The sequence below is a fragment of the Heterocephalus glaber genome, unplaced genomic scaffold, assembly GCF_053883595.1.
Source record: "Heterocephalus glaber isolate CG9 unplaced genomic scaffold, H.glaber_assembly_v1.0 deba00001707, whole genome shotgun sequence".
In the NCBI taxonomy this organism is placed as follows: domain Eukaryota; kingdom Metazoa; phylum Chordata; class Mammalia; order Rodentia; family Bathyergidae; genus Heterocephalus; species Heterocephalus glaber.
Window position 1 is genome coordinate 714,267 of NW_028258427.1, and position 144,179 is coordinate 858,445.

Below are 144,179 nucleotides of genomic sequence, written 5' to 3' on the forward strand. Positions count from 1 at the left end.
CCAAATTGGGTGGTCCCACAGGTGGGTGACCTCTCACTCACCTTCATCTGCCTGCAGGATGTTCAAGAGAGCCATCAGTGTGTTCAAGAGACTGGAGAACTACAGCTGTGTCCCTTTATTCTCCCACATCCTCACCTCCCTGCAGGGCCTGAGCTCCATCCATGTCTATGGGAAGACTGAAGACTTCATCAGCCAGTGAGTCCTGCTACCATCTGAGGATGATGGCATGTGGGCTGGTGGGGAGCAGGAAGGGGATTGAAGACTCTGTGAGAACGCTGTTCTACTCCATTTATTTCCGAACCTCATCTGTAAGATGGTGTTTAGAAGAATAAAAAGTGAAAGTGATCTGGGAAATATTTGTAAACCTTACAAACCTGTGATAATTTACATGCACAGTTGGCCTTCTATACCCATGAGGTCCTTATTCTTGGATTTAATTAATCAAAGACCAGAAATATTCAGGAGAAAAAACTGCATCTGTGGTGAACATGTACAGACTTTTCCTTGTTATTTTTTAAACAATACAGTATAGCCTCTATTTACATAGCACTTACATTGCATTAGGTATCATAAGTCATCTAGAGATGATTTAAAGTACAGAGGAGGATGTGCATAATTATATGCAAATACTATGACATTGGGTAGAAGGAACTTGAGCATCTACTTCTGGGCTTTGGTATCCTCAGGGGGTCTTGGAAGCAAACCCATGCTGACACTGAAGAATGATTGTATGAATGGAAATATATACATATATAACATTTAATTGTAAGGTATATTATTATGTAAAAACCCCTTGCATTAGTTTTCATTTCACTTCCAAACATGTATCTAATTTTAATAGAAATAGTGGAGAACAGTAACTTTCTAAATAACAGAACTTCTATCACTAGTCAAACCCATAGATTTGCTTTCTGAGGGTTGAAACACACACACAAAAGTCCTGATTGTTGCTGAGGCTTAACTGTGTAACATGTACTTACCAATTTAGAGATTTCTAAATGAATAATAATCAAACAATCTTTCCCTACAAGAATCTCACAGTCTGTGGAAGAGAGGCGACATGGACAGATATTTTTGTAATAACACGGACTGAATAGGATGGGTGGTATAAGAAAGGAACAAATAAAATATCTCAGGAGTTCTGCAGGGAAAGGGAGCCCTGGGGGCAGCTTTGGGGAGGAGATGGTCTGAGCTGGCCTTGAGTGCTGGGTGAGATTTGGACATGGAGGTGGGATAACCCAGGGCTCTGATAACCCAAACCCTGATGAACCGCGGTGCTGTTCTCCCTCTGTGATCACCTGCAGATGCACTCCTCAATTCAATCAACTTCTCCCATGGTTGACAGGGGGAGGAGGAGGAGATTTTTCTTCCCCCAAAGAAAATTCAGGTTCTGTTGGTGGCAGTGGGGAGCTAGAGGCTGGGGGAAGTGACCAGTGTCCCCCTGTGGAAGCCCTGAGGTGGACAGATGCATGGTTCTCAGTGTGGGCTTCCTTTCTTAGGTTTAAAAGCCTGGTGGATGCACAGAACACATACCTGCTGATGTTCCTATCTTCCACAAGGTGGGTGGCACTGAGGATGGAGATTATGACCATCCTGGTAACTTTGGTGGTGGCCTTGTTCATAGCTTTTGGCATTTCCTCCACTCCCTATTCCTACAGAGCCATGGCGATCAGCCTTGTGCTGCAGGTGAGGAGGGCTTGTAGGCACCGGGGGCCTCAGGGGTGTGTTGACCCTCAGCCTGCTGCCCTGGGCACATTCAGGGCCGAGGGGCTCTACTACACCTTGGGGTTGGCCTTGTGTGATCTGAGCTCTGAACCAACCTACTCTGTTTTCTTGTGATCACTTGTGAGTTGGGCAGTCTGTATTTAACCTCTGTATTTAATGGAATCATAGACTACCACAGTGAAGGGAGCCCATAGTCACAGAGCCCTACACACTTATTGGGCCCATGGGGAAACTGAGGTGTAGACAAGGGAAAGAGTTGTGCCAACAGAGGGAGTTCACAGAGCCAGGACGAGAGCCTTGCCTCTGGGTTTTCTGGCCAATGCCTCTGGACTTCCCACCTGCACCCTGGCTGACTGGCACCTGGGAGGGGTTAGAAAGCAGGGCATCTCAGAAGGCATGAAGCCGACTGCTGGCTCAGCCTGGGAAGTGTCACCCCAGTCTGGTCTGGTGGGGTCAGCAGGGACCTCACTCAGGAGTCATGTCCCGGGCTGGGGTCTTGAGTGGTTTTAAGAACAGGTTCTCTAGGAGATTCTGAGGCAGTGACCACTGCCTGGTGGCCTGACATCTTCATGCCCCCAGTGCTGGTGTGAGGGTGTATGGAGAGGGTGTGACTGGCCAGGGTTCATGGCCCACGGAGTCCCACAGTGGGGCTGGGAGGCCACAGGCTGCCTCACATCACCTCAGGAGACTGGCTGTGCAGGTCCAGGACTCCCCTCCTCTGGGGTTATCTATTAACTGCTCCTCTGTGGCTCTGTAGCCTTTTCTTCAGTTGGCTTGCAATCCTGTGTTTGTCTCTCTGAGCTTTGTCACTAATGCTGAGGGGTAATTTTGTGTGTGCAAGGGACTCCATGCCCTCCTCAGTGAGCCCTGCAGCAATCACATCTCTGCACCAGCATGTGTGCTGTAGTGCACATACACACCTGAATGTGCAGAGCACCTGCCATGCAGACAATTGTGCAGTGCTCATATCCAGATACTACAGCAGGGCTCGGTTTGTTGGGAGCTAAGCTCAGCTGGTGGTCTAGGAGGTGACTGCTGAGCACTGTGACCCTGGAGCCCCTTTAGGGAGCTGCAGGAGTCAGACCAGGAGGTCTGAGCTCAGGGGCTAAGCACACAAAATCACTCCTTAGCTGTGTGGCCATGCCGAGGACCCAGGGCCAACTAGAGAAAAGGCCACACAAGTCCAGAGGGGCAGTTAATGGACAAGCCCTACAGGACGGGGTGCCCTGGAACTGCAATCCAGTGTACAGCTCCTTCTGTGTGATAGTCTCCTTCTGTTTAATATTTGCTGTATTGCAGAACAAAAAGCGTAAGATTGGGTGGTTTGGGATGTCCACATTTTTGAATAATTGGCTGAGTGGCCTTGGTAAGTTTGTTAGCCTCTGTGTGTCTGGCATCCTTTATTTGTAAAAGGATGATAATAAAAGTCCTGAAACCATAGGACTGTGAGGAAACATGTACACAACAAGACAGACCCAGGCAAAATATCTGGAGTAGTGGCCAGCTCAGACTAAGTGCCCATTGTCATTCCTGTCTCACAGAGTAAACATGATGACCCCACGTAGCCCACATGCACTTCTGTTCCAGCCAAGCGAGCACCTCAATAACTTTTGCGTGCCTTCTGAAGGGACTAGGTCCAAGCTTTTGGAGGCAGGAATCACACTCCATGTGGCTTTGCAACCCGAAGAGATTTCTCAGTAAATGCCAGGGATGCTTCTGGTTGCTAATAAAAGAACCAAGTCATAATGACCTCAACCATCTGGAAACTTACTATCTGGTGAAGGCTGAAGGCTGGGCAGGGCTGTCTTCTGTTGGTTAATTTAGTGCCCTAGCATAAACCTGTGATCATTTTATCCTTCTGTTCTCCCTTCCATAGCCTGACTTTGTCTCCAGGGTTGTATACTCACTGTCACAAAATGGCTGCTGAAACCCAACAATCATCTCACACAATGACAGCTGAAGGCTGGAGAGGACACCACTTTTTTCCATGTGTCCCTTTTAAAGGACAAGAAACAGTGTCCCAGGACACTCGCATCTGACTCTGCTTCATGCTTCATGCTTCATTGTCCTGAATAGTGTCACAGACCTACTGCTAAACCAATCACTGGAAAGAGAAGTAGAATTAGTGTGATGGGCTTGATGGGGAAACTGTTCCACTTTGAAGAGCTGTTCGTGGGTGGTGACAACCAGTGGTTTTCAGGAATACTACAGCCTGCATCCACCCCCAGCAGCCTCTTGACTCTGAGCCTTCTCCTTCCCTCCAGCTGGCGTCCATCTTCCAGTCCACTGCCCGGATTGGCTTGGAGACGGAGGGGGCACTTTACAGCTGAGGAGAGGATGCTGCAGTATGAGAAGGTGAGGCTCTGGGCAGGGTCTGGTGTGGGAGCTCTTTGAGGTGAGTGGTGGCTCTGTGACCCCAGTAGTAACCACTGAAGAAAATACTGTTACCATTCCTATCCCACAGAAAGGAAACAGAATTTGAGCAAGTTGCCCAAGGTTACACAAATGATTCAAGTGGCAAAAGTGGTTCAAGTGTGGACTTGAACCAAGAAATCTGTGCTTTTAACCCCTATTCCATCCATAGAAGCAGTAAACTGAATTTCCCCCAAAATAAGACCTAGCTGGAAAATAATCAGACTTGAAAACCAGAGATAAAAGCTCCCATCCCCAGTCATCCTATCCTTGCCCTACCTGCCTGACAGAGTAGCCACTGAGCAAGAGAATAGTGATGACGGGTAAGGCAAGGATAGGCTGATTGGGGCTGGCGTATTTGATTTCTAGTTTTCAGGGCTAATTATTTTCCAGCTAGGTCTGGAACTCATGGGATGCAATGGAAGCAGTCCCTAATGGGATATTTGTAGTGGTGAATTCCCACATCAGAAAAACAGAGTGAGTGCAAATAAACAACCTAATGTTGAAACCCAAGCTTCTAGAAAAAGAAGAGCAAGGTAAACCCAAAGTACATACAAGGGATACATATATAAAGATTAGAGCAGAAATTATTGCAATTGAGACTAAGAAAACAATATAAAGAGTCAATGAATCAGAGAGTTGGTTCTTTGAGAAATTGAATAAAATTGACAAACCTTTAGCCAACCTTATCAATAAAAAGAAAGAAAATACTCAAATCCATGCAATTGGGAATTAAAAGGGTGAAATCACATTGGATCATACAGAAATCCAGTATCTCAATGCCTAGTTCTGGAACCTGTATTCTAATAAGATGGAAAATTTAGAAGAAATGGACAGATTCCTAGCTACATGTGAATTACCAATGCTGAATCAAGATATAAAAATTTGAAATAACCCAATATTAGTTAATGAAATTGAGGGGGGAAAAAATCTACCAACAAAGAAAAGCCCAGATCCTGACAGATTCACTGCTGAATTCTACAAGAACTTTAGAGAAGATCTAATGCCACTACTCCTCAAACTCTTTAATGAAATTGAAAGAGAAGCAATACTCCCAAACTCATTCCTGGAAGCAAGCATTACACTGATGCCCAAATCAAACAAAGATCCAACTGAAAAAGAAAACTACAGACTCATCTCTCTGATGAACATAGATGAAAAAATCCTCAATAAAATACTGGCAACAGGTTGCAGTGCATCATGAAGGAGATTATACACCATGACCAAGTAAGATTCATCCCAGTGATGCAGGGATCATTCAACATATGCAAATCAATAAATGTTAACAGAACCAAGAACAAAAACCACATGATCATCTCAATAGATGCAGAAAAAGCATTTGACCAAGTTCAACACCCACCCATGATAGAAATCCTACAGAAAATAGGAATAGAAGGTCTTTAACTCAATCTGATAAAAGCCATCTATGAGAAACCAAAAGCCAACCTCTTACTAAATGGTCAAAACCTGAAATCTTTCACTCTAACATCACGAACAAGACAAAGATTTCCATTATCTCCACTTCTGTTCAATATAGTTCTCTAAACATTAGCCAGAGAAAGGAGTAATGATAGGAAAGGAAGGAGTGAAATTATCATTATTTGCAGATGCCATAAAACTTTACATAGAAGATTCCTAAAATTCTACCAAAAGACTTCTAGATTTAGTAACCAAATTCAGTAGCATAGTTGGCTACAAATTCAACACTCAAAAATCAATAGCATTTCTGTACATAAATAACAAACTTACTGAGAAAGAAATTAGTGAAACAATACCTTTCACAATAGTGTGTGCATATATATATATATATATATATATATATATGAACAACTTAGGAATCAATCTAATAAAGGAAATGAAAGACCTATACATTAAAAACTACAGTACTCTGAAGAAGGAGATGGGAAGTGGTTATCAGAAAATGGAAAGATATCTCTTGTTCTTGGATAGGCATAACTGATATAGCGAAAATAACCATACTTCCAAAACTGTTATACAGATTTAATGTAATCCTGATCAAAATACTAATAGCATACCTCACAGAACTAGAGAAGGCAATCCTAAAATTCATGTGAAACAAGAAAAGACCTAGAATAACAAAAGCAAGTCTGGATAACAAAGGCAAGGCAGGGGCATTATAATCCCTGACTTGAAATTATACTATAAAGCTATCGTGTTAAAAACAGCATGGTACTGGCAAACAAACAAACATGCACCAGACCCAAGGATTAATGAAACAGAATAGGAGATGCAGAAACAACTTTAAACACACTCAGCTACTTTATCTTTGACAAAGGGGTCAAATACCTTCACTTGAAGAAAGATAGCCTCTTGAATAAATGTTGCAGAGAAAAGTGGCTAGCCATGTGCTAAAAATTAAACCTAGACCCATATCTCTCACCATGCTCTAAATTAAACTAAAAATGTATCAGAGATCTAAATATTAAAACAGAAGGTAGAATAGGTAGAACCCTTGAAGGCATAGGTGTATGTCAAGACTTTATAAACAAATCCCAGTTGCACAGGACATTTTACAAAGAATCAACAACTGGGATCTCATCTTACTAAAAAGCTTTTGCACAGCAAAAGAAAACACCAACAGAATGAAGTGATAACTCACAGAGTGGGAAAAATTATTTTTGGGGGAACATGATGCTACCGTTTGTGTCTAGATCCCCCCCTCTGCCTCATGTGGTCATAGGGCTGTTTCAGAAATGGCTGAATCTAGAAGTGTGCACCAATTGGCTTGGCACTGCCCTAATCCCAGTAGTCTGGATACAGTAAAAGGGGCAGAAAGATGCTGTTAAGGTCCCCTTGTTGCTTTTGTTACTGTGTGGGTGCCATGAACTGTTTCTCCTCTGTGATGACCTTCTGCCATGTGCCACTCTGCCTTGGAGCCAGCCGATTATGGACTGAAACCTCTACAAACTGTGAGCTAAAAATAAACCTTTTCCCCTTCAACTTTGGGTGTCAGGTATTTTGTGTCAGCAACCAGAGAAAAGTAACTAAGACACAGGGTATTATTGCTTCTATGGATGTCATAGTAGTTAAGAGCACAAATTGCTTGAGTTCAAGTCCACCTTTTGCCACTGGAATCAGTAGTGGAACCTTGTGCAACTTGCTGAATTTCCATTCTTTCTCTGAAATGGAGATGATGGCAGTATCTCCTTCCTTGGGTTATTACAGAGATGAAACAATAAAGTTGTAAGTTTCCTGGCATAATGCTCGATCTATAGCCAAGGCTCATTGCTATGTTATCTGTGGTGACAGTGGAGACCTTTCTGTGGGCCCAGCACTGGACAAAGCCCTTTATATAGATTGCATCATGAAATTATAGGACAACTTTACAAGACTGAATTATCCAGTCGAAGATAATTTTATGAGATTGATTGAATTATTGATTGAATTATCCAGACGTAACTGAGCCTTGGCTGGGCTGAGTGTCCTGTTTAATTGGATCAAACAGCCTGAGGCCGGCAGAGACCTAGGGAGCTGAATCTCCAGGCCCAGGGTTCGACAGGATTTGTGAATCACAGGGCTCTGATCTAACTCCAGGGGTTCTGCTGTGACCTTGCACCAGCAGTGGGGACCCATGACTGCAGCCAGGTGATCCTGCTTCTCTAGTGTTCTCTCCTCACCATGTACCTACCTGATGGAAAGAGTTGTGGGCTTGGAGCCAGGCAGATCTGGGTCTGAGTCCTAGTTTCTCTGCTTGTAAACTGTGGGAGTTTTGTTTGTTTGTTTGCGGTGCTGCATCTCCAGGCCTTTTTATTTTTTTATTTTTGAGACAGGGTTTTGTTAAATTACCTAATTGCCCAGATTGGGCTGGTATTTGTGATCCTCCTGGCTCTGCCTTTCAGAGTGCTGGGATTATAGGGGTGTGCCTCCATGCATGGTTTAATCTGTGATCATAAGCAAATCATTTAACTTGTTGGAGCCTTTATTTCCTTACCTGTGAAATACATCTCAAAGGCCCATGCCTTAGGATGAGGATGGAAAGAGAGAAAGTCTGCTCAAGGGCTCTGAGGTCTAAAACACAGTGGTGAGTGATTTCTGCTACCAGTGTCATTGCGGTTCTGAGTTTCAGTTCTTCAGAACCTCACAATAAGTTAGAAAAGGTGCTGTGTGAAAAACAAGGAGGGGTAGTTATATGGGTTTCTTACTCTTCTGGAACAAAACCATGCACATATCAGGTGCATATGGATGAGTGTGGGGTGAAAGGACATTCCTCCCAGGGTGTCCCTCAGGTCACTCAGCTGGTGGCTTGACCGTGGTGCCGTGCAGCCTGGTGTGGATCAGGTGGGCAGGTTGGCAGGGGACAGACAGAGGCTGATGACTACTGACTTCTTTCTTTAAAAATAAGATGTGCATCTCTGAGGCCCCTTTACATGTGGAAGGTGCAAATTGTCCCTCTGCATGGGCACAGCATGGGGAAATCACATTCCGGGATTATCAGATGAAGTACAGAGACAACACTCCTATTGTCCTGAGTGGCATCAACCTGACCGTCCCTGGCCAAGAAGTGGTGGGCATCGTGGGAAGGATGGGCTCTGGTGAGCTTATTACTTGTGTGTGGGGGCATCTTCTCCCTCTTTGGTGCTTTTGGGTGCCAGACATTTTGGAAACTTTCATTTGCCAAGTCACCTAAAATATTCGCTTGTCTCTCACTGTGCACTGGGCCCTGCATTAAGTCAACATTGATGGCCAAAGCCCCAGGTTCCTCCTCTGCTGGGATCCAATGGAGGAGTTGGATGTTAAGTAAGCTATCTAATGAAGAAACAAATGATAATTGAGGTCACAGTGGCAGCCATGGAGGAAATAATCAGGGTGGTATCTGTGGTGAGATGAGCTTGGTGGTGGAGGCCAGGGCCCTGAGGCCAGTGTTTGAGCGGGAGACAGGGACAGGAACAGCATGTCAGAGAAGGCAGTGTGAGGCAGAGCAAGGAGCAAGGCAGGAAACAAGGTCAGGTCTTCCCTCCTTCCCTCCCTTCCTTCCCCTATTCCCTTCCCGGTCCTTTCTCATCAGTCACCTTCCTCTCCCTCTTCCTTCCTCCTTCCTGATTCCTCCTTGCCCTTCTGCTCCTGTCACTTTTGGAAGATCTGGTCCAGATGTTTCTCCTGCCTTTGCATTGTTCAAAGTTACTGTTCAGACTTGGCTCCTGGGCGCCTGGTCTCCAGCCCTAGATACCCCAGAGCTGCCTTGCCCAGGCAGAGTGCTGGATTACTGGGTCTCTGCCTCCTTAGCACTCCAGCAACTATCACCATCATGAGGTGATGAGCTTCCCGTTCTGTTCCCTTTCATCTTCTACCCCTTTTCCTTCCACTTGCAGTTGGTCTGAGAGATCTGGGCCTGGCATAGAGAAGCCAGCCTTCAGACACTGGTCGAACTGACAGCACCCACACAATAGGTATTTACTGAGGACCTACTGTGTGCCTGGGAACTGAAAAGGGAACAAGACACGGCTCCTGTCTTCACAGGCCTTACCTCTGAAAGCAGGGGTTGAAAATGCAAATGCCTTTGATGTTGATGAATGAAAAGGGCCTGGGTTGTGATGTAAGGAGTGAGGTGCGTGGGCTGGGGTACAGAGGGTTCTGTGGTACTGAGGGGATCTGGAGTACTGAAGTAGACTGGTCTGTCTACAGCTTAGCTACAGTCAGATCCAGCAATTTATTGCTTGGGGCCGATGGGCCAGTTCTACTGAGTGTCAAGAGAAGCATGCAATTTGCATTTCTGTATATAGAATCCTTGGGCTTTTTCAAATGGTGGCAAGGAATTAAAAAGTAACTGTAACACTGTATGTGTGGAACAAGCATGTGTGTTGCTGGCTATGATATAGGGGTTGCATTGGTGATCTTTGGTCTGGGCTGTCAGAAAGCTGTTCATGGCTTTGGACACTGGGGCAGAGGACCCCAGGGCCCATGGTTACAGAAGGAGCCACAGAAGGGAGGAGGTCAGGTGCAAATGCCAGAAGTAACCTGTAGTTTCTTTGGTGTAGGCTCAGGAAACTGAGGCCCCACATATTTCTTACCCAACAGGAAACTCCTCCTTGGGTGTGGCTCTTTTCCACCTGGTGGAGCCTGCAGCAGGCCACATTCTTATCAACGGGATGGACATCTGTAGCATTGGGCTGGAGGACCTGCAGTCCAAGCTGTCAATCATCCCTCAAGATCCAGTCCTGCTCTTGGGAACCATTAGGCAAGTTTGAGGCCAGTTAAAATGATAACTATTAGGTTATGTATATTCAACCACAAAACAATCCAAAGCAAAACCCAAATGGCTTAAGGAAAAGAGACCTCTATAGACTCATGACATTGGAAAGGTCAAGGCTGGATTCAAGGACTCAGTTTTTCCCTAGCTCTGCCTTCGCTTTATTTTCAAACTCCACATGAGGTCCCCTAGGGGCTCCAAGTATCCCAGTTCTACGGCAGGATGGTTGCAATCTTTCCTGTTCAGTCCAGCAGAAAAGACCATATATCTTTCCTCACAGTTGTGTTAAAGTTCTGATATGCATTCTGATTGATCACCTTCCCAACCAGAATATATATATATATATATATATATATATATCCACCAAAAATGTATATATCAGGAAAAGAAAAATCTGTATAAGTATTTTAGTACTAAATTTATTGAGACATCATGAGATTGATGTAAGTTACCTTTGGCCTCTACAATTAGAAGAGGTGCTCAAAGTGGTGGCCATGAGCTTCCAGACATTTATTAGTACTACAGACTGCTGAAGTGTGTATACTGCTTTTTGGCAAATTACACACACACACACACACACGTACATATATATGTACGTATACACACACATATATACATATATACATATATATGTGTGTGTATTTAAATAAAAAAGTATTACAATTAAAGACAAATTGCCATTAATCCTGCTAAAAATCCTCCCCTTCACTTCAAGCGCACTTATCCTATGATTCTTGCTACTTTCTGAAGCAGTTCTAGAAGTCCTCTTTCATGAGTATCTTTGTGCTGTCATGTCTCCCTCCATGTTCTGAATTGATTCAAAATATTTTCAGCAATTTATGTAGAATAAAAATATTACAGTGTGTTCTCATCCACCTTATTCACCAAATCTGGCACCACATGACTTCTGGATCTTTACCAATGTCAAAATGACCGCGGAAACATTTTGAATTGATTCAGGCTATTGAGGCAGCTAGGACAGCACAATTAAAGACACTCACAAAAGAGAACTTTCAGACATGCTTCAGAAAATGACAAGAACAATGGGATAATAAGTGTGTTTGAAGTGAGGGAGGAGATTTTGGGAGGGGTTCATGGCAATGTGTCTTTTACTGCAATAATTTTAAAAAGTTAAACATTCATCATATTTCTGATCGTACCTCATAATCACCGTGTCTGGGGATTCCCATGTGTTGATCGGGTCATATTCGGGTCACTTGGTGCACTCTTGGAGAGGGCTGTGGAGCCCACCTGGAGCTTAGGGGCTCCCATACTGACTTGAGGGTTGGAGATGAGGTGGCCCCAAACAAAACGTGGAGTCTGCTGCCTGCAGAAGCAATGGGTGCTGGGGAAGCACAAGAGACAGCTGCTTGCGGTGGTTTTGTGAGTTTCTTAAACCCAGGAATCCCACTGTAACCATTCTTGGCCAATCACTGTATGTAAAATGAGTGTCCACAGGTTGTTAAGCCTTCCTTTCCTGCGGCAGGTTCAACCTAGATCCCTCGGACTCTTACCCAGACCAGCAGATCTGGGATGTCTTGGAGAGAACCTTCCTAACCAAGACTGTAAGTAGCTCTAAGGCCTGCTCCTTGCTCTCAGCCTGCATCTTCACAGGGAAGGCAGCTCTTTGGGGCTCCCCTCACATGGTCTCCCAGATGCTGCTGCTTTGATCATGGATTAAATAATCTCAAGATGACTTGGAATTGCTAATGAAGAAGGCTCAGGCCCAGTACCAACAGTGTACCAGGCCCCGTTCTAGGCTCTGGGGCTGCAGAAAACGAAGATCTTTATCCTCTTGAGGCTTACATTCCATGGGAGACAAAGACATCCAGTGGATGGAGATGCTTGCAGAGTAGGAAGTGCTGAAAATATAACTATGAGACAAACACAACTGCAATGGGGACAAACTCCTCTGACAAGGTGGCCAGGGAAGGTGCCTTCCTCTTCTACTTCTCTCCTCTTCCTGTCCCTCTCCCTCCCCCAAGTACTAGGGATCAAAACCAGGGCCTTTGCACTGGGCTACATTCCCAGCCCTTCTTAAAATTTTTTGAGACACTTTCTCACTAACTGATAAGTTGCCCAGGCTAAGCTTGAACTTGTGATCCTCCTGCCTCAGCTTCCCGGAGTGCTGAGATTACAGGCATGTGCCACCACTCCTGGCCAGGAAAGGCTTCTTTAAGAATGTGGCAGTTGAGCTGAGACCAAATATGAAGGGCGACAGGTGGAAAGATCTTTGCTAGATGCAGGCACAGGAATTCACGTATACAAAGCCCCCTTACAGTTAAGGAATGGCAGGAGGCAGGAGCGTGGAGGGGAGAGTGTCACACAACACAGTGGGAAAGTACTGCGGGCCCTGAGGTTCCCCACAGTGGCCTGCATGTGATCTCTTCTTCCCCATGGCACAGATCTCCAAGGTCCCTGGGGGGCTGCATGCAGAAGTGATGAAGAGCAGTGGCGATTTCTCTGTGGGGGAGAGGCAGCTGCTGCGCATTGCTCCAGCCCTTCTTTGCAACTCCAAGGTGAGACAGCCATTAACCAGTGGCCATCACTAGTCACCGGTGCCGGGCAGTATGGGAAACCACACGGACTCTCTTCCCCTACTCACAGGGCAGGGACACCATGCTGTATGTTCTTCCCAAGGCTCCCAGAGGGCTCCCCCATGTCACTGATGGCCATTCTGCTCCAAGTGGGTTGTGGACAAGGCGTGCTGAGTGAGGGTTCACAGCCGGGGCTCCTGGTACTCTGAATCCTACAACTAAGCTGAAAGAGTGGCAACTGGAACCAAATTAGGATCCTCTTTCCCCAGAAGAAGGCAAGATTTGAAACCTGCTGATATAAAAATTGGCTATTGGACATACTTCTTAAAACTTGGATGCAAGACACCCCCTTTGTCTTTAATAGAATTGGGACTCAGAGGACAGCTGATAAGGGGGAAACTGCATAGTTTTTATTGATCTATTTTTTGTTTTGTGTGCTGAGGATCTAACCCAGGGCCTCACACACACAAAGCATGCACTCTACAATATAACTATACCCCAGCTCTTGCTGTACATAAAATGTTTGGTGTAAAAGTTTTTCAAGTTTTCCAGATATTTCACCATGATTTTGGTAACCAGGGTGCCCAGGAGCAAACCTCTCTCACACAAGAGGCAGCACATGTATACGCACACAGACACTAACGTGCATGTCTATACCACCTGCATACTCACACATATGCACACGTGTGCACACCACACACACCACATCAATTCACGGTAATTGCAAAATCTGTTTGTTCACACTGTTAGAACTGAGGGGTCAGAGCTCTATAGGGCCTGGAGTGGGGAAGAAGGTTTTTGAAGAGGTGGGATTTGTCTCCTCTTTGTAAGGGAAATGAACAGCAGAATTTACAACGTATGTGTAGCCCTTTCTCAACTTCTCAGTTCCTTCTTTCATGGCAAAAGGCAATGTTTGCACATCATGCTTTATAATTTTCATTCATATTATTAAATAAGTACAAATATGTTGGACTAATGAGCCTATCTACCTGTATATGGTGATAGGCAACTCATGTACCTCCTAGGTGTACACCTGCCCCCCTCAGGGACATTGCTCTGGTTGAATTCCCAGATGGGAAGGTAATTAATAAAACAAGAAGTTGTCCCAGGGACAACAGGGCTGGGGATGGTGCTCAGGGCTTGAGTGCTTGCCTAGCACATGAGGTCCTGGGTTCATCCCAGCCCTGGGCCATTTTCATTTCCAGGATCTTCTGGTCACTAAAGTATCGTTAGCTCTTGGTTGAAACTTACCATCTCTAGGTAACACCTTGGACAACTCTAGCATAAAGTAGGTTTTGAACTCAGCTCAGTTCTCTCCTTTTCCAGCTCAGGAATACAGGCCTGGAGAATTAGTGGTAGAACTAAAACAAGAACCTAGGTCTCAGGGGCCCAAGCAGGCTGCCTTCGCCCATTTTTTTTAACCCTCAGATCATCCTTATTGATGAAGCCACAACCTCCATTGACCTGGAGACTGATACCTTGATTCAGCGCACAATCAGTGAGGCCTTCCGGGGCTGCACAGTGCTGGTCATTGCCCACCACATCACCACTGTACAAAACTGTGACCGAATCCTGGTGATGAGCCATGGGAAGGTGAAAGCTGCCTGTGTCCCTGGGATGGTTGGAAGATGGGTGGATACTCAGGCCATTGGCACAAGAGGCCTGCAGATCCTCCCAGACTGAGCTTACCTGTCCTGGTCTCCTCCCCTCCTTCCTCCAGATTGTGGAGTTTGACAGGCCCTAGGTCCTGCAGAAGCAGCCTGGGTCATTGCAGTTCTGCTGGCAGCAGGCTGCTCTTCACTGAGTTCAGGAGAGGTGGTGACCATGTGAAGGCTGGTGACCAAACTCAGGGTGGCACCAAGGTGTACCTGCAAGGCCTGCAGCCCACGATGTGGCTCCTTCTTGCTTAGACATGGCTCTTGCCTGGAAGCAGGGCCGAGGTGTGCTGACAAGTGCTGGGGTGGAAAAAGAGATTAAGGGAGAAAACTCAAAACAGGCTACTCTGCGGCTCCCAAATCTTAGAACCCAGTCCTGCTTGAGACCACGGGGTTATATGATCATGTGTCTCTTTATAGTTCATATGCTAAAAAGTTACATAGTAACGTAATAGCACATTACAGTGTTCTATGTTAGAAGTGTTGCAAATGATGTATTGATTTGGCAGAAAATAAAACAGAGGAAAAAGGTCACATTCTTTGTTCTGCTTTCTGTGTTAGTTAAGATTTGTTCAGTTGCAAGCAACAGAAACTCTCAAACCGACTTCTGGAAAACGTACTTTATTGGCACATGTGACAGAATATTGCAGAAAAAATCCTGGGCTGGGTGCCAGGATCGAATATCTGTCTTGAGGGCTCTGTCTTTTTTCTTCCTTTTCTGGGTTCACTTTCTAGCTACCTTCCACTTCCCCCGGCAATGGAGTTCTCAACATAGACCAGCTTAGCACCCAGGTTTTCTGACCCCAGTGATTCAAGCAGAAGTTTCAGGCCTCTCTCACTGGGTCCATTTGGGTCATGTGCACATCCAGAACTAATCATGTGTTAAGCAGTTGTAATATAGTGACTGTCAAGCCCAAGTCACTTATCCATACCTGAGCTTGGGGCTAGGGGCTGCTTCCCTGAAAAATAGAGGCTGAAAATGGAGAGGCTTCTAAAATAAAACTGGTGTGCTCTTCCTATGTAAAGGAGAAATAGGTACCAATGCTTGGTAGGCCCCAGATAGTATCTGTCTACTATGTTTGTTTACAGATTAGATAAACAGGTGAAATAGTTAGCTTAAAACAGATACCAATTGGGAATAAGATCATTTCTTCCCTCCTTGCCCTTCCAACATGTTTATAGATATTTAAATAGGAAAAATTATTTTCAATTTACCTATAGGGAGACCCCATTGAGGGGGCAGGTTTCAAAGTACTTTTGTTTTCAAAGTATGGTGTCTGTCCCAAAATTTCATAAGAAAAATTAATTCAGTAAACCAATATTTCCCACCATTCTTGCTCTGGGATAGGTGCCAACGATGTAATGATATCCCTGTGCTCATGGAATTTGGAGACCAGGTAGACAGTACACAAATAAATAGGCCATTCCAGATCAGAGGGACCAGAGGTGGTGACAGGGCAGAGGATCTAGACAGTCAGAGCAGGCTTCTAGGAAGAGTGAGTGACTGCCACTCATTGAGACCTGTAATGAGCAAGTATTTACTCAGATGAAGAGGATTGGTCAAGAAGATGGCTCAAGGCAGAGAGAACAGCAAAGAAATCCCTGCAGGAGGGAACAAGGACTGGGGCTGACACAATTTCTGGACCAACCAGAGGAGATGCCATTTCTACTTGAAGATGGTGACACCTGTCTCTCACCTTCAGGTCTCTTCCCAGGTTTCTCTATGGGTACTTGCTTCTTTTTTCTAGGTGAACATCTTTTCTTACATATCCCTTCATCCTGTTATTTCTTTCCACCAACCCTTTCCCTCCCTCTTTTGGGGGGTCATGAAGGATGCTGGGGAGCACCTGCTATAATGTCCCAACCTGCCTTTGCGGGGCTGTAGTGTTACCAGGTGAAAATGACTCTGGGTGCCGAGTGGCCACTGGAGGTTCCTGATACGATGGAGCAAGCAAGGATGGCTTCTACCTCAGGTAACCTAGACCAGCACAGGCCAGAGATGGCATCTCATCAGGCCTGCTTAGAAGGACTGACAGCCTCACTGAGCAACAAGAGTGTCAGCTGTACCCAAATCATTCTCAGGAGCACTGAGTTCCCAGGAGATCCAAGACAGGCATCCTCAGCTGGGACACCAAGATTGCTTAAAGCAGTACAGGAACACCAAGGCAGCTGGTTTCACTGTTTGGGAAGATCCTGCCCAGTTTGCATTGTTTCTAGCCAAACTTGCATCATATCCTTACCTATTGTCTTCTCCCTGGTATTAAAGATCCCAACATTTTCCTGTTGACACTGGATTTGGTGGAACTGCAGTAATGACCTTGGGCAAGAGCAGCAAGATGCTTCCATGCATTCACTAGAATGCAATGTGTTCTGCAAGACAGTTCAATCATCATTTGCCCCTTTAAGGCTTTTGACAAGGGCTTGAGTTTGATTCTCTGTGGTAGTGATGAGTTCAGGAAGATCAAGCCAAAGACAGTGAAATAGCCAAAGTGTGAAGAAAAGTGGGTTTGAGGTTTGGTGTTGAGGCAGGAGATTAAGGCGTGGCCAGCTGGCTGGGCAAGTGGGCATGATCTGTCAATCATGGAGGTCCAGGACACATGTGCACAAGTCCTACACCTGGGAATATAGAATCACAGAATCATAGAATGCTATCTTTAACTCTTCTGGTGTGAAATCAAGCAGGGTTTTGATAGGATAGCCTAGATCTGATGTCAGAGTAGGGGTTACAAAAGATTGTTGCTGTTGGCCTTGTGGCCACTGTGACCCTTCTCAGTGGCCTGTTCTGCAATCAGCAGAGCAGAGTTCTTTTCCTATCTCTAATAAATGTAACATCTTGCTACTTTTTCATGTAGAAGCTGCAAAGGATCCCTGGGAAGAATACAGCACCTCAGATCCCGGTAACAGTGTTACTGTGTGAGGGGCACAAGGTATCCATGATCAGGGGAGGGGAGGCCCCTAAAGATACTGGCATCCCTCAGTACCATTGGGAGGAGGGAGGAGGTCCTGGGGTTGGGAGGAGAATTGGCAGAGGAGTGTATGTATTCCCCAGGCTCCGGGGTAGAGTACCAGGTCCTGCCTGAGGAGCTGAGGTGACTCCACAGGGAAGAGGCACTGAAGCAGCTGCGGTTTTGCTGCTACTGCTGGCATTACTGGAGCCCCAACTCTGCACTCACCCAGAATGGTGGACTCTGTCCCACCTGCAGGTGGAGCAACCCTGCCTCTGGGCATTATGGCTTCTGCACCTGGTGTGAGATCACCCATGGGCTCACCAACTGGGTTTCCCCCTGCTTGGGGGACACTAAAGGGCATAGCCCCTCCAGGAATGAGTCTCTTTCCACCAGGATTATGAAGCCCACCTCCCTCAGGAAAGCATCTGCTGGGAATCTCGAATACTGTTGATCCATCCCAGTCACATTTTTCCCTGAAGTGAAATTAAAGACTGTGAGCTTTTTGTCCTCTCTTTCTGCATTAGTAATAACTAATGATAAATGCATGGAGCAATTAACAAGAAAAACAAAATTCTCTTCTTACCTGGCCCTGCCCCTCCTAGTGCTGCTTTGGGGCAGTGGCCTCTGGTAGACAAGGGGAAGAGCTCCAAGAACAGTGCTGCAACCATAACGGTTCAAGTGTCCTTGTCCAGCAGATGTAGTGCATGTCATCCTCGACTGAGCCAGCAGATGGCAGCTTCTTCCCAAAAATGTGGGAAAGCCCTGCTGGTTTCAAAACTGGCAGGACCCACAGAGATTCCACCAGGAAAGTGCTGATCCTTGGTCAGGCACAGGAAATAGCGCTTGTGGCCACTCAATCTATAGGGCCCATCCCACCTGCCCTGTCCCCATCTCCAGTGGCAGCCTCTCTTCCTGGACTGATTCTTGGAGTTGGCCACATGTTGGAGTCACTTAAAGAATTTTGAAACATTGCTGTTTACTTCCAGAGGCTCTGGTTTAATTGGTTTGCATGAAAACTGAGTGTTGGGATTTTTATAAGCTTTAGGAGAATCTAAAGTACAGCCAAATTTGATGACTATTGGCTCCAGTAAAGCAGAATTTTTTGAAAAGTAGTAATTGGGATTAAAAAATATGGGTGATATTTTATTTCTTAAGTGGTAAATGTATGTGTTTTTTGCTATTTAGAATTCTTTTTCAAATTACTTCCAGGAAGATGACAGAATGGTGACCAGCAGAGAAACAGCCTTACTGAGATTTGGTGTCCAAACACTGGAATATAGCAATGTGAGGAAGAGGAAGGAAGTGGGTCCCCGGGAACCAGCAAGGATCTGAAGCAAGAATTGAAGCCTACAGGGAGAGTGAAGAGAGAAACTTCAACAGAAAAGAAGGAGGTGGCAAGTGACGCTTTCTCCCTGAGCCCTGACTCACTGTGTGGGAGGGGCAGCTCAAATCCACAGATGCACATTGACTACTAGTGACCCTAGAGTCCTCCATGGAGAAATGTGCCAGTAGAATGGAGCAGTGAACACAGCAGACTATAATAGCTGGTGAGTTATTCAGGCTTGGAGGTCTCCTGGGAGAGGGCAATTGGCAAGTAAACATCTTGGAGAGAGGCCAAATGAACTCTGAACTCAGAGGACCTGCAGGGTGGCTCCATCTAGCAGGTTGAGTGTCAAGGTGAGGTGGAACTGAGTTCAAGTCAGCAGGAGGTCAAGAAGCCAAATTCAAGCCTTCAGGGAGCTGAGTTGAAACCTGCAGGAGGCATATGGAGTGATGCAGGCTGCACAAATTGGGTTCCAGGCTCACAGCCAGAAACCAGCCTGAACTTCAGTGGAACTATAGGTGCAGGCTTGCTGGGATTATCTGCTACCCCACCTTAAATCTATGGCTGGCTTGCTGGGATTAATCAACATGGATTTGGGCTCTGTCTGCCAACTCTATCTCCCAGTTACAGCAGAGACACACATTGAAGTGGATTTTTTTTCTTGTTTTGTTTTCTTTTTTCTTGATTGTTTGCTATTGTTATATATATTATATGAGTGTGAACATTTTCTCTACTTTTCTTGTTGTTCTGTTCTGTTCTTGTTTTTATTTCTTCCTTCTCTCTTTCCTTCATGTCTTCCTCACCAGTTTCTCAAAGTTCACATAATTTTCCTGTGTCCTTCATGCTCGCTTCTAATCTCTTCTTCTTTTTCTTCTATTTCTCTATTTTTCCTCCAACCCCTTTTAAATTTTCTTCCCTGAGGGTAAGAGTGCCATATTGAGGGCATATTTACTATATACAATTTTCTAGTTCATTTTGATTTTGCTATATAACCACAAATATAGTCATATGCTTAAAGGTGGCAAATTAATATCACAGTTTGTCATTCTCTAGGTTGTGTTTGATACTTTTGTTATTACTGTTTTTACTACTTTAGCCAAGGTGATATAATTTTTCTAATCAGTTGTTCTTCCTGGTATACCAAGTCTGAGATTGCCTAATGGTCATAAACAATACTATAGCACAGTGCTGAAGAACCAGGGGCCAGGCTAAATAGGCAGCAACTTCTCATCTCCAATAAATTGAAGTGGTAGAATCTTGCAACAGACTCAAAACTCAAAAGCCAGCTACACCTGGAAGACACCTCTGACAAGTGGTCATTATCTAAGAGTTCTCAACAATAGTAATAAAGCTACCCACCATAAGCAATTTATAAGCATCAATCCAGGAATTAAACCAAAAAAACAAAAAAGAAAATGAGAAGACATGGAAACAAGATGCAACCCCAGACTTCTAGCTCACCAAAGGCAAACCCAAGGGGCAATGAGGTAGAAAAATTTGAAACCCACCCACCTGGATTCTCTGAAGTAGTAACACCAGAAGTAACAAAGCAGATGAATGGGGCTCTGGAAAAAGTCAAATCAGAAATAATCTCTCAGATAACTACAGAGATGGTGACCATAGTGAAAGACATGGTTAGTGACTATAGAGAAAATAAAGATTAAAAAAATAGAGAAGCTGAGGAAAATGATGGAAACCATAACCAACATAGGAAAGAAATGGAACCCATGAAATGGATTCAAACAGATATCCAGGAGATTAAAAATTCCATTGAAAGCATACACAGCAGAATAAGCCAATGTGAGGACAGAATATCAGATATAGAAAGAAGACAGAATTGTGGTTAGTAATCATGAAAAGAAAGATTTCTTAAAAATAGAAAGGAATCACAAAAAAAATCAATTCAACAGCTACTAGATGATGCAAAGAAGAATAACATAAGATTGATTAGAGTCAATGAAAAAGCAGGAGATAGCGCAAATGACATACATAACCTGTTCTCTGAAGTAATGGCAGAAATTTCCCAATCAGGGAAAAGAATTTAACATACAGATAAGTGAGGCATATTGAACTCCAATTACCCATGATCAAAAAAATCTACACCAAGACACATAATAGATTCCAAAATTCAACACAAGAACAAAATATTAAAAGCTGTTAGAAAAAAAGAAATAAATCACCTATAAAGGAAAGCCCATCAGAATCACAGCAGACTTTTCAACACAAACCCTGAAGTCAAGGAGAGCTTATAGTGAAGTATTTCAAGGCCTAAAAGAAAACAACCTCCAACCCAGATTGATGTACCCTCAAAAAATTACCTGTCAAAATTGATGGAGAAATAAGATACTTCCATGATCAAGAACACCTAAAGAAATTTATGATCACCAAACCAGCACTTCAAAATGTTCTGAAGGACATTATAGAAGGAGATAATGGGGCCACAACTCCATGAACCCCAGCAGAATGAACCCATCAGGCAAGACAAGCAGGGGAAAGAAAAGGAACCAACAATAGGACAATAACATGACAAGGATAAGTCAATGCATATTAGTTATAACCATAAAATGTAAATGGCCTCAATTCACCAATCAAAAGAAATGGACTGGCAGAATGGATCAAAAAGCAAGATCCAATAATATGCTGCATAAAAGAAATTAATTTTAAAAGAAATTCATAGACTGAAAAATCAAAGGATGGAAAACAATACTCTATGTGACAGGAACCTGGAAAAAAGCAGGGGTAACTATTCTATTTGCAGACTAAGTGGATTTCAAGCCAAGACTGATGAAGAGAAAAAAGAAGGTCACTACATACTTGTTAAGGGAACAATCCAAGAGTAAGAGATAATGATCATAAATATATATGCACCAAATACCAGTGCACCTAACTATATGAAACAAATATTAACGGATGTGAAAAATCAAATAAGCACTAATACAATTGTAACAAGGGAGCTCAGTACCTCACTGTAACAAATACATCAACTAGACAAAAAGTCAAAAAAGAAATATCAGAGCTGAATCAAACTTTTGAACAAATGGACGTAGTATATATCTACAGATGTTTTACCCAACAACAACAAAATACACATTTTTTTCAGCAGCACACAGGACTTTCTCCAAAGTAAACCACATACTAGCTCATAGAACATGCTTAAGTAAATGCAAAGGAATTGAAATTATCCCATGCCTATTATGAGACTATATTATGATGAAATTGGAAATCAATGGCAAAAGAAACTGTAAAAACTACATAAACAGATGGAAATTAAATAATATCCTCATGAACAACCAACAAGTCAAAGGTAAAATTAAAGAAAAAATTAGACAGTTTCTACAATTAAATGAGCATGCCTATACAACATACTGGAACTTACGGGGTGGAATGAAAACAGGCCTACAAATTTATTTCCACACCAGAAAAACAGTAATCTTAAATAAATGACAATGCTGAACCTCAAGCTTCTAGAAAAAGAAGAGCAATTCAAGCCCAAAGCTGCTATGAGGGAAGAAACTATAAAGATCAGAGCAACAATTAATGCAATTGAGAGTAAGAAAACAATAGAGTATCAATGAATTGAAGAGTTGATTCTTTGAAAGTTTACATAAAATTGACAAACCCTTAGCCAAACTTATCAATAAAAGGAAAGAAAATACTCAAATTCATGCAATTCGGAATGAAAAGGGTAAAATCACAACAGATCCTGCAGAAATCGAGAAGATCATCAATACCTACTTCAAGAACCTGTGTTCTAATATGACAGAAAACTCAGAAGAAATGGACAGATTCCTAGATACTTACAAATTATCAAAGCTGAATCAAGAATAGACACAAATTTTAAATGACCCAATATCAGTAATTGAACTTGAAGATGTAATTAAAAACCTACCAACAAAAGGAAAGCCCAAGCCCTGACAGGCTCACTGCTGAACTGTACAAGAAATTTAGAGAAGAACTAATGCTGCTACTTCTCAAACTCTTTAATGAAATTGAAAGGGAAGCAATGCTCCCAAACTCATTCTTGGAAGCAAGCATTTCTTTGATACCCAAATCAGAGAAGAATCCAACCAAAAAAGAGAACTACAGACCAATCTCCTAATGAACATAGATACAAAAATCCTCAATAAGAAACTGGCAACAGAATGCAGCACATCATGAAGAAGGTTGTACACTATGACTAAGCAAGATTGATCCCAGGGATGCAGGGATCATTCAACATCCACAAATCATCAATACATGTAATATACCATATTAACAAAGCCAAGGAAAAAACCATATGATCATCTCAACATATTCAGAAAAAAATGATTGACTATTTCTCACACACATTCATGATAGAAACCCTACAGAAAATTGGAATAGATGGTCTTTATCTCAGTCTAATAAAAAAAATCTATGACAAACCAACATCCGACATCATACTAAATGGACAAAAACTGAAAGCCTTCATTCTGAAATCAGGAACAAGACAAAGATGTTCACTTTCACCACTCTTATTCAATATAGTTCTGGAAACATTAGCCACAGCAATTTGACAAGAAAAAAATAAAAGGAATAATGACAGGAAAGGAAGAAATAAAATTACATTATTTGTAGATGACATGATACTCGGCATAGCCGACCCCAAAAACTCCACCAAAAGACTTCTAGATTTAATAACCAAATTCAGTAGTATAGCTGGATTCAAAGTCAACACTCAAAAAATCAATGTCATTTCTGTAGACCAAACTCACCAAGAGAGAAAATAGGTAAACAACAATTTTCACATAGCATCTAAAAAAAAAAAGAAAAAAAAAACAGAAAGAAAGAAAGAAAGCAATACCTAGGAATCAATCTAATGAAGGAAGTAAAAGACCTTTACATCAAAAGCTATAGTATCTCAAAAGGAGATCAAAGAGGGTATCAGAAAATGGAAACATATCCCTTGTTCTTAGATAGGAAGATCTGATGTAGTGAAAATGGGCATACTTCCAAAACTTTTATACAGATTGAATGCAGTCTTAACCAAAATACCAATAGCATGCCTCACAGAATTAGAGAAAAGAATCCTAAAATTCATATGGAGCCAGAAGAGACCTAGAATAGCAAAAGCAACTCTGGACAACAAAGGCAAGGCAGGGGACATCACCCCTGACTTGAAATTATACTACAAAGCTACTGTGGTTAAAACAGCATGGTACTGGCAAAAAAGCAGACCCAAGGATCAATGGAACAGATTAGAAGATGCAGAAACAACTCCAAATGCACTCAGCTACCTTATCTTTGACAAAGGAGCTAAACACCTTCACTGGAAGAAAGATGGCCTCTTGAATAAATGGTGCTGGAAAAAGTGGTTTTCCACATGTGGAATATTGAAACTAGACCCATGTCTTTGACCACGCATTACTCCAAAATAAAAAAGGATGAAAGATCTAAATATTAAAACAGAAACACTAAATCTGCTGCAAGATAGAGTAGGTAGAACTCTTTTTTTTTTTGCTTAAATTATTTTATTGGTACATTTTAGGTACACAATACATTTACATTTATCATTGGGTGCTTGTACCTGTACATGAGGCATCTTGGTTCTTATTTTTTCCCCATTACCTGTGTGCCCTTCACCCCTTCACACTTCCCTATTTACATAGATATTGTTTCCATTTTTTTTTCTTTTGTCATAATTTTTCCTTTCCATTCTTTCCTTTCCCCATCTCCTCCCACCACCCCTACCCCTTTGGACCTTTTGCTATTTCAAATTATCAATTATTCATTTTAATCATTTTAATCCTTATTTACACTTTCAGTTTCTCACACTAGAGAAACTATTTGGTATTTACACATGTGTCCTATTTATTTCACTTAAGAGTATGGCCTCAATATGCATCCATTTAGCTATAAATGACTCCAGTTTCTCATTCTTTATGGCTGAGTAGTACTCCATTTTATTAAAAAACCACATCTTCTTTATCCAGTTGCCATTTGATGGGCACTTGGGCTGTTTCCTGGACTTTTCTTTGTTGGTAAATATTTCATTACATTTTCAATTTCACTCATTGTAATTAGAGTGTTTAGAATTTCTATATCTTCTTCGTTTAACTTTGGCAATTCATATGTATCTAGGAATCTGTCCATTTCTTCTGTGTTTTCCATTTTATTAGAGTACAGGTTCTCGAAGTAGATACTGATGATCCTCTAGATTTCTGCTGGTTCTGTTGTGAATTCACCTTTTTCATTCTTAATTGCATGGATTTGAGCCTTTTCTTTCCTTTTTCTGATAAGGTTGGCTAAAGGTTTATCGATTTTATTTTTTCTTTCAAAAAACAAACTCTTTGATTCATTAATTTTTTGTATCATTCTCTTAGTTTCCATTGCATTGATTTCTGCTCTGATCTTTATACTTTCCTCTCTTGTGTGAGTTTTGGGTTTGTTATTCTCTTCTTTTTCTAGGAGCCTGAAATTCTGCATTAGGTTATTTATCTGTGTTCTCTCTGTTTTCCTAATATGGGCATTCACTGGTATGAATTTCCTGAGTAGAACTGCTTTCATTGTGTCCCATAGATTCCTGTATGTTGTACTGGCATTATCATTTACATGTAGAAACTGTCTACTTTCTTTTTTAGTTTCCTCTGTGACCCATTGGTTGTTCAGGAGGGTGTTATTCAATTTCCATGTGTTTGTGGGAGTTTTGCAGTTTCTCATGTTATTGATCTCCAATTTTGTTGCACTATGGTCTGATAATATACAGGGGGTAATTTCAGTTCTTTTACATTGACTTAGACATGTCCTATGAGCTAGCATATGGTCTATTTTGGAGAATGACCCGTGTGCAGCTCAAAAGAATGTGTATTCTGATTTTGTGGGGTGGAATACTCTGTAAATATGTATTAAGTCCATTTGTTCAATAGCTTGGTTTAGTTCTAGAAATTCATTGTTAATTTTTTGTCTAGATGATCTGTCTATTTGTGATAGTGGGGTATTGAGGTCCCCCACTACAATTGTATTAGTGCTTATTTGGTTTTTCATGTCCATTAATATTTGTTCTGTATAGTTGGGGGCATTCGTATTTGGTGCATATATATTGAGGATTGTCATCTCTTCCTCTTGGATTGTTCCCTTCACAAGGATGTAATGACCATCTTTGTCTCTCTTAATTAGTTTTGGTTTGAAATCTACTTTGTCTGCAAATAAGATTGCTAGCCCTGCTTTTTTCTGGGTTCCTGTTGCGTGGAGAGCCATTCTCCATCCTTTTACTTTCAGTCTATGAATTTCTTCTTGAGTTAGGTGTGTTTCTTGGATACAGCATATTGCTGGATTTTGCTTCTTAATCCATTCTGTCAGTCTACTTCTCTGATTTGTGAATTGAGGCCATTAATATTGATAGTTATAATTGAGAGATATTGACTCATCTGTGTCATGATGTTTTACTGTTGTTGGCTTTTATTTCTTTTTCCCCCTTTCTCTTTAGTTTCTTACCTTGCCTGGTGGCTTCCCTCTGTTGAGCCTCATGGAGTTGTGACCTTCGTTGCCTTTTTCTAGGATATTGCTTAGAATTGTTTGGAGTGCTGATTTGGTGTGCATGAAATTTCTCAGGTTTTCTTTGTTGTGGAAGCATCTAATTTCCCCATCAATTTTGAAAGATAATTTTGCAGGGTACAACAGTCTAGGTTGGAAGTTATTTTCTTTTAGGGCTTGAAATATTTCACTCCAGGCTCTCCTTGATTTGAGGGTTTGTGTTAAGAAGTCTGCCGTGATTCTGATGGGCTTTCCTTTATAGGTGATTTGTTTCTTTTCTTTAACTGCCTATAGGATTTCTGGGATCTTGACTATTATATGTCTAGGTGTAGATTTTTTTTTATCTTGGCTAGGTGGAGTTCTATATGCCTCACTTATCTGTATGTCCAATTCTCCACCTCTGGCTGGGAAGTTTTCTACTATTACTTCTGTCAACAATTTTTTTAATGTCAATTGTACTTTCTCCTGTTTTTTCGTGGACTCCTATCAGTCTTGTGTTATTCTTCTTTGCATCATCTAGCAGCTGCTGAATTGATTTCTCATGGTCTCTTACTATTTTTAAGAATTCCCTGTTTTCATGGTCCTTCACTGCAATCTTGTCTTCTATATCTGATATTCTGTTTTTAGATTCTCTTAATCTTCTCTGAATGCTTTCAGTGGAGTTTTTAATCTCATGAATATCTGTTTGAATCTGCTTCATGGATTCCATTTCTTTCTTATGCTGGTCATTCATGGCTTCCAGCATGTTTCTGAGCTCATCTATTTTTTTTTTTTATCAGTTTCTGTTCTAGAGCCTCTAATCATGTCTTTCATTCTGCTCACCATCTCTGTAGTTATCTGGGAGATTATTTGTGCTTTGAATTTTTTTAGAGCCTCATTCATCTGTTTTACTTCCTGTGGCATCAGTTCAGGGTGTCCAGGTATTTGATTATCAGACTTTTCCACCTCATTTCCCCCAGAATTTGCCTTTTGTGGGGTGGAAGTCTGAGTTTGTGACTTGGTTAAATGTCTTCTCATTTTTGTTTTTAGTACTGTCCTTGGTTTAGTTCCTGGGTTGATATTTTGAAGTTGCTTATTATAAGTATCTTTGTTGATGTATTTAGAACCCTTATGGAATGATTGCTTCTCAGAGGTGTCTTCCAGATATAGCTGGTCTTTAGGTTTTGAGTCTCTAATGGCTCTGAGGCTATCTCATTTTCATTATACTAGGAGGGACAACTGATTAGATCAATCACAATACCTTAGCCCAAGTGATACAATCAGCAACACCATAGCATCAAATACATCTTAGAGAATGACAATTTGTGGTAGTTATTAATCTATCACCTTTAAAAATGAAGGGCCTCCTTCAGGGTTTGTCTCTGCTGTCACAATAGACAACGTGTACAGCAGTGTGCAGTTACAAGTCAATGAGTCTCAGTAAGCTAGTCCCAGACCCATGAGATTCAGGCAGATTTCTGGCTGCAAGTCCCAAGTTGAGCTCCCTGTCCTCCTGCAGGGTTGCACTCTGCAAGGTTCTATTGCAGGTTTCAGCTGCCTTTCCCCTGAAGAAAGTCCAGGTTCCGATGGGAGCTGATGATCCCTCCAACTTACCAATGACGGTGGTCTGGTGTGCCTTTATTGCAGAGATTCTCTTCACTTTTCCAGTGGGCTTGTTTTCATCAGGGAGCCTGAGAGAGGCCCTCTCTCTGTTTTTCACATCTGCAGCTCAGGACAATGGCTTTTATGTTCCCCTGTGCCTCCACAGCATGGAACCAAGTAGCTGCACAGCCAAAAGGCCAGAGGCAGGGTTGGAGTGTGGGGTGGGACCTGTTGTTGGAGGTGCCCACGCGGCCAAGCTGGCAGCTCGTGGGCATGCCCAGGGGCAGTCCTCCTCACCCGGTTTTGGTCGCAAGCTGGTGGAGCAAGCCGGAGGAAGCAGGTCCCAGTCAGCCTGCAACCACTTGGCCCCACTCGGCTCCACTCAGGTACAACTCTGAAGACAATGTGTAGGCAAAGTCTTTGTGAACAAAACTGCAATCACACAGGAAATGTCCCAAAGAATCAACAACTGGGATGTCATGGTATTAAAAAGCTTTTGCACAACAAAAGAAACCACCAACAGAGGGAAGAGACAACCCACAGAGTGGGAAAAAATTGTTGCTCCCTCAGACTAATATTTAGAATATACAAAGAACTAAAAAAAAAATCAGATCCCACAAATTTAAAGACCCAATCCAAAAATGGACATCTGCAATGAATAGACACTTCTCAGATGAAGAAGTAGAAAGGACAAATAAATATATGAAAAAATGTTCAACATCACTGGTCATTTGAGAGATGCAAATTTAAACAACTCTGAGATTCCATCTCACTCCAGAAAGAATGGCTATTATCAAGAAATCAACCAATAGCAAATGCTGGAGAGGCTGTGGGGAAAAAGAAACCCTTTTCCACTGTTGGTGGGAGTATAGACTGGTACAACTGTGGAAATCAGTGTAGAGATTCCTCAAAAAGCTAAAACTAGAGATTTCATTCTACCCAGCTATGTCCCTTCTTGATATCTTCCTGAAAGAATTTAAAGCATCCTACCACAGTGATATATGCACATCCATGTTTATAACAGCACAGTTTGCAATAGCTAAATCTTGGAAACAAGACTATCAACTGATGAATGATAAAGAAGATGTGATTTTTCCTTTACAATGCTTTTTTTCACTCTGCCATACAGAAGAATAAGCTTGAGGGATTCATAGGTAAGTGGATGCACCTTGAGACCATACTCTTAAGTGAAATAAATCAGACACTATATTTAAATACTATATCATTTCTCTAGTGTGAGAAACTGCAAGAGTAAATAAGGACCAGTACCAAAATATACAATAGACATTCCAAAATTGGAAAGAAATGTTGAAATGTTCAAGGGGCGGGGGGGGGGGAGGGAAAGGAAGGAAGGAACAAGAAAAAAGAGGATAGATAGGAAAAATGAAAACAAAGCTTTTGTAAATAAGGAGAAGAAGAAGGGTTGAAGGAAGGGGTGGAGAATGAGGAAAAAAGAAGAAGGACAATATAGCATGTACAGGTACAAATTCCCTATGATGAATATTATCATTATGTGTATCGAAAATGTATCAATAAAAATAGACTTAAAAATACATTCCTGCTCCCCCAATTCTTTTAGATGGCACTGGGCCTAGCTTTTCTCATGGTCAAAGGCAGCAGGCAGCTTAAGATGGGGCAGATTAATGTGGTCCACTGTGGCAGCAGACAGATGTACAGATAAAAGGTGGCAGTGGGTCTATTGGTCTGGCCTTGCCTCTGTCTCCAGAGCTGGACACCATTGGAAGAGAAACTCTGCTAAACAGAGGATCTTTAAAGGACAACCACTCATTGACCTGTAAAGCGCACTGTAGAGGGACCAGGAGCGAGAAGGGAAAGGCTCAAGCTTGAATCCTGGCAGTCCATTGCTGTCCCTTCTTGCTGTTCACCAATATCCTGGGTTTTCCCTGGCCCCACCTCCCAATTCTTAGACTCCTTTTATTCTAAGCAGTTAAGTTCTTGCTTTTGATGACTTTTCCTGTCAAGCAAGTCATCAGGGTCTCATGGTCTGCACCAAGAGACACCACCGAATGGTTCTCTAAACAAACACAGTTTCTACTCTGAAAGACACTCTGGTGCCAGCTGTTAAGATTGTAAAGTTTCATCCCATTATCTCAGATAACCCCTGTTCTACCCCTCTGTCTCATTTAGATAGTTCGATGGAGTCCTCCTGTGTCAGAATCAGACACATCTTTGGAAATTACAGCCCAGAAGTTAACCTGTGGTCCATGGTCCAGTTAGATCCCAGGGTTCCATGAATCTGGATGAAAAGTTTGACTTTATTTTTAACTGAAATTTAGCTTTCCCCTTGGTGATAACAGAGGCAACAAACTATGTAGTATTTGTGTCACTAACTTTGATGCTAACAGATATTCTCAAATCTCATTTCAATTGTTTCAGGTAACTCAAAATAGGCATTTATGTAGGTCAAAGCTTTGAAATTATGAGTCACTAGACCTACTGCTAGGTCATATTATTTACTGCATCAACGCAGAAGACTATCTCTTATCATGCCCAACTTTGTCTTTTCATATATATTTTGATAGCCACATTTACCCAGTTCTTGCCATCCAATGAGGCAACTCTGAGTAGAGACAAGGCAAAGCTCTTTCTCATTAGGACAAAGAGGAGTATAACTTTCCAACTTATAAACGGTGTTTCTTACCAAATCCTTGGTTCCCAAATGGTTTGTGATCTGCTCTGTGCCCTAGAGAAAACCATGCTGATTTGTAAACCTCTGTTCCTGGATGAGGCTCTCAGTTGCACTGACAATCACTGAAATGCTTTCCCTGCTCTTCCTCCCCACACTCCATGGCCCTGGCATTTCCCTGTTCCTGAGTTAGATCTCATGGAGAAATTCCACGTACATCATTACATAAAATGTAGGATGGGTGCAGTCATTCTGAGCTCCAGAGCAGTCAATGCAGAGGAGGAAACAGGCGTATTACAAAAGCATCATGATTCAATAATTTCAAGAAAACATTTAGTTGTTCAGGATCAGCATAGTTTTTCTGGTCCTGAGGATCCCAAGTAATCCTTTGCATTTGTGTGGGGGTGAGTTTTAATTCCCAGGCTCAGTCTCGGAGTCAAAGGATTTGCTCAGGTCCTTAAGCCATGAGTGGTGGAGCAGAGGCCAGGACCCACATTTTCTCCCCATGAAATCTTTTTATTCTTCTTTAGGAGTCTTGTTCTCTAATTGTTGTATTTCTGGTCCACTAATCTTGCCATTTTTCTTCCACTTGTTGTTTTAAAAGTCCATTCAAATTCCACACCACTGTGCAAAGTTGTTTGATGTCAACTTTGGTTTTCCTCCTGTATTTCTTTAGTTCAGTAGACAATGGGAACAAATCAATTCCATTCTTTTCGTGACACTTCATTGTGTTTCTAACAGATGGATCCTAACGCCAACCTGAAAGGTAGAATTTTTATTTATTGTAAGATCATGTTAATTTAAAAATTATTTTTCACAAACAATAGCTACCATTTAATGAGTGTTTACTATGTTGAAGTCACTGTGCTAAGCACTTCATTTACAACATCTAATTGAACCCTCAATTTATAATGATTTGAGACAGTGTTCTCATTCTGGACTTGGAGAAATGGAAATTTAGAAACTTTGATTTCAGAGATCGAGAGATTTCAGAGAAACTGATTTCAGAGATCCGGAGTTCCTATTCTTAACAACTACCCAATATTGAGTCTACACAACTCTACATGCTGATTTCTAAGTGCTTCCTAGTGCCTTTGGGCTGAGTATCTCTGTTTCTGTCTATCTGTCTCTCTCTCCCCTCTGTCTCTGTCTTTCTCTTGATATATAGGTGTCATTAAATGTGTGTGCAGGCACCCATGTGTGTAATATTCTTGTTTGAAGATTTCAGACAGAACCTCACTTTGAATAAAGGTCTCACTCAATCTCAGAGCTGGGAAAATTCTCTTTCCTACCAAACACTGATTTCTATTTGCCACCATAGACCCCTGGTATATGCATATATAGTTGTGAACAAAGGATGTTCATGTGAAAGAATGATGTATACATGTATATCACTGCACTACTAAAGGAAAAAAACCCAAGATTTCCTAAATTTAAGGACAAAGTCCAGAGAGTAGAGGAGGAAAGATACATGAGGATTTCTTCAGCTAATAGCTGCAGGTGAAACCAATGAAGAGATTGCTTATATTGAAACCTTGACTTAATCCCATCAAAGTTGACCACCAGGGCCACTGTGCCATGCTTGTTATAAACTTTCTAGACCACTAATCCTAAACAATCCAGAAGCAAAATTTACTTTCCCTTACGGACTGCTCATTGGACCCACAGCTTTTTTCACATTGTGTTATCCTGGCCTCCTACTGTTATGGGAAAACAACTCCCAACCTGAAAGATATCAGAAGTGTTGAGTTCATGGTCTCAGTCTCACAACATCAAGGAATGAAGTTGTGATCTAAAGGAGGAAGTTTGAAGACTTTTAATGGAAATAAGGAGAATAGCTTTTGGATTTCCAGGAAGGGTCCTGAGTGGGTAGTCACAGGCCCTTTGTCAAGGGTAATTTATACAGCAAAATCACAATGTGGGTACAATGTAGGTCAGACTACAATCAACCTATAGGACTGCAAGCATAGTTGCTTAGGTAATACTGATCCAATAGGGAAATGAGTCACAAGCAACGGTACATGGAAAGAACAAAGGGATTCCTGGAAAGGGATGAGAGGATGGATCTGGACATTCTGGTCACCTACCTATGAATCTGATGCCTATCTGAGCTCACAGGACCAGGTGGTGATAATTACAGTAGAATCTCAAGTTGTTGTTTATCTCTAGGGAGGTTTGCAGGCCTGGCTATTGCATCTCCATCTTGAGACCTGGCATTCTTCTGATTCACCTCCAGCCACAATCTTGGTGTGTCTCATCTTCTGCACTGACTCCCTCAAGGACAGAGCCCTCTTTGGCTGTTTATTAATTTCTGTCTTAGCTATTGTAATATATATATATATATATATATTTTTTTTTTTTGTACCGGAGATCGAACCTGGGTCCGTGAGCTTGCAAGGCAGGCGGTGGAACCACTAAGCTAAATCCCTGGCCCAGCTATTATAATATTATCATAGCCAGCATAGGGTCCAGTGTTTTCCTTCCCTAAAGTTTATAAAACACTGTTAGCTCTGGTCCTTTGGGCATTTCCTTCATTACCCTGCCTTGTTGCTGGGGGTTTCCAGAATGAGTCCTAAAACATGGCCCTTCCTTTCTGGCTTGCATCTGTAATGGCTCATAAACATCAGAGAGCCTCTGGTTTCATAGCTGTTTAAGAGTGCACACAATAGAACTTTTTTTAAAGGCTGAGGAAAACCACAGTAAGGATTTCTGATTCCAATGTCCTTGAATGGGTTCTTCAGCACACCCTCCCCTGCACCCTCCCTGGTGCTCCCCAGGCTGGACTGCATCCCTGACTTCGGGGGAGCCTGCACACTATGTAAGATAGATCTGCTCTCTCTGAAGGACCAGTGTGGGCAGAGACTGGACAGCCTCTCCATCATTCCTCTCCAGAGTCTGTTCCCAGTCTTCTTTGCCTAGTACCAAAATACTGTCGGTCTTGGGAGAAATCCATCTCTGCCTGCCCTGCCATGTGTGAGCATGAAGAAAACTTGTTTGGCATCCTCTTTCCAGCAACCTGGCAGCATCTGAATCCGAATCTGTTTGGAAGCTTGTGAAAGGGAATCTGCTGTGTCTCTGAGATCCTGGGTTGTCACATGATAAAGGACCCTGGTACACACAGAGGACTCTGCAAATGTCAAATGATGTTATCCACAGTGATTTGGATGTCCTGAGGAAGTGGAGGAGACAAATTCAGTGGGATAATGTCGGCATGCATAAAGAAAACCCCTGCTGGCCCTGCCCCGTCTCAGGCCAGAGAACTGGCCACGGAGGACACACTGTCCAGTTCTGTAACTGTCGCCAGGCCCTCCTCATTGCCACCCCCTTTTGGGCAGGAAGAGGAATACTAGGTCAGGGGAAGGCAGTGAATGGATTGCTCTGCAGAAGGGGAGAACCCAGAAACAACCAGCAGGGGGGAGAATTGACTAGGATAACAGTAAGAAGAGAGCAGGGCAGGTTTGACACACACAGTCCCCTGTCATCCGAGGGGATGAGGGGATCCCTTCCAGACCCTTGGTGGGGCCTGAAACTGCAGATGGTACTGAGCCCTATGTATACCATGCTTTTCCCAATTTTAGTATATGTGCTGCTGAAGCGAGCACAGCCATGCTTTTCCCTACACATACATAGCTGCGATAAAGTTAAATTTATGTTAGTACAGTAAGAGAATAACAGCAGTAACTAATGAAATGGAACAAGTATAACAATGTGGTGTAATAAGATGACCAGCATCTGTACATTTGTAGGGATGTAATCAGCTGAGGGTTGTTGGACACAAACCAGCAGTTCTGTGACAGCCCAGCTAATAACCAAGATGAAGCCCAATGATAATGGGTAGGTAACGCACAGAGTGGCCAACAAAGGGATGACTCAGCCCAGGATGGGAGGAAGCTGGGCAGCATAAGTTTTTCACACTGCTCAGCATGGTGCAGTTTAGAAGTTCTGAGTTGTTAATTTTTGGAATTTACCATTTGATATTTTCAGGTGACTACAGGTAACTGAAACTGAGGAAAGCAACACCAGGATGTGTGTTGCGGGGGAGGTGCCTATGCTACAGCAAAAGCATCATAAAACCCACGTGAGTTCAGTAAAGAAGGTCTTGCAGGTTGTCTAATGCATTCCTAAAAGTGAATCAAGACTTGCTATTTCTAAATTTAGAGGTTTAGCTCTTTCTCATCCAGTTCATGGGCCACTGTGGAACCCTTCCCTGACTTCACAACTGGCCACCTGCTCCGCACAAGGCTCAGAGAGACACAAGGAAGCAGATGAGACTAGAGCTCCAGAGTTTGCAACGCTTGCAGAAGGACAATAGGAAGCTTTCATGTGCGAGAGCTAGCTACAGTGTTGCTCTGAACTGACTTTTTGTTTACTTCAAGAAAAGAACACTGAGCTCAAATTGCTCTTTTACTTTGGCAAAATGAATGGGGAATGAATGAACAAATGCATGATACCTCCCTGTTTTGAAACTGGATTCCCTTTCCTTCTCTTGACCCGGGGCATTTTGTCTTCCTTGGAACACAGAGAAAGAAATGGGATGTGTTCTCCCAGGCAGGGCCTGTGGTAGGGGTCTGTGCTCTGGGCACTGGCCTCCCTTGCCAGGCCAGTCATGAGGGCCTCGCTTAGTGCCTTCCTCATCCTCAAAACTGGGGTTGGAGGGAGGATTCAGCCCTCTCTTCTGCAAATGTAAGACAGGCTAGGAGGTGGCTCTGTTACAGAAGGAGCCAGACCTGTCTGGCCTAGGCCCATCCTGGGATTGGGGAGTGCCCTTTAATGTGCGCTGAGAAATGTTGGTCCCCCAGAGTTCCCTCCTCCAGTGTGGTGGGAGTGGCAGTTAAATGGGCAGTTGGAGAGGAGGGCTCCAGGCAGGTGTGACAAGAGAAGCCAAAGCTGAGGTCAGTAGAGCCAAGGAGGCCCAAGTAAAGTGGATAGCAGGTATTACTCTGAAACCCACAACTTGCGGCCCCTGCTCCGTCCTTCTTGTCATGGGAATTTGAGCATTCCCCACCCAGGCAAATCTCCTGTGTGGCAACTGGTGGCTGCTGACTAATCCTGAGGCCTCATCTCTTATCCCCAGGACAGGATGTTGTGGATGACATGATCAACCTTGCCTGCCCCAAGGGAGGACATAGGGAGGGATATGGGTTTCCAGAGGAAGCTAGGGGCACTTTCAGCTTGGGAGCCTCTGGTATGTGAAAGAAAAAAAATAGATATATCAAGACAAGATTTCAAAATCAGTGATACAGATCTACTGTCGATATGCATGTGCATACACATATACAACATAAGAACTGTTTACAATTTAATCATGGATTTTATTAAAGAAAAAGACTTTGTATTCAAGGTGCATTACTGTGTGGTTCTCACAGGCTTAAAATAGAGGCTCCACCTTTTTTCAGTCATGTCAGGAGGTCTCTGCTCTGAGTGGGTGACCTCCTTTGGAGCTGCCATCCAGACCTCATTTCAGCTCCTCTGGAGGTGACAGGACAGGATTACTGCTCCTGCTTCCTCCACTGACTTCTCTTCCCTTTCTGACACTAGGGCCTCATCAGTCAAAGGGACAGACAGGACAAGGCCCAAGGAAAGACTCCCAGCTTCTCCTCTCAGTTCAGTTGCAGGAGGGTGTGGAACTGTCAGGCACTGGGGATTTTGATTGCTTTAAATTAAGAATAGATTTATCAGGTGGACTGAGAATGTGGTTCAGTGATAGAGTGTTTGTTTAGCATGCACGAAGCCCTGGGTTCAATCTCCAGTCCCAAAGTGTGTGTGTGTGTCTGTGTGAATGTGTGTGTGTGTGTGAATGGATTTATTAACAAAGAGGTAGGAGCTATAGTCTCTTATTTAGAAATCTGGAAGGATTTGATGGTGAAAGATATGTTTACATTGGATTGACCATGTCCTAAGTGAGCACCAAAGAAAACTGGGAATCCAATTCTCCAACACGAAATGGCCAGTTTTCAGGGTCAGAGAGGCAGAAATGGAATATAAGAGGGCAGGGCTGGGGATTTAGCTCAGTGGTTCTGCTGCCTGCCTTGCAAGGGCAAAGACCCAAGTTCGATCCCTGGTACCAAAAAAAAAAAAAAAAAAGGAATATAAGGGCAGTGGTTGGTGTGGATGATGCTTCTCCTTGAGATGCACTCTAGACATCCTGTGCTCTCCCACTTTTGAGAGGGAGACAAGGATAGAAAAATCATGAGTCTACTATAAGAACAACAATAGTACAATGTGACGACAAACCCTAAGTGACCCTGAGCCCCAGAGTCAGGGAGCAATAGAGTGATGAGGCCTGTGGCTAATTACATGGATCCCTTACTCCCCAGGGCCCACGGCAGCTGAGCAGGAGCTGAATATACCATGTGAACATGCAGAGCTGCTGAACTCTCAGCAAATGTCTGATGCTTTTTTTAAAAAATGTGATTCTTCTTAATTATTAAATGTTCTCCACAAATTGAAAAAAGTATAAACTTTACAGTCCATCTAAATGAGCCTGTAAATTGAATATGGTCACCAACCCACTAGTTTGTGTCCTCTCCTCTGGACAGAGGCCTTCCCATTCCTGCTTGTGTTGTGTTAGTGAAGAACCCTGCCTAGATACAGAGAGGTGCACCAGGGACATTTTGCTGTCTCTTGCCAGTCCTCAGATGCTCTGAGCTGCAAAAGTCATGCCCAGATCAGAGTCATGATGGCTGCAGGGGCCGTGGCCTGGCAGGTGCTGGCTTCTCCCAGTGCTCATCAGCTGCTCCCTCTTCCCCCCTCACTGCAGGCAAACAGATTCTGCACTCCAGGCAGCTCCTGCTCCTGGCAGAGAACGGCATGACAGACGGGATAGAGACGTTAGCCAAAGCAGACTTCCTGATGGAAAAAGTCTCATTTCCCCCCAGGCCTGCCAAATTTAGCAAAGTGCCATTCCAGCTGCCAAGCTTCCCAACCATCTTAGAGGATCAAGGCTATCCCTGCAGAGTGTTCAAGGAAATTACTTCCCAGCCCCAATTTCCTGCACATTCTGACTGCCCAACCTGGCCAGGGAAGAGGTCCTGGTGGGCATCTTGGACTCAGGACTCCCCCAGAGAAGCTGCTGCTACCCTGCTGCCAGGACCCTTTGCCAGTAAAAAGCAAGCAAGAAAGTAGAAGTTGTAGGTGAGAATTCTTCACTGACAACGAATCTTAGTCCCTGAGAAGGCGGATCAGGATGGAGGCGAGGAAGTGCAGCCTGGATAAGATGGGGAGAGTGCCTGGGTGGCTATGTGAGTGAAGGAAATGACAATTGTCTTCAAGTATCAGAGGGCAGTGGGTGCTCTGTGTGGCTCCTGAGACTTGAGCAGAGGTTGTGGGAATATCACATTCAGTTCTCTAGATGGAAAAAATTCATTCTCTTTGGGAGAATTTGCGTACATTTAAAAAGCACTTATTTTGGGGGACTGATTTCAAACTTATAAAAAAAGTAAGAAGAAGAATGCAAAGAAGTTCCATCTACCTTTCAGTGAGATTTGCAAACTAACATTTTGCCACCTTTGCTTTAATATTCTCTCTCTATGTATTAGTATTATTTTTCTGAAGCATTTGAAAATCAACTATGGACATTTTGCCCCATTATCCCTAAATACTTCAGAATGTATTCCATAAAGGTAAAGACCATCTCTTCTATAATCATAATTAACAAATGACACAACTGTCAAAATCAGGAAGTTGAACTTTGTTATAATGCTATTGCATGATCTATAGTTCATACTCAGATTCTCCAGTTGTCTCAGTACTGTCCTTTGGTCTTCCTTCTCCTTTCCTTTTTTTTACTGTCCAGGACTATGTGTTGCTTTCCGGCATCTTGTCTCTTTAGCTTCCTTTCATCAGGGACATTTGTTCTCCTTCTTTGTCCTTTTTGATAGCAACGCCTTTGAAAGCCTGGTCAGTGGTTGGGTGGAATGCTCTCTGGGCTCATCCTGAGGAGGGGCTGGGGTCCTTGCTCAAGCTTGCTGCAGGTGGATCAGGTTGGCCAGAGGGAAATCCTACATGCGATGCTGAGTCTGCTGTGTCTGATGTCTTCTTAGGCTCTTTAAATTCTTGGATTGTGTGAGTTTTGCTCCCCAAAGCCATTTCAGTTGGGTTTCAGAATGTGTGACCTCTTTGTGATCGCTAATCTGTTCTCCTGCTCTGCTTCACTTGGGTCACAATGGTGGCCTGGCTATCCACCCATGTTATGGCAGCAACGAGAGGGGACATGGCAGCAAGACTGTGCACAGGGCTGTGTTGTGGTCAGATCTCTTCTTGCCTCTCTGGGCAGAGCTGAATTGCACTCACTTAGGGAGCCAAGGACCTTTCCCAGTTTCCTTACTGTTCTCAGTGAAAGCATCCCCATAGCAGCCAGCAGCCCTCCAGGTCTCCCTGAAGCAAACACAGTACAGCCTAGGGCATGGTGCTTCAGGTAGGGAAAGTTGTAGGGTTCTTTCTGCTATACAAATAAGTGCATATCTCATAGGTAGGGGAAGCTCCTCAGGACACCTTTGCCCAGGGCTGGGCCTACTGGGGGCCAGCAGACCAGACTACCATCTACATAAATAGGAGCAAATCTGAACCCCTTCACACCATTCTCCGTCTTGCTACTCAACTCTTCTACCCAAGAGGGCCACAGCTTGTCCCTCACAGTGAGACACCACACATCACACAGTCTCAGCCAATGCCTTGTTTGGGGCTTACTCTCAAACTCTTCCCTCCTCTCCACTAGTTTTCATTGCCCAGCGGTTGTCTCACTTCCCTAGAAGTTCTCCCTAACCCTGTGCTCCTCCCAGACCCTCCCTACCTCTCTGGCCTCAGAACTATGGCACAGCTTGTGTGGCTTGGTGATCACTGACCATGGGCAGCCTGGTTGCAGGGTTTACCTTCTTAAAATGGTGATTAAATATTATCAACATAGGAGGATCCCAGGTCTCATTCTCCTACCTTCAGAAGTAACCATCATCTTGAATTTGGCGTAGAGCTTTTCCATTCATTTCTTAAAAATAAACCTGATTAAAGGATAGTTTTAGATTTATAGAAAAACCGTGAAGACAGTAGAGTCTATATCCCATATCCAGTTTCCCTTAATAACATCTTGTATCCTTACATAATTCCTGAGCAAAATACTGATGCATCATTAGCTGACACCCATACTTTAGCTTCCCTTAGATTTTATCTAATGTCCTTTGTTCCGAAACTTCATCCAAGATACCACTTTGCATTTACATAGCTGCTGTGTCTCCTCAGGCTTCTCTTGGTTGTGTTACTTTCTTTGTTTTTGATGACCTTGGTGGGGTATTTTTTTTTGTTTTGTTTTGTGCCTGGGATTAAACATAGGACCTTGCACATCCTAAGCCCATGCTCAACCACTGTGCCACAACTCCAGCCGCCTGACCGTAGTAGTTTTGGGGAGCATTGGTCAGATATTTTGTAGAATGTCCCTTTCTTTGGATTTGGCCCATGGGTTTCTCATAATTACACTGGGATTGTGGGATTTGGGGAGGAAGACTGCAGGGACAAACTGCTACTGTCATCATGTCACGTTGAAGGTACCCACTGTCCACACTACTCATTGCTGTAGACACTGACCTTGGGCACCTGGCTGAGGCCTCTCCATTGTAAGTATTTGTTTTCCATATTGTACTTTATTCTTAGAAACTTCATATTCTAGTTGATTAAGATGTTTCTTGCAGGCTTAGGGTTGACAATTCTGATGTGGCTGTACGTATACACTTAATTGAACAATTAAGTAAATGGGTGATGCATGGGGAGAGCCAGGTTTTTCTCTTCTAGAATTGGGGTTTACAGATGAGCAGGGAGAGGAGGCTACAATTATGATAATTACGGAAATGATTAAAGTTGGAGAATCAGCATGAATTTATGCTTAGCTTAAAATAGGTGCAGACAGTTACATATAGAAATATTTATAGCTGTGTGTACATATAGTTATCAATACACATGTATATTTCCTTCCTGTAGGAGACCTAGAAGGAACATACTCTGGCAACAAAGGACAAACTCAGTGCCCACATCTTCATTCCTAATACCATTTTCCAATAAAAGGAAACGTGTACATGGTGAAATGGAAGTTTACTACACTATAGCTTTTGGCAAATGAAATATGTTGTTGTTTCGCAAGTGCCTGAACTTTATACAGTTGTATCAGTGTATGTAGTTTTCTGAAATTATTTTCTTCCTTCTCACTTTATCGTGCTTGGATAGTCACATAGGTTGGTAGGTGGACTTAGCACATTCCTTTTTTTATTTCATAGTATGAAAATATATTCATGCTATGCAATTTGTCCATTTTCTTATTCACAGAAGATGTTGTAGACAGAGCTGCTACAAATTTTCCTGTTGAGGGGACACAGAGATATTTTTGCGTGAGACTTCATACTCTAATTGTTTTCCTGAGTTCTTTTTAGATTGACTTCAATGTCTAAAAGGCAGTACACATGAGAGAAGAGAGGCTAGCAGAGGTGGGGAGAATTTGCGAAGGGAATGCATACAAGCTTGAGACCACTCTGTGTGTGACTGCTTGAACAGACAGAGCCTCTCCTGGCAGTGGACGCCTAATTGCTGGCTATGTTCATAGGATAATCTTCAAGTTGACCAAATAATGCCAAATTGATTTACAAATTAATTGTACAATTTATATGCCCACCAGCAGGGTTTGGGAGCTACTGTGCTGCCTGCATGTGCCAAGACTGGCAGCTCTCAGGCTCTTTATATTTCCTGTTTGAAGAATGAGAAGTGGGTTGTTACTGTGGTTTTAATTCGCACTTCCCCGGTAGTCAGAGACTGGGCATATTTTCTTGTGTTTATTAAGCTCATCTGTCAATTGCCTGTTTATATCTTTTGCTCACATTTCTAATTGATTGTTCTTTTGTTATTGAGATATTGAAAATTCTTTATAAATTCTGCATACTAATACTTTATAGTTAATTGGATCACATTTATACTGGCTTGTTGCTTCTCTTTTTAATCTTATAAAAATTATGTCTTCTGATGAACAGACATTTATCATTGCAGTGTAGTAGAATTTATCAAGCTTTTACCATATGGCTTATTTTTACATTTGCTTTATGAAATCTTTCCCTATCCAAAAATCATAAATATGTCTTTCTATATTTATTTCTTACTGTTAGCACAGTGTTACTTTTTCCAGCGTTTTACTTTCTACTTATTCATGCCTTTATATTTAAAATACCTCTCTCGTAAGCAGCATATCACTGGACCTTGCTTTTATAATTGGTCTAACAATCTTTATTTTCTAGTTTATGTGTTTAGTCCTTGTATATTTAGTGTAACTATTGATATAGTTGGGTTTAAGTCTTTTGGCTTACTATTTGTCTTCTGTTTATCCAATTACCTTTATTGGGTTAATCTAATAGTGCTCTATTTTATTACCTCAATTAACTTCTTAGCTTTGATCCCCTTCCCAGGGCTAACACTATGGTATGCTTTACATTTTAACATGTGCTTATTACTCTTTTCGAGGGGAGATTTTGTGTCTTAGACTTCTCTCATACGCATCATCCTTCATCCATTTAACACATGGTATTGAGCATATGTCCCAGTCTGTACAGGGACTGGGCTGAGTGTTGGAAATATAGCTGTGAACTTGATAGACATGAAGCTCACATTCTGTTTTGGTAAATAGAAAAGTAAGTAGGGGTGATTTCCCAGCAAAAGGAAAAGTCTGCACTGAGCCTTTAGGCTGAGCAGGAACTGGCCAAGTGAAGGGAGGGATGTGAGCCAGTTTCAGGTTGTGGCAGTAGTGAGTGAAAAGCCCAGAAGGCAAGAGTAGTTGGTGCTGCGACCAGGGGGTGTTGGGACACTCAGTGTGCCTTTGCGCAGGGTCACGCGGTGCCGTCCGGAGTGCAGTGTGGCACCCCGTGCAGGTAGCCACAAATTTAGGAAGTTTGTTTGGTGACTTCTAATTTTCCGATTGAATTAGGAATCTATAGCTGGGTCTATGGTGTGCATGCTATTAATAGCCACTCATCAAATGATTGAAGGGATTTTGAACAGATGCTCTGTTCCAGCTGACTACAGTATTTCAGTTTTCACTTTTGTCTTTTATCAATAAAGAATTTTGATTTTCAAATTCTGTTGAAAGAAACAAAAAACATTTTATTTCTGAAGAGTGACTCTTGTAATGTAAGCTGAACAAGAGATTTTCCAGGGTTGTTGGTGAAGGGAGGGAGCGTCCGTTTCCCTGAGCCCAGATGCCCCAGATAAGACTCTGCCACTCATTCTCTGCATACCCTTGAGCAAGTCCTTCCCTTTTTGGACCTCTGTTTCCTCCTCCTAGATTTGTACAACATGGCAAAGAGGAGACTTCTGGCTCTGCCATGCTATAGATTTATCAGTCACTAACACCTTGATGGGAATCAATTTTTCTTTCTTTTTAAAAAACAATTTAATTTTTATTAGTCCATATTTGCAGTAAATAATGATTTCATTCATTGTGGGTATTTGGTGCATGTACAGAACACATCTCAGTTCTCTTTTTCCTCTTCCCTTCTCTCTCTCTCTCTCTTTTTTTTTTTTTGGCCAAGATCAGACTCATGTATTTATATTATGAGTCCTTATAAAGTTAATTATCATACATACAGATTAACAACTAGATTAATAGGCCAAAAACATATAAAACACATAAGACAATTTTACTAAATCAAAGTACACTTTTAGATACATTTCCATGCTGGATTAGAGTAATTTTTCTTTCTCTTTTTTCCTATTGTCTTTATATTACACCTTATTTATTATATATGGAGTTTCTCATATAAGCATAACCATGCAATATATAAGCGTATGTGTCTGATTTACTTCACTTAACGTTGTGATCTCAAGGTACATCCATTTTCTTCCAAATGACTCCAGTTTATCCTTCTTTATGGCAAAGTAGTACTCCATTGTGTATAAACACCACATTTTCTTTATCTATTCATCTATTGATGGAGATATAAGCTGCTTCCAAGATTTAGTTATTATGAATTATGCTGCTATAACATGGGTATGCATACATCCTGTGGTCTGATATCTTTTACTCTTTGGGGACAATACCTAAAGGGAAATAGCTGGGTCAAATGGAATTTCTATTTTTAGTTTTTTGAGAAATCTCCATACTGATTTTCATAGTGGTTGTACTAGTTTACATTCCAACCAACAATGAATAAAGATTCCCTTTTAATCCACAGTCTCTACAGCATGTAATTGGTTGATTTCTTTATGATGTCCATTCTTTTTGGAGTGAAGTGGAATCTCTGTATTGTTTTAATTTGCATTTCTTGAATTCCCATGATGTTCAACATTTTTTCATGTATTTATTGGCCACTTGTACTTCTTCACCTAAGAAGGGTCTATTCATTTCAGGTGCCCATTTTTTATTGGGCCCTTACATTTGGGGAGCTTCTATTTTATATATATATATATATATATATATATATATATATATATATATACACACACACACACACACACACATTAGATATTGGTCCTTTGAGGAGTACCTGGTAAAATTTTTTTCCCCATTCTGTAGGCTGTCTCTTCACTCTGTTGGTAGTTTCCTTTGCTGTTGCAGAAACTTTTTAATTTGATGTGATTATTTGTTGATTCTTGGTATTATTTCTTGTGCAACTGGGGTTCTGTTCAGAAAGTCTTTGCCTACTTAATCTTCCAACATATTGTTTCTGTTTTAATGTTTAGATCTTTGAGTCATTTTGATTTTAGTTTAGTACATGGTGAGATTCATAGGTCTGGATTCAATCTTTGGCTTACGAATAGCCAGTTTTCCCATCATCTTTTGTTAAAGAGGCTATCTTTCTTCCAGCAAAAGGATTTGGCCCCTTTGTCAAAGATACGGTAGCTGAGTATGCCTAGAGTTGCTTCTGCATCCTCTATTCTGTGGATCTACAAGTCTGGTTTTTTTTGGTCAATATCATGTTAGTATAGAGGTCTCTTTAGTTGCTTTTTAGTGAGGTGCTTTGGGCATGGCTTACTATAATCCTTTGCCACAGTCCCAAGATCTGACCATGTAGGTTAATTTGGGAGAGGGAGATGCAGTGTAGTTAGCTCAACAACCAAGTTCTCTGGGAATGTACTCTCTCATTGTTAATGTCACAAAGGTAATCTGAGTGTTGGCTTACAGAGAAGTAGGGACAACTATGTGACCCTGTTAATGTCAAGCAAATCAGTTACAGTAGTATTATCCAAGACAAACTGAATACAGTAAGTCCTTGACTTATGAACACTTGAGTGTTGTGAATTTTCACAGATACTAATGGACCTCACATTTGGTTTTTCTATGCATTACATTATATATTTTTGTCAGAGGTGCATGAGACTCAGTTTGCCTGATTTACGAACAAATCTGACTTACGAAATGACTGTATTAACCTACCATAAGGGCCAATTATGTACCACACTTAACCATAGAGAAGAAATCTGCAATTATGGTGTAAATATTAGGACAACTCAGGTGCTGACTTACAACTAATATGTACTAAATGTGATAGCTATATTTCACACTGATAGATAAAGAAGGCAGTCAGACTCCAAATATGTGTTGGATGCAGGCACCAGCAGACAAGATTAGGTAAGGGTGCCAGTGCTGCAACTTTCAAATCCAGAGCAATTCAGGCTGAGTGTGGTCTCTGGACATGGGGGTAGAGCCTGTGTCTTTTAGCTCAAACTCCTCAAGGGATCTCTTGCTAGCCTGACCATGGTCCCCTGACCACAGCTGTCTCCCATTGCTGTCCCTCACCCAGTCACTGTGGGAAGGTAACACTGGGAGCCCTCAAATGAAGCTACCCTGAGGCTGCTCTGAATCCCAGGTTCAGTGGACTCCTCTCTGGAATGGTGTCCAACCTCTCTGTCCAGGGGGCATGGCCGGAACATTGACTGGAGTTACTCATGAGCTGCTGCAGCGCTCACCGTCCTCTTGTCTGTTCCACTGCTGTGTTTCTCCCTGAAGCCCTCTGGAGTCCCTGGCTTCATTTTGTCGATGTGGATTCCCTGTTCTTTTCTCATGAACCACAAGCTGGGAGCTGGGGAGAAAGTGCAGATTGCCTCTTCCCTTTTCCATGTTGTGTTCTGTCTCTAACTTCTCTGCAAATTTTAATTTCCCTGTCAGATCTTTCCTGGGCATCTATATACCTCTCTATTTTTGTTCCCCAAGCTTTTATTTTCCAGTGTCTGAATTCTAAATCTTGGAGAGGCTGAGTCATTGCTTATTACTCCTCCATTTTCCCAGAAGTCCAAGTTATTTATTTCTAACCTTCAGAACTTCCTGAGAGAACTCAGGAATGTAAACCCTGTGTATGTACAACATAATAATATATATTATAATAATATGGCTTCTGATTGCAAGTGAAACAATTCAACATTAGGTTAGGGAAAAAGGGAAAAACTACTTATAGGGTATAGGGAGAGAGATGTCATGAAAGAGTAGAGGACAAGAGTAGAACAGGAGCTGGGAAGAGATCACTTTCTGCGATCATCCACAATAGATCTTTTGGTTTCCAGCAAACCCAGTGTGGGAAAAGAAGAGCCAAATGTTCAGGAGACTGGAGAATGGAGGGATTGGTTTGTGAACTGGATGAACACACTTAAAAATGTTCTCTCCCTTTGGGTTGTTGGTTTCCAAAAGGGCAATGGTCACAGAAGTGGGGGAAAGGGGTCTGTCTAGATGTGTCTGGTCCTGAGGTCTCTGACCACGGAGTATCTAGGTGGAGGTTAAAGGTCTCTGACCACGGAGTATCTAGGTGGAGGGGATTTAGTTGCACAGATTCCTGGAGGGAATCTGAAGGAAAAAAGGGGAAGTGTGTGACAAATTGCACTCTGGGTCACACTAAGAGACCATTTGGATTTTCTTGGGACTCTTTTGCCATACTGGAACTCGGCCTTGGCCATGGGCTGACTACCAATGGAAAACACACAATGGGTTTTTCTGCTCCCAGCCAACACAATGTAGGAAATGAAGAAGAACCACATGTTCCTGGCAAAAAGGAGGTCTCAGCATGGAGTTAGGGATGTGCTGGGGCTTCTGGCCACACTTTCTCATAAATGTAGATGGTTAATTGGGGACACCTGGTCTGGGGGGGTGGTCAAAGCAAGGGCATAGGTCTGGGTGGAGCTGCCCAATTCCATTCCCAATGTTCTCATTTCTCAGTGAGCCTCTCCATCTGGTGCAGAGTGAAAGCAGCCCAGGGCTCCACAGTGACATCAGGATGGTCGGTGAAGGCCCTTACCTTATCTCCGACCTGGACCAGCGAGGTCAGCAGAGGTCCTTTTCAGAGAGATATGACCCCAGCCTCAAGACCATGATCTCAGTGTGCCCCTATGCAAGGTACATCAGGATCAAGATTGAAGGGGGCTAGGGTAGAACTTACAGGAATAATTTCCAGATTGGGAGAAAGTGGGTACTTCCTCTGCTTCTCATCTGCTGCTCTGTGTGTTTGTCCCTTTTGTTCATCCACTCATCCACACACCATTCACTTATCTACCACTTACTTCTTGCCTTTTCCTACCCTTCAGAGAGGGTGACAATAGCTAATGTTAAAGGAGAACTTTCCATTTGTTAGGATCCATCCAAGTGGTTTACAACCACACTGGAGCTTCTGTTATTTTTAATCTGAGAGGAGAAGAAATTGAGGTACCAAGAGGTTATGTAGCATGCTTAAAGTCCATCAGGTTGTCTTTACTCTTTAACAAATGGGATCAAACATTAGTGGCTTAATTGCCACTTGTTTAGCTTAAAATTTTATAGGTGACCGAGTAACATGGGCTGGGAGCATTGAGTAGTTCATCTGGCCTTGACCAGGATTACTCACTCACCTGCTGCTCAGCAAAGGGCCTGTGTCCCTGGGGTGGCTGGCTGTAAAGTCTGGGGTGATGGGGGCAACAGGACCACATGGTCACTCAGTGTCTAGCAGTCCAGTTTGGGCTTGACCATAGAGCAGTGGGATGGGCTTTCCGGAGAACAAGCAGAAGCATGCAGGGCTTCCTGAGACAGAGGCTCGTAGAAGGTACATGACTACTTCCACCGAGTCCTGTTGGCCAAAGCAGGTTGTGGTAGCCTAGAGTCAGGGTGTGGGGAAATAGACTCCACCTCTTGATGGAATGAGCTGTAAGAGCAGGTTCCAAGGGCCTGGGATGCAGATGGGGGTAGTTAATGAAGTTGTCTTTGAATTTCAGGATAGGGACTTGGGTAGCCTGCCCTTCAAGCTCACATGCTCAAAGTTGCAGCATTTCATTTAACACAATGTTAGAAGGAGACCCATGATGTGTTCTCTGAGGACCAGAAGGCTGAGTGACATCTCTATAGACAGGTGACACTGGCCTTCCCTCTCCCAGCTCCTAGGGACCAAAGATACACACATGCAAGCCCTCTAAGGTGAGAGGTGAAGGTTGGAAGGTGATGGCGTGGACTGCTGTCCTTCACCACAGGGGAGCTCTAACTACTCACTGCTTTAGCCCAGTTTATAATTGCTTTGTGGACAGGCAATGTGATTTGGTGCTGGAGCCAGCAAGTGGTGGGTATGAATTCATGTTTCACCACTTACTGTGAGACCTCGGGCAAGTGCTCAAACCTGTCTGTGCCTCGGTGTTTTTGACTATAAAATGGGTTCATGATCATACCTACTCTACCTTTCTGAGTGGTTGTAAACACCAGATGAGGTGATTCAAGACTTTATCATGAAAGCTGTCTGCAGGGAACTTCTGCTATGTTCTGGGCACATGGTACCTCATTAATACTATCTTACCTTGGATTCTCTCAAGAGTCTCAGTCTCAGTCAAAAACTTGGATGCAGGCAGCTCATTTGGAAGGTGATCCCAAGCAGGGATGTGGGGAATTTAAGGAGCATGAGCCAGAGGAAGAGGAAAATACAGCATGGCTGCGTAGGCAAGCAGGACTGGACTCCACCAGGTCCTCCTGAGAAGTGTCCAGGTGTCTACCCAAAGGATATGCACTGAAAGCATTTGTCCATGGCTCCCACGCCCCATTGGATAGGGTTTCCCTGACCTTCCGCAATTGCAGGTGGCACTCAGGCTCCTGAGAAAGCTGTGGAACAGTTGGTGAGAGGCAGCACTGCATATATTTGCAGGGGACACAGCCAGTGTGCAGCTGTCCTCCACAGCTAAGAGGTGATGTGAGGCCACTCTTCAGCATCTGCCACAAACACCAAGCTCTCACTTCTGGGACATAATAACTAGCAGTGGTTAGTAGATGATACTCTGTCTTTGACATTTATTCTGGCCTTGATGGTTAATTCCTTACGGACAAAACATGGTGTTTTCTTCTTCATTTCCTTTTCCTTCATTTCTCTTTTTTTTGTCAGTACCAGGGATGGAACTCAGGACCCTGCGCTTGCCAGGCAGGTGCTGGCACCACTGAGCTAAATCCCCGGCCTCATTTCTCTTCTCTTTCTTTTTTCCCCCCTTCCTTCTTCATTTTCCCCTCCTCTTTCTTCTGTCTCTTCCTTTTCAGCATCCTCTTCTTCCTTCCCTTCTTCTTCCACCTCCTCCTTCTCCTGCTCCCTTCCTATTCTCTTTCTCTTCTCCCTTTCCCCTCCCTTGTGCCTTCTCTATCTTCTCCTTTACATGATAACAGATCTATCTATCTATCTATCTCTCTCTCTATCTATCTATATGTTAACCCATTCAGCACTCATAATAAACCAGATTATATATATATACTATATACATAACAAAATAATATATACATGATAACAATATAATATATACATAACAGATATATATATAAAACATATACATACTAACATATATATATATTAACCTATTAATCTAACTCATAATAAACCATGAGTTCACCACTGGGTCTTGACCCTTTGGGATGCTAACTCAGCCATAGCGCAGCCTTCTCTGGACCTTTCCCATCCTCCTGAGAGTAAGAGACACATACTAGACCCCTCTGATTTTCCACCAGAGCAGTAAGTGCCTTCCTTCCCATGAGACGCTCAAACATTGGTAAATATTCAAGTGATTCAAAAAATACCTCACTCGTTTGTAGCATTAATCAACTTGTATGACGTAAATACTCCACCACAATTTCAAGCTAAAACATGATGTCACTGAATACAAAGAGATGCAGAGTGGCTCACCAGTTGTGGTATTTACACCATACAGATGATAGGTAGATGTAAATAACTTCAAGAGGACATGTAATAGTAAAAGAATTAAGAAGTGACATGTTTTGAATATGATTACTTTGTCTTTAAGATCATTTATTTAAATTTAAGATCATTTATTTAAATTTATGTAACCGAAGTTTGAATATTGGCTGAGTTTAAGAACTAATTTGCGAAATTCCTGAAAAGGTGACAGTTGGTCTCACGAGCTGGTGTAAGCCAGTCCCAGCACACAGCTGCTCAGAGGGCTAATGAATGTGGTTACAAGTGCAAGCCAGGAGGTAAGGGCAATGACCCCTGGTGACCCAGGCACAGCGCACATCTTATGTGTCTGCAGGTTGGCACCTAACCCCGTAGACGATGCGGGGCTGCTCTCCTTCGCCACGTTCTCCTGGCTCACACCAGTGATGGTCAGGGGCTACGGGAACACACTGACTGGGGACACCCTGCCCCCGATGTCTCCCTATGACTCCTCTGACATCAATGCCAAAAGGTACCAGGTTTCACTTGGGTCTCCCAGGGAGAGGAGCTCACCCTGGGGAAGGGTCCTGGGAGCCCTGCTGTGTGCTTCCATTTTCCCTGTGTGGGGATGGATACCCATGGGTGCTGGTGACCGCTCTCAGGACTGCTCTCTGACATGGGCTGGTATGCATGGGTGTCAGGGCATAGCCCCCAGGGAGGAGAGGACTGGGCACAGCTGATGGGGAGAGAGGGTTGGTTGGAGGCTCTGGGCCATTTGGCTGGTTCGTGGGAACAGCTTTTCAGGAGGAAGGTGGCTGGAAAGGCACTTTGCACTCTGCTGGTCGACACTCAGCTGGGCTGCTACATGTAGCTCTAGGCATCGGGTTTTGCTGCACTATATAAATTGTTCTTAGATGTCCATGGTGGAAAGTGTATTTAGGTCGAATCAATGAAACTGCCCATCTTTGCTATTTTGACATCATTGGTCCAACCAAACTCACATTCACTATAAAAATGCTAAAGAAACAGAATTTAAGCAGTGACAGTACGTCTACCATACATTTACTCTCCTCCCCAGAGGCTAAACATTGTGAAAATGTTGATGTGGCCCTGTCCATACTTATTCTGCACAGATCAAAGAGACCCAGTGCTATCATCTTCCATAGAGCAATTCCTCATCTTCATCCTCCCCGCTCACAAGTCATCCTTTTACACTTAAAGAGAAAAAATTTAAGCATACTATATAGTTGCTGATCATCTTGCTGTGTTTAGTTGAAAGTTTATGAAGACTTGCCTGTGTCTGCACAAAGACATTAACTTCGTTCCTTCCAATAGCTGCATCAAATGCTGTGGTTCTGGTGACCTAGAAGGTCTTACGCAGGGAGAAGCTCTCAAAGCCACCGAAGCTTGTTTCTCCCGGAAGTTACCCTATCTTTGGTTACATGCAGTGAAGTACAACACATGCACTGCCTGAGCTACTTACTTACAGGGCCGAGAGCACCAGCCATAACCTTGCAATTGCTGGTAGAATTGTGTTCCTCTTCCCCTGTGCCAACATCTGCAGTCTAGAGAAAGTTACCAGGGAGCCCTGAGGGAAAGGGGCTGGACCAGCACCCATGGAATACTGAATTTTCCTTTCCTTCTTTGCCCAGTATTTCTTCATCCATTTTTATTGTTTCTTTCCATCTACATAACATCCACGTAGACCCCCTTCTCTCCCAGGCTATGTCCTCTGCTCCTAGTAGGACCTCATACCCTCCAAAGGCTTAAACCCCAAACACACACTGGCTCTTCAATGAAATGTGCCTCTCCAGCCCAGGCTTGTCTTCCAGATTTTGAATCCACATGTCTTGCAGCAGACCAGACAGCTGCATTTGGATGCCTCACAGTTGCTTATCTGTGCCTAATGGTGCACCCCCCTCCCGCCCCCACTGCACACACGCGTGCGCGCGCGCACACACACACACACACACTCACCTGTCCTGGGGACTGAACCCAAGGCTTTGCACATGCTGAGCAAATAGTTAAAGCTGAAGTATTGGTCTTTCGCTCTGACCTGATAATATTTGCCTCTTCCTCTTTTCCCATTTCTGAAAAGCCAAGAAGCTGGGATCTGCCCAGATTCCTCCTCCTTTCTTCCCATATCTAATTCATTGGCAAGTCTGTTGTCCTCCCCTGTCTGCCTTTCCTTGAATCCATTGCCCCACCTGCCCTGCCACTGCTGCCTCTCATCTGGAGGCTGACCACCCCTTATTGGGGTTCCTTGCTTTTGCTTTCACTCCCCCAATCCATTACAGTCACAGCAGCCAGGTGATCTGTCAGAGATGCAAAGTGCTTTAATTGAAAGCATGTAAAGGCTTCCCTGCACTTGGACTGCACTCTAAACTCCTTCCTGAGGCCCTTGAGGCCCTGAGATTGGGCTCAGCCTCGCCTGGAACATCTTGTCGGTCCCTCTCCTTCACAGCACACTCCTGCCACACCAGCCTTCTTGCAAATCTTAGACACTGAGTCTTCTTTGCTTCGGAGAAGAATTTTTTCTGGACTTCTCAGTTGCTTCTGTGTTCTTCTCAGAGCTGGCGGTGTGGTCAGGAGGCAGGGAAATGAAGGCCTGGAAAGGGGGTGCATGCCAGGTATTCGTATTAGCTTATGTTGGGCATGGTTGCCCATCCCTCCTGGGTCCTACTTGCCTAGGAAAAAAAGAAAGAACCAATGCTGCCTGTCTGGCAGCACAGTGATTGGGATGGGGGTTGTGCCAAGAGCCCTTGCACGGGCTGTTACACACGCACAGCTTCAAACAGCAAGTAGAGATGTCAATACTCTTTCATCTTCCCATTCTTTCATTGCAGGTTTCGAACGCTTTGGGATGAAGAGGTGGAAAGGGTGGGTCCTGAGAAGGCCTCCCTGGGCCAAGTGGCCTGGAAGGTCCAGAGGACGCAGGTTTTGATGGACATTGTGGCCAACATCCTGTGCATAATCATGGCAGCCATAGGGCCGGTGAGCGGGGTGGCCCCTCTTCTCTCTCGCCTCCCATGTCCCCCGCTGGGCAAAGTTGTCATCAGTGTCTTTCTCTACGAGCTGGTGGGTTTAGTACGTTGTCATTATCTTTGTGCTCCTTGGGGGTGAATTTTCATAAAGTGAATCCTTGTCAAGCACAGCAGCAAGCACTGAAATTAATTAAAAAGTTTGCCTCATAAAATCAGCTTGCTGACATTATCCGACGTCTCTTCTGCCACCCTCTACCCTCCAGCAGCCCTCCCTTCTCTCCAATGCACTGTTTTACAGACAGTTCTCATTCACCAAATCCTCCAGCACACTGAGAGTGCCTCTGGGAAATTCCGGGTTGGCATCAGCCTGTGCATGGCCCTTTTTGCCACTGAGTTCACCAAATCCTCTTTTGGGCCCTGGCCTGGGCCATCAAGTACCGCACAGTGATCCGGTTAAAGGTGGCTCTCTCCACCCTGGTCTTCGAAAACCTGGTGTCCTTCAAGACATTGACACACATCTCAGTTGGTGAGGTAAGCTTCTCCAGGAGTCTAACTTTAGAAAATTGATACTGAGGCTTTTGAGCATGTATGAGGTGTGCTTTCTACATGAGCACTTGCCTCCCTTTTGTTTGTCTATGTCCTGCCCCTGATGTCCCATCTCCTGCTGAGTGAAGTGGTAGGGACTGAAAGCACGGAAGGAATTCAGAGAAAGGTTGGCTCCATTGATGCTGGAAAATTTGGGAAAGCTGGAATGGGGTTCAGTAGTGACCTCAATCCCTTTGTCAAGGAGGAAACTGAGGCAGGGCAGAGCACACTTTGGGTATGGATTGACTGGGAGATCCAGTAATTCCAATTGTGTAGCATTTGGGCTGCTGAAGTCATAATAAAAAAACATGCCTGCTGTACTTCTGAGCTGACATTTTCTTAAACCCTTAATCCTCAGCAATAAAATCCTTGCTGCTTATTCAAGAAAATTTCCCCAACCAAGGGAACTCCAGGTGGTGTGCATTAAGACTCGCTTCTCTCTTACATATGCTCTTTCAGGATATTCAGAATCTCCCATATCAATTCTGACTATATTCCACATGGGACCCTCAAAATAGAAAACCCCAAACATCAGTGAGTTAAACAGAATGAATTTATTTCATTCAATGTAAAAGGAGTCTGAAAGAGTACAATCCAGGACGGGGTTGGTTTCTTCATCCTTGTCCTAGAATGTGGGTCTCAAGGTGGCTCAGAATGGATGTTAGAGATCCAGTCATCCCAGCCATGTTTCAGATAGTGAGTAGGAGGAAGGAGAGAAAAACAAAGGGATGTGAATCCACCCCAGGTTCTATTTCACACTTTGGCTGGGAGGATATTGTCTTTTAGCTGGGCATGTTGCTGCCCTGAATAGAGAGTTGTGTTAGTAAGGAGGAAGAGCAAGTAGATTTACAGTAGGCAGTTCATGGTCCCTCTAGCATGTTCCAGGTATTCCTTAACCCTTTCCTTTTTGGGATTTTCAGTCCTAAAAGACTGGCCTTTCCAAAATCATACCAGAACGAGACAACAAAATTCATCAGGCTGGTTCTTTGGTGATCCCCTTCCCTTCATTCATTGGCAAAGCCTTCAGTTGAGGAAAGGTTTGAGAAACCTTCCCAACTGGAACTCATATGCTTTCTTTCCAGTTGCTCAACATACTATCAAGTGATAGCTATTCCCTGTTTGAAGCTGCCTTGTTTTGTCCCTTGCCAGCCACCATCCCTATCCTAATGGTTGTTTGTGCTGTATATGCCTTTTTCATTCTGGGGTCCATAGCTCTTATTGGAATATCCATGTATGTTATATTCATCTGCATCCAGGTAAGCAGGCCTCTGCCCTTGGAACTGCTTCACAAGTGCTATGAGCCCATGTGCTTTCACTCACTGGACAGAGGCTTTATTTCTGGGCCTGCAGCTGAAGCCTGTATCTTACTTTGGGCTTACAGGTAGGCTTTCTTTTGGTGGCAAAAGAAACATGTCATTTGATAAGAACTTGAATTTAAACACGGTGGTGGTTGTGGGGTAGAGGGTGCTTCTTCAGTTTGCCAAAATCTCCAGCACTTCCCATGCATCCTGGTAATTATTGTATGTCTTAATTACTTCTTCTCATCGATGAGACAAAATATCTGACACCCAAAGTTGAAGGAGGAAAGTTTTACTGTAACTCACAGTTTATAGAGGTTTCAGCCCATAATCAGCTGGCTCCAAGGCAGGGTGGCATGGAAGAGGGGCATCGCAGAAGTGAAACGGTTCATAGGAGGCACAAGGCAGCGAATCAGTGAGGTAGCAAGCAGCAAGTGATCACAGCCCTCTTTCTGTCCCTCATATTTTATCCAGGCTATCCTAGGGTGGTGGAGCTCATACCCTGAGTGGGCCTTTCCATTATCCACTCCCAGAACTATGCCAAACCAATGAGTGGGCTAATTTAGTAATCACACACCCTTGATCTCAGCATCAGACTCTTAATCCCAGCATCACACACTAGATCCAGCCACCTCTGAGTAGTTCCTCCTATCTGCACATGAGGCTTTCAGGGGACATCTAGATATAAGCCATAACATTGTATCACCTGGAAGGATCTCCAGCCAGTCCCCCAGGCCACACCAAGGGCTGCAAACCAGGGGAAAGACTCAAGCTTCTCTTAGAACTGTTCCTGGCACTTGTACTCCCATCCTTGAACTTTTTGATGAACTGCAACTCAGCAACTCTCCCTGAACACAGTGTTTGTACTTGATTCCAGATGTTTATGGCTAAGCGCAACTCAGCTTTCCAAAGATCAGCAATTTCAGTGACAGACAAGCGCATTCAGACAATGAATGAGTTTCTGACCTGCATCAAGCTTATTAAAATGTATGCCTGGGAGAAATCTTTCACAAACACCATTCAAGGTAGGATGAGAAGCTGCCTAGGGAACTACTTACATTGTAGAATGTGCTCTTCTAAGGGGTTCTTAAGGTTCCCAGGGCCAGCATAGCAGAAGAGGGCTGACAGGAACCCCTGAGGTGCTCTGCAGGTTAGAGGATTTTTCCAAGGATTATGGAGATTTTATAACAGACCCTGGCATCCGTTCTGATGAACTCAAGGGTAAGTGACATATGGTTTCATCTTTACTGTGGCACGGGGATCCTGGTACTGGCCAGTTAGTTACTCCTTACAAAAATAATCCACTAACAAATTGTGAACAGTAAAGGAGCTGTCTCACGCTATTTTCTTTATTTAGAAGACACACACACACACACACCCACACACACACACTGGCACTTTCACATGTATCTTCACCTTGCCTGTGACAGCTTCATTATGTTTGAACAACCCACCGACTCCACATACTTTGAGCAGATGTGAGGATGTATATGTAGTTTTCTTTTTTAAAAGATGATATTAAAACCAATTTCAATCAAATATAAATGCAAATCTTAATTGCCGGGACATTTACATAATTGTTGACATGGACTCAGGTGGTTGGCGGATTAATGATCTGAGTCACTGTTACAACTGACTCTCTGGATCTACAATTATACTTTTGCACCAGCATGTAATTGGGGCTGAAGCTATGCGCCTGCACTTCAGGGAGTGGCTTTACAAAACCTGCTTCTGAGCTTGCTGAAGGAAGTGCCCCAGCAGGGACACCCGCAGCCCTAGCGCACTCTCTGAGGAGGCAGAAACACTTCCTCACACTCTGAACTCTCTTCAATACAATTTAACTTGATTTGATTAAATTTCATTCCATTTGACTTAATTCAACCCAACTCAATTTAATTCGAGTCAGTTTAATTGAATAAATATATACCCAATTCCTACTATGTGCAAGACCATGCAAATAATCAGGAAAGGGGCTTATTCTTTTGAAATTAAGAGAGAGTAAGAAAAATAAGCTCAAAAATAGCACCTCATTTGTTGGCTCTAAGCTCCAGAATATATCTGGAACCCACCTACTTCTCTCCATCCTATCAACACACGATCCAAGCCAGTCTCCTCTCAGGGACTGTGGCAGGACCATTTAGATGTCCCTCCGCCCTTCCCTCTTCCATGAAATCCATTATGCACCAGAGTGGCCTTTAAAAATGCCATTTAGGTCCTGCTGGCAATTCCTCAGCAGTTTATTATCACTTATTCAAATTTAGGTCTTTTGAGTGAAATCCAAATTCCTTCATATACTCTATTAGGCCCAACATGGTCTGGCCCCTTGGAACCTCTCTGATCTCATCACAGTATACCCTGACCTTTGATAATTCCACTCAAGTCAGAAGAACTTCCTGTCATGGCCTTTACGCCTCAGGCTATCTGCACTTGCTGTTGCCTCTACCTGGATGCTTTTCTGCTAGATGTCATGGTGGCTTTGCCTTGATTTTAGACTGCTCTCAAAGTCACTGACTCAAAGAGGCCTTCTATGCCAGTCTCAAACATGTCCACATCTACCAGTGCCTCTTTGCCACTCCCCCTGGTTGTTTCTTTCAGATCACCCAGCACAATTTGGAATTGTATGATTTAGTTATTTATGTCTTTGTTGTCTCTCTCCGCCACTGGAAGAGGGCTGAGCTTGTTTACTCTTGGGTTCTCCATCGCCAAACACCCACCCTTGCCATAGAGTAGACATCAGGTCAAAAGGTGTTGAATGTTGGGCTGGGGATTTAGCTCAGTGGTTTTGCCGCCTGCTGTGCAAGCGCAAGGACCCAAGTTCGATCCTCGGTACCACACACACACAAAAAAGGTGTTGAATGTTTGAACATGTGGCTTAATTATGCTAAAAAGTGAAATGTGGAAGTTGCCACTAGAGGAAATGAGAGGAGCTCCGTGGGGCTCGTGCGGTACACACCAGGTCAGGGAGATCAGGAAGAACTATCTGACAGAGGTGGCCTTCAGGTAGGCCTGAATGGGTTTCGATGCACAGAGGGCTGGGGAAACCCCCAGGTAGGAGCAAGGGCTTGGAGGTGGATTTGGGGGTGGTGCATGGGGAGAGGGGTCCCTGGGTGTTCTGGAGGTAAAGGCCATGTGGACAGCAGTAGAAATAGATTCCAATTCTGCCTCAGTCACTTAAAAGGTAAATGATTTACCCTGGTAAGGGAGGGGGTGTCCTCTCCTGTTGAGAAGGACCTGTGAGCTTGTGCTGTGCAGTGTCAGAGGAGGACCCGGCCCCCATTGAGCCCAGTGCAAACAGTGCAGCTGTTCTGCAGCTGGTGTGAAAGGGGTTGTGCAGACCAGGCTGCAGTTGGGACTGAGACCTATAAACCCAGGGAAGGAGGCTTAGATTTAAGTTGTGTTTTGTGGTGTCCTGGATACTTTGCAGACTTACGAAAGGGAGATACGCTCTTGAGATTTTGTGGCTGTTATTGGGACACTGGGCAGGGGCCACAATTACAAAAATTCTTCAACTCATTCCTAACATTTAAAAGTAAAGAGATAGCTAACAAAAGTCTGGATCTTGGAACTCAGAACAGTTGAAGGCCTGGAAAGGCGAGGCTCCCTGGCTCAAGAATTGGCTGCCTATTTACTGAGGTCTGACTCTGCATTTGTCACCTTCCACACCTCCCTCTGCTATCATCCTCTGCCGGCTTCTGTCATTTACAACCCCGGCACAGCCGCTGTAGGCACCTGAGTCCATGGCTCTTGACACATCAAGTAACAGGACTAGAAGGGACCTTGGACACCATCCAGTCTTGGCAGCTGATGTGTACTAAGCTCCTACTCCATGCTGGGTTTGTGCCTGAGGCTTTCTGCACTCTTTCCATTTCAGCTTCACCACAGGAATTGTTAACCATCATTTGGAGGAGGATCAGGCAGAGCAATACATTTCTTAGGGCTGGTGCCTGACATACAAAATAAGACCACCTTGACTCATTTTCTATTTCACAGATATAAGAAAGAGGGAGAGAAAGTTGCTGGAGAGGGCTGGATATGTCCAAAGTGGGAGCTCAGTGCTGGCTCTGATTGTGTCCACCATAGCCATCGTGTTGACATTCACATGCCACGTCCTCCTGAGGCGCGAGCTCACTGCCTCTGCGGTAAGGACTAGCTCTATCTCTGGGCTTCTTTGCACCTGGTATCAGAAGACGCAGATGAGCAGGGGCTTCCCACTTTGTTTAACTCCAGCATCAGAACACTCACTTCCAGGTAGCCAAACTGTGCCAGACTTCAACCCCAACTTTCAAGCAAGTGCTTGGGCTGGCAAGGAGCCCAGGAGACCCTGACAATGGTCCTTACCCTGTCCATGGCAGGGCACGGGTAGTGGTTCACACTGGGGAGAAAAATGGAAATGGAAAGAGCACCTGATTATTTTACTCACATGCTGTGCACGATACAAAGGGAATGTTGGAGGTATTGGGAGAGCAGTGGTATTGGGATCAGAGCCCCCCCATCCCAGCTTCATAGCCAGGTCTGCCCTATTTAAATCCTGACTCTCCAACTTCCTAGTTGACTTAGGGCAAATCATTGAATGACTGTGGCTTTGGTTTTCTTATCTGTAAGCAGCACAATAATAGTCCCTACCAGCAGAGTTCTAAGAACTGAATGAGCTACTTTAGGTGAAGCGTTTGGAATCATCCTGGCCCTCAGATGTGGTCTCATCATTTGCTGTTCTTGTTAGCTTGGGTCTCAGCCAGGCCAAGCAAATGTGGGTTGCAAGCCTCAGAGCGGAAATTGGGGTGAACGTGAGGTGTATACACTTTTTTTTACTTGGGCCTGAGGATTCAAAGTAAAGAAATGCTGAGCTAGAGGGAAAATGACCCCTGGCTTATAGAAAGAAAAAAAAAGTTAAGATTTCAAACCAAGTGTCTGCAGGACAAGCAGTTGAAGGACAATTTAAAAAGGCAAGGAAAAAAAGAGAAAGGAATGAAAGAGTAATACCAATCTCACAGAGGAAGAATTGTACAAGAATTGTGAGAAGCCAGGATGCTCTTACTGGGTCTACTCTGTGGGGCTGTTAGTTCCATTCTTACACTCTGTGTGTGTGTGTGTGTGTGTGTGCGTGGTGTATTTGTACATGCAGGTGTTTGCGTTTATTTTTTCAGGTACTTCAGCAGATAATGCCTCTTGCCCACTTTACTGTTATCATACTCTAGGGCTTTGAACCCAGCTGTGAACTTAAAGCCAAAATGAATGGCAATCATATACTGAAGCCTGAACGGAACATTGTCCAATTATTGTAACTGCTGTCTATGACCCCAAACAAAATACACATTTTCTCCAGCAGCAACACATCAAGCAAATCAATTTGAAACCAAATTAAGTACATGTAGTTAATATTTTCTAACATGATGGTTTAGTAGAAATCTAGACCTAAACCAAATTTTCTACAAGCAAAGCTTGTAATGCCTTTGGATTCAGAAACCCTTACAGGCCCTCCCTCTGCGAGGGCTGCGTCAGGAGGTGGTCAGCCCCAAGCTGCTGTTACATTAGGCAGCCTAGCTGCTCTATCAATCAAAGCCCAGGCTTATTGAGCTAAGGAGGTGCTCAGGGAACCTGAGAAAGTAGGGTTCCCTTTGGGGATGTATTCAGGACTGGAGGTGATGGGAGCATCTTTCATCATCCTATTAATGAAGGAACTAGATTTATTGAAGCCCGGGACCCTGCCCATGGGTCCTATTCAATAACAGCCAGGTTCTCTCAGGTTTTGTTAAAGGAAGTTGTGGTATTAACTTCTTAAATGAGTGGCTAGAGAAGGACTGCTAACTCTATGTCAGACAGATGATCTGACAGAATCTGAGAGATGAGTCATGCACCACTGGGAAACAGAAGGGAGGAGACCTGTTTTCATTGAATTTCTCCGATGTTTATTCATTAGGCAGTTCTCAGTGGAAAAGACCCAGTGAAGACAGGAGATGACTTTTATGGGGGGATACCATTGAATGAAAGCTCTCAAATCTGGCCTTGGTGTATGGGATGGTAGGGCCTAGAAGCTAGGCTCTGGGAGCAGGAGAGCTGGAGGTCACTCTTTAGTAGCTGGAAGGGGCAAGCAGGTCCTCCTGGGGAGCCACCATCTCCATCTCTGACCCCAAAGGTCCAGATGCCCCTCAAAAGCAGACAGTAGAGCATGATCTAGGGACATCCGCATAGACTTTTGAATAAATGCCTAGGTTTGAAGGAGGATGTGGTATGGATAGAGATTTCTAAAGGTATTCAGCTAAAGTCCTGTCCCAGATGCTCTCCATCCTGAATCAGTGGACACAAGTGGACATATTTTCAACTATTTCAATGAAAACCAAAAAGCAAAATAGGTCTAGATGCTCCTGTCTCTAATTTGCCAACCCATAGATCCTGGGCCACGAAATGAAAAGGTGTTCCTTTGTGAATCTCACTGTGCCAACGCCTCTTATCTCAGAACTGTAACTCCCATGGATAGAATTGTTTAGAGCCAAAGCCACCTCCCATCCTAAACCTTGTACTCTTTTTTGTTCTTCAGGCATTTAGTGTGATTGCCATGTTTAATGTAATGAAGTTTTCAATTGCAATCTTGCCTTTTTCGATCAAAGCAGTGGCGGAAGCCAATGTCTCTCTAAGGAGAATGAAGGTATAAGTAACTCTGGGTAAGTAGGGAAGAGAGATTTCATTTGTGGGTAAGGAAACAATTGGATTTGGCAATGTTGTACCAATCCATTGGAGGGCTGGATTGCTTGTTGGATCGACCTTGGGAAAAGGGCATCTATTCAGAGTTGGAACAATAAATGCACAAAGGGGAACAGTCAGGATTTTATAGGTGGTCTGCTCTTGTAGGAATGATGAGATAGAGTCTCTGCACATGGAAATGATGTTCCTGACCTCTACTCTTGATCAAGCCAAGAACCTTAAGTTGTCCCAGCAGTGGGGTCCGGTTTGGACTGAGCTAACCCTCCTTTCCCTGGTTTGTTCTGTGAGGGGTGAGGTGATGGGAGTGATGAGGTGGACTGATACAGTTGGTCATTTATTTACTCTTCATTCATTGAAGATTTACTGCATGTCTCTGATGTACAAGGCATGTAAGAAATACAAATATAAGAAAGAGAATCTTTACCTTCAAAACCTCCGCTCTGGTATGGAGCCAGGTAACCTAGATATTTATGTGCAGGGTAAGGGTATAAGTAACATGCAGGAAGAGCAAGTGAAGTAATTTTGAAGTTCAAGTGAGGAAATTAAAAGGAGAGGGGCATTCTAGTCAGGAAAAGATGTTTTAGATATCTGCATTGATTGAATGGTCTTCACCCAAGCCAGAAATCTGGAAGTCATCTTAAGCATCCTTGTTTCCTATCCTCCTTTCTGGCTCACTTTCCACAGCCTACAAATCCAGGGCCTTATTGAGTCACCTCCTGATCACCATACTCCCTCAGTTTTAAGAGGAACCATTGTAAGATCAGATTAGAAGTTGCACTGATGTCACTTTTTAAAAAAATTCATTAATTTATCGGTACATTTTAGGTATACACTATGATGACGTTCATCATTGGGAATTTGTACCTTTACATGCTATATTTTGGTTCTTATTTTTTCCCCCTTCCTCTGCCCTCCCTTCAACCCCTCTACCCCTCCCTATTTACAAAGATTTTGTTTCCATTTTTTCCTTTTCTCATATTTCTTTGTTCCCTTTGTTTCCTTTCCCCTACCCCTCCCACTTCACCTTCCTCCATGGACCTTTTCTTCCTACTTCACATTATGTATTATACATTTTGATCCTTATTTATACATTCAATTTCTCACACCAGAGAAACTATTTGGTATTCACACATGTGTTCTATTTATTTCACTTAAGAGTATGGTCTCAATGTGCATCCATTTAGCTATAAATGTCTTTAATTTCTCATTCTTTATGGCTGGGTAGTATTCCACTTTATAGAAAACCACATTTTCTTTATCCAGTCTCCAGTTGATGGGCAATTGGGCTGTTTACAAGTTGTAGCTATTACAAAATGTGCAGCTATAAACATGGGTGCACATATATCTCTGTGATATGATTCTTTTAACTCTTTTGGGAAGATACCCAGCAGGGGAATAGCTGGGTCAAATGGGACCTCTAATCTGAGTTCTTTGAGGTCTCTCCATACTGATCTACAGTGGTTGCCCCAGTCTACACTCCCACCAGCAGTGGAGCAGGGTTCCTTTTTCCTCACAACCCTGCCAGCATTTGTTATTGGTTGATTTCTTTTTTTTTTATTAAGTTTATTTATTGGTACATTTTAGGTATACAATATAGTTACATTCATCATTGGGATCTTGTACCTTTATATGATGTATCTTTGTTCTTATTTTTTCCCCATTTCCTGGCCCACCCTTCCCTATTTACAAATAATTTGTTTCCATTTTTTTCTTTTCTCATATTTTTTCTTTTCTTTCTCCTACCCCTCTCATTTCCCCTATTCCTTTAGACCTTTTCTTCCTTTTTCATAATATCAATTATACATTTTGATCCTTATTTACACTTTTAGTTTTTCACACCAGAGAAACTATTCGGTATTTACAGCCATTCTTTCTGGATGAGGTGAAATCTCAGCGTTGTTTTCATTTGCATCTCTCAAATGATCAGTGATGTTGAACATTTTTTCATATGTTTATTTGGTATTTCTACTTCTTTGAGAAGTGTCTGTTCATTTCAGATGCCTATTTTTGGATTGGGTCTTTAAATTTGGGAGGTCTGATTTTTTTCAAGTTCTTTATGGATTCTAGATAGTAGACCTTTGTCTGAGAAGCAGCTGGTAAAAGATTTTTCCCATGTTGTGGGTTGTCTCTTTACACTGTCGGTGGTTTCTCTTGCTGTGCAGAAGCTTTTTAATAAGATGAGATCCCAGTTGTTGATTCTTTGTGCTAGTTCACATGTGACTGAGGTTTTGTTCATGAAATATATTCCTACGCCAGTGTCTTCAGGAGTTCTACCTAACCTCTCTTCCAGCTGGTTTAGTATTTCTGTTTTACTATTTAAATCTTTGATCCATTTCGATTTTAGTTTAGTGCCTGGTGAGAAACATTGGTCTAGTTTTAATCTTGGCAAGTTGAAACCCAATTTTTCCAGCACCGTTTATGAAAGAGGCTCTGATACCACTTTTTCAACACAACATTTGACACCATCACATTCATGGTATATACTGTGATATCAGAAAAAAAACTTAAAGATGCTTCTTAGGCTAGAGGAGGGCATCATTTCTTTAATCCTCAGCCTCCACTCTTTTCCAATTGCTATCACCTTTACTCAGGGGCTCTATAATTTGCACCTGAACTACCACTGTTGCTTTACAGACCAGTCCTCCTTTCCCAGTGTTGTCCTCCTCAAATCTATATTGCACTCAACTCCCAGAAACCTGTTAAAATACTCGAATGACTGCTGCTCCAAATCCTGGAATACTTTTCCCTTTAGGACAGGGGCCCTCCTTCAGTGGGCTCTCACTTTGTCTCCCCTTTGTTTCCCATCCCCTTCCTATCTGGAGCTCTATGACTTAGTAATCCTGAATTTCTCGTTTCATGGCCAGACCCTACTCCAACAACCATGCCTTGGCGTGACTCTTTGTCTTTGCCCATGCTGTGCCCTCCACTAAAACGTTCTCATCCTTTCTCTCATCTTTGGCTGTACAGCACCTGTACAGACTCAGCTCAGGCACAAACTACATAGACTTCTAGGACGGGGAGCCAAGTGTTCCTTCTCTAGTGATTACGGTGCTTTATTTTGTCACATTTCACTAAAATGTTCTGTGTGTCTTCCTATCTCCTCCCAGGCCAGTCTTTTGGAGGACAGGACCCATATATTACTTATATTTGCATTTCTACCATTTACCCCATAGCCTGGCACATGGTAGGTACTGGACAAATGTTTTGTTGAATGAGCTGAGTGAGGACCTAGAAAAAAGACATAGCAGAGACTGAGAACATGACCTTGGTTTCATATGCATTAGTGCCAAGCAGTGGTCTGTCACCCAAAGACTGGCAAAGGCTGACTATCTTGGACACAAGGGGGGAATATGGCTGGTATAAGCTTTCTCCAATGTGGGAGACCCACATAAGCCTCGTGGTTAAAGAGGCAACTGTCCCTGATAGTTTGAGCTAGTGGACTATTCCTGCTACAGCTTCTCCTGGGGGAATAACCTCAGAATTTCTTTCCTGGGTGTCCTGAGTAGAATTGCCAAGATTGTGATTTTGGGTCATTCGAAGATATATTGGGAAATGCGAAATAGGAAGAAAAGAAGGTCCAAAGGGGTAGGGGAAGTGGGAGGGGCAGGGGAAAGGAAAGAAGGGAAAGGAAAAATTACGAGAAATGGGAAAAATGGAAACAAAGTCTTTGTAAATGGGGAAGGGTGGAGGGGGTGAAGGGAGGGCTAGGAATGGGGAAAAAATAAGAACCAAGATGCATCATGTAAAGGTACAAGTTCCCAATGAGAAATGTAAATGTGTTGTATACCTAAAATGTACCAATAAAAGAATTTTTAAAAAATACAAAAAAAAGAAGATATATTGGGAAGATTCTTGCAAAAGGATGACTTCTGCTCACTTAATTGTATCTCTTTAATCTTAGAAAATTCTCATAGCTAAAAGCCCCCATCTTACATCACCCAACCAGAAGACCCAGATATCATCTTGCTTTTAGCAAATGCCACCTTGACATGGGAGCAAGAAGCTGGCATAAAAAGTGACCCAAAGAAAGTGCAGAACCAGAAAAGGCACTTTTTCAAGAAACAGAGGCCAGGGGTATACAATGAGCAGAGTCCATCAGTCCAGGGGATTGCCAGCCCTGAGGAGCAAAATGGCAGCCCCAAATCAGTTCTGCACAATATAAGCTTTGTGGTGAGAAAGGTGGGTGTGCCAGTCAGTTTGTATTGCTTTTATAAAATATCTGATTAATTCACTTATAAAGAGAGAAAGTTAATTTTGGCACATGGTTCTGGAGTTTCCAGTTCAAGATTGGGGGTCCCATGGCTTTGGGCCCGGGGAAGGGTAACACATCATAGCAGGAAGTGTGTAGCAGAGCAAATCCCTGACATCAGGAATCAGGAAATAAGAGAAATGAGAAGCATTTGGGGCCCATTAAAGCCTTTTGGCCTGAGGACACCCCACAAGGTTCCTCCTCCTAAATGTCAACACCCCACCCAGTAACACCACCCTGAGGACTGATCCTTTAGCATACTGACCCTTGTGGGTTCTAAAAGTAAAGCCTCCATCCCTCCTCCTTGTATTGCATAGCCATGGCTTTCTCAAGCCTCTTAAAAGTCACTTTGAGCTGCAGGTGGTAGTGGGAGGTTCTCCTGGGACTGGGATGACTCAGTTTTAAAACTGTGTCCATGAACATAGGAGGCCTCTTCCTGAAACTTAGAGAAGATGGTTTCATATCAGTATTGACTTTCAATGCCTTTTGTGGAACCAACTGCAATTTTGAATGGACAATCCATTTCAGATGGTTAGCTTCAAACTGACTAGCTTTCATAAATCTTTAAAAGTTTGTTCTGAATTTCACATTGGAGTATTAAGGTAGATAATGATAACTAACAATTAGGAGCACTTACCATTTACCAGGTACATAATTAACTCATTTAGCCATTCCAGTAACCCTATGAGGTAGGTCCCATAACCACCCTCACCTTGTGACTGAGGAACCTGAGGTACAAGGAAGTGAAATAACTCACCTAAGTTCACATAGCTAGCAAGTGGCAGAGGAGGGCTTCACCTCAGGGTGCCTAGCTTCAGTCTGTACTCCTCACCACCATGAATTACTCTCTTGTAAAAAGCAAAATGAGATCAACAATCACTCCAGCAAAAGGGGGCAGCAATCCCTTCAGGTTTGAAGGACAGAGTTTGTAGATGTGTGTTTAGGGATCTTGCCTCTCCTGCATGCATCCTTTTGCACCGAGGACTTGGCAGCAGTGCTCCCAGGGCACCAGTGTTGATTTTGCTGCAGAGGGTTCAACATTGATCTCGTACCTCATATTTTAGTCTCCTATCTTGTAGACTCACTCTTTCCCTGTGTAAACTCTACAGAATGAGAGGTGCTCATTTATTATGCAACGTTAAGCTCAGTAGCTATCTTGAGAATGGTACTTCTCATAGCTAACAAGGTCATCTGTCACGTATTCATTGGCAAAAATATCTAAAATTTGGCGGGCTGACTGCAATAGGGCTTTGGATCTTTGTGAAGTAGTATCAAATGCAGCTACTTTGCCTCCTTGTCACTCTCCCTTGTGCCTCTGGGGTGTAGTGGCTGCATGCTCCAACCTTGCCTTCCCAGTTGCTTCAGAAAAGCTCCAGAATGCTGCTGTCATCTTCTAAAGAAACTACCTTTTAGTTCTCCAATAGTTTTACTCTAAATGCTCTTTTTTGTATATTGATAATCTATCAATTTGTGTGTCAAGGGCATGTTTAACATTTTGTGAAATAAGTGGAAGATGCAGTTGGGGTGATACAGCTGTGTGGATTAGGGTGCACTTCTGGGGCCTGGTGGACCTTGGCTCCAGCCCTGGCCACTTACCAGCTATTTGACCTTGTGAATATTGCCAAAACTCTTGACGCCTCTGTCTCTTTACTTGCTTCACGGATCTTATGAATCCTTACTTCACAAGGTGGCTGTGAGAACTGAAAGAGAAGCCCATATAGAAACTTGTTGAGCCCAGTGTAAGTCTCAAGTGCTGTTTCTTTGAACAATCATATCCAGTTTAAGTGCTGCCCTTAAAAACGTCCTGAATTCAGGCCATCCGCGTTTTTCCAAGTGTAGCTCCATGACTGCATTAGACTCTGTCCTCCAGGATGAGGTCGGGGTGTGCTGTTCACAATTATGTCTTTAGCACCCAGCCCAGTGCCTGGCTCACAGGTGCCCAATAAAGTTTGCTGAATGAAAAAATGACTAATGAGGAAGCCAGAGGGTGCTGATTTTCCGCTGAGGGAAAGATGGATCTAGAATGCTTTTACTCAGCCCCCAGAAATGGACAGAACACAAGGGAGAGGAGTCAAGTACCTAGTGAGACTGGATCCATCCATGATGGCTAGCATGGTGGCTGACATTCAGTAAAGATTTGTCAAAGGAATTATGGGAGACAGGTGGCAACCTCATGTGCTGGCTGAGGCAGGCAAGTGATGGGCACATCCGGTCCTGGGTAGGAAAGGAGCCATATTTGTCCCCATGGGGAGGCATCTGTGTTCTAAGGGATTACAGGGAGCAGATTGAATGCAAGTACTCTGGGGTGTTCTGCAGTATTGCGTATCTGCTCAAACAGCAGCAGCAGCAGCACATCACCACAGAACTCAACCTGGGCTGTCCAGCTTCCTGCAGTGGCTACTTCACCTGTCTATGGCTCGTGTCCCCAGGACCTTTTCCTGTGCTCCAGCCATCTTCCAATAGCTAGGTTTGCACCTCTGCTTGAGGGCTCCTCATCCCACCCACAGAGCACCAAGACTTTCATAGCCCAGGAGCAGACTTCAGGCAACAACTATGCTTGGGCTCCCAGAGTTCCTTGAGTTTGCCTGCAGCATGGAGCCTTGTTTGCTTCCTGTGGGAGCTGACTTAAGAGTCTGCCTTGCATGAGCCCCATCCTTTCCTGGTATCTCTCCCCCTCTTCCCTCCTGGTGTCTTGGAACCTCCCCCAACAAACAGCTTTTACTAAATCCTCGATTCAGGCTCTATTTCTGGGAGAACTCAAGCTGAGACATCTGCCTTTCCAGGAAGACTTTCCTTTCACCCCCACCTCCACCACACACCCTTCTCTTCCTCTTCCTTTGCTTCCTGTCCACCTTTGCCAACTAAAACAGAAGGTCTCTGGGGGCACACGCAGAATTCTTCTGTTGTGCTCCTTGCTGTGTGTGTTACTGAGGGTTCTCAGAACAATACCTGGCATACAGCAGGTACTAAATAATGATTTGATGGTTGAATTCATAAACCCACAGCTGTAGATTAGCCCGATATAGTGCAATAGTGTTGCTGCTTCATGTTTTAAACTGAGTTATTATACTAGAGGAATTCATAAAAAATGACTTTCAAAAAGCACCTATCTCTCCTTACTTTAAAGGCTACCTTTGTTTCCCTGGGCTACATAGCCTTTTACCTTCCATTAGATTTGCTTTCCTGGAGTCTACCATAAGGCAGCCCTCCTGTCCTGTCCTCCAGACTGGCACAAGGCTGTTTTACGTCAGTGCCTGTATGTGATTTCTAGAAGCCCCCTGGGCTCTGCTCTGCTGTATGAGGAAAGCAGTTAATTAAGACTTACATTCCTGCAGCCTCTCGGGCTGTGTGCACTGGGGCTGAGGATGAGGCTGCAGCTGCCACCTCACAGAGCCAGCAGAAACACTTTGTCCCCATGTGGTGCAGCCAACATAGTCTGGGAGGAACTCTTGGCCCAAGATCCTCTGGGAATTTAGGGGAGTTACTGTGTCTTATCTTTATTTCTCTGGCAGGGCAAGGTCGTGGGAATATGTGGGAATGTTGGGAGTGGAAAGAGCTCCCTCATCGCCGCTCTCCTGGGACAGGTAAGGTGTGTGGCGCAAGTTGTGAAGGTGGAGCCCCAATGCGACAATGAAACAGTTCCCTTCTGGCGGTTTGCGGACTTTGGGGACCAGTGGAACAGTGGATGCAGTGGACAGGCTCAGCTGCATTGGGTCTCCTACACATAAATAATGCTGATTTCTGAGCTGTTAACATACTTGGCAGCTCCAGGTCCCTTGGCTAGACAGGACAAAGCTTTTCACGTGCTCCTGGGTTTGTCCTCCGCGATGTGTATTAAATGGTGACCACTTCCTTGCCTAGAGCTGCGTCTGGGTCAAGAAGAGGTGGATCATGGCATCCATAGCTTTTGCCATGACTTGGGCTGTCCTGATTTGGAAAATCCAGCAAGGCAACTTGGTGGGGAATGAAAGAGTCTGGGACTGGTGGTGACATCAGATGAGTTTTTTCCTCATTTGTCTCCATATACCCAGTGTCTTCCCAGAACCAGTGCTCAACTAAGCCAATCTCAGTGAAGGAGTGGCTGAATGAATGCATCTGCAAACCTCCTATGAGAGAGACAAGCTGGGTCCTGTCTTCTCTCTGATACTTCTGGGTGCATGATCCCAGGGGAAATGGCCAGGCCATTTTACTACATTCCCAGGCCTCTATGTTGTCGTGGTTTCTGAATTCTATTCTAAATGAATGAGAAAGTTTTTGGAGGAAGATGTTAAATCCTTCTTCTCCCTACTCTGCTAAAGAGAAGGTTTTGCATCTGAGACTACCTGCAGCCAGAAGAGGTTGGGGTGCCTCTGAAGAAATGAGGACCTCAGGGTGGGATAGCTGGGAAGTATTTTCTCAACTCCAATGTGAGTGACTTCCTTTGGCCCCCATGGTTTCTCTGTAGACAGAGTGACTACCCCTTCCCTGTGGAGAGTTGGGTGGGTTCCCAAGGTGACCATGCTCTGGGATGCAGTGTGCGTGCCGCTGTAATGGCCTAGGTTTTGGCATCCATATTGGAGGTGACCCAGCTCAGTTTTTCACCCAAGGACAGGAATCTGTGTGACAGCCCTCATAAGAGATCCTCCAACCTGTGCTCAAGTATCTCCAGTGACTGGAAACTATTTCCTAGTCAGTCTCATCTTTGGAGTGCTTTGATGTGTATTGGAGTGAAATTTGCCACCTTTTAACTTCTATTCTCTTTTCTTCTCATTTAGGGGCATCTCAGAGGAGATAGGATCTCTCTCCCTGAGACAGTGGTGGGGTCGGACTTCTCCCTGTGGTTGGTGGGTGGCTGGTAGTTACACCAGTGAGCTCCAGACTGCCTCCAATGCCTTAGCCATTGGCCACTGTTTAACTTTGGGCAAGTAAATTAACCTCTCTGAGGTTTGTGTTCCTTATCTATAAAACAGGGCTAAGGCGAGAATTGGTCAGGATTAAATGAGATAATTTTTGTAATAGTTGGATATAGGATGATTCCATGGTGATAAACATCTTATATACACTCAACCCAGTCCCTGGACATTTTATCTATTACTATTACTGTTATCATTAATATCATTATCTCTTATTCAAGTCTAATTCTGTGTCCCTGAGTCTATTCCTGAGGTGAAGTGGTACCACATCCTTTGACACTTTCTCTAGCCTCTGCTTCTGCTGTCCCATGAGCACTAGCCCTGAGCATGGTGGCCTGCCCATGTGTTCCCTCTTCTGATAGCTTTGAGCATCGCATCACCACCAATGTCCTCATTATCTATCATAAGCCCACCAGTGGGGTCACCTTAAATTACCTTATATGCTCAGGGTCAGAAACTGGAACCTGGGTGTATTTTTTAATTGGATTGCTTAATGATTCTAAGTCCCAGAGTTACACATGAAATGGGACTTTCCATTCCTCTTGAAAAATCAGAAACTCTGGCCACACCAGGCCTGTATCCTTACCTAGTGCCAACTGTACAACTGAGTTATGGCTGCTTCCTTAATGCAGGACACACCAGGGATCTCTATCAATAGCATGTAGGCCATGCCCTGCTTCCAGGGATGTGGCTACTCTAGTTACTTTCTCATTCCTGAGACAAAATATCTGACACCTACAAGTTAGAGGAGGAAAGATTTATTTTTTCTTACAGTTTGTGGAAGTTTTACTCCATTGCTATCTGGTTCCAAGGCAGGGCGGCATGGCAGAGGGGCTTGGTAGAGGAGAAACAGTCCATGGCAGGGTAGGCAGGAGGCAGCAGCCTTCCTTCTTTCATTCCTTTTTATTTCACCTAGGCTATAAGCCTATTGGTTGGTGCCACTCACACCCAGGGTGGATCTTCTGCCTTCAAGTAAATCCATTCAGCCACATTCAGAACTATGCCAAATCAATCAATGTACTAAACCAGTTATCACATACCCATGATCCATTATCCCACACCTATGATCCAGTCACTCCCCAAAGCCCCACCTATAAGCATATGAGGCTTTGAGGGGCTAGATACAAGCCAAGGAGGTTGGCACCCAGCTAGTGCACCTAGAGGAAGTGAAGCCTCTTGCAATCAGTCTGCTCACAGGGAATCTCATAGGAGTGGGCACAGGGGTGCCTTGTGTGCCATAGAAGCCCTGCAATCTGAGCTTTCCAGTCTGTAGGAGCCTCTGCCTAAGGTTTCTTGCCTGGCCCCTGGAAGATGTGACTTTGAGACTCTCCTTCTGCACAAATGGGCTTTGTAATACACAGACGCGTATCTTGTCAACCTGCACCTTCCCAGTCAATGCTCATGACCAAGCAGGGCATGATGATTCCCAAGGAAAAATCCTTGGGATTTGGCTTCTGAGCATTCTCTGGCATTGTTGTTCCAGATGCAGTTACAGAAAGGGATCGTGGCAGTCAATGGGACTCTGGCCTATGTTTCACAGCAAGCCTGGATCTTTCATGGAAATGTGAGAGAAAACATCCTATTTGGAGAAAAGTACAATCACCAAAGGTAATGTTAGTGTCCAAAGTGTGAGGCACTGTATGCTTGGCTACAGATGCAGAGGCCATTGGTAATGATTACTAAGTGGGTTTCTTTAATGAGCTCTGATAAAACATTCATTGGATCTACATGGGAACTGCTTCTCTCTATCTGACCCAAGGGTTCAGGAGAGGCACCTTCTGCAGACCCACAATCACACACTGAGAAGAGGATGCAATTGACACTCGGTTCCTAGGGCAAATTACCATATGGTCTGAGGTTTTGTGTAGCAGGGCATATGTTGTCTGACTGGAGAAAAATGAATCTGGCAAATTTGCTTTGGGCTGAGTAACCAAAACTTTACTTAAAATTATGAGCAGCAGGCATGCAATTAATCAGCCCTGGCATTATTCATTGGTATCAGTGCTATCAGGATATATAATTGTTAGTGTCCTCAAAATGAATTAATGAAATAAAAACAAAGTTCCAGTCGTAATTATTTGATATATGTTGGGCTGTTATCTTTAAGCTCTGGAAAGTAAAAGCTTCTTAGGGTTTTTGCTGAGCTTGATGTACTATCATATGCTTTCTCTCATGTGAGTCCCCACACTACCTACCTGTTCAAGGGGATCCTGGCATTACATCTCCATTGCACATATGAATAATCTGAAGGCCAGAAAGGTCATTGATTGGCCCAAGGTCAAAGCTACTAGATGGCAGCTTGAGTCTTTGAGTCCTGGACTTAGGTCTTGAACCCCAGCATCATTTGCTCTCACTGGAGCTGCCCAACTGCTGGGTCACTCAGGATGCCCCCCCCCCCCCACTCCACCACCACCAACCCACCCAAGCACCGCAGTGCTGAAGTGAGAAGAGAGAGTTGGCGTAAGGAATCTGCCCGAGGTCTGGGTTTTCTCATCTTGTTGTCTGACCCACAAAACCCTCCTTGCTGGTTCCAATTGGTCAGCATGTATGTTCCCAGCAAGAGGCCTGGGGTATGACATTCCACCCCCAGGAGGTGGTAGCAAGAAGGTCCCATCAACCTGGGAGTCCTTGTACCAGCCAAAAGTGCTCTCTGCTCAGCATCTCCTGGCCCTGACCCCCTTCACCGGTGTCTCTTCCTAGCCCTCAGCTGGAACACCTACTTCTTCCACAGAAGCAGGCTGGAAGGATGGTTCCTCTATTAATAAAGGAAATTCAAAGTGTAGTTACATAACAGTGCCTGCCATATGCAGGGCGCAGCACAGGGGGACATGGAGATGAATCTGCCCTCCAGGTGCTCAAGTCTGGAAGGGGCCATAAGAGCTGCAAAGATGAGGGGCTGCAGATAAGACTGATGGCTGAGTGGCAGGAGATGTCAGGGGCAGGGGTTCAGGAAAGCAAGGGCAGCATTTGCATTGGGCCTTGAAGGGAGAATTGAGCACCCTTCATCTGTGGCTCTTTAGCAGAAATTTGGTTCCTAGGGTAGAAATTGTGGCTCCCAGGAACCCAGGAAACATGAAGGTGGTAGGAAATTTAAGCTGGGAGTGACAAAGGGTGACAATGTGCTGAGCAGCCTGAATCTTGCAGCTGAAGGTTGGCAAAGGTAATATTAGCTCCCTTGGTGGAGAATATGCAGTGCACCAGACCTTGTGCTAATGGCTGTGCATATGCTTCCCTGTTCCTTTCTCACAGCAACCCAACTGTCATTAGCCCAGTTTTATTGAGTAGAGTGAGGATCACAGAGGCCCAGCAACCTTGCCAGGGTCTCCCATTGGGTACAACCTACGTCATCCTGATGGACACAACCACTACGTATTCCAGCCCCAAAGGTGGTGCGTGAGTGGCATGCTCAGGGCTGTGCCAAGTTCTGATCTGGAATCCAGGGGCCTGGGAGCCACCTGAGGTCCAGCTGCTCAGGGGCTGCCTGCTGTCTTCTTGCTTCTCCCTTTTTACTGGGAGCGCATGTCTTTCAGGAGATTCTGATGATGATGATGATGATAGTAATAATATTAGTTAATCATAAATCAGTCTCTGTGGAGGCAGGAAGCCTATCAAGCAGCAGAGAGACCTAGGGTCCAGCTGTGGGGTCTGGCAGCTGTATAGATGAGGATAAACCCAGCTGTCACCAGCACTCCAGCCACACAGAGCAGGAGCCACTTCCTGTGAGGGGTGCAGCGATGCCCAGTGAAGGTTCTGTTTGTAGTGGGGCTGTCTGTGTGGGGATGAGAAGGGGAGAGCGTGAGCTTCTCTCATGAAACAAGGCCTGCAAATACTACTAAGCACTGACTTTCCCAATCCCTCGGTGCCAGAATTCCCAAGGAGTGGGACAATGGTGGCACTGAGCCCTCAGCTTTGTCCCCTCTGTAGGGCAGGTGCTTGTCCCGGCAGCATGGCTGCTGCAGAGCTGCTCAGGGCCTCTTGAGTCCCCCTCACCAAAGACAGAACCCCAAGGCTGAGAGAGGGCAATGGAGATACCAAGGGAGAAAATAGAAGCTGAGAAGCTCAAGAGCTGGGGCTTTGATCCTACTCGACTTCTCCCCTTTAGGTGGTGCTCTGTGACTCAGTTGCCCCAGGAACAGAACCCTCTTCTCTCCAGCCTGGTGGGAGTGATGGGTGATCGAGTGGCTTTCTGGGGCAGAAGGGGCTCAGCAGATGTCAGACTCCAGGCCTAGGCTCTTCAGCTCCACCCCAATGACTTTAGCCCTCACGGTTGACCACACTCTTTGGCTCCAGGAGCAGTGCTAGCAGCTGGTATCCCCAGCGTTCCCTTCAGGGGTTCCATGTACACTTGTTCTATGTACACTGGTGTCATTGTCCTTGCGTGGCAGAACCCTCTGGGGGAAGGGCCATATTGTGTCAACCCTGTCATAAGGGAGTGGCCTGGGGAGCCAAAGGGATGCTGCCCTGGGGACCTCCAAGACAGAGCCACTGGTCTAGGAGCCTTGAGCTGGGCCTTTGCTGCCTCCGTACCTGGCCACAGCAACACAGTGGCCCTGCAGAGGCGGCCCAGGGGGTGGTGCTGGGGGTCTTTCTCGCCGTGCTGAGCTCTGACCTTTGCACCTGCAGGTACCAGCACACAGTTCGAGTCTGTGGCCTCCAGAAGGGCCTGAGCAGCCTCCCTTACGGAGACCTGACAGAGGCGAGCAGAGTGGGGCTCCAGCCCACCACGCTGCCCTGTGGCCCAGTTGCCCATCAGGTCTTGATTTACCTTCAGGGACCCTGGGGCAGAAGGACCCCAGGAAAGGAAGGCAAAGTTTAGGTTCTATGTATATGGGTCTGTTCTTGTGGACATTGCCACTGGCACGGCACCAAGCCACTATGTTGATTCACTGTGGTCACTGTCAGGGCCATTTCCATCTGTGGTCATGTCAGGAAAGGTTTCTGTGCAAACTGCTTCTCACCTCAGGGCCAGAGCAGGGGCCCAGGCATTGCCTGTTGCTGGAGCCCTCAGGACCCCTCTCACCTCACTGGCTCTGCCCAGCCCAGGAGCACGAGAGTCACCCCCAAAGAGTGTCCCTGGGGTGCTTGTCCAAAGAATTGGCTTGGTCCTGGGGTGAGCCTCCTGACTCACGGGACCCAGGGGAGTCACCACTCCATCTGCCCCTCTCCCCAGCCCACTGTGCCTTTGCATAGTGGTCCCCCTTTGCCAGTCCCTGAGGAGCTCAGAAAGCTAACACTGTCTGAGGTTCTGACCAGCTCAGAGCACACTGTCTTTCTCTGCTGGTGAGCTCAGTCTGCCTGCAAAGGACTGGGCCAGCACAACCTCCTGGCCTGACACATGCAGCCCTTGCCTGCCTACCAGGTTGCATCTCTGCCTGCCCTGCCTGACCACCCTAAAATGTGCACTCACCTCTGAGCCTGTCTTTGCTCCTGCTGTCGTTACCCTACTTTGAGTTCTGATCCCGAATCTACCTCCTTGAGGAAGACATTTTGAAGTCCTGTAATCTGGAACAGTCTGCCCCAAAGCACTCCAGTTCTGCTTCACTCCAGCACTGCTTCTACTCAGCACTCATTGAATTCTGCTTGGTGCCATTGTATTTGTAACTTCCACCCTGAAATACAAGCTCCCAACAAACAGGGTGCTTTTCTTGTCCAGCTTCCTTGGTCCCACCCCTAGCACCCAGCTCAACACCCCAACAGCTGGACATGATATGGGTTCACTTCAAAATACCTCCAAGTAGCCACCTAGGGATTTCATCCTTTCCATACCTCTCCATACTGAGCCTCATCTCTAAGGATCAATGAACAGGAACATGCTTCCTCCCTTCCCAGAGTGTAGATTTGCCTGCTATGGAGTAGTTGCTCCACATGAAAGCAAATAGATCTGTCTCCTTCCTGTTCCTGATCCATTCTCCCAGAGCTTCCAGCTCTAACAATTCCCTTGGTATACTGGTCAAGCTGTAGCCTCTTCCCTTGGGCTACTCACTGGCATGGAGGTATTGTGAGGCAGACACCTCTCACTTGGCATCAGATAAAGCAGCTCTCTACTGCCAACACCCCTGGGCTTCTGTGATGGCCAATCTGTCTGTTAGCCTGCCAAGTCCTGAGAAGCTTTGGGATGCTCCTGTTCTTGAGAACTGGAAGGTGGTGGGTGAGGGTCTGTGATGGGCTGTGCCTTTGCCCTTGTCTGCAGATCGGGGAGCGGGGTCTCAACCTCTCTGGGGGGCAGAGGCAGAGGATCAGCCTGGCCCGTGCTGTCTACTCCAACTGTCAGCTCAGCTGCTGGACGACCCCCTTTCAGCTGTGGATGCCCATGTGGGGAAGCATGTCTTTGAGGAATGCATTAAGAAGACCCTCAAGGGGAAGACTGTTGTCCTGGTGACCCACCAGCTGCAGGTGACTGCAACATGCAGGACCCAGGAGATCTGGGGATGGGTGTGCCACCGGATGCTCACGGTCTCTTCTGTTCAAACACCCCTCTCCTGTCTAAGGCTGTCCTGGAGGGAGTGTGATGGGAGCAGGGGGCACAAGAGACACAGATGATCACTCCAGCCATTCTCTCTTCCAGGTGGCCCTGCTTGCTTCTCTACATGGTCTCCATTGGCCCTACCTTTGGGTTCACTGGGGCTGGGGATGACTGGGCAATGGACTCTTTGGATGAGGGTCCCAAGACCCCACTCATCAACCCCAGGGGAAAAAGGTTGGTAGCCAGCACTTTGGGGTGAGGCCAAAGCTTTGGGAGATCTTCACTCTGCTCAGAATCTGCCCCTTTATTGGGAAGGTGTATCTCTTTCGGGCTTAGGAGCCAGAATCTTTTTGAAGAAACTGAGTTTGTCTTAAGTAAGCAGGAGAATTTGGCAGCGTGGGGACAGGTCTCACTGCATCAGTCCTGCATAATAGGTCTTGAATGCCTGGTGGGAATCCAAGCCCTTCTCTACCCCAAGACAAGCCAGGTTTTGCTTCCTTCATGCTGTCTCCCTTTCCTCTCTACGGTGAGTTCCCAAAGGATTCTGTGGAGGGACCTGCATCGGGAGGCCCACTGGGGCAGAGGGTAGAAGCCATGTCTCCTCTCCCCTGACATGTTCAGCGAGGGCTGGTCTAAGGGCAGGAGGCAGGCAAGGGTACAGAAGGTGGGGTGGGGGTGTGTGGGGAGGCTGCCATGCTGATAGGATGCTGCAGCCAGCATTTTAGGGTCAAGCTGAAGGCCAACCTGATGAGGGAAGAGTTTCTCAAAAACATAGGAAAACTAGGCTTTCCTGTCACTGTGGCCCTGCTCCTGAGGCCACCTTTGCCCAGGACCAGAGTTCTGGCCCCTGACTCAGTTCCACGTGTTTGAATGTTGCATGTGTGGACTGCCAGTGTTCCTTGCACGGGACTTGACAGCCTCCAGGGGGCTGGTGTTGATGAAAGGTCTACTTCCTCTGGTGGCAAGGCTTAAGGGAGGAGGAGGCTGGATTTCTTCTGGACCCCCACGGAAATGGGCTGTGGCCTGGCCAGGGCATTAGACATGATAACCACAGCTTTGGTCTGTGAACATCCTGGAGGGAGAGCTGTTCTCTTGAGGGGTCCCTGGGACCCAGAGAGGAATGCCTCACACCTCACAAGTATGGGGCACAGCTGTCCCTCCAGAGAAAGTTCTAACCTCCACCCTGGGCAAATCTTCAACACTCACTAACCAGCAAGATAACCTTAGGCAAACTCTATCTTTCCCAGTTCTCAGCCTCAGAGCCCACCTTTCCCCAACGTCAGTTTAGCTCCTTTTGCATGTTGGGATATACAGGTGGCCGCCAGGTGGCACCAGCATCTTGCTCCAACCATCCCTTCTGTTGTCAGGAGGAGGGGACTCAGAGCCCCAGAACGGAGCCTGAGGCTTTTCCAGAACATTTCTCTGCTGCTTTTACCTGGGATGTTTCTGAGTGGCTGGGCGGGATGACTATTCTTCTATTCACTGGAGGAAACATGAAATGAGGCCAGTGGCTCCTGGCTCATATTTGACCCAGGGCCAGATTGGTGAGAGTTTGCAGAACAAAATTGCTCAAACTCAAAGAGCCTTGCTGGAGTGAACTCAAGGCTCACGGGCCGGAGGGGGCCTCACCAGCCTGTTCCAGGCCTGGGCATTGGCCTTAGCTTAGGCAGAAAGGGTCGTGTGGCTGCAGCCGGCCCTATGGTGCCTCTTTCCCTATCTAGAAAATTAGCTGATTTATTATCAAGTATTTTGAAATACTAGAAGTGGGAGGCTGAGAGAGAAGAGATTAAGATCAGGCTTTGAAATGATAGAAGATGTACAAACATGAGAGTCTGCCTTCTGAAAGGGTGTCAGAAAGTGCTCAGCCAGTCCAGTCTGGGCTGTCTGGGGAGCTGGACAGGGAGGCAGAGAGGCTGGAGCTGTCTGTGCTGTCAGAACTGCTTTCATTTGACCTTCTTGTCATCACCCCTTCCCTCAAATACCTACCAGGCATATGATTGCCAAACGTAGCCACTTCCTTCAGGCTTCTAATCAAGAGCATCCACAGCAGATTTGACCTTGGATGGACCCTGCAGGACAGGAGGCAACCTCTGGCTCCTGCTCCAGAGTTTCTTTGGGCTGAAATTTCATTTTTTTTGGTACGGGGTTTGAACTCGGGACCTTGCGCTTGTGAGGCAGGAGGTGGCACCACTGAGCTAAATCCCCGACCTGGGCTGAAACTTCTTAACTCTCACAACATTCGCCCACCTCTAGCAGGGGCTTCCTGCCTGAGATGGAGGATCCTATGGGAGAGCTCTGTCTTATTCCAAAAGGAAGGGAAGCCCCTCTAAGCAAAACTCTGATCACAGGAGTGATATGGACCTGAAGGGAATCCAGATGAGAAAAACAGAAGTGTCTTGGGCAAGATGGGGGACGCCGCATCAAGTGAAGCTGTGTCTTTACTGCACAGTTAAAGCCAGTGTAAATCAGGCTCAGGAGTGCAGCTTGTGCCACTGTGCCAAGGTCAGCTGCTCTGGAGCTCTACTGGACGAGGACTTGTCCTGTTTTAAGGAGAGAGGGTGTCACCGAGGTGTTTCCTCTCTACCAATCTTGGCTGCTGTGACTGTCAGTTTCATTTTCATTTTCCACCATCAGATTTTGTAGGAGGGCAGCTCATTTAGGGAGCAGAGGCAAAGGAAGCTTTGTTGTGCTTCATTGGAAAAGCCAAGGCAGGCATTTGTCCTCTGAGACCTGTGTTCCTGATCAGTGGTTCTCAACTCGGTACCCCTGGGGGGATCCGGTGATGTCTGGAGACATTTCTGCTGTCACAACTGTGGGAAGGCGTGCTGCCAGTTTCTAGTGGGTGAAGACCAGAGTGGGGGCTAAATATCCTACAATGCACAGGGCAGCCCCCACCCAAGACAAAGCGTTATTTTTGCCCCTAATATCAATAGTGCCAAGACTGAGAACCCTTATATTAGATATGCTTGATCACTACTGGCTGGGAGTTTGGTGTAGGCTTTTCTCTCTTTAACCAAGGCAGAAGTTCATTATAGATGATTTTACCCTCTCTGCAGTTCTTGGAGTCTTGTGATGAAGTCATTTTGTTAGAAGATGGAGAGATTTGTGAAAAAGAGACCCACAAGGAGTTAATGGAGGAGAGAGGGAGCTATGCAAAATTGATTCGCAACCTCCAGGGGTTGCAGTTCAAGGTAACTTTGTATACCTGTGCAGGGGAAATTGGGAGCCTTCTCTGTGATTTCCTCTCTGGGAGAGATTTTGTCATTTCATTTTCAGAAGGAATTTCTTTTTGTCTCCAGGACCCTGAACACATTTACAATGCAGCCATGGTGGAAGTCCTGAAGGAGAGCTCTGCTCAGAGTCAGGAAGATGCTGGTATGGTCAGAGTTAGAATCCTGCCTCTCTTACTGCCCTTTGCTCACAAAGGGATACAGATATCTCTTTATTTCTCACCCTAGTTTTGCCCCCAGGAGATGAAAAAGATGAAGGAAAAGAATCTGAATCGGAGTCAGAATTTGTAGACAAAAAAGGTATTGACCATTCATTCCCTTGGTTACATATTCTTAAGCATGAGTTGGGCATCTACAGTTTGGGATAGAAAGCATAGGAACAGAACATCATTGGGACAGTTAGAACTATATATGCACTATGGTTGAGACTGGCTGAGTTCAAAATCTGGCTCTACTGCTTACTAGTTCTGTGATCCTGAGCAACATACTTGACCACTCTCAACCTTAGTCTTCTAGTACATAAAATGGGAAAATAATAGTACCGATCTCTCAGGTTCTTGCAAAGATTGAATGAGAAACTGTACATAAAGTGATTAACACAGTGCTTGACACACAGTGACCCTCAAGAGTTATTAGTTGGAAAGATCAAAGCAATGCGTGGGGATTAATTAGAGCCAAAAGCAAGAACACGAGCTGTTTCGCACTCCTTATGAGGAGCACCGAGAAAGGACTGTGAAGCAATAAATCGATCAAGGTGTGTATGGGTAATTTTTCCATCACTGGGGCAAAATACAAGATACAATTTGAAAGAGGAGAGATTTATTTGGCTCACAGTTTCAGAGGGTTCAGGGCATGGACAGCTGGCTCCAAGACAGAAACATCATGGCAAAAGGACCTGATAAGGGAAAGCTGCTGCTCAACCCATGGTCGCCAGGACACACACGTGTGCGTGCTCACACTCACACACACACACACACCCCCAGGGGGCAGGCAAGAGCCAGAGTGAGAGATGTAGTCTCCAAAGTCACATCCCTCATGACCCACCTCCTCTAACCAGGCCCACCTGCTAACAGCACATTCAGCTAGAACTCAGCAGTGCTGGAATTCATCAATGAATACAGTGTCTCCATGATCCAATCACCCTCCAAAAGCCTCACATCTGAACACATAAGACTTTTGGGAGATGCTTCAGATCTAAACCATCACAAGGTGGGATAAGGTTGTAGGGGACAGGGGAAGGGGACGTTACCAGAACCTCTGCAGTGAGTCCTGGTCTCCTGCGAGCCACTGCAGCACACGGCGAATTACAGGAAAGGTAGAAAAATGAGACTGAGAAGAAGCTGAGCTCTGGGTCTGATCCGTGCTGCTCTGGGCAGCAAAGACAATAGCCCCCAGCTCACCACACCTTTTATTCAGTACATCGGGAGAAACAAATGTAACAAATGACTTGCAGAGAGTTCAATAGTTCACATTGGGATAAACAAGGTGTAACGGAAGGCTTGCAGAGAGTTCAGTACATCTCCGGCAAACAAGATGTTAATCAGTCCAAGAACAATGAGGAACTGAGCAGATGTTTGTTCTCCCAGGATGTTTCTTGTCCTGGAGAATCACAGCATCACTGGATCACTGAAGTCTCAGTTGTGACAGGAGGCCAAACTGGAGTTATTCTGTAGCTGGGCTGTAGGCAAGAGAACTAGGCTAACCAAATGATTTCTCCCTAGAATTATGTAGCATTGCTCCCAACATAAGGTTATTCATCTTTGAACAAATAAGGGATAAACATTCTACTATGTGCCAGGCACTAAACTAGGCTCAGGGAAAAAAAAGAGTTGCCCCAGTTCTCAGGATCTTGTGGTCTGGTGGGGGTCACAGGCAAATGTGTCACTGTGGGAAACTGCTAAGAGTAATAGGGGGTTAGGGTGGGAGTAATGAACAAGTTGGGGGGTGCTTTACAGAGGGGTGGGCTTTGGACAGTCCTTAAAGGATGCAGAGGAGTTTTCTAGGAGACTGGAGAAAGGGGTGGGGTGGAAGATTTGAGGCAGAGGGCACAAGGAAATTCCAGGAAGGCAGGGAGGACAGATAAGCCTGGCGAGGGCAAGGGTGGCCAAGTGACCTTTCTTCCTTTTGTGTCATTGCCACCTTCCATCCCTCCATCCACTCCGCTGACTCTGTACCCTGACCTGTGCTGAAAACACACATTTCATCAAATTTAAGATGTCGTCCATTGTTTGAAGCCCACCATAATTTAATGTACCACTGAGAAAGAAAAAACACTGCCAATGAAATGATATCACACATCCAGATTTTGGAGATGTCAAGATGTGAAGGGAAAAGTAGTCTTGTAAGCAATCAAATTTGGCACCACTAACGTGCCTGTGACACATATATGCATGCACATTTGGAAAGACACCTTATTTTACTCCTCTGAAGGGTTCCTAGGCTGAATATGCATCCTTCTCTTTCATGCTTTTCTGGGGGACTGTTCCAGGCTGCCTGGGATCGGGGTCCTGCAGCAAGAGTAATCCCTACTCCTCATTTCTGTCTCCTACCCTTCAGCAGAGAGGACAGTGAATCAGGAACTGCCTCACTGGGGAGAGACCCAGTCCTCCAGGAGAAGCAGGGGAGAGACTCAGCATGGGGCAGAGGCAGTGCTGCCAACCTTGCTTGCCCTGCACCAGAGCGTTTCCTCAAGCTGGCCATGCTCCGGCTGGCCAAGCAGGCTGCAAGGGGATTTCATGGATTGCTTTTGCCTCCAGGGAGCCGTTCATTAGGCTCTGCCCACACACCCTGGCAGCTCCTTCATTTCCCAGTCTGAGGGGAGGACACAATGAGCGCAAGCCAGGCTGAGCATTTTCAAAGCAGCACACAGATTCCCTGGCAGAAATCATAATGGTGGCTCTATTCAGCGAGGTGCCTTTGAGGTGTGAAAGCCTCCCTGTGCAGGGCATCCCTGTCCAGCACTATTTATCTCTGTTTTTAAAAGCCAAATGCGGCTTATGATTCTGCTTTGGAGCTGACATTTCCATGCCTCTCTGTGGAGGAGAGGGAGAGATGGGCATTCAGCACTGGCTCGGGAGCTGCTTTGTCCCTATCCCTCTGAAATGCTGTTTTCATGAGAGCTTTCCCCACTGCTTGGGGGATGGAGAGGACCTGGGGCAGCTGGCAGTCACTGGGAGGCAGTCAGGGGCCCCTGTGGCAGCCAATCTTGGAGGCAGCCCTGGGCTTCCCTGTGCCTGCTGGGTGCCCTGGGGAGGCAGGAATGGGCTCCTTCGCAGTTGTCTTGGAGAAGATGTGGGTGCCCTGTTGCTCCATTTCGTGCAGCCTGACTTCCAGTTGCTGCCTCTGTGTTCCTTTGCCTGGGGGCTCTTGCTGGTAGTCACAAGTCAAGCTGGGAAACTGACCTTCCCAAGGAGTTCCATTCCTCAGTGGCCACAGGAGTTAGCAATTTCGGATCCTTCTCAGTGTGTGAAGGGTTCTGAGGTCTCCACCATCTGGGAGAGCTCTGTGTGTGGGATCAAGTCTCAGTTACCCACAGCTGCTTGATGATATTTTAGTGTTGCCTTCCCTTCCTTATTCCCTTTAGCTTCCAAATAAACTACAGTCACCCCTCGGTATCCTTGGGGGCCTGATTCCAGGACACCCACAGATACCAAAATTGGTGGTGCTCGAGACCCATCTGAAATAGTGTAACACATGTATGCATATAGCATACACATATCCTCCCATATATTTTAAATCATCTCTATTTTACTTATAATATGTAATACAATGTTATTGCTATGTAAATAGCCACTGTACCATATTTTTTAAGGAATAATAAGATAAAAAATTTATAAATATTTAGCATAGACACAGCATTGTTTCAAATAGTTTTAATCTGAGGGTTGAATCTGCGGTTGAGGAATCTGTAGCTAGACAGCTGACCAAAGAGGTATTTGTATCTATTGCTTGGAGTCTGCTTCTGGGAGCAACAGACCAACACAACCCTTGTATCTCCAGGGCCGAGCTCACAGTAGGTGCTTAATAAGTATTTCTCAAAACATTAGAAGCCACCTACCTCACAGGGCTATCACTAAGATCAAGTAAAATAAAATGGACAGAAGTGTTTTGGAAATTGGAAAGGACAAGGGAAATGGAAGGGCGGGGCATGAAGGGAGTGCGCTAGCCTCCCTGGGCTCCAGCCACACAGGGAGTGCCACAGCCCTGTGTTTGCCTCCATAGTTCCCATGCACCAGCTCATCCAGACTGAATCCTCTCATGAAGGAACCGTGACCTGGAAGACATATCACACATACATTAAGGCTTCTGGAGATTTGGTATAAAACAACAGGTTTCTTGATTTAATTTGCATTTTAAAAATCTCTTCTTAAGCTGTTGGGCTCACGTTTTATGATTCCTTTAACACTTACTCTCTTTATGCTAGGACTGTTTATCAATGCTTTTATTTTGTCCCCCCCAAAAAACTAAAATCTGATCATATAGCATTTATTTATTTATTTATTTTTGTATTAAATTCTTTGATTGGTACATTGTAGGTATACAACACAATTACATTTCTCATTGGGAATTGTACCTTTACATAATGCATCTTGGTTCTTATTTTTTGCCCATTCCTAGCCCTCCCTTCACACCCTCCACCCTTCCCTATTTACAAAGACTTTATTTCCATTTTTTCCATTTCTCATCATTTTTTCCTTTCCCTTCTTTCCTTTCCCCTGTGCCTCCAAGTACCCCTACCCCTTTGGACCTTTTATTCCTATTTTACATTATCGACTATTCATTCTAAACATTGGTACATTTTAGGTATACAATATAATGCCATTCATCATTGGAAATTTGCACCTTTACATAGTCTCTCTTGGTTCTTGTTTTTCACCCTTGCCCAGCCCTCCCTGATTCGGCGTGTGTTCCACGCCACTGGGGACCTCGGCAGGGTGTGGGCAGACCTACCTGTCTGCAGTGGGGTGATTCGGCGTCTTCCGCGTGACTCAGGACCTCGGCAGGGTGTGGGCAGACCTACCTGTCTGCAGCGGGCTGATTCGGCGTCTTCCTCGTGACTCAGGACCTCGGTAGGGCGTGCACAGACCTGCCTGTCTCCATATAGCCTTTTAAATGGAATCATTTTTTATCTCCATTAAAGCCGCCAGACTCTCTTTTATTGGGGCTTCTGCCCATGCACACTCTGGGCTCTGATAGAGCACCTATCAGCCCATTACCTGCCTTCCACGAAAGACCCCATCTCTGTGTGTGCAGAACATAGCTGTCATACCTGATTCCTAATCTCCCCCCAACATGACTGTGGCTTCATTGGTTTGCTTTTAAAGGATACTCAGGGCCGGGATTTAGCTCAGTGTTTTTGCCACCTGTCCTGCAAGTGCAAGGACCTAAGTTCGATCCCCCATACCAAAAAAAAAAAAGGATACTCAGTTGCTTATATTACAGTGCACACTGGAAGTTTTTCCAGTACATATGTTGACCATTCAGACCCATTTTCTAATGGAATGGAGCAGATGTCCCCTTTAGGATGTAGGGGCCCAATGCCAGAACATTTTGAGTCCAGCTAGAAGGTGGTTCCTAGAGGTGGGAGTCGTTTCCTGATAGTCTGCGAATTGCCCAAATTCCCAGGGTTGGGTGCTGAGGAAGGTAAATTCCCTACGACTCTCACACCTGTAACCCCTTGGGTCTCCCCTTTCCTCTTGCAGGGTACCTCCTCTCTCTCTTCAGTGTCACTCTTCCTCCTGATGATTGGCAGCTCTGCCTTCAGCAACTGGTGGCTGGGTCTCTGGCTAGACAAGGGCTCCCAGGTGAGTTTCCCTTTGGCAATGCTGGGGTCTATCTTGGAGGAAAAATGTTGCTGATGGAGAACGTGTCCTACAGCACACAAGGAGCTCATTTTTGTCTCTTTTCATGAAGTTGAGATCAGCTGCTTATACTTCATGGTTTAAACTTCTGAGATTCCCTTCAATTTCTCAAGCTAAGGACGGTTTCTGAAATTTTAGGCGCCACTTTCAGATTTTAAGCGGTTGACTATCAAGAGATGGTGCCAGTCAAATGCAACTGTGGGGCTAAGTGCGCTCAAGGTAGGGCAGTTCCTGCAGCCTCTGACCTAAGTTTTCTCAGAGGAGGGAAGGGAGGGACTGGAAATCCTGACACAGACTGATGTCTTTCTGTTTTAAAACTAGCATCTTCTTGTGAGTGCTGCCAGATGCCAGAGGACTAAGGATGGGTCTGACCCCCAAGGTCTCCTCTGTAGAAACAGCACATGGAAGAGTCAAACTTTGGTTCCTACAAATGCTACAGGGTCACCAGGGCCCTTTCCCTGCCTCCCAGGGCGCCTTTTTTGCTAGAGCCTTCCCTGGGAAGGACTGATAAGTTTTCTCTCCTTGGAGCTTGCTGGAAGCTTTCCAGGCTGTTGGCCCCCCGGAGGCTGCTGCTAGGGTGCCTGCCCATCCACCAAGATTACATTTGATACAATTCTGTTGCTATGACAACCAAAGTGAGGTGGCTTGGGCAGGGGAGAGGCTGGGTAGCATAGCTTCCAGGGCCATTCCTGGGGGAAGAGCTCAGTGGGTGTCTGCTCTGTGCAGACACAGAGAGCCCTTTCTGGGAGGTAGATAGTCTCCCAGATCCTTGGTGCCCTCAAAGAGCCCTTTCCTTGGACCCAGTGTAGGGTCACAGCAGAGCCTCCTCCTAGGCTTGGCCCATCCACAGTAGGTCACTGAGCCTGTGGCCACAGTGGTGGACCTGTGCACTTACCCCACAGCCCCTGACAGTGTGGGCACAACCCAAGACATAAGAGCATCTCCTTTTCGAGCTGAGCCTTTCAACAGTTGGCTCCTCAGGGATGCTTTTGCCTTTATAGACCCTCATCCATCACCACCTCTGGTTTACGTTTCCTCTGTTACTGTAATCAGCAGAATGGCATTTAGAAGACAGATGTTTGCTTGGTCCCCAAAGGCGCTCTTGACTTTTAGCACATAGCCCGGGGAGAAATGAAACTGCCAATTTCTCAGGAGGAAGAGATGGCCTCTCCTAGAAATGCTGGTGAAACTCTCTTCTCATGGGCTGGATGGAACCACAGTCTTTAAATCTTCTGAGTCCCTTGTGTCCACTGTCCCCTCTCCTCCCCACTAGGGACTCCAGGGCAGCATCCTCCCTGTTGGCCCCTGGGAGAAAGACAAGGAAAAGGCTGTGGAGCTTGGCATGGTGCAGAGGTGCCCCTGAGTCTCCCCAGGAGCCTGGTGGCCACTATCAGGCAGCTCAGTGTGTTGGAGACTGGTCCCTTAGTCCTTCTGCCTGTGCTGCCTCAAGTTTGCTCAGCCAGTCTAATGGGATCCAGATTCCCTGTTTGCCTCTGGATCCCCCTGGCTCAGCATCATTTTGGGCCTCATGAGGCAAGGGTAGCTTTTGCCCTGTGCCAGCCTAGTTAATCTGTTCTGGTTTTCCCTCTGACTGTGCAATGCTCACATCAGATGCCCTTGGGGAGGAGCCACGTGAACTAAGAGGCCCCATAGACAGTAACTCCCCTTCTCCATCAGACTCATTCTTAACAACTGTGTGCCACTCTCTAGCTTCTTCTGGAAGGTTCCTCTTCTCCTCACATTTCACCAGTTCTTGGGGCTTCTTTTGTTTTGCCCCAAAGATGAACTGCGGGCCCCAAGGCAACCAGACTCTGTGTGAGATCGGCCGAGTGCTTGAAGACGCCAGGCAGCACATGTACCAGTGGGTGTACGTAGCTAGCATGGTGTCTATGTTGGCGTTTGGCATCATCAAAGGCTTCATCTTCACTAAGACCACGCTGATGGCATCCTCCTCATTGCATGACAGAGTGTTTGACAAGGTGGGAGCTGCAGGCATGCCCATTATCCAGCCAGCAGGGTTTATCGGGTCCCTGCTATGTGCCAGGCACTGAGCTGTGCTCTGGGGACATAAGAACCCTCATGGAGTTTGCAGTCTGAGAAGTGTCCCTGCAGATCTAATTACTACCTGTGAAAGCCCATTCTGGGGAGCCTTTGGGATGCACCATGGGCTCTTGTGGAGAGGTAGGAAGCCATTCCGGAGCACAAACGTGCAGGCCGAGAGGGCATCTCCTGCTCCCAAGAGCCCTGAGTACAGCACGGGCCTCAAGAGGTGCTTGAAGCCCTCTGCCATCCACTGCCATCATTGGCCCTGAGGGTCTTTACCAAAGTATTTACGTTTTGAGGGTGGAGAGACAAAATCGAACTTGGCTTTTTACTGCCCTGGCACAGCATCCCTCCTTCTTCTGAAAGTACCAGTCTGTATCTTAGATTCTGAGGGGACGCTTGACCCCACTTAAGGGCAGAATCTCCCCCACATTCATTCATGATTGCCACAAGAAGGGCAGCACCCATCCTCACTTCCCTGCGATTGCCTGGCATGCTGGGTGATGCCCTGGAGAATAGGTCCGACCCTGTGCTTCCCATTCCAGCCCCAGCAGCGTGGCCCAGGGTTTGCTAAACACCACCCGACTCTGTTTGACTCTCTGCTATTATCCACAGATCTTCAAGAGCCTGATGAGCTTCTTTGACACGACTCCCACTGGCAGGCTAATGAACCGTTTTTCCAAGGATATGGATGAGCTGGATGTGAGGCTGCCATTTCACGCAGAGAACTATCTGCAGCAGTTTTTTATGGTGGTGTTTATTCTGGTGATATTTGCTGTTGTGTTTCCTGCTGTCCTTTTGGTCCTGGCTGGCCTCACTGTGGTCTTCATCATTCTTTTATGGTAGGTCTCTCTATGCACTATTTAAAAAGGAGAAATTGACACACACATGCACAGAGTTCATGTGCATGATACCTGGTAGTCAGGTGAGAGTGAGCACTTGCTGTCCTCCCCCATGGTGGAGCCCATTCATTTTCAGCACTTGCTGAACCCCAGGTGCTATGTGTACATTTGGAATTTTAGCCTCAGAGAACCCTGAGTGGTGGACACTATTGGGAGGTGAAGTCACAGATCCCAGACCAGGAAACTAGTAACCATGGTTGCTGCCTGTCTGCTAATATGCAGTATTCCTGCTCATTGGGCTCCACCATACTGGCTGCTGCAGAAGGGAGAGGAGACTCATCCTCAGTCTCTCCAAGCTTTGAGAGTATCCCACCCTCAGAGTTAACATGGGTACAGAAAGGCCTGCTTTGCACTGGGGATTCTTGCTGAGCCTGGGCACATTCCAGCCTGTGGGAAAGCAGGAGGGTAGCAGGGACTCTAGCCCTCAGAATCACAACTCCCTCTTCTTCCTGGGCTGAGCAGGGTTCTCAGCAGGTAGCATGGGCTGCACTGGGTGAGGGCCAAAGGTTGCAAATAAGAAAATTGACACCAGAGCCCCAGCTCTGCCACAGCCTAGCTGGAAGACCTTGGATTAGTTCAGAGAAACGCAGCAAACCTCAGTTTTCTTCATCTCCTGGATGGTCACTGTTAAGATGTGTGCCTCATCCACTTCAGAGGGGTTGTTGTGAGCATCAAATGAAACTGGATTTGAAATTTGAGGGTTTAGGTGAGAAATGACCAGGACTAGACTTTGGGAGCAACCGTGGGAACAGAAAGGAGGGATGGATTCATGTGCTATTTATGAGGTAGTCTTGGCTTCATGACTGGTGGGCTTTGGGTGTTAGGAAGATGGGACAGGCCAACAATGACCCCATGATGGGGAGTGATGTGCAGAGAGTTGGAGATGGTACAGAAGAAGCAGTTTGAGTAGTCATCATAACGAATTTGGTTTGAGATGGTTCAAGTTTCTCCATCAGTCTGTGGGTGATGCCATGGACAGTACAAAGTGCTCAGGGGGGCTTTGGGTTGGAAGCTGGACTCGGCATCTGTATGGGAGCTGGTGGGAATTACTACCAGTGCCTTGGGGTCAGGAGTGCCAGGCTGTCATTGCAATAACCCATGGCGACTCTCAGAAAGGACACATGGTCTCAGTCTCCAAACTTGACCAAATGAAATAGTTCATTTTGTTGTGATGACCAAATGAAAATAATTTCATTTACAAAGAGTACATCTTGGATGTCAGTGCTCGAGTGGATTCCTTGGGCCTGTGTTCATTTCTATAAATGCTGTGCTTATCATTGTTCTGTGTTCTGTTTATGCTGTTGATTGACTTAGCAAAAGCTTTTCCCCTCCCCTGCACCCCTACATCTTGCTATAAAGGCAGGGTAGACCAGAGCTGGCCCTGACTGAATTATCTAAATATTTCCAACTAACTCACTTATGCTTGGGGCTAATGAGGCTTCTTCCTCACCCGCCTTGGGGAGTTTTAGGTGAGCCTGGAGGCCACATTAGATTTTTCCACCTGCATCTAGCTCGTGTGTGAGCCAAAGGCCCTGGTCTGTTCATGAGGGATCTGCAGGGTTCCTCATGAAGGGGCTGTATCCTGGTGGTAGTGGTGGTGGTGGGGTTGGGTTTTAAAGTCAGCTCCCAAGGCTATCATGATGTTTGTTTAGAATTGGCTTTGAAAATGTCTTTAGAAGACCATACCTGGCAGATGACAACCAGGTTTTCCTTCAGGTTAGAATAGATTCATTTTTCTCTAGTTGGGCTTCAAAAACTGGTTGGATTATCAGAGAGCAGCACTGCATGAAACATTCTGCTCTTCAAAACTAGAATTACATTGTATGCAGGATGACATTCCTACTGTGAGACAATCCCAGAACTGAAGGAGGAGAAAGCGGGAGGATCACAAGTTGGTCCTACCAGGGCAATTTAGTGACACTCTGTCTCAAAATAAAAGTACAAAGGGCTGAGGATTTAGCTCAGTGGTGGAGCACCCTGGGTTTGATGCCCCTTACACATCCCCTCCCAAAGAAGCTCTTAAGTCTGACAGCAAATGAAGGAAGAGAAAATACATTTCTTAGACGTCTACCTTTCACAAACAACTGGACAAGACCCTCCTACAGAATAGTGCTGGGGTCCTCATTCTCCCCAGTTAGATGGCTCCGCCTCTGACTGGCTGTCATAGTACATGCACGATGGCATATGCATGTGCTGAGAGCAGCCATTGATCCCACTTTCTTGGCCCCTCTTGGTTTTCCTACAGTGTTTTCCACCAAGGAGTCCAGGAACTCAAGAAGGTGGAGAACATCAGCCGGTCACCATGGTTCTCCCACATCACCTCCTCCATGCAGGGGCTGGGTGTCATTCACGCCTATGGCAAGAAGGAGGAGTGCATCCACAAGTGAGTCTTCTCGCCTCAAGCTGACCCCACTGTGGGTCATGAGAGCAATCTCTGGCCCTGCATAGGGGAGTCTGGGCTGCAGGTGAAAAGCTGTGCACCTGGCAGGAGCCTCCTAGACACTTGGCTGTGGTCTGTGTACCCGGGGCCCCAGTAGATGTAAGTGTGGGCAGCTCATTGAGTGATGATCTCAGTATAGGGCCTTATGTGTTTTATTTTCATTCTGAAGGTGAAAATGTGTTCAGTTCTGGAAAATAGGAGAAAAAAAGAAAAACCCCTCATGTATGTCCCAAGCCCCCAATTCTACTAATATTTTCATACATGAGATGAGCCCTCCTAATTTGAAATGTTCCACAACCTAAAGCTTTCTGAGTGCAAACCTGACACTACAAGTAGAAAATTCTGCATTGGATCTTGTGGGACATGTTGCAATAAAAATACAGGAATATTAAAAATATCATATAAAATTATCTACAGGCTATGGGTATAAGGAGTATATGAAATGTAAATGAATTTTGTGTGTAGAGTGGGGTCTCATCCTCAAGATGTCTTATTATATTTATGCAAATATTTCAGAACCTGAAAAATATCCAAAATCTGAAATATTTTTGGTCCCAAACATTTCAGGTAAGGGACACTCAACCTGTATTTCCTCCCAGTCTTCTTTTCTATTCATGAGGATTTCTGAAGTATTTATAGTCATTTTTTATGGTTTTGAAGATTTCTTATTTTTAAGTAGCAGTTTTCATGTCATTTCGTATTCTTTGTGAAAATAATGTTTAAAGGACACATTTCTTTTCATTTCACAGACCAATTTCCTTCTTTTTAAAACTTGGGGACTTGATTAGTAGATTTCTTTGAAGTCTTCCAGCTCTAGACATAAAATACCAAGAAAATGTACCAATCACACCTCCAAGACTGTTACAGGGGTTGTAACACAATAAATGTTTATTCTTCAAGTCACAATGTAATGAGGGTCCATGGAATGGGGAAAGGGGATTCTTCTCCACTTACACACATGCAGTCTTTTTTTTAATCTGCTGCTTTGCCATTCCAAAGGCTTAGGAAGAGAAGGGGAACAAGGAGGGCAGGGGAGCCCATGGCACATTTTTATGGTTCAAGCCCGGAGAGGATAATCAGAATTTCTGCACATTCATTGGCCAGATTTCAGTCATGTGGGCCCATCTGATTGTGAGGGAATCTGGGAATGTAGTCCATCCCTGTCCAAAAGAGGAAATGAAGATGGAGTTTGATGATGGTGCAGTAGTCTCTGCCACCTCTTCTCTTTGCCACCTCTTCTTTCCTTCTTATCTTTTACTTCCTTAAAAATCTTCAGTGCTTGTGTCTGATTCTCTCTCATTCTCTCTCATTCATTCTCTCTCTCTCTCTCTCTCTCTCTCTCTCTCTCTGTCCTCACTTTCCCACCCAGGATCTCAGTGTAGGCTTGACTTTCACAGCTCGCCTCTGGTTCGGTCGGCAGCTAGTCCTGGCCTCCGTGCAATTCTCCCCTTTCTGCCACTGGTTCCTTCATGTGATGTGGAATGGGAGGGGCCCCAAGCTGCTCTGCTAGACCTTGCTGCATCAGTCAGATCTGCTGGGCTTTCCAGGGGGTCCATCTGACAGCTGCCCACTGCCTTCCTCTGAGATGGAGGCCTCTTTGCCTCACAAATCCCACCTTCCTTCCATGTGTTCAGTTTAAAGGACTGGCAGGTGCACCCTGCTTACCTCAGGAGAATGAGGGACTCCAGAGTGGTTCTCACCCCACGCCTTGCATTCTCTCCTCAGCAAGCTCTTGGCTCAGTAGACATGCAGCAGGCAAGCAAGACATCTGCCCCTTGAACTTTGTCTCACATGCTCTCCTTTCCTCTGGTGCTGTTACAGAATTGACTGTCCCCAGAGGTAGCCTCCTCCACAACCCACCCCACCTCTTTTGCAGATCAAAGGGGCCAGTGAGGGTTGCACCAGCCTCTGTGCGGAGGGAGTTGACTCCAAGACAGGGATTTTTTGAAGCTGGGGTGTGAGGCTCTCAGCAGCTTTTACTCTCAGCTGTGAGCTCCAGTTGCCAGTTCAAGGAAAGACAGAAAGGGCCTACATAGCACTGTTCTCAACTGTCACATGAGATTTCTCAGAATATGTACAAATCAAAGATCTGGTGATGGTAGGTAGAAGCCTGGATAGATGCTCATTTGGAAGAGCTTCTTATATGAAAATGCATCCCCTTGATTAACAAATCCCTTGCTTCATTTCTATAGAAGCCCTAACCCTAAGCACAGCCTGACCTGGAAGCACAACCTGACTATTTGTTTGATTTTCTTATTTTTAGGTTTAAGATGCTAAATGATGAAAACTCTAGCCACCTTCTGCACTTTAACTGTGCTCTCTGGTGGTTTGCTCTGAGAATGGATGTCCTCATGAACATTGTCACCTTCATTGTGGCCTTGTTGGTGACCCTGAGTTTCTTCTCAATCAGTGCTTCATCGAAAGGCTTGTCACTGTCTTACATCATCCAGGTAACACGAGAGACAAATTGGGCTTGGCCCAGAGGCCTTGGCATATGTCAGGGAGAGTGCTTTTGGATGGTCATAATGGAAAAATGGCTTTAAACAATAAAGGGATCTTAGTGGTTCACACCTTTAAAAAGTTGGGCAGCTGCATGGGTGCCAGGGACAGAGGCTCTTGTTTTTGTCCTCCTCCTCCTTTCCCTTATGGCTGGGCAAGGTGACCGAGAGCTTCTGGAGGCTACAGAAGGAGGAGAGTATTTCCTGCCCTGAATACTGAACAAAAGTCCAAGCTTTACTCCTAGTGGATTAATTTGGGAATCCCAGCACTCAATAGTAGTTCAACAGGATTGAAATGATTGGACAGGCTAGGGGATCTTACCTGGGTTTGTTTCTTTTGCATAATAACAATGATAGGTGAACACATACCATGTATTGTGCTTTAGGTCCTGTTCTTTTCTTAAATTTACTCAATTACTACCCCTCCCCCCACTGACCCTATGATACTGCCCTAAGCCTTGCTTTGCATGTGAGAAAAATAAGGCCCACAAAGACCTGCCTACAATGACACGCATGTCATGTGTGACGGCCAGGATCTGAACCCAGGCCACCTAGGTCTGATGTTTGAATTGTGTCCCTTTTTTTTAAAAAAAGCTTTATAGGAGAGATTTATTTTATTTTTTTTGTATTAAATTCTTTTATTTGGTACATTGTAGGTATACAACACAATTACGTTTCTCATTGGGAATTGTACCTTTACATAATGCATCTTGGTTCTTATTTTTTCCCTATTCCCTGTCCTCCCTTCATGTGCTCCACCCTTCCCTATTTACAAGGACTTTATTTCCATTTTTTCCATTTCTCATCATTTTTTCCTTTCCCTTCTTTCCTTTCCCCTGCCCCTCCCACTACCCCTACCCCTTTGGACCTTTTCTTCCTATTTTGCATTATCAATTATTCATTCTAATCATTGGTACATTTTAGGTATACAATATAATGACATTCATCATTGGAAATTTGCACCTTCACATAGTCTCTCTTGGTTCTTATTTTTCACCCTTGCCCACCCCTCCCTTCAACCCCTCCAGCCCTCCTTGTTTACAAAGATTTTGTTCCTAGTTTTCCATTTTCTCATATTAATCCCATTCCCTTCTATCCTTTCCCCTAGCCCTCCCACTTCCTTCCCCTTTGCCCCTTTTCTTCCTATTTCACATTACCTATTATACATTTAGTCCTTATTTACACTTTCAGTTTCTCACACCAGAGAAACTATTCGGTATTTATTCACGTGTGTCCTATTTATTTCACTTAAGAGTATTGCCTCAATGTGCATCCACTTAGCTATAAATGTCTCTAATTTCTCATTTTTTATGGCTGAGTAGTACTCCATTTTATGAAAAAACCACATTTTCTTTATCCAGTCTCCAGTTGATGGGCATTTGGGCTGTTTCCAAGTTTTAGCTATTACAAACTGTGCTGCTATGAACATGGGTGCACATATATCACTGTGGTATGATTCTTTTAATTGTTTGGGGAAGATCCCCAGCAGTGGAATAGCGGGGTCAAATGGGACTTTCAGTGGTAGTTCTTTGAGGTATCTCCATAATGATTTCCATAGTGCTTGCACCAGTCTACACTCCCACCAGCAGTGGAGCAGGGTTCCTCTTTCCCCACAGCCCCGCCAGCATTTGTTATTGGTTGATTTCATGATAGCAGCCATTCTTTCTGGAGTGAAGTGGAATCTCAGCGTTGTTTTCATTTGCATCGAGAGATGCAAATGTTGAACATTTTTTCATGTATTTATTTGCTATTTCTACTTCTTTGTCTGAGAAATGTCTGTTCATTTCAAATGCCCATTTTCAGATTGGGTCTTTAAATTTGGGAGGTCTGATCTTTTGAAGTTCTTTATAGATTCGAGATAGTAGACCTTTGTCTGAGGAAGAGCAGGTGAAGATTTTTTCCCACCTTGTGGATTGTCTCTTCACACTGCTGGTGGTTTCTCTTGCTGTGCAGAAGCCTTTTAATAAGAAGAGATCCCATTTGTTTATTGTTTGTGCTAGTTCACGGGCAACTGAGGTTTTGTTCATAAAATCTTTTCCTACACTGATGTCTTCAAGGGTTCTCCCTAACCTCTGTTCCAACTGGTTCAGAGTTTCTATTTTAATATTTAGATCTTTAATCCATTTTGATTTTAGTTTAGTGCATGGTGAGAGATACAGGTCTAGTTTGAATCTTTGGCAAGTTGAAGCCCAATTTTTCCAGCACCATTTATTAAAGAGGCTATCTTTCCTCCAGTGAGGGTATTTGGCTCCTTTGTCGAAGATGAGATGGCTGAGTGTGTCTGGCGTTGTTTCTGCATCTTCTAATCTGTTCCACTGGTCCTCAAGCCCGTTTTTTTTGCCAGTACCATGCTGTTTTTATCACAGTAGCTTTGTAGTATAGCTTCAAGTTGGGAATTGTGATACCCTACTCATGTCTTTGTTGCCTAGAATTGCTTTTGCTATTCTGGGTCTCTTCTTGCTCCAAATGAATTTTTGGATTGTTTTCTCGAGGTCTATGAAGTATGCTGCTGGGATCTCAATTGGAATTGCATTAAATCTATATAGCAGTTTTGGAAGTATGGCCATTTTCACTATATTAATCCTTCCTACCCAGGAGCAGGGGATGTCTGTCCATTTTCTGATATCATCTTCAATCTCTCTTTTCAGAGTGCCATAGTTTTCAGAGAAGAGGTCTTTGATTTCTTTTGTTAGGATGATTCCTAGGTATTTCAGTTTTTTGGATGTTATTGTGAAAGGAATTATTTGCCCTATTTCTCTCTCAGTGAGTCTGTCATTGGTGTAGAGGAAAGCTATTGACTTTTGTGTGTTGACCTTGTAACCAGCTACTTGACTGAATTTGGTTATTAAGTCTCGAAGACTTTTGGTGGAGTTCTTGGGGTCTTCTATATAGAGTATCATGTCATCTGCAAATAATGACAATTTGACTTCTTCATTACCTATCTTTATTCCTTTTATTTCTTTCTCTTGTCTAATTGCCGTGGCTAATGTTTCCAGAACTATATTGAACAAGAGTGGTGATAGTGGACATCCTTGCCTTGTTCCTGATTTTAGTGTGAAGGATTTCAGTTCTTGACCATTTAGTATGATATTGGCTGTTGGTTTTTCATAGATGGCTTCTATCAGTTTGAGGTAGAGACCATCTATTCCAATGTTTTGTAGGGTTTTTATCATAAGTGCATGTTGGATTTTGTCAAATGCTTTTTCTACATCTATGGAGATAATCATATGGTTTTTGTCCTTGGCTCTATTGATATAGTGTATTACATTGATTGATTTGCATATATTGAACCATCCCTGCATCCCTGGGATGAATCCCACTTGATCAGGGTGTATGATCTTCTTGATGACCTTGTGCATTCTGTTTGCCAGTATCTTATTAAGGATTTTTGCATCTATGTTCATTAGTGAGATTGGCCTATATTTCTCTTTTTCAGTTGGGTCTTTCTCTGCTTTGGGGATCAAGGTGATACTTGCTTCCAGAAATGAATTTGGGAGTATTGCTTCCCTTTCAATTTCATGGAAGAGTTGAAACAGTAGTGGCAGCAGTTCCTCTCTAAATGTCTTGTAGAATTCAGCAGTGAAGCCATCAGGGGCCGGGCTTTTCTTAGGTGATAAGTTTTTAATTACATTTTCCATTTCATTGGTTGATATTGGGTTGTTCAGAATTTTTAGGTCTTCTTCATTCAACTTTGGTAATTCATATGTGTCTAGGAATCTGTCCATTTCTTCTGTGTTGTCCGTCTTATTGGCGTACAGGTTCTGGAAGTAGGTATTGATGATCCTCTGGATTTCTGCTGAGTCTGTTGTCATTTTACCCTTTTCATTCCTAATTGCATGGATTTGGGCCTTTTCTTTCCTTTTTCTGACAAGGTTGGCTAAAGATTTGTCAATTTTGTTGATTCTTTTGAAGAACCAACTCTTGGCTTCATTGATTTTTTGTATCATTCTCTTAGTCTCCATTGCATTGATTTCTCCTCTGATCTTTATAATTTCCTCCTTTGTACGAGCTTTGGGGTTGTCCTGCTCTTCTTTTTCTAGAAACTTGAAGTTCAGCATCAGATTATTTAATTGGGCTCGTTCTGTTTTCCTAATATGGGTATTCACTGCTATGAATTTCCCTCATAAGACTGCTTTCATTGTGTCCCATAGATTCCGATATGTTGTATTGTCATTCTCATTTAGTTGAAGGAACTGTCTGATTTCTTCTTTAATTTCCTCTGTGACCCATTGGTTATTCAGAAGTGTGTTGTTCAATTTCCATGTGTTTATGAAATTTTTTGAGTTTCTTTTGCTATGGATCTAGGAGAGATTTATTTGAAGAAATTTTACAACATATAAAAACTACGTGAAGTTTTAATTTCCACTTTGGAAGCCTTCCCAATACAGTTCTTACCCTTTGCACTTTGTGATTCCAGAACAATGCATCTGAATGTGAATCTTTAAAATATATATATTCTGCTCCGTGCTATGAGTTCTTTTAAAGTCAAATTGCTCTTTAACTCAGAAAAATACCTCTTGTTCCCACTTCATTTTGATAATTTCCTCCTTTTCTGTTTTCCTGCTGTGACTCAGTGGTTGCACATTGTAATTCTCGTGCCAGTCTTCTGTGTTTCTTTAGCTTTATTGTAAAATTTGTCCTGGGAATTTTCCTTTGCTTTGTCCGTCATTCTTTTTGATTTTAACTTCGACAATCACATATTCATATATTTAATTTCCAAATGCTCTTATTCTTTCATTTCTAAAAAGAATCATTTTTCAAATGAAAGAAATGCTTTTGAATTTCTCTCTGGATATTAATTAGAGTTCTAATTCATTAGAACCCCTCTTAACCTCTCCTTTCTTCTTTGGCTTGTATCTGTTTTCTCTAGGTCACTTTTACTTTTTGATTATCCAGTTCCTGCACTTTCATGCCACTAGCTTTGTTCACTTGTCTCCTGCCTCATTTGCCTTTAATAATGGAAATTGGGTTGCATTTCCAGGGTTACCCTGCCTTTTATGTACTAGGTCTCTCCTCTGATAGGAAGTCCCCAATTATGGGTGGGCTGGGTAGTGGGGCATTTCCAAGGGCAGGCTTCACTGGGAAAGCAGCTGAGCAGCTGACTATTAGGTACCAAAGCCTAGATTTAAATGAGCTCCACTTCTCCCCAGGTAGTTAATGTATTTTCTTTAAAGAAAAGTATGTATACATGGGCATGCACCACATGCCTTGGGACAAAGTGTCAAATGACTTCTGATTAGGACAAAGAAGAGGGAGATGAATAAGTGCATCCAGCAGAAGTATCTGCCTGCAGACAGACTATTGAGGGGCCAGACCTTTGTGGGCCCCTCCTCACCTCTGGGCCTCTCTGGGTTCTGCTAGGTGGAGACTCTTTAAACCTGGTGGCACATTCTGCTGCCGTTTTCTCAAAAGGTGCTCATCCTCTTCTTATCTTGCAGAAATGTGTAACCATATCATTCAATGATACCTCTTCCCATCCCCTTGCTGTTTAAGCTCTATTCTTTTGGGGAAATTGATCTGATATCATTTGATGGGAATTGGGGGTGGGTAATAAGAATACATTCTCAGTCCTCTATCTGAGTTTTGGAAAGATGAATTTCCCTTAGTAGCCCATTTTCCTCATTGACAGATGTTTTCATTTGTTGTTGCTTAGTAAAATATAAAACAGATGATATTGAATGGTTTCTCTTAATTGGTCCAAGTTAAACAGCTTTCCCCAGCTAAGGTCATGCTTAGGGGCACTATCATCAGCTTTCCATGAGGTCATTTCCAAACATTCCCATAGGGTCGAAGAGAATTTGTACACTTGGGGTCTATAGGAGCATTTCCTCTCCAGCTGGCTTGGTGGCTTTTTTTTTTTTTTTAGCATTAGTCCCCTTTGGAGAACACAGAATCAAAATGCTTCCCATGGGAATAGAGGCTCCCTCGATGGATGAGCAATTGGTGTGAAATGCCAGAATAGGGAGCAAATGCAAAGTAATATCATATAATAGAGAAGAGGAGAATAAGTACTTACTATGGCCATGGCCATGTGGGAATTTTAACCCTGGGTGGGCTGCCAGGCCTTAGGACCTGACAGTCATATCTTTTTTTTTTTTTTTGATACAAGGTCTCACCATGTAGTTTAGGATGGCCTTGAGCTCACTATATAGTTCAGGATGACCTCAAACTCACAATGATCTTCCTGCCTTAGCCTCCCAAGTGCTAGGATTACAGGTGTGTGCCAGCACATCTGACTCTGATATTCTTGTTTTTAACAAAATACATCTACGTCCTTCCCAAAGGCAGGGCTCAGCCTTAGCTATCCACTGAGCAGCTAAATGAGTCAGAAATAGCAGTAATCATTGTAGATTTAGCAGTGAACAATCTGGACTCATCCTGCCTTTTTGGAGCTTACATTCTACTAGGCAGCTGGAATAAATAAGGTGATAAATAAATAAATAAATGAGAAGGCCTCAGATAGTACTTCAGTGGTGTGAAGGTAGTCCTGGGACTATCAGAAGGGAAGGCCACATTACACCTATAATCAGAGGAGTCCTGCTGGGAGGTGATGTTCAAGATGACTCCTGAACAATGAAGGAACAGCTAAGGGATACTGGAGCAAGAGTGCTTCAGGCAGAAGGACCTGAGAAAACCTGAAGATAGGTGTGAGCCTGGTGTGTTTGAGGGTCTGAGAGTCTTCAGTGGCTTGAAGAAAATGGTAGAAAACAAGGTCTATGGAGCTTTGGAAGCTGAAGGCAGGGAATTTTCTATATTCTAAGATACATTTGGGCTGGATAATCCTTTCTGTGAGGGGCTGTTGTATTAGTCACTTTCTCATTGTTGGGACAAAATATCCAAAGTCCAAAATTTAAAGGAAGAGGAGTTTATTTGGCTCATGGTTTCAGAGAGGTTAGTCCATGGTCCACTGGCTCTAAGCCAGAAATGGCATAGTGGGAGAGCACGGTGGAAGAAAGCTGCTCAATCCATGGCAGTCAAGAAGCAAATACAGAGAAAGGAATGGAATAAAAGAAAAAATCCTTCCAGATCACACCCCAGTGACACCTGCAACTGGGCCCCACCTCCTAATAGCACATTCAGCTATGAACTCATCAATGGATTAATCCAATGATAAGTACAATGCCCCAGGATGCAATCATCTTCCAAAGCCCCACTTTTGCATATATAAGACTTTGGAAACACATCTTAGATGTAAACCATAGCAGCTGCTCTATCTACAATAGGATGTTTGGCAGCCTCCCTGGCCTCTGCCCACCAGAAACCAGTATTAACTGCCTTCCTCCTCACAGGTTGTAATAACTCTAGACATTGCCAAACGTCTGTGGAGGGCTCGCACGCAGGCTGAGAGCAATTGCTTGAAGAGAAATGGGGAACCCAGATCTGTGTTCAGCAGTGAGGTGGCAAGGCTGCTCAGGGGGCTGTCTGAGGTCTGGGACCTCTCCACTCCCTCCTTATTCACCTGCTGGGCCCCAGACTTCTTGGAGTGAAAGCCACTTGCTACTTGCCCCTGTGCTTTCTCACCCAGAGTTGGCCTGTGAACTTCTTGTCACAAATGCCTCAGCTCACTGTGTTTACTTCCAGCCTCTCCCACTGTCCCATACCATCCTGGTGTATCCACCTTCTTTCACGTCTGAGATGACTTTGTGCATCACACTGCCAGTCCACTAGAATGTGAGCCCCATAAATGTGAGGTCTTCTTTATCACATTCAACCTTAGAAACCCCGAGCCTGACCAGTACCATCACCACTGCTCAGTAAATGATGTTGTCCTCAGAAGACAGTTCCTGCCTGTAGCCCATCAAGGTAGATGTTGTTGGCGCACCTGTCCAGTGAAGGGCTGCTGGGCCCCGTCTGAGCTCAGGGTAGGCTAGAGGGGTGGGAAGGGCATGTCTCACCCAGGAGCAGCCTCAGCAATGCCTGAAGGGAAGTAGTGGATGCAGTCAGTACTTGGGATCCATCAGTTCTGCATCCACAGATTCAACCAACTGCAGAGAATTGCAAGTACTGTATTCAGGAAATAAATTGAGTCTGTGCTAAACATGTATAGACTTTTTTTCTGTCATTATTCCCTAAATATGGTATAACAACTATTTACATAGCATTTACATTGCATTAGATATTATCAGTAGTCTAGAGATGATTTAAAGTATACAGGAGCATGTATATAGGTTCCATGCAAATACTGTGCTGTTTCATATCAGAGTCTTGAGCACCTGTGGATCTTGGTGTCTGCATGGGTGGTAGTGGTGTCGTTGTTGTTGTTGTTGTTGTTGGTGGTGGTGGTTGTGGTGGTGGGTATCAAGGAACCAGTCCCCCAAGGACACTGAGGGATGATGTGCATACCTCAGCCTCCTTGCCTGGCGAGGGTCAACTCTGAGGTGAGACACCACCCATCTCCTGGACTCCCTAGCAGGACTGAATAGCAATTGTCTGAGGTGCTAATCTCTCATGAACACACCCTTAATTGTCGGCCTTCTCTTTTGTCTCTTATTTTTCCCATCCCTTCCTTACTTTCTGGGTTCACCATCTACATAATTTTGCCAAGGCTGTTGTAACAAATTACCACAAGCTTGGTGCCTTGAAATGAGAAATTTGTTCTCTTACAGTTTTGAAGTCAGAAATTTGCACACAAGGTGTTGGCAGGGGCATGTCCCTCTGAGGCTTTGAGGAGACTTTTCCTGGTCCCTCCAGAGGCGATTGGAGTTCCTTGCCTTGAAGCTGCATCCCTCCAGTTCTATACCTTCTTCTCTGCTCTGTACCATCTCCTCTGTCTTTTATGGGGATCTGTCATTGAATTTAGGGCCCATCCAGGTAACCTAGAATGATCCTGAGATTCTTAATTATACTTGCAAAGATGCTTTGTCCAAATGAGGTGCACTTCTCAAATTCCAGGAATTAAGATATGGACATAACTTTTGCAGATGGGGGAGAGGGCATCATCGAACCTTCCCTGAGATATTGCTTGAGCTCAAACCTTGGGGTTGAGGTGGGGGGAGGTGGTGGATTCCTGGTTTAAAGTGGGCCCCTGAAGCAAGCCATCTCCCCCAGTCTGAACCTTGGTTTTCTCTTGCTAAAGCAAACAGATGGGCTTGATGGTTTTGTTGTAGTCTTTTGTAGTGGTCGAGTTTTCAGTGACTTCTTGGCTGGAGGTGGGGTAGAGTAGGGAGGGCAAGGCAAGGAGGTAACACCGGAAGTTCTGCTTCGGGAGAATTCCCACTCTCACTTGGACAGCAGTCCGTCCGCACTGCTCAGGCAGAGGCAGTGATCAAGTGGTGCAGTGGTGGTGGCAGGGGTGGTGGTGGGGGTGGGGGTGCTTGTCATCTGGAGTACCAGGGAGACTGTAATTACCATTTGTTTCTAAATACAAAGGAAGTGTTTAACTGCAAAACATGGCAACAGGAATATCTTACTTCTGGTGCCTGAATGGGAATGCAAGCTTCCTTTGTGGAGGGTCCTGAGTTAGGTTGGGAAGCAAAAATTCACAAGGGTTTCCCCCCCTGCCCCCAAGGTGGACCAGCATAACTGAGAAGAGAAAGGGCTCTAACCATGGCCGCTTGTTCCTTCTCCATAGCTGAGCGGACTGCTCCAAGTGTGTGTGCAAACAGGAACGGAGACTCAGGCCAAGCTCACCTCTGTGGAACTGCTAAGAGAGTATATTTTGGTAAGAAATGAGATCATGAAAGAGGAGGGACGAGTTCACTCATATAGGACCTGGGCAAGTATTTGATCTTTTTCCATGTGACAGGGATCACATGGAAAAAACCCCAAATCTAACAGGCTGCCCCTCTTCTTAAAACTCATATTTTAAATATGATCTTAAGTCCTTGATGCTGAATGTAAGGTTTTTTCTTTTTCTTTTCCTAAAAAAATAAAATTCCTCATAGGCAAGCTGTTTGTATAGGCAGAAAAGACAATCTGGTGGCTTGCTTGGGTTCCTGAAATTTAATATTTGATTGAATTTATAAACTGAAAAAACCCAAAACAATGACTCTTCTTTAAAAGCTTTTCTATTCAAATTGCAAATGGTGTTATTCTTTTGGATAGAAGTCTAACCGATCGTAGCAGCCACTTTTTAAGGGTCTCTGAATAGTGTCTGGCCCACTTACAAATATAATTAGACACTTGAACATTTGAAACTGCATTTTAAAATTTAATCCATTCAATTTCCTTTTTAAGTGCCTCAATGATCTGATTTAGCAAACAAACCTTCCTGAGTTTGTATAAATCTAATAAATTAAACTTGTAAATATAGTGAGCTTTAAATTCTCATGGTAGTTCCAGTGCTATATACAGTATAAACCATAAGCTTTTAACTTAAAATCATGTTTAAATCAGTGATTCAATTATATATTTTAAATTAGAATCACCAGCCCAAATTCTATCAATATTACACTTAAAAGACAAAGTATGCGGATTCTTTAAACTAAAAATATTGCTGTTATAGTATTGCTTCTCTGAAATTTTTTTTGTTTGGTTTTTAATTGTAAATCTCCTAGGAGTTAAAAATACTCTCTGAGAATGGACTTTCTTCAGCTAACTGAGGTTGTTTATTGAGCAGAGATTTGGGCCAGTTGGTCATCCTAATAGGGCCCCAGGGATCCCTATTTCTCCTTGTTAATAGGGATTTCGTAACTGAAGAGGATTGGCTGGTGTTGTAATGAAGCTAATATGCTCTACTTCTTAATTAGAGTTGGCACTTATTGGACTCTTAGGAAGAAAACTTAAATGTCTTTTCCCTTTAACACCAAAACTTCTGAGCTTGACATTCTCCTTTCTTGTCATCTTGCTATTTCTATCACCATGGTGACTCTTACAGATATTAAAATAACATTACACAGCTATGAGATCATGCTGCTGACATTTGCCCTGCTGCAAGGTCCAGTGTGAACTGTCCCTTGCTTATTCCTCAATGCCATCCACCCTTTGTTCACTAAGCTTCAGGCACGTGACTCTTTCTCTATTCCTTAAGTTGCCAAGGGCCTTTGCACACACTATCTGCTGTGAGTTCCAGTCCCCTGTAGCTGTCATCTCTGCAGCATTCCAGGTCTCCAGTCCAATGGCACTGCTCACAGATACCTTCTTCAACCCTCAAGAAATGTTACTCACTCTCTTTGCCCTGCCCACCATACACGTCAGTCTGCATTCTGTTACACTACTCTGTTTTATTGCCTGCATTTCTAATTTTTTCTTGTTTATTACCTGATATCCTCACTGGAATGTGAGTGTCTTGGGTGGAGTGTTCTAATTGGTCTGGTTCCCCACCCTGAACTCCAGGGCCTAGATCTGTGTGAATGCATGAGTTAAATGAATGAAAAAACAGCGGCTATTAACCTATCATTGGTTTCTGTGCTTTTCAGGCCTGTATTCCTGAATGCATTCATCCCCTCAAAGTGGAGACCTGTCCTAAGGGCTGGCCTAGCTGTGGGGAGATAACCTTCCGGGACTATCACATGAGATACAGAGAAAACACTCCACTCGTGCTCAAGGGGCTGAACTTAAACATACAAAGTGGGTAGACTGTTGGGATTGTTGGAAGAACGGGTTCTGGTGAGGACAGCTCTGCTTTTCTTTCTTGTGGGTTGTTTGCTTTGAGTTTCCAAGGAATGTGCCGGTTACGCCACACCAGAGAGTGATGCGTATGTGCATTGGTTTGACTGTTATTTCCCCTCAAATCTCTTTACTGTAAATTAGGATTTCAGGTTGAATGGGTGTGTAGAGTTGGAAGCAAATGCACATCAGTTTTTGAATTAATTAAATGAGAATCCTTCTGGTGAGATGAGGCCCAGAGGACAAATTGTGAGCTAAAGACCCCTACAGGGACAGGCAGGTTAAGTGTGGCAGGGCAGCCCAGGGCCCCAGAGCGAGGGATTTGCTAGCATAGCCATCCGCACAGAGCCATTTCATTGCATTAAAAATTCCCTTAATTAAATGCTTGAATATGATGGCAGTACCAACTGATGTTTGATTTGTTGTTCCTGTTTTCACTGTTCCCAGGGAAGTCATCGCTAGGAATGGCCTTGTTCCGCCTGGCAGAGCCGGCCAGCGGAACCATCTTCATTGACGAGGTAGATAGCGGCATCATCGGTTTGGAAGACCTCCGCACCAAGCTCACTGTGATCCCCCAGGATCCCGTCCTGTTTGTAGGTACAGTAAGGTAACTGTTTTTGATCATCATGCATTCTTATTTTTGGATAGTTAAATTAGACTAGGGGCCAAGTCCCCGAGACATGGCTCACCTGGGGCTGTCCTGTCTCAGGGAAGCAGGGTCCCTAGGGGCTCAAAAGTGCTGCTAGTGTCTGTGTTTGAGTGAAGCCTTGGGAGGAACTAGGTAATAGGGCCTTGAGCTTACTGGTATTTTAGAAATTACATTATTAATAAGCAATATGCAGACCTCCTGGTTGGCCCTATATAGCCCTATTTTATGCCTGTGTGCTGGCCCAAAAGAACAAGTGGTTCCCCTACATCCGCAGCCATCTCAGGAAGTGCATTATTCACTCCTAAAGACTGAACGGAAGCTGTTTTATGGGTATAAGTTCTGATGCCAAAGCACAAGGGACCCAAAGCTTCTCAGGTGGTCCAGCAAGGAGCCAGCCCTCCTGCTGAGTCCCTGATGACATGCAGAGGCCCTGGAGAGGCCTGACTGTCTTTCTGAGTGCCCACCTTGGTGTCACCTCTCCGTGGGGGTCTCACTTTTCCCTTTCCCTGGTGGTATCTGCTCCGTTCCTGTGCTGTGCATCCTTGGTCTCTTGGCCTGGGCTGAGCATGGCTCTTAGAGCCCCAGCTCCTTGCATTGCACCCTTTTCTCCTCTGTGGGCTGCAGGGGAGAAACTGTCACCCTGCCTTTTCTGGTTTTTGGGAGCCGACTGTATTCCTCAGCCTGCAGCCCCTTCCTCCAGCCTCTCACCCCAAAGTCCAGCTCCCTCTCCTTTCTTTCACTGCAGGTACAACTTGGATCCCTTTGAGAGTCACACCGACAAGTCACTCTGGGAGGTTCTGGAGAGGACATTCATGAAAGACACAGTAAGTCTCTGGGGCTGTCAGAACAACTACTTTTCCCAGCACAGTGACCCAGAAACCTGGCTCAGGTTTAAATTTGACCAAGACCTGGGCCAGCATGTGGCCAGGTTTATTTATAGATAACACATACTTCAGTAATATACATCTGTAGCACGTGGTCCTTACTTTACTCCGTATTATAAAAAAGCAACTGCAGGTCCTATTTATTTGGATGCTGCGATGACCCAGCCATGAGCTCTTTGTGCATTATCTCACATGGTCCTCATGACAACCTTGAGGTCAGTACTCCTACCCCTCATTTTAGAGATGCAGAAATTACAGTTCAAGGATTGCAATGTGTTCAGGCTGGCAGAATGGAGACTTGAACCCAGATGCCTCTAATTCTAGAGCCCAGAGGGTGCCCTCTTCTACTCTGCACCTTTGCTTATCAGAACTGATGAGCCTCAGAAGGACGAGGGGCTGTGCGTGTTCTGGAATTGGCAGGTGTGGCTGGTTTGAGGGGACTGAGCCATCTGTAACATGGGGCCCTGTCCTGTTACACCTGCAGCCTCAACTGGGGACAGCAGGTGTGCAGGACCACCTCTGCAGCCCCAAGCTGCCAAGGCCAGTGCCTCCCAAAGCCACTTCAGCTTGTCACACTGGCTAAGTCAGACTCACTTTACCCTCCCCAGGAAACTCCCAGCTCATCTTTATTTTGTCCATGGAAATAGGAACCCTGAAAGTCATTTGCATTTGTTTGTGTGTTTCCTGGAACAGTGTGGGCATCGTTTGTGCTCTTTTGGTGAGCTGTCTATGGGGTTCTATGAGTCATGCTGTAATTTTAAATTATTAATGTCCACCTACTCCCTAGTCTTTCCCTGGTGCCTGTTTGCAATATTGAAATGATTGTTGTTTTGGACTTTCTTTTCCACAGTAAAATAAAGCAAGCTGATGAATGCAAGAGAAGGGGACAATCAATATAGACGATGCAGGACAATTTTATAGATCATCAACATAAATGTGGCATTTTCTCTGTTTTATAGATAATGAAACTCCCGGAAAAATCACAGGCAGAAGTCACAGAAAATGGGGAAAACTTCTCAGTAGGAGAACGTCAGCTGCTTTGTATGGCCCGAGCACTTCTCTGTAATTCAAAAGTGAGGAAACAGAACAGAAAATGGATTGGTCAAATTTTGGATATTCCCTGCAGTGCCTCTCAACCCAGGAGGCAGAACCACGCATTTGTCTTTCAGCAAAGACAGAGTAATTGAGTCATTTAAAAACCAATCCTTGTTTCTCAAGACAAAGTTGTGAGGGGGTAAAAATTGAAAAATAACAGCCACTTCCAGCAACAGCATCCCCCATCCTGGGCTTCTTCCTGGGAGGTCTTCCTTAGGTATCTCTCTGTTCTGCTTGGTACTGTGAGTTTGAGAGATCTGCCTCTCAACTTTTTCTCTTTGTCCCTCAATAATTCTGAGTCCTCAGAAACAGTACCCAGGACACCCTAGAAGGCCACCAGAATGCGAGCATGTAAGATCTGTCCAGCTGAGACCAACCTAGCCTGCCTCACAAACTGGGTTAGAGGAAGAAGATGCTGTTGTTTCAGTGATCCCATTTTCCCAAGACCTTGTGGGGAAAGGGAAGCAAGAAGAATTTGGTGCCTCCTGTGGCTCTGCATACTGCTAAGTGGTTGTGAGTCTCTTCACACTGTGCCTGTCCTAAGGAGTCACCTCGGGGAAGTTAAGAATCTTGGCCAAGGTCAAGCAGAGTTAGGGGCTGAGTTTAAGCCCTTTAATTGGTACAATCAAATCAATGCTGTGGTGGGCAGAATAACGCTGCCCATCCCAACATGTCCATGCTGTGATAGCCAGAATCTGTGGATCTGTCCCCCACATGGAAAAAGAGACTTGGCAGATGTGATGAAGTTAAGGATCTTGAGATGGGAAGGTTCTGCTGGGTCCTGGTGGGCCTTCTGGATCCCATGTGTCTGTGTAAGAAGCAAGCAGGAGGGACTAAGAGATGGAGACTTGATGGTGGGAAGGGACCAAGGACTGGAGGTGGCCTCTCCATGCTTGCAAAGGCAGACAGTGATGGTGCAACCCTGATGATGTCTTGATTTCCAGATGATGACTTGACTTCTGACAATGTCTTGGTTTCTAGAACTGTAGGATGATACATCTGTGCTGTTTTACGCCTGTAAGTTTGTGATAGTTTGTTACCACAGCAGTAGCAAATGAGCTGAGTGCTGCTTTTATACCACATGCTGGCTCATCCTAGCACAGAAAGCCCATGCAGCATTCCTTCCTACTTGTTTGCATGGTTAGAATAAAGTACTTGAAAAAGAAGAGTAAAGATACAACTTAGTTCCTCCGGGAAGCCCTCCAAGGAGGGAGGAGGTAGTGTGCTTTGACTTTTGTTTTATTATTCTGTTTTCTAACTTTTGAGGATGGGTGACTTAGCTCATTGCTTTTCAGCTTTTCTTTTTCTACTTAAGAAGCAGAGCTGAGACTATAAATGTCCCCCTTGGCATCGCTTTGGCTTTGTGTCATTTTTACCATGTTCCTCTCTAACAGATCATTCTCCTTGATGAAGCCACTGCCTCCATGGACTCCAAGATGGATGCCCTTGTCCAGAGCGCCCTCAAGGATGCCTTCCGAGGCTGCACAGTGCAGACCATCGCCCACCGCCTGAACACAGTTCTCAACTGCGACCGCGTCCTGGTCATGGAGAGTGGGAAGGTGCAGGGCTCCCGCTGGCGTCACCTCCCAAGGGCAGGAGAGTTCTGGGCTGCAGGCCAGTGGGTCTGTTCTGCAAGCTTCCATTCTTCTCTGACTTTCAGGTGATTGAGTTCGACAAACCTGAAGTCCTCGCCGAGAACCCAGATTCTGCCTTTGCAATGTTACTAGCAGCAGAAGTCGGATTGTAAAGGTCCTTGTGGCTGATTGAGCAGAGAAAGAAGAAGAAAAGGAGGAGGAGGAAGAGGAAGCAGAGAGGGGAAAAGGGAAGGGAGGAGGGAAGAGGTGAGGGGAGTAATATGAGGGGAGAAGCTGTCATCTCAGCAGCAGTCTAGCCATGGCCCTCTCACCCACGAAACGGGCAAAGCTGGGGCTGAGGCTGTGCCCCCTCACCTCCTAGAACCCCCAAGATTCTCCTGTGTCCCCTCTAACACCACCTGCAAATGGAAACATTGTAACCCTCTGTTAAAGAGGAGTCAAAGCAAAGCATGGGAAGATACCTGGGATGGAGTTAGCAGAGGTGCTTGTCAGAAGGGGAAGAGCAGAGCTTTCTTTCTGTTAACTTCTATTCACTTCTCTCTTGACAATGGGACTAGCAGTGAGTACACAGATCTGTAGCATGAAAGATTGATTATAGTGTTTGGGAAAAAATTTTTTTTAAATCATATTGTATGTTCCCATTGATCTATTAAAATAACCAGGAAAAAAAATGCTTGGAGTTTCTCTATAAATAACATTTTTATATCTTCTTTATTGGTCATTAAAGTACAATAGGAAATTAAACTGTCCTAAAACGCTGCCTTGCAATTATTTGACTGGAGCCATTCCTATTTCTGCACTATTTCTTTTCATAGATGCTCATTGCCTTCTCCCTTGACTCATTAATAAAACTACACAATCCTTCACAAAATAAGTCTTTCCAATCTCAAGGAATATGCAGAAAGGCATATTACCAGTAACCCAGGAGTGCAAGCTGCTAACTCATGATGACTTTTGGGAAAAACAAAACACAACATAAAGTCCATGGAGCTTTTGTGCAGACTTTGCTGGCGGAGGCAGGGCACCCACAGTTCTGTCTGGTTTTCATTCTTCACGTTCCAGGCTCTATGAAGGGTTTCTTGCACATGCTTTCCAGCCCAGTGCGGAGGGCAGAGCTTCATCTTAATGCTCCCCGCTCCTGTCCCCTCTGAGTCTTAGTTACACACTCTACCCAGCCCAGCAAATGCAGAGGAAGAAGTCAGGGCTTGGCACAACAGAGTTTGTGGCAAGCACATGGTAGCAGCTGGTGAGCTCGCAGTCACAGCCAGCGTCTCCAGGGCTGGGTTTCTAGGGTTTACTTCCAGTGAATCGTTCTGCAGCTCACCTCCGGGCAGGCCGTGGGCAGGGGTCTGCTGACCACAGGTAAGCCCTTGCACTGGCCCCAAGTCGAGCCCCTCCCTGGTCATGCTCAAGTGGCTGGGCCTTGATTCTGCCATCTGCAGGGGGTGTGCTCTCAGAAGGACGAGAATGAAGGGACTCCTTCCACGGGCAGCTCCATGCCAAGTGTGGATCCTGTGAAGAGACGCAGTGTGTGTTGATGTGGTCTGCACTTTCCCCCATCGTATGTAATCCTGATCTGAGGTCATGAAATCCATGGCCACAGATCCTGGAGCAGCTGAGAGTAGACATCACTTGGGTGCATATCCAGGGACTCTCCTGATGTAGCAACAAGACCTGGCAGCCCCTGCCAGCCACAGGAGTCTGTGCTAGCTGTGTAGTGGTGCTGAGGCAGGGGGTGCTTGGTTTTCTACCTACTTGACGTGAGACAGACCATCAGTCTGTGGTTCAAGATGGTATTTCCATGAGGACAAGGTGGGCCACTAAGACCCCTTCCAGTTGCTCCTTTGGCTGCCTGAGAGATGAGTCATCTCTTGTGGCTCCTTTTCTGCCCATGCTCCCTGACTGGTCCTGGCTGGAGAGAGTAGTGCTATCCTTTCTGACGTCACTGGGCCTTTGTGGTGTGCCAAACACCATGAGAAGCATTTCTTCATGAATCATTCTACCGATTCTTATCTCAGTTCATGAGACGGAAACTCAGGTTCATTGAGGAGCCCAGCTGTGGGCACACAGGAAGGGGCTTTAGGAGACTTGCTATCTTTTCTCCTTGGCCTGTCACACACAGAGAAAAGCAAGTTCTAGAAAATGTGGAACATGAGACAGTCCCAGGGATCTCACCTCCCATGCACCCAAAGCACCCCCACCACTTTTGGTCCCTGTAGCATCAGCAGGGACAAGCTATGTTGAAGAGTAGTCACCAACACTTAGCCAGTGCTCCTCAAAACACTGGCTAAGTTCACTGAATCCTTATCTCATTCTTGTGGGACAGGGACCAGCCATGTTCTGAAGGTTTGAGCCCTGCATGTGTTGAAATGTAACCAGTAGTGCCATAGTGTTGGGAGGTAGGGCCTCTGAGAGTTGATAAGGTCATGAAGGCAGAGCCCTCACCTTAAAAAAGAGACTACATTTTTTCACCACTTTCACCATGGGAGAGCACAGAGAAACACCTTCACTGAGTACTACTTTCCACCTTCCAGCATTATAAGCGAAATATTTTCACTGTTTATAAATTACCTATCTAGGGTGTTTTGTTATAGCAACAGAAACAGACTAAACATTACCAGACTAAACATTACCAAACTAAACATTACCAAACATCTTTGGTGGAGAAATTGAGGATCTGAGAAAATAACTTCATCAAGATCTCCCCACTCATGATATTTGAACCCAGGCAAATTGACTGTAAAACCACACTCTTAAATTCCATGCAGTATTGCTGGAAATCTGAGATTCACAGGTGACAAAAAGCATGGTGATCTGGGCCGTGAAGACTGTGTGGGTCAGGATAGGCTCAGTCATGCTGCAGTAACAAATGAGCCCAGGTTCCAGTGACTTGTCTCTTCTTCACGTGACATGTCTATCACAGGTCAGCTATGGCTGTGCTGTCCTTGTCACTTTGTGAGTTAAAAGGACACAGAGGTCTCTGGCACATCACCAGTCTTGTGGCAGAAGGCACACAGACATGACAACTAGAAGTGATATGTGTCATTGTCACTCACATTTCAGGGGCAAAACAAGTCACAGGGCCTCTTGAATTTAAAAGCACATGGAAGGTGTTGTATGCCCCACCTGCGAGGAGGACTCCCAGGCATGAGGATCACACTTGTTCCTGCAGGAAGTTACACAATCCTCCTCTTCAGAAGAGCTGCAAATCCTCTGAACCCTCCTATGCACCACAGCCAGGGTGGGTCTTGTTTCTGCCACTGAGTGACTGTGTGATCTGAGAAAAGTCACTTGCCTTCTCTGAACCTCCATTCCCTCACGTATAAAATTTGGAGTCTAAACTGACTACTGAGGTTTTCCAAGCTTGATTCTCAACTTAGGAGAAACCCAAAAGATCTATGAGAACAGTTTCTAGAGTATTAGCAATGGAATTTATATATTCAGAGGCATTAGTGTGCTCCTTCAACACCATTAAATGTTTTCTTAAGTGTTAAATTTGTCAAATACGTTGAACCGGATGTGACCAAGTACCAAGTCTTAGCACCTAGTTTGCTGCACATTAGGAAATAAGAAATTCTCTGGAAATTTATTCTCATTTATTTTGGTGCCCAGCTTTGCTGTGCTCTGACTCACCTGGGGGAGAGCTTGTGCCCAGTGTTATGAATTAGAACCTCCTGAATATCTTTGTTAGATGCTGACAGATGGACGAAGCCTCTGACATTATTGTTATAAATTAATAACAAATTTTCCGTGCTCTGTTTCACAGTCAACTCTGTCCTGTGCTTGGGGACAGCTGGTATGAAGCAAGGGTGAGCAGGTGACAGTCCATGGGCCGGATTGAGCCAGCACTTGTTTATCTAAATAAAGTTTTATTGGAATGCAACCAAACTTGTTGATTCGCACATTATTTTCAACCACTTTCCCATTTCATTGGCAGAGTTGAGTGATTGTGACGAAATGTGTATCTTCAAAGCCAAAAGTATTTGCCAGCCTGCCCTTTTACAGAACAAACATGAAAGCTCCTGGATTGTGGTGTTGGCATATGATATGATTCACATGAGAGGGAAGTGTACTGGCTGTTGGGTGGTTGTGGAAGGCATTCCCTCCTGTCACATGGTCCATCACGTGTGGCATCTGAAGCTGTGGAAGCTGCCTTGTGACCAGGAAAGGGACTGATGAGCAGAGCACAGATCCTTGCCTGTGACATTGAGCTGCTGACTTACCAGCTCCACAGTCACCTCCTCTCTTGATTCATTGCAAGAGGAAATATTTTCCTTACCGTTGAAGACAGTTTGACTTGGGTGGTTTGGTGTTATTTGCAGTCAAACATCACAAACGGTGCACAAGACTCTTTCCTGGAAGACACTGATCATGACCTGAAGAAAAGAGAACCACTGTCCTTACCCTAGGAATTGTACCTATGTTCCTCCAAGGCAGATATGGCCCAGAAGAGTGGGAGCTCACATCCAACTCACGGTCTCCTCAAACCTCCATGCCATGTCTGAGCATTCCCTCACTTTCTCTCTGGACTGCCCCAGATCAGAAGCACTCAGCACGCACAGATTTTTTTCTTGCTATTCAATCTGAAATGGGCCCCGAATTGTTGGTAAAAATGTGAACTTACCTTTGCTAAGAAGCTGAAATCACTTTGGCTGGCACAGCCTGATTTAAAATGAATTGAAAAATGCAGGAGGTCAGTTTGGGGTCAGATGAACGATCAAAGAAACCACTTATATTCTGGCCCTGTGTGGAAGGTCACCTCTGGGTGAGGCTAAATTGAGCACTAAAATCTTCAAATAAATGCTGATTTCCATGGCAAGCCCTGGCCTTACTTCATGACGTGCATGTTCACCACTCCTGCTGCAAAGCTTTTGCTTTGGTGGGCCTGGCATTAAAGGGGCAGTCTGCTTCTACTGTTTGAGCAGAAAACACACTTTAGCTGGACTGACATTTACCTTCAGCTCCAAGAGCATGCCGAGCTCTGGTAAGAAACCTCTGGTAGGAAACACACCAAAGAAATCTAAGTCTGGGTTGCAGCAATTGCTTTGCATTAAAAAAATTTTTTTTATTGTGGTAAAATATATGTAACATGAAATTTACAATTTAAAGTGTACAATTCAATGGGCTTCAGTTACATTCACATTGTTCTGCAGCCCTCATTACCATTTACCTCCAGATTGTCTTCATTGTCCTGAAACTTGGTGCTCATTAAACTCCCCATCTCACTCTCCCCCAACCCTCTGGTGCTATGGTTTGAATGTCTCCACCAAAACTCACATTGAAATTTAATTTCCTGGAGAGGTATTAAGGGGAGGGTTGAGTGGGATCAATCCATTCATGCATTAGTGGAATAATGGGTTAACGGGTCACCTTGGAGCTAGTCTTTTATAACAGTGGGTTTGATTCTGTCTCTTGTAGGCCTCCTCTCACTCCCTAGGACTCCCCTGGAAAGTCCCCTCTAGCAAGGAACCCCCTCACCAGATGCAGCTCCTTTACCTTGGACCTTGGATCTCCCAGCCTCCAGAATGGAGATGTTCTTATTCTTTATAAATTACTCATTCTCAGGTTTTTGGTTATAGGAACAGAAAATGGACTAAGACACCTAATTACTGCTCTTCTCCTTTCAGCCTTGATGAATTTGAGTACTCCAGGTGCCGCATATAGACAGAATCATACAATATTTGTTCTTTTGTGTCTGGCTTATATCAGTTAGCATAATGTCTTCAAGGGTCATCCATGTGGCAACACAAATCAGAATTTCATTCCATTTTCAGGTCCTCCTAATAAGTGTAAAGTCTTATCTCACTGTGATTTTGACTTGCATTTCCTTAATGACTAGTTGTTACACATCTTTTCATGTGCTTATTGGCCTTGTATTTCTTTTAGAGAGAAATTTCATATAGAATTCTTGAAGGAATATTCTCACTGTGTCAACATGGACAGCAGCTTTGAGGCTTGAATTATTAACTATGGGCTAAGCACCTGGTAGACAGTACACCAGTAAGTCTTTAAAACTGCTCACAAGGCAAGAATGATTCTGCACCTTTCCAAGGTTACCCAGATGGTGGACAGAGGAACCTGGATTCTTACTCCAGCACTATCTCTCTTGGTCCAAGATCTTTACTTTATAGATTAGAAAACTGAGGCTCTGACAACCTAAATCTGGTCCACTTCGAAGAGTGACAGGGGAGGATTAGGATCCTGAATTCTAACTTAGTATTATGCACACAGTGCTCCTTTTATCAGATTGTCCTCCAAAAGCTTGAGCCATAAAGGAAATGAAATAATAATTCTCTTCCCCAGGAAATATAATGTATTTGAGAAATGACTTGAGAGTGCCAAAGAGAGTAAATTGTCAGAGGACAGAGGGTAAGGTTATGTAGTGAGTTCATCATTCATTCTTTCATTTATTTGTTCATTCATTTATGTAGTATTTTATTGGGCCATTCACTCTTTTGATCCTTCCTGCTAGTAAGAAAGGGAGGGATAGGGCTGGGAGTATAGTTTGATATTAGGAGAGTGCTTGCTTAGCATGCACAAAGCCCCGGGTTCAACCCCCAGGACAAAAAGAAAAACAAAGCAAAAAAGGAAGGGAGAATAGAAGAAATGAGGATTCTAGAAACAACCAACATCCTTGTCGGACACGTGGGGACTGGGAAGTCGATGAGGATTGCAAAGGGTGCCCCTGGTTTCTGATTGGAGAAGCATCCAGGCAAGACCTGGGAAGAAACATTGTTTGAGAGACATAGCCACTGACTGGCTGACTAGGGCTGAGAACTGCTTGGAATATTGTCAGGCACATCACTGTCTGCTTCTCCAAACACAGCTGGGGACCATCAATGGCTTGGCCATAATTGGTGATGAGAGAACACTTTGTTGTAGACATGATTAGGTCAGGCACTTAGGAAGAGCCCATTAGCAATGAAGGGAGTCTGGCTGAGGAAAAGCCCAGACAATCCCCTTGCAGCAGAGCCAACCAAGCTCCAGAGGAGAGAACCAGGGTTAGTTCCACCACATCACACTTGCCAGGACAAGATGTACATCTTGGGGGCCGACACTGCCAGTGCCATGCAAGTCCTGAGCAGTCCACACTATCCCGACAGGCAGCAAGCCCTTTTCTGGGCATGTGGTGGAAAAGAGGAAAGCAAAGTCCCCTCAGGCACATCCAGTGAAATTGTTTGGATCCTCTGCATAGCAGGGTCATTTAGGAAATGATGAGGCCACTCTGTCAGAGAGCACATTTGGCTTGGCAATTAAATGAGTTCTTTGTTAAGTGGTCTTGATGGTACTACGTCCCTCATTAAATTCCTCAGTTTTCTCTGATGCAGGGATTTCAGAGCCAAGTGGCCACCTTCTAAGCAAAGGAAACATGTCATTGTCTGCAGAGAGAAAGCTGTGCATTCTGGCATTCTGGTAAACACACTCCCCGGTTCTCTGCCCAATCCCTCCGTCACTCTGTAGCTTAGTGTGTACCTGCTGCCAGTGGTTGGAACCTTTGACTCTTCTGCCCTGACCCCTTGGCCTACTGGAGCTGGAGTGCCCCTACCCTAGGGAAGGTGGCAATGCCTACAAGGTACATCCCCAGGGCAGCTCTGTGTGGACCAGGGCAGCTTCAAGGTTTTGGGATGATGAGTGTAAATAAGACTTCCAACTTTTCCTGTAAGCTCGGGCTGAAGTTAGCCTCTGCAGGATGTCTCTGCAATGGCCTCCTCTCCAGGCTTTTGTTCTTCCTCATCTTGCTCCCCTTACTTCAGATCTTCCCTGAGGGCACTTCCTTGATAAATCCTGAGCATGTCAACCCTTATTTCTGGGTCTTATTTCTAGTAAATCTAACCCAGCAGAAGTGCTCAAAGAAATCTGAGCTCTAACTCAAACCCTTCATTCCCAGGTCCCCAGCACCCATTCTGCTCTTGGCCTAGAACCTAGGAAGTTCATGTGATACTAACTCCAGTTTCCCCCAGCATAGGTCTGGGATCCAGACTAGGCCAGTCATTACCATGTCTCTATGGTACTATGAGAGTTTTGGCTGGACACATAACCCAAGCTGGGCCAATCAGAGTGGATACCAAGATTTTAGCTAGCACCACAGAGGACATGAATTCTTCTTAAATGGTGGGTAACTCAGATTCTTGCTGTGTGCCCTGGGCATCCCTCATCTCCTGCAAAATAGCACAGTTTGTGTTGGTGGATGGCAGCTTTCCATCACTATAACAAAATGCATGAAACAATCAACTTATAAAGAGGAAAGGTTGATTTTGGTTCACAGTTTTAGTTTCCAGTCCCTGATTTGTTGGCCTGTGGTGGGAATGAGTGATGGAGCAGAATTGTTCACCTCCAAGCCAGGAAACAAAGAGAGGAAGAGGAAGAGCTCGGGGCCACAGTATTTTTCATGGGCATACTCCCATGAAACCTCCCATGAGGGCCCATTTCTCAAAGGTTCCACCTCCTCCCATGTCACCCTGGGGACCAAGCCTTCAAGATCCAGTCAATAGCAGTAGGTTTGATTCTGATGTGATGGTCTGCCCCACAGTGCTGACTCCTGGTGACCCCAGAGCCTCCTAACCCTGAGAATACCAAAGTGTCCTCATCCTGCCAGTGCCATGTTGGGTTGTGCCCTGAATAGGGTGTAGGACCCTCACCAGATGGCCTGGCTCCAGCCCATGGAGCCAGACTGGGAACTAAACACTATTTCAGACCCGGACCTTCACGGAGCAAAATCAGCTCCTGCGGATCAGCCCAATAGTCATAGCTTAGGCCCAGGCCAGGCCCCGGCTGTACTGTCCCCTGTCCCACCAGAACTTCGAAACACATAAGCAATGAGATGCTTACTTAGTGCTCTCATGGTTAGGCACTGTTTTAAGAGTTTTACTTGGATCACCTCATTTAATTCTCCTAATAGCTGTATGAGTATTTGCTGTTGTCATCCACATTTTGGTGATGAGGTCACTGAGTGCTGTCACCTGAGTTAGGTTTCAAAATATACCCTGAATGCCCTATCTCAGAGGAAGAGGTGGAGCCCGTAGGAAAGAATCCGGTCATGCCATGTGGGCAGAGCCCTCATTTGTGGGGTTGGTGCCTTCATGGAAGAGGGGTGAGGGAGTTTGTTTGCCCCTTCTGCCCCTTGCAGGGGCATGAAAGCATCATCTATGACAAATGGGTCCTCACTAGACACCGGGTCTGCAGGTGCTTTGACCTTGGACTTAGCTTCTAGAACTGTGAGCAATACATTTCTGTGGTTTCTAAATTGACTAATAGTTTATTAGAGCAACCTGAACAGACAAAGAGGCTGTGGAATAGGGGGCCAAGTAACCTGGCTAAGAGTCTTACATCTTTAAAGTACCATTAAATATTTTTAGTTTTTATACCTTTAATCTCTTTTTATTATCACAATCATTTCTTGAATTATCATCCCTCTTTTAGAACAACAAGGACAAAATCCCCAAAACATAATAGTTGAAATAAATTACCCATGGCCACACAATGATTCTCAAGTTGAAGTTCATTCACAAAACCACAGAAGCTCAGCATTAGAAGGAACTTTGAAACTGGTTAGTTCCTGCTGCTCAGTTAACTGGAGGAGAGGCAGACACTTAAAAGGAGAGAGAAGTTTGCCGGTAAGAGCCTTGAGCAGGTTGGGGTCAGTTCTTTTATTCTACCATGTTTCTCTCTGTCTCTCTCTCTGTCTCTCTGTCTCTCTCTCTCTCTCTGTCTCTCTCTCTCTCTCATCAAAGACTACTCATCCTCACCTTCACACTTAACTCATGCCCTTCTTCTAAATTCATAAGAACAAATGGATCTGTGGTGGCCATCGTCACGCCTGATGAGCTACACAGTGTTTCAGCTCAAACCAAGATGGCAAGGGGACTTTCAGATTTTTCTGAAATTTAAAGGAAGACTGGCCAAGGACTGGGGCAAGAGGCCAGCATCTCCAAGGATGAGAAGGGCTCCTCAACCCAGAGCTGCCTGGAGGACTCCTGTCCCCTTCTTTCTTTCATAGATCTGGAGGATCTAGGAGTGCCAGGCCAGAGGATGGCTGGAGTGAGGGGCTGGCCAGTCAGGCAGGCAGCTGAGCAGCCAGAGCTGGAGGCCTTGTGAGCTGTCACTGGTGCAGAGGAGATGTGGCCACTGCAGAGGGAGACTGCAGCCTGCATGAGCTCACAGAGAAGGTCAGCGAGAAACCCACATAAATGAAAACTCTGAATCACTCTAGGGGAGCAGTAAGAGAGCAAATCAGCAGAGATAAAGCAAACTTCAACCGCTGAGACAAGCCACTCTCCTCCCCTTCTGAAATGCTAACAGAGAGTTGATGTGCATCTTCTGAGTCAGAGTCTGCAGCCCAAGCAGAAGTAATGAAGGCAGCAGCATTGAAAGGTGTCATATGAAGAGACCCAAGCAGAAAGCAAGTTAAAATGCCTTTCACGAATGAGTCCAAGCTAAGAACAGAAAGAAGACGCACAAAATGATAGATATGTGTAGGGGAGGGAGTGTTGGGAAGGCATGGGAAGGCACTGAGGAATGATTACCCAAATTTATTTATTTGAAGGCCTGGATGACAGCCATTCCAGCGATGAGCTATCTGATTAAACCGAGACATGAACACATGGCAGTGATTCAAGGGATCAGCACCGGAGAGAAGAACAAGGACAGGACCAAAGCAAACCCTGAAAAACAAGACAGTGAAGTGCATGTCGCTTTATAATAAAGTTTTGCAGCTCTGTGCACAATGGAGTCCTTGCAATTGGAGTAGCACTGGGGAGAAACCCGAGGCAGTGAGGGATGCAGTGCCAGAGAAGTGCTGTCCAGGCAGCTTCTGGCCCTTGCACTGCAGATGAAGGTTCTCCGATAGTGACAGCAACTGTACAAGGGGAGGAAAGCCAGGGCCAGTCAGCCTGGCCCTAATGCATTTCCAAGGGAACAAGTGATCATAACAGGAGTGTTTCTAGGGGTTCAGGATTCACAATTTCCTGGTACTTTCTCTCAGTGCTGCCTTTTTCCTTTTCAAGTGAAGAGGAAGGAGGGGAAATGCCATTCCTACCTGTAGCAGTCCATGGTCTCACAAACACTCTGTCTGCTTCATCCCCAGCTACTTTTGTTGGTAGGGGTGGACTTTTTGCATTTTCCTTGCGGTTTTGGTGAATAAGCTTAAGTAGAAGTGACATATGTTAAGATGCACAGATGCATGGAAAAGCCAGGGCAAAATTTTCTCAAGGTCTCTTCCCTGCTTTGGCCACAGGGGACAATTCAAATGGTGAAGGCTCCATCATCCTGAGCTCCTAAGCAGGCATATGAAGAAGAATCCCTCTTCCCCTCTCTTCTTCTACCACTAGCTGGCCTGAATAGAACAGGTATTATGAGTGAGAAATAAATTTCTAACAGGTGAAATGAGACATAAAGCTGTGTTGAGTTGAGATTTTATTTCAGCAACATGGCTGAACATATTTGGAATAAAAACCAGTACCCAACAGGTACGAACAATTATCCAAGTTGGCATCTGCAAAATAATTATGTCTTTAGTAACATGTCTTAAGATTTGATTATTCCGGGAGGCAGGTTCATGGGCATTTGATAATGATGCAAAGAGAAATTTTATTGTATTAGGCCCAAACATATTTGGAAAAATGAGAAAGCTTAATCCCATAAGCTAGGAGTGGGCGGTGTCTGGAGATCCTGTGGAGGTGGCATTCTTTGATCTGGACTTTGGAGGAAGTGTATAGGAGTATCAGTTAAGGAAAGCTCAGTGAGGACTCAGGACGGAGGACTGATGGAGATCAGAATATCTTTCTACTGCTTCTCTACTGGGCTAACCTATATCCTACAAATCCTATTTCAGAAGACCTTTCTCACTTCTGCTTCCCCCCTGCTCCCACTGTGCTCCACACAAAACCCAGCCTCAGTCCTGGCTGAGGGATCCTTCTCTCCACCCCTGTACTGTCCCACCCTCACCACGACACAGACACAACACGTTGTCATTTGCCTCTGGCTGTGTCTGTCTTGCTAATTGTGTTGGAACCTCTTCATGGCAGAAACTGTCACTGTATTGCCTAGCCGAGGTCCTGGGTCATAGTAGGTACTAAAAATAGTTGTGAAAAAAAGGGGAAAGTGAGCAATTCAGTAAACAACAACAACTGCAGACTTCATTACAATCTGACAGAAACCTGGGTTTTATCTGGATCCAGCTTCCAGGAGTAATGAGGAAGATGATGGGAAGGAAATGCTACACAAACCAGTCATCCAGGGCCCCAGGGAAAGTGCATCCTAGCTGGAAAAATCAGCTGAGCCAGGAAAGGATTGACCTTTAGAAGTACAAGGAGAAACAACAATTCAGTGTGGTAAGGTCATGGAAGTCCCAGGAGACACTGACTTTATTAAATCAGTAGTGGATTGGCTATTGACTGGAAAATAGTATTCTCTGAGACTTCTAATTTATCCCAGAGCTTCTCTGGCTTTCTGGAATTTCTTTTAGCACATTTAAGTGTCTGGATGTAAATTCCTACTGTCATAGTTCTTGTTGACATTTCTCCTAGGCTGAGACCTAAAACCGAAGCTGTATCTAGGAATCAACAAATGCTTGATGAGCCCTTGTTATGGACCAGATGTGGTGCTGGGAAAGAGAGGACACCAGGATAGACAGGACATGGAGGAGTGACGGTCTTCCAGGAGAAACTGACAAAGACTTCCTGTCTAATAGTCACAGGAGGGGAGGGAGGGCAGTTGGGCTGAACTGACAGGAGGTATCAAGAAGATCCAGGTATGGAGTTGGGCTGAACTGTGCTCACCCTGGAGGGTTAGGATAGGGAAAAACAGCAAGGATAAATACTGATGGTAGCCATCCTTTGTGCTCAAGTCCAACAGGAAATACAGAGCCAGAAACTGGAGAACTATTGGAAAGTCAGAAGTCAGAAAAGACTGCAGTTGACAGTGAGGAAGAAGGATGGGAGGAGAGAGATGATTCAAGATGGTTGGCTGTGAACTAGGCTAGAGGCTCCAGAGTATATCTCTCTCAGTTTTTAGCAATTCCTTTTGTGAGTATGTGGATTTGTTTAAAGACTCAGCATCTGGATATACATCAGTGTAGCTTTTTAATCCATGATCCATAAACCCTAGTCTTGAAATGGGTTTGAAGTCAAGGGAATGCAGTACAAAAATCAAGAATAATTGCAAAGCAAGCACTGGAGTCCTTGACTGAAATTGTTCAGACACAAGGAGGGCACACATAGACATCAGCCATTCCAAGCACATTCCTGTTTTCTTTCCCATCTATTTTGCTGCAGTAGCTCTGGACTTACATTTCCCAACCACCCTGAAAAATTCCATCATCCAAGTCCTGCTCCCCAGATCTCTATTTCTCTTCCTTTCTCTAGATTTCCAGTGTAAATAGCCAGTCTGGCAATCAGTGCCCCTCTCTGAAAGCCAGTGGCAGGCCCAGCCAGCATGCCCACTAGTGGGTAAGAAGTCAGGACACACCGGGAACATTCATCTGTAAACACTTTATCCCACCATGTACAGAACAGGCACTAAATGTGCCAGAGATTTCCTGAGATGGCGCTGTGGAATTTTCCAGAGAGAACCTGCCTCATCCTTTTAGAGGCAAGATAAAGTCTCCCAGTCTGTGTTGAAATTTAGAGGACAATTCCATGCATCTCTGTGACAATCAAGCTCCAAATATAGGTTTGACTGAGCATTTCATGGTTGATTTCCCTCCTCACTGCTTCGGTACCCTCAACCCACTTTATTAAATGCCTGTGCTTTGATAGCAGAGTACACATTAAATTTTCCCACTACAAAATGATCCCATTTTGTAGCACTGCAGGCACCATGTCACTTGAATACTTCTCAGGCCCGGAATCAATCCTGCTCAAGTCAAGTTGGTGAGAAAAACTTCCAAACCATCTTCCTTTCATCTCAGGCATTGAATTTCCTGTCACAGCTGCCCAATCCTGAAGCACCTCTGCCTCTTGGCCTCAAAACTTGAGAAGACTGGTACCACTTCCTCAGAGATAGAAGCAGAGTAGGAGGGTTAATTCCCTCACAGATAGTGAACATTACACCAGTAGGCATTAGCTGAATCCTGAGGCTGCACCAGAAGTATAAGAGCTGGAATTCAAAGAAGACCCCAAGCAGCAGATGAGCAGACAGATTGGGCCTTTGGGGGACTCTGCCAGAGGACTCCACTCCAGGTAGGTGGCTGAATACTCCCCAGCCAATGTCTCTCTCGCCTCACCCCTATCATCCATCCCATCCTTGCCTTCTGTTCTCTCAAGAACTCTGCAACAGGTCTGTGTCAGCACAGATGTGAGGATAGCACTTCCCAAGGAGTGTTCTCTGGAACCCTAGTCCCTCAAGCTGGATTATGAGAAAAGGATTTCTCAGTCCAGTAATTTGAGGAAGGCCTCGGACTATAGCCCTTTCTTGGAGATTTACAGTGCAAGTTAGCTATATCCTAGTTCGGGTTTCCCAAGAGCATCTACTGAGACAAAATTACTGTTTCCTGGAATGTATGGGAAGTGAGACAGGGAGAGAAAGCAGCCAGTGAGGGACAGCCTACAGGGCCAGCTACCACTGAGGCAGAGTCCTTCAGGGGACTTTGCAGCTAGTTACAGCATGGCTACAGCGGCCTCCCACCTGAAGGTGATGCTGTACAGGTGAGTTTGTTACAAATCAGCTGCTGTCCCTCATTGGCTGGGAACTGCTCTGAGGGGATGATAATTGCATGTCATGAGTGGGCAGAGTGGGGTCCACAGGCCAAAGACTTGGTGATTCATGCATAGCATGGTTATAATCACACAACTCATACAGCTAAATCTTGGAAATGGCCTACATATCCATCAACAGATGAATGAATAAAGAAAATGTGGTATTCATACATAATGGAGTACTACACTGCCATAAAGAAAGATACGTTTGAGTCATTTGTAGGAAAATGGATGCACCTTGAGACCATAATGCTAAGTGAAATAAATCAGACATGCAAGCTTAATATCACATAATTTCTCTCATATGAGATACCCAAAGTATTTTGTTTTAAAAAAAACAAAGATAGATAATATTAAACAGAGAGATAGATCCTCTGCAAACGGGAAGGGAATGTAGAGATGGAGGGAGGGGAGAAGGAGAGGAAGGAATAGGGAATAAAAAGAATTAAAAATATATTAAGTACACACACCTTCTCCCTAAGATGAATGTAAACATTATGTACTGAAAACATGGACAAGAAGAAGGAGGAGGAGGAGGAGGAGAAGGAAAAGGAGGAGGAGGAGGAGGAGGAAGATGAATAAGAAAAAGAAGAAGAAGAAGAAGAAGAAAGAAGAAGAAGAGGAAGAAGAAGAAGAAGAAGAAGAAGAAGAAGAAGAAGAAGAAGAAGAAGAAGAAGAAGAAGAAGAAGAAGAAGAAGAAGAAGAAGAAGAAGAAGAAGAAGAAGAAGAAGAAGAAGGAGAAGAGGCAGCAGCAGCAGCTGGTGGGGGAACAGTGGAAGAGCCTGGGTGTCCTGGGCCAACTCCAACCACCCCTGCAGGACTCATGGACCCAGCATTCTCAAAACTCATTTGGCCACAGGATTTTCTGTTTTCTTTTTCAAAAGATGTCACATCATACACTGGACAAATGTAGAAACCTGTTTCAAATACTTAGCAGCTGTATAAAACCAAAAGCTGGATGTGTGCATATGGTATAAGAAGAAGTGGAGATTTTCAGCCAGGAGAAAAGAAGACTAGGAAGACACCCAAGGGATGGAGTAAGTTTAGGAAGTGCTGCTGGTCAGGGGAGCAGATGAAGCCTTGGGCTTGGCATTGGAAGCCAGCGCACAGATTTGGCCAGGGAAAGGAAGAAGTCTATAATGTTGGGCCAGCCACCAGCGGGATGGAGGGACAGTGACTTTCCAGAGCTGGTAGTGGCCTCCCAGCATCAGAGGCTCCCGGGAGAGGAGTGGGGAGGAGGCATTTCATGGGAGGCTGGACATTCCAACTTGGAGACTACGGCCTTAACCGCTCCAGTCTGTCTTCCTCCTGATGTGGAGCACAGGAAGAGGTGAAAATCCAGGGCCTTTCTTTCCCAATCTCTCTGCTTCCTTGACATTTCTAGCTCTAGCTAGGTCTCTCAGGAACCAATGGGCAGCTTCTGCCATGACGTCGTTTCTGCTGAAGGCCCTAGTTTAGACAAAAGGTGGAAGACTCACTGCAGCTCACAAACTATTTTATTTGCTCGCCAGCATGACTGGGTTCCCTGTCATTCTGTGTTAGTCAATTTTCCATCGCTATGACAAAATACCTGACAAAATTCCAGCGTCAATGGAAAAAATATTTATTGTGGCCCCTCATGTTTTCAATCCCTGGTCACCTGGCCCTGTGGTTTTGGGCCTGTGGAAGGACTATACATCATGATATAGATCTCATGGTGGCCAGGAAAGAGAGGGAAGGGGGCGGGCAAAAGAATCCCCTTTTAGGACCTGTCCTCAGTGACCTCACTTTCCTACTGGGCCCTGTATCTAATAAGTTTCCCTCCTTTTCACCCAGGCCATAGGCTGAGGACCAAGCCTTCCACACACAGGCTTTGGAAGACACTCGAGATCCATATGAGGACATTAATCTCCATTTGTTCATTGGCTGAGAGGAATTCTGACCCTTTCACAGTACTGGAGTGGGAGGAGGGTAAGGGCGTATGGGGTCCATGGTCCTGAAGTCTTCACCTGGGGGTGATAAAGTCCATACCACCACGGAACAAATCCCATAAGAAACCGAGCCTGCACTGAGGTCCCCCAATCCTGCCTCAAGCCTCCAGATGGCCAAGGAGGCAGACAACCCTGTGGGCTTTCAACTCCGCAAGTTGTCCTTTTCAGTTGATAAGAAATAATAGTTGTTCTCTATTCAAAAAGTCAGAAAAATGGATTAGTCCCTTGGGAACTTGCAGATTTGGTTTAAATTAATCTTCCAAAGATGTGTTGAGAATGTGAAGAAAACAAACAAAACAAAACAAAATCCAGATTAATAGTAAAAAGTACTGCCAGAAAAAAATTAAAGAAAAGAAGCGAATCAAATTCTCCAAATCCCGGCAGCATTTCCTCTTCTGGCACTATGGCACTGGGTGGGCGTCGTCGCTCCAGGATCCTTCTATCTCAGTTTTCCCAGTGCCTTCTGACACTATGCAAATGAGAGTGGCTTTTTGCATTTTAATTCTTCCAAGGTGACAATGTTCTGTGTCAGTCCCCTTTCTGCTTCAGAAAAGAGGCTCCTTGCCCACTCTCTGACTTCTCTCCAGTCTATCCTTCATGCTCTGTTTCATTGGGAAACTAATTTCCCAGCCTTCCTTGCTCCATGGGTGAGATGAAACAAGAAGCCAAGGTGTCTCTCTTCATCTCTCTCTGCTTCCTATGGAGTCTGTGGCAAGGGTCATGTCTCCTTCAAAAGCTTCGGCTTCCCCTGAACAGTCCCTCCCAGCATTGTCCCAGTACTTCCCAGCAGGCTTTGATGCGTTTTAGCTCCTACCTGGGCCAGGCTTCTTTGGGACTGTATAGTACCATCTCTCCTTCTAGCTCTTGTATGATAGTGAATTCCTGCTGCTGCTAATTTCTAACTCATCTCTTCATCTTTTGCCTGGCTTCTTGGCATTTGCATTGCTTGTGTAACCAAATCCTCATAGTAAACTGCTTGGTTTCGGTAGAACTGCTGTAGTTTCTGCTCTTCTGATTCAATCCTGATTAATATTGTGTTTGTCCTATAAGATGGGAATAAAAAAAATCCCTAACCCTCTGTATCTGTTAGGGTTCACTGGAGGAACAGATTTAACATGAAATATTTATAAAAGTCATATATTACGGGGTGGGAGATTTAGCTCAGTGGTGCCGCTGCCGGCCTCACAAGCACAAGGTCCTGAGTTCAATCCCTGTACACACACACACACAAACATCATACATTATGCTTATAATGGCTGCCTGCAGAGTCAAGGGTGGAAGAATGCAAAAGGGCAGTCTGCATGCTGAAGAGCGAGAGGATCCAGTCAAAAGTTGAAGTCCTGTTGCTCACAGCGGAGTTCCGTGTGAGTCCATATCAGGAAGCCAAAGGCTCTGCACTGGAAAGCTGAAGCTTCTGTGCTGGAAGCCTGGAGGCTGATGTCCAAAGGTAATGATGAGGACTGGAGCTCCTCCAGAAAAGCAAAAGCAAGACTTCTTTCTTTTCCCCTTTTTTATTCCATCCAGGCTACAAGCCTATTGCTTGGTCCCACCCACACCCAGGGTAGGTCTTCTGTATTTATTTTGGATGAATCAATCATCCAAACACACCCAGAACTGTGCTGAACTAATTTGCTAGGTAGGCATTTCTTTCTTTTCTTTCTTTCTTTTTTTTGGTACCGGGGATGGAACTCGGGTCCTTGCGCTTGCGCAGCAGGTGCGAAACCACTGAGCTAAATCCCCGACCCCTCTGCATTTCTTATTCAAGTTAACATCACATTTAACCATCACACCCTCAGTTGACCAAAGCAATGAAAAGCTAATTCCCCCAAAATGAATGCACTAACTAGAAGCTAGGCTATTAGAAGCAAGGATTTGGGTCAACATGATGATCATGCAAGAGCCACAGAGAACCCTCAGTGCCATGGTTCCCACAATTTCCATCTTCCCTGGCCTAGAACCTTCTAGGATTGTCACTGTCACTATTATTATCCTATTTTACAAGTGTAGAACCTCCAAACCCTGGGGGTGAAATCAATTACCCAAGGTTAATGTGGGGTTGGAGCACAGGCAGGCTGACTTCAGGGCGTATGCTCCTGACTGTCACAATGTTCTGGTCCCTTGACATGTTCCTGACATGGTTCCCAAGGCAGGCACTGCCCAGGCCCCTCTGTTCCAGATCTGCTCAGACTGGTCATAGTTTCTTCTGGCTTTAAAAGTAAACTGGGCAAAAGAAAAAAACATGCTCAATTTTTGTATCTTCAATCTACCTTATCTTCTAACCAAGATAAGTCCCAAATCAGACCTGCAATCAAATGGCAGAAATAGCTCCCAGGTCCTGAGGGCTTGGGCTAGGACTATGGGAAACCCTTGCTGAATGGAGATCTTCTACTCTCTTGCCACCACCACCTGTAGATCCCCTGAGGGCATTTACACAAAAAAACTTGGAGTAAGGGGAGGGCAGACCCAGGTCTCAGGCCAGAACAGAGCTCATCATCCATGTGGAGACAGGGCCAGGATTCCAACTTCATTAGTAAATGTCTCTGAACAGTTGGTCACAACCATTGGCATAAATTCTCTTTCTTCCAAGGACATTTTAGGCCAAGGACTAAAAGGCTGTGTCCCTACCATTCCCTGGGAGCCAGGCCTCATTAAGAAAAGAACTTAGTTGTATCCAAAAGTTCCTCAGAATGACAAATTAACTAAGCTTTTTATAAATGGTGGCCTTGGGGATGAGGAGGAACTGGGTTATTCCCAGTGAGTCCGCTCCACTGAAGCAGGAAGCTGGTTGTCTTGCAAAGAGCCCCATATGGAGTAGCTGGAAAGGCATGAGGTACCATCAGGGAAGAAAAGACTTTGTGAAGATCGAACTGGGGCTGACCTGATTTGGGGTGGGAAAACTTGCCTCGTGCTGAGGGAACACAAGAGGGGATTTGTTTTGGGTGTTTATCATCATTGCCATCATCATCGCCATCAATATTATCATCTTTAGCCCCAAACAATATTTCCTAATTGCTTGGTTAGGTAGCTTTTTATGATGGCCAAGTAAATTTGCATCAATTAATAAGGAAATTTGGACACATATCTGGACTTAAATCAACCAAACATCTATCAACCAGTTTCTGGGTCTTTGCAGTGTGCTAACCCACTGATTCTCAAGCCTGGCTACACATTAGAATCACCTGGAAAGATTTAAAATACAGCAATACCTGGGCCTCACATCAGACTGATTGAATAAATCCAAATCTCTAGTTGTGAGCCCCAGTGCATGTATTTTTTAAAAAGCTCCCCTGGAGACTCCAAAATACAGCCAGGGTTGAGAAGAGCTATAATAAGACATGTGCTTGGAACTATGGAGGGATTTTAAAATTTCCTATCACCTAACCTCTAGGGAAATAAGGTGTACTTAAATAACAATGTGTGGGTTAAATAATGAGATAAAACAATTCAAGACAAAATTCAAATAAAACAACAATGTCTCAAAAAAGCACAGAGAGAAAGAGAGAGAGCTCAGCAGATAAGTGGAAGGGACAAGAAAGTTCAGAAATAGAGTTGAGAGTACGTAAGAGTACTAAGGAGTGCTTTCAGGAAGAATTGAAATTGAGAAGGAAATTAAAGGAGAGTCAGAGAGCAGTTGGATCACTCCAAGCAGAACCAGTTTCAATAGCTCTAGAAAAACAGATTAAACGTGTTCTTTTCTAGAAGCAGTGAATAGATCAAGAAAGTATTAAATGCATCAGTAAGATAGAAAATAAAGAAAGGTATGTGGGCATGTTCATTTCCTTACTGCTCTATTTCATTAGGTACATCAGAATGTCATGCTGTATGTACACTCCTAAAACCAGAAAGGTTGTCTGCTGGATTGAAAACGGCCTTGACTGCCAGAAAAGGTGCTTAGCTTCTTTGGTGTAGGAGATGCTGTTGATTTCTGAGCAGGGGAGTGAGAAGATGCAGAGACTTTAAAATTTTTGTTCATTGGAGGTTTGGATTTGTAGGAAATTCACTGTAGGAAATGCACTGTAGGAAATGCAAGGCGGACTGGAGGAAGAGAAGGACTTGAGGAAAGAAGTGTTTAGAAGGCTATTCTGTTACCTCAGGAAGAAGAACTTGGACTAAAATAGTACAGAGGGACAGGGAGAGGGAGAGGGAGAGAAATAGATTCTGGAAGAAGCATCAGTGGGCCCTAATGGGATACTGGAATTCCTAGCTCAGTTGACTGCCTCATTGACTGTGCTATAAGCCTAACATGAAGGGCTGCCATTTTGGTACAGCAGAGGAGCAAAGGTTTGGACAGCCAGCCTGAAATTAAGCTATGGCTCAGTCACTTAGTAATCAAATGAGATTGCCTTTTAGAGATGAGTGCCCAAACTGCAACCCAAAACCCATTATTTATAGCAAAGTGCCAATGCTACAATTAAACCTGAATACTGAAGTTTTAGTTTGGAAAAAGCAACTCATATATTAATATATTTTGTCTTAAAAGAAAAACAAAGAACATACATACCATAGGCTCGCCACTACTGGCTTAGACCCTTTGATACTCAGTTTCCTCATCTGTACAGTGGGCCTTATGATGACTGCTTTGTATGTTAATTGGGACTGTTAAGTACCATGTATTTACAGTGCAGACCTTGGGGAAGCACAGAGCAATCGCTCCACTGGTGTTACTAGCTGCAGTACTATGAAATATAGAAGATGTTTAGAGGATAGAGGCTGGGTAATGAGTGTTAAACATGTTATATTTGCATGATATTGAATGAAGGGTCTGGAAGGCAAGAGGAGATGTGGACCTAGGGTTAAAGTTAGGACCTGAAATAAAGATCTGAAAGTCATCCACATAAAGGTGGAAGTAGAAACTCTGGGAGGCGGATGAAATTGCTTGGGGTCAGGAGAAGGGGGTTCATGAATGGGTTTGGATTTTGTGTCAGTCAGGACTCTAGATACAAGTGACAGAACTCCAACTCAGCTGGCTTAAGAAAAACAAAATGGAGGAGGGAGGAATGTTTATTCACTGAAATAGCTAAAGGCCCAGGAGGAAATGTATGTGGTTTCACACAGGGTTACAGTGTCGAATCTGGGTGCTCAAAAGATGTCTTGGAAGCCATGCTGATTTCCTCTGGGATGGCTCCATTGTCAGGCAATGTGCTGTGGCCTTCATGGCAACCAGGCTTCATTCTATTAGCTCAGAAGGAAGAAGACAGATCGGTACAGAGCCAGGTCCACTTGTTTATGTATTGTCTGTGGCTGATTGTGAGTCACAGCCACAGAGCTCTTGTTGCTGTAGAGGCCATATGGCCCGAAAAGCCTAAAATGTTTACTATTTGGGCCTTTCCAAAGGACGTTTGCCAATCCCAGCACTACAAGATAAGTCCACAAGAGCAAGGTCTTTTGTCTGTTACAGTCATTGTTGTGTCCACGGTGCTGAAAGAATGCCTGGCAGAAGTAGGTGCTCAAAAAAATACTTCTGGAATGAGGAAATGAAGGGCAAGTGGATACCAGTTTGGAATAAAGACCAGATGTTGGTTTCTGAACCAATGTGATCATGAACACTTAGAGGGAGTTGACTTTGAGGGACATGGGAAGAACAGATTTGGAGAGGAGACTTGAGACATGTCTCAGGAGCCTGGTGACAAGAACTCAGAGAAGAAGCTCCACAACCAGAAGGCCTGGCAAGAGGTTTGTGGGTCTGGTTATTGAGAGGACACTGATGAGCTCCCCAAAAGATACGTCAGGGGATATAGCTTGGTGAAGAGCAAGGAGATGGACATGGCAAATGTTTTCTACATTTGGGGGCTGAGGAGAAGTGGGTGCTCAGCAATTTAAGGTCAGATGGGAAGGGGATGCTTTTTCTTTTCGTACCCAAATTGCTAGGCAAAATAAGAGCAGGCCATGACCAGAGGAGGCTCAGCTTGAAAGTGCCTAGATTGCTTGGGACCTTCATTGGAGGTTAAGCTGCTGAGTCCCAGGCCTGTTAGTTCTGACATCCATCCTTTGCATGGCTGAGAACCATTACACAAAGCCCAAGGTCCCACATTGTTAAAAGGATCTACTACTGTCCCTGTATTGACTAACTCACATTTCCCTCCAAGACACAATGCTTGGGGCTTTTCCCAGTGGATTTAACATATTCTGTGTCTTTGTAATAAGCTCTGGGGGAATTGTTTTGTGTGCTCCAGGACAGTTTAAAGCAGAAAGTGCAAGGGCTGGTTTTTTTCCTTTGTTTCCTTGTGCTTAACTCAAAGCCCTCTTCTGCTAACTTTATCAGAATATACTAATTGATTCCCAAATCACCTAGCTTGGTTCAGTTGTATTTGAATCAACTTAAACATTTGCAGAGCCAATTAAATGAAGGATCAAGTGTTCCAGTTTTATTTCTCATGTCGGTTGTCTTCCAGGGGAATTAAAGCATTCACAGGTTGGTTTTCTGTGGGATTCTAGAGTGAGCTCAGGTGCTGTGGTTTGAATGCCCCCACCCAAACTCAGGTTGAAATCTGATCCCCATTGTGAGGTATTAAGAGGTGGGACCAAGGGGACCTTTAAGAGCAAATTGATCAGATCCTGAGCAGGTATCCTCAGGAGTGAATTAGTTCATTCATATTAGGGGAGGAATGGGTCAATGGGCTGTCTCAGAGTGGGTCTGTTATAGAGCCAGACTGGCTTTGTCTCTTGCATATCTACCCCTCAGGATGGACACAGCCCCTCTACTTGGACTTCCCAGCCTCTAGAACCATTAGAAATTTCTTCCCTTTATAATTTACCCAGGCTCAGGTATGTGCCATAGCAGGAGAAAATGAACTAGGACAGAAGGTCAGTGAGGGAAGCACCCAGCACAGTCTCAGCTCCCTGTAGGTTTTCACAAATCTATTTCTTGTTCCTTCCCAGCCTTGAGGAGACTGGGGCCCTGACCACACTTACATTTTAGCAAGGGGGATTGTAGATGCATGTGAATATTTAGATTCCCTTTGAGGGGATTCAGTCTAGGCATAAATCCTTTATCTAGGCTTAAGTATCGAAGACTGTCTTGGGATGTGGTTTCCAACAAGCTTTTGCATTTAGATTTTCTTTAAGAAAAGTTGCTCTGCTGTCATCTAGACAAGGAGTTGAGGTTTTGTGCAGTTATTCCCTTGGAAGAAAGGAAGCATTCTGCTATTTAATAAATACAGGGCTCTCAAGGATGCTGCTGCACCTTAGCTGGGGGCAGCTATTTGTGAGGATGCAGATACACACAGAGATGTGAGCCTTTAGGTGAGGCCTGCTGTAACACCCCTCACTCTGACAGCTGGTTCTTCCGGATAAAATTCAAGTTAAAGTGGGGCTCCAGTTTCATGGGTAACACAAGACCAGTGGACCTGGGGACCTGCCGAGAATCTGTCTCCCTCCTTACCAGTTTCCCCTTCTTGCCCCTACCCTAGGGCCTCCTTGACCCCAATGTCTCCCCTGCCCACACTACTGGTGTGTACACGAGTTTGTGTGTGCTGAAAAATCAAAGGACCCGAAGAAATAAAATTAGATCAGCGAAGGTGAACAAGAGGGGTGAAGGTGGGATTTTTGAGTCTCCACTGAATGTCTGGGGACACATCTAGGACATCCATGCACTGAAGCCCTGTCTTGGGAGTCCTTTGCAGTCCTGTGTGTTCCAGCCTGCTGCCACTAGGGGCTGCTGTGGTCAGGGAGTAGAACCAAGAGCAGAGCTGTTTATAGAGGGCAGAAGAGAGAAGACAAAGCAATGATTATTTCAGTTAATGACTAATTTTGTGATTTCAGAGGATTTGGGTAGTGCTTGTCCTCGTTTTGCAAGTACGTGACTCCTTTTCACACAGTGGCCTGCCAGGACAGCTCTATCCAAAGAGACCCTCTGTTGGACCTGCAGGTCTTGTACTGACAGGTACAGGCTGCTATGGCTGATAGGACCAGGGCTCCTTGCTTCATCTCCAACACAATACTTAGGAGGAAACAGCTCTTCCTTTGGCAATTCTTCCAGGGACACAGATGAAAACTGGATTCTCAAGTACAAGTCTTGGGTAACAAACGCAGTAGAGAACAAACTAGATTGGGGAGGAAAGGTATGATCAGCACATCCCCCAGCTTCTGTAATTCTTTATCAGGCTAAGACCAAGATAAAGAATTATTAATGCTTCAATTTAATTCCACAGAGCATGTATTGAATGCCTACTACGTGCAGGATACCTTGAGTTCAACTGTATCTATACCTATATCTATATCTAATCTATATCTATCTATATCTATATCATCTGTATCTCCTTGGAAGAACTGGGTTAGAAATTTGGAAGAAGCGTAGAGAAAGAGTTCAGAGGCTTTTGAAAGCAGGGCTCATGTGAGCTAGATATATAAGAAAAGCTTATAAAACACAGCCATTTAGTTTACCAGGAAATAGGATCTGGATGGGGGAAACACTGAATTAAAGGGTAAGGTACAATGTTTTCTTTATTTCCTGTGGTGATAAAAACATGACAGCTGGAAAAATGAATCCCTGCTGTAGTATGATTTCCTCTATGTTGCTAGAAGGTCATGGTGGCATTGTGCTTTTTTATTATTTTTGTCATTCTTATTCTGAGCATTTTTTGCTAGTGTGATCAACTGACCACAAAGAACACACATCATCACTTATCAATTTAGCCATTTTCAATCTGAAAAATAAAATACAACAAAAAAACCCCTGCTGATTAAAAACAGATCTGAAATCAGCAGCACTAATAATGGTGTCTTCACGCAGCAGCATTTTGGTCTAGACTTTAGCACTCTTGCACCTTGGCACCTCAGGCTCCAGAAGAGAATCCTTAATTTTCATGGAGGGAGAATACAGGCAAATTTGTGCATTTGCTCTCTGCAGCCCTCCCCTGGGAGCAGACAATGCTAATGGGAAAAACAAAATAGAACAACTTGGAACCGTCATCACCAGATTCTCCTCATGCAGTCAGGAAGGCTTGCTCTAGGCAGGCTGCGGTGCCTGTCTTTCTGGACACAAAGTTGGGACCTGTGTGTAGAGGGACAAGGAGAAGCCTGGGAAATGCTCACTCGTCTCTGATGCCCATGCATATCAGAAAATTCCTTTGTCTCTGTTCACCCTCCATTGACCTCTAATGATGGCATAATGAGCATTAGGGAAAATGTATGCAATAAGCCTGGTCCATTATATGGTGCACAGTAGGTGGTCACCAAAGATGATTCCCTCCTCCTCTTCTTCATTCCCTCTGGACTTGCATCTCCATTCCCAGAGCTGTTACTTTGGTAATGTTATTTCCAGGGCAAGTGTCCTGTTTCAGGACTGTTGCCTCGTGGTTGGGAGAGGGTAGTATTGTCAGATCCTGAGGCAAAGGACAGTTTCCTAAGGCTCTCCAGGGCCAGGTGAAAGAAGAGCTTTAGGGTAAATGTGCAAATCTGCACAGGCAGCTGATAACCAGAGAAATAAGCACAATGCAGAAGCTGTGGGAATAGGAAAGATCTCATTTTGCTGAGAGAACCAGCAAGAGGCTTTCAGTGTCTTATGGGCTTTGCACAAGTTGTGTATTTTCTGCCTGTAAAGCATTTGACAGGTTTTAAATGCATCAAACTGAGCAGATTTGTTGTGAAATGCAGTGCACATATGCTGAGTATTTTAGTAGAAGCATAGCCACCAGGAATGCTTTTCTTCTGGTGTGAAAATACAAAGATACATACCTCCCCTTCCTTTGATCACAGTTCCCAGCACAGAGATCTCTGAATTTAAATAAAGATAAATTTATATGTCTGGATATCACATCCTACCAGATTTCACAATTTTTTCTCTTTTATGGAAGTCTCACCAGTCAGGATTCTTAGATGGAAGTGACCCTAATGATTATTGATGTGAACCTCAGCAAGAATTGTCATGGACATCTTTCTGCCCAAAAGGAGCAGCAGGAGCAGCTTCCTGGAGCCCAGGGACAATGCAGAATCTCAGCTGTGCCCCAGCCTAAAGCAATGGTTTGAATGCATCCCCCCAAAGCCTGTGTTGCAGACTTCATCTTAAGGCAACAGTGTTGGAAAGGGAGGACTCGTGGAATGCATTTGGGTCATGAATGGGTTAATGCTGGTTATAAAAGAACTTGAGGGTGGGAGTTTGGCTTCTTGCCCCTGTGATGCCTTCTGCCATGGAAGCAGGAAGCCCTCCCCAGATCTGGCTTCTCAAGCTTGGGTTTCCTAACATATAGAACAGTAAGAAATAAATTTATTTTCTTTAAAAATTGCCCAATCTGTGGTATTCTATTATAGCAACACAAAATGAACTATGATGTCTAATGAGTCAGAATCCACCTTTCAACCAGACCTCCAGGCAATCCAGGAGAACTCTAACAGTTGCAACCCACTCCTGAGACAGCCAACTCTCTGAAACTCTCCTGCCTTGGAGCTGTCACTAAGCTTGCTGAAGCAGCATGTAGCATGTCAGCCTCTCTTTGCTAAGGAAAGCAATTAATTCACTCAGTAAATACCGGCAGCGTGTCCATTTTGAGCTCAGCCCAGGTGGGTGAGGACAGATACCTGTGTGATAGCTGTGCAGCTCGCTGCTGCCCCTTCTCCAGAATGGCAGTGAATCCTGCCCATTCCCAAAACAACATGGCTTCCATGGTTGTTCTTCTTTAGCACATCAAAGTTGTCAAAGGAATTCTTTCAACTTTAACTCATTCAGAAAATATGTATCATTTCAAAATCTGACACTTAAACATGACCATATATTTCTAATGTAGCCTGAAGAGTTAATAGCTTAGGGGAAGTTTTACTTTTGTGCTGTGGACAGAATTTTCCAGAAGTGCCTAGAATAAGTCTGTCTCTATCTCTACAGCTGTGTGACATGGAGAGTGAGGAGATTACTGTTCTTCTTTGGCATGAAAAGAAGCCTTTGTCATGCATCACTCAGGTTTCCTAAATTCTACATTTTATTCCTAATGCTATGAAAGAAAGGACACCATATTCCAGAGGCCCTGTGTCAGGATCATTCAGCAGCGACTCAGGCAAATGAGCTCTAGCTTTGTTTCTTCTATTGTTGTGACTCTGTCCATTGTATCTTTCTCATGCGTTTTGCAAGCAGCCTTCTTATGAAGGATGGAATAAATAAAGTAATATCGAAGCTTTGTGTTTTGCAGCAAACATTCTTTCATTTCACAATAACTTCCACCACAAGCAACTGTTCTTTTCTTGTAGCAAGAAGAGGAACAAGAGGAGGAAGAGGGCAGAGTAGCAGAAAAGCCCACAGCCTCAGGAAGGCAGCCACGTATCAGCCAGCAGTCTGACACCACCTCAGCAAAGAGCCACAGGAGAGGGATTCGAGGTGTGATATACAGTGGCCCAGTGCCAGGCCACTCTAGTGAGCACTCTGAACCCAAGTGCTGTTGTAAAATGGAAAAGGTGTGCTTACGGGCAGCCCACGGAGTGGAAGCTGTGCCTCTGTGCAGAGTACAAGGGTGAAGGCTTTAGCTCTGACTCCCAGACATTTCTCAGACTGGCTCTTTCAAGTATAGCTCTGCTGCAAAGTGCAGCTATGGTGTAAGGTAGCCTTTCTGCAGTCTGCTATGGGTGCAGGGACTGTTTAGAGAAGGAAATGACCCTGGAAGTAAGCTGTGTGTGGAATGGTCTTACACAAAGCCCTCAGGCAACCCCAGTGGACTGCAGCTTATGCCCAGGGTCCTCCTTGGGTCTGGAGCTCTCTGCTGGCCAACATCTTAGTCCACTCCTGCTACTGCAGCAGAATACCACAGACTGTGTAGTTCTGGCTGGCAAATCCAAGCTCAAGGCGCTGGCAGATTTCACCTCTGGTGAGGGCTCACTCTCTGCTTCCAAGATGGTGCCTTGCTATTGCATCCTTCAGAAGGAAAGAGCACAGTTGTCCTCAGAGGGCAGAAAGGACTGAAGGGTTAAACACCACTCTGAAGTCTTTTGTAAGAGCATGAGTTCCATTTATGGAGATGGAACCCTTTTGGCCTAATCACTTCCCAAAGGCCCTTCCTTGGAGCTTCAGTTCCAACATGAATTTTGGAAGGATGCATACATTCAAGCCTTACCAACTACCAACCCACTATCCTGAAGGCCTAGGGACTTTTCACTGTGACTCAGCAATGACTGGTAAGCATCTGCTAAACTCAGGATCTGGTTACCTATGTCTGCATGATCCAAGGAGGACCTCTTCCTCTCTGCCCTTTTCCTAACTTCTAGGCTGTCCATTTAGGTCCCCAGTAATAAGTATGGGAATGGAGCTTTCCAAAGAGTAGAAATCCTGCTAACTCCATTGCCTCAGTTTGGGTTTTGAACTTCATGAAACAGGAAGCAACTTTGGTCCTTTTATATTAATGGACAATTGGGGAAAAGATGTAACAACAGGAGCTGCTTTATCTCAGGTGTGGATGCTGTGGCCACCACCACCTCTGTCATGGCCACTGCCCCCTCCACCATGACCACTACAATCTCCACCAGGGTCACCACTGCCTCCACCATGACACCTCGCCCTCTACCATGACACCACTGCCTTCACCATGGCCACCCCTGCCTGGCCACTGCTGCCTCCACCACGGCTACCACCACCTCCACCATGGCTACCATGAATGGCCTCCAACCATTTATACTTTGGCTTTCAGCACTTTATCAAGATTCAAAGTCTAGGGAAAGAACACTCTTCCCTGGGTGACCTGGGATGAGTTTGGCTCCCTTAGTCTCAGTAGTAAAAGGAGATGTCTACAATTATTTTGCACCAAGATTAACCCTAGTATGAAGGTGCAGGAGATAATTTCCCAACAGGAAATTAGAAGGGTATTAGGCAAAGAATGGGTGCGAGGTAGATGAAGATGATGGATGTCTATCACATGATTGGCCCCAGCCTCTAGCTTACAAAATGCAACTAAAAGAACAATACAATGTAAGGTATATAAATGTTCCTGGATTCACCTTGTATTTTTTTTTTCCTTCTGTCATTGTCTTTTGCATATACCAGAGGCAGTATAGGAAGTCCCCCTGGATTAGCATGTATCACCAGCCTGCCACCTTCCAGCTTGGTATCTTCTTCTGTGAAGTGGGGCTAGTCCTGTCAACCCTGCCGCTGGCTGTGCCAACAGAATGAGGAAATGGGTGTGAGCATCATGAAGATCAGAGCATGTCCTATAATTGAGAGATATTAAGTTCATTCTGAATGGGCCAGCTGTCCCTGGTCATCAGCTTTTCAGATCCTCCCCTCCTCACTGTCCCTTCTAATTTGTTTTTGCTTTGATTTGTGTCTTTAGTTAGTTTTACCCTGCTTTATTCCTCTGAGGGTTGGGCTTTCAGGTGGCAGAAGTTTGTCCTGAGTATCCTGGCGGTCTGGTACTTTCTCAGATCTGGGCTTCGTCCTCCTTTTTTGGATTCCAGTGAAGTTGATCCAAGAGCTGGGTCTGAGTTGAGAGTGGGGTTGATCCTCTGCTGGGCGGCCTTTCCCCTGCAACTACAGAAGAACCAGAGGACATTTTCTTTCTGCAGAGGGAGCTTTCCCCCTCCTCCTCCTTCTCCCCCTCCTCCCCTTCCTCCTCCCTCTCCCTCTTTTCACCTCCTCCTCCCTCAAGTGTGGCTGTGTTTGGGCCACTGAGACCCAATAGGCTATCAGCATCTCTAGCATCATTTCTTAGGGGCTGGATGTAACACACCTTCCTAACCTCTTAGCCTCCAACAAAATGTCATTCAGCTGTCAAAAGAGATTTTTCAGGCCGAGGATTTAGCTCAGTGGTTTCGCCGCCTGCTACGCAAGCGAAAAGACCAGAGTTCGATCCCTGGCACCAAAAAAAAAAAGAGATTTTTCAGCAGCAAAGCATCCTGTGAAAATAACACCTCTGAGTCCCCTTGAAGAGAAAACTCAACAACAAAGTACAATTCATTAGGAGAGAATTCAAATAAAGAACTAAGGGTGGAGAGACCTTGGGAAAAGGCCATTCTGGGCTCTGCACTCACCCACAAACCAGGCCCAGCTACACTGGAAATTATAATGAGAGCTTGCAAATGTCACAAACCTTGCAAGTTAAAGAAGAAAACTAACATAAATACAGGGAGTGTAGTGCTAATTTCCATATCTTTCTTGGAATGGAGTATATTAACATTATTTAAAATTGATGTAAATACCTTAAAAATGACTTCCATCTTTTCAAAGTTTAATTATTGTTATTGTTTTGAACTGAGAGGGTGCATTTAAAAAGTAATACCTCTGGTGGTACACAAACTTTTACTTAAAATTCATAAATTTTTTCATTTTAATGTCAATTTTTTCCTACTAAATTAAAGTAAAATTAAATTAATTTTCAAAATAGTATGTATGGTATATCTATTTCATAGAAATGTATTTTAGTGGGTTCATCTGGCCTACTATCTGTAGTTATGTATAGGAGAAAGAGATATTTGGAGTGACATTATTGTAGCTTTCAAAATATTCATATTATTTTAATGATATCTATGTGGGGGTTCAATTCAGGGAAGTTCTTTTACTGTCTTCCTTATAATTCTTTAATAAATATAATTCATTTAATAAATATTCCTTTAATTTCCTCACTTAAGTTCTTTATAGTAGACTCAAACTATTAAAAATGCAATCATTACTCTAAAAAAAAACAGCCTAAAGAACAGGACTCTGGGTTAATTGGATAATCTACTGTGGGAATGAATAATTTAACATAGATTCTTAGGTTGACATACATGATTATTCATGTTTACATAGACAATCTGAATAAATCTGTAAGTCCTGATAATTTATCTCAGATACATTTAATTTTTTATTGTACAGATTAGTGGGATTTACAGTGATATTTCTGTATACACATACATACATCTGAGTTGATTCTGTCTACCTTTCTTCTACTTTTTCATACTCCTCACCCCTTTCCACTCCCTTTTCTACTTTCAAGTCAACTTTGTAATTTAGTCATTTTTCTTTTAAAATTTCCCTATTTGAGAAAAAACAACCAAAACTTGTCTTCTTGTGTCTTTGATCCATTTTGAGTTGATTTTTGTATACACTGAGAGATGGAAAGATCTAGGTGCAATCTTCTACATGTGGATATCCAGTTTTCCCAATACCATTTGTTAAAGAAGCTGTCCTTTCTCCACTGTGTTTTTGGTACCTTTGTTGAGAATCAATTGTCTGTAGATACATGTATTTATTTCTGGTTCTCTATTCCATTCAATGGGTCCATGCAGACACATATTTTTTGAGCTTAAAGATTTCCAATTTGGAAGTTTCTGCATGCTATTGTATGTTTATGTCATTGTTGAAATATGATCTACAGGATTTCTTAATCCCTGTTGGTTGCAAAGTGGGTGATAAAGTTGGGGCACAGGATGAAGAATGAACTCTATGTGTTAAAGGCAAAGAAATTTATTATGATCAGTGCTGCCAGAGTGAAGCAGAAAGAGAATACACAATGAATTAATGATGTGAAGGAAGAGCTGAGAGGAGAGACTCCTATCAGAACAACAGCAGGCTTAACATCATGACTTAAGGCTCTGTTTTTAATGCCTCAACCACTGCCAGTTTGGGTTTGATATAGTGACAGCCCTATGCTTTAAGACTCTCTCTTGTTCAAGTTATTTTTCCCTGGGTGGCAATTTTTCTGCTCTCAATTCAGGGACAGTGAGCTAAGAACAAGCAGGTTGTTGGGAAAGGCTAGGCCTGTAAAAATCAGAGAGTGATATGCCTGTGAAAATCAGAGAGCAATATGCTGCTTTTCCCAATTCCCAGTCTCTACTAAGGAAAGGCACTGGAGAAAACTGATAACCCAGTGTCCTCTGTAAAAGCAGGCAGTTTTAAATTTTAACCCATCTGGGCAAACTATATTTCTCCACATTTATGCCAAATGCATTCTGACCCAAGCCTAGACATTGCTGACACTAAACCATTAATGTCTAATGAGGGACTATAAATGATGCCCAAAAGCAAGGAACGAATGACCCAAGTGCCTTGTCCATTTCTACTGAAACCATGAGAGATCTTTGAGATTGCCTGCCATAAAATAATCAGGGAATATGTGTGTATATTTACTCATAGATAAACACATAGTGATATTTTGTGATATATCTCAAAAGGTCTGAAAATCTCACCTCACAAAAAAAGGTGGCCTTGGGGAGAAAGGAAGGGATCCAGGTCAGGCATGAAGAACAAAATGTATCTTAGCAAAAGAACACCAGTAATGTTATCCGTCTTTATCATTCTCCTCCTTTTCTTCCTTTTGTTCTTTTAAAAAGAACAAATATACTGATATTTTAGCTTAGAACCAAAAATTACTTTTAAAGATTTGGGAATAATTTTCTGCAGTCACATGCTTAATTATTGCTTCACCAAATTGTTGGCTGGTCACTCCTTTAGAAATGGATCGCCAACTAAATGTATTCTAGGTCTTTTTTGCCTTGAACAAAGAATTGGACGAGAGGAGTCACAAAAGGTGCCAAAAGTTTATTTGATAAGTAAGGGGTGGAAGAATAAGGGAGAAACTGGCTCTGCAGAGTGAACTTGGGTGGAACAAAAGAGGAAAAGAGAAAATGGGTAAAGACAAAAGTGCATCCTGGTCTAGAAGACACAGGGTGAGTTACAGTGAAGAGCCATGAGAACGAGCTCCTTGAGTTGTGTGTGTCCTCATATGTCATCTACATTTCATGGGAGTCTACGAGAAGTTCCACATACCAGGCCCTGAAAATTCTTTGGTTCTGTCCTGGGATCTTGTAATTGACAGGTCCAGTTTATTCTCTAGCCAGCTTTGCCACGCCCTACAGCCTATCTCAAAATTACTCCTTTGGATGTTTAAAAAAATGATTTCTGCATAGTAGCTATGTTTTGTAACGAAGCTGATTCCATATGGTAACTGGGATGAATGGAAATGTCAGAGATATTATTTTTGGTCTGATGTTTTATATCTAAAAAATATTGCTTGCAGCTAGGAAGAGTAAGGAACATGTGTGTGGCAAATAGTAGTAGTCACTCAAGAAAATGTTGAATGAATGAAATGGATGGGTGAATGGATGGATAGATAAGTTGGGTGGGTGAGTAGTGGATGCATAGATGGTTTAATCTGATATGAGATAAGAATTTATTAGATTTAGGAAGATTTTGAGCATGGGTTATATAAATTTTTGGGAAAAAAAGAAAACTAAGACACATTCTCATATAGTTTTGGCCAATAGCTAGTGTGCTAAAAGTAATATACTTTGTCTTAAAAAATCATCAAAGTAAGGGTTTGGACAGGATAATCTTAGTTTAATACTAATTTGAAGCTGAGATTCTGTAGAGGTGCAACTAGCGAACAACAAACTGTTTTCTTCTCTCTCAAAGAAATGAAGGGAAAAATATACAAATAAACAGTAAGATCATTTAGAAACATAGTGGGGCAATTACACAAGTCACAGGGAAAACAATGGTGCCCAGATGGGCAACAAAATAGTCAGGAAAACCAAATCTTGTGCCTAAGGATGGGTTGTTATTCAGAAAGGGACAGTAGAAGGAGCAGACGGGCACTGGCGGCCAAGTTTGCTGCCACTCTACGATAATGGAAGCAGTAACTCCATAAAAAGAAGGAAGAGACTCATCTTCTCAGGGTTAGAAACAGCCACTTTACCTGACTGGCAGGCTGTATTTTTTTAAGTGCTTGCCTGCTACTCTCTCAATTCCTACGACCCAGCTCAGGATCACTGTCCTGTCCTCCCTACGGTGGTTTTAAAAATAATTTTGCAGCTTCAGATGTGGAGAAAAGTAAAGATTGAATGAGAAGTATAACACTTTTGTCCTATTTTTACACTACCAGGTCACCCCATCCCAGCCCTTCGGGGAAGTAAAACAAAACAAAAATCTCCTAAACCCTCTTTTCTCTGAATTCTCGAAGGCTTTGAGTAGGGATCTTGTCTGAAAACACCTCTTGGTTTATGCAACAAAGAATTTTATAAGGCCACAGTTTGTGAAGCTCTGTGTTGGTGAAACCCTGGGGCTCATACATTTCCGGAGCTG

General features: G+C 44.5%; 1 protein-coding gene across 1 annotated transcript; it reads left to right on the plus strand.

The window, feature by feature from the left end:
* Positions 1-46,694: 46,694 nt before the first annotated feature.
* Positions 46,695-110,222, plus strand: Abcc12 (ATP binding cassette subfamily C member 12). Its single transcript, XM_021251480.2, is given in 32 exon segments — positions 46,695-46,870; positions 50,011-50,166; positions 52,481-52,628; positions 52,917-53,019; positions 53,022-53,149; positions 54,286-54,459; positions 55,379-55,526; positions 58,492-58,640; positions 61,037-61,144; positions 65,102-65,117; positions 65,120-65,379; positions 68,962-69,033; positions 71,825-71,949; positions 74,965-75,037; positions 76,532-76,613; positions 76,616-76,734; positions 79,861-79,995; positions 80,104-80,179; positions 80,263-80,334; positions 84,256-84,352; positions 85,742-85,838; positions 87,677-87,874; positions 88,554-88,780; positions 91,086-91,223; positions 93,544-93,730; positions 103,350-103,439; positions 105,136-105,325; positions 105,773-105,932; positions 106,720-106,798; positions 107,818-107,931; positions 109,348-109,512; positions 109,614-110,222. Coding segments are annotated over 32 exon segments (4,092 nt in total). The 5' UTR covers positions 46,695-46,751; the 3' UTR covers positions 109,701-110,222.
* Positions 110,223-144,179: the final 33,957 nt, after the last annotated feature.